This window comes from Microcaecilia unicolor, chromosome 1, assembly GCF_901765095.1.
Source record: "Microcaecilia unicolor chromosome 1, aMicUni1.1, whole genome shotgun sequence".
Classification (NCBI taxonomy): Eukaryota; Metazoa; Chordata; class Amphibia; order Gymnophiona; family Siphonopidae; genus Microcaecilia; species Microcaecilia unicolor.
Window position 1 is genome coordinate 534,976,432 of NC_044031.1, and position 144,179 is coordinate 535,120,610.

The 144,179-nt window shown below is 41.7% G+C and overlaps 1 protein-coding gene across 1 annotated transcript; it reads right to left on the bottom strand.

The window, feature by feature from the left end:
* Positions 1 to 1,394: 1,394 nt before the first annotated feature.
* On the bottom strand, positions 1,395 to 80,732 carry CALB1 (calbindin 1). Its single transcript, XM_030216385.1, has 11 exons — positions 80,603 to 80,732; positions 80,018 to 80,094; positions 76,559 to 76,633; positions 39,066 to 39,146; positions 38,920 to 38,976; positions 25,282 to 25,359; positions 16,040 to 16,095; positions 15,123 to 15,162; positions 14,976 to 15,029; positions 10,123 to 10,194; positions 1,395 to 4,276 (listed from the first exon to the last, which is right to left on the bottom strand). The coding sequence occupies exons 1-11, from the start codon at positions 80,679 to 80,681 to the stop codon at positions 4,163 to 4,165; spliced, it is 783 nt and encodes a 260-aa protein (XP_030072245.1). The 5' UTR covers positions 80,682 to 80,732; the 3' UTR covers positions 1,395 to 4,162.
* Between the last annotated feature and the right edge of the window lie 63,447 nt (positions 80,733 to 144,179).

Genomic DNA, 144,179 nt, shown 5'->3' on the forward strand with positions numbered 1-144,179 from the left:
CCACCCCTTAAACTTGGCTTCCCTATATAGTTTTCCCAATACAAATAATCAATATTCTTCAGTCAAGTGATAATCAAGTAGTCCTGCTGATTGCTAAAGCCAGGCAGTACATCAAACTTTAATAAATGATAAAGTGAGTTTCAGTTACACACCACTGTGTGCTGTGGATTTATTTCCGAGAACACCTGCAAAGGACTGCAGAGCTTTGGAAATCAGGATATTGAGTTGGCATGCATGTGAAAGGTCTTGGAAAAAAATCTCTTCTCCTTTGCCCTCTGGATCCATAAAAAATACATAGATTGTTCCGTAGCCTCATGAACACAAAAGGAGCAGACAAGGCCAGGAGAGAAGGCGAACACCTAAATTGTCACCGAGGATAACTTTATCACTACAGTAAGTTTTGAGACCCTTGACGCATGTAGTTGTGCCGAAACCCAGATGAGTTGGGTCATTTCTACAAAAAAGTTATCCTCGGTGATGGGGAGACATGATAGAGGTATATAAAATAATGAGTGGAGTGGAACAGGTGGATGTGAAGCATCTGTTCACGCTTTCCAAAAATACTAGGACTAGGGGCATGCGATTAAACTACAGTGTAGTAAATTTAAAACAAATCGGAGAAAATGTTTCTTCGCCCAACGCGTAATTAAACTCTGGAATTCGTTGCCGGAGAACGTGGTGAAGGCGGTTAGCTTGGCAGAGTTTAAAAGGGGGTTAGACGGTTTCTTAAAGGACAAGTCCATAAAACGCTACTTGGGAAAAATCCACAATTCCAGGAATAACATGTATAGAATGTTTGTACGTTTGGGAAGCTTGCCAGGTGCCCTTGGCCTGGATTGGCCGCTGTTGTGGATAGGATGCTGGGCTTGATGGACCCTTGGTCTTTTCCCAGTGTGGCATTACTTATGTACTTATGTACTTATATCCTTCTCTCCTGGCCACTGCCATTTCTTTTGTGTTTGTGTGGTTGCTGTGGAGGTTTCTTCTTTTGTTTTTCTCTGCAGCCTCATGAATCCATCTCTCCAACCAGGTGGCTCACTGGAGACTGACTACACTTAGGGGTCAATATTTAAACTCCATGGCTGGTGTTTATTTTAAAGGACAGCTGTGGCATTTAAATTATTCATGGATATTGAGTACTGCTATGTGGATAGCTAACCAGATAAAGTTAGGATAATTTTACTGCGTAATTTCATCCAGATAGTTATCCAGATTGCTGTCTGAATATCGCCATTTTACCAATAATATCTGCTCTACCTTACTCCACCCATGTACTGCCCTAGATAGTGTCACTAAATATCCATGACCAGCTGCCATTATCTGGATAAATGCCTTTAAATATCAGGTCTTTAAAATACATCCTTAAATTGTGGACTGCAGACTTGCTTCTTGATTATCTTCTTTATTGCTTTTTATCATACTTACAACAATGAAATTTGTGATTTATACAAATTAGACAGCAGTGGTCTTCAAATATTGAAGTTAGAGGTACAGAGATCACAGTAGAAACAATTTGCTGGAATAATTAAGATAATCAAAATGTGCAAACAGTTTATAAAATGGAGTAAAGTCATTTTGTGACAACAGTTTTATGAAAAATGAAATATATAGTGCTATGCTGAATATCGGTCACGATTAGTTGAACCATACTAGAATATTATACAAAAGATAAAGGGTGAATATTGCCCAGTTTCATAGCAGATGAACATGAATAATCAACGTGCCATATATTAATTACAAAAACATTGATGTTGCGAAAGACAACTTCTTTTTCTTGCATATCTCATGTCTTCTTATGTTGGGGTGGGGGTGGGGGGGTTCATAAACTACTCTCATGAGGTACAAAATAAGTAGACCAACCCTGGAGTTTCCAAGCAGCTACAACATTGCTTCTATTGGAAGAATTTATGGGGGATTCCGGAGTCTATGAGCGCCAAAGTTCTCTATATTACTGTACTCGGATCACAATAGCCTGCATGTATTCATGTCTATTGAAATCAGTACTTCTATGCCAATCCTTGAATATCTTCCTGTAGAATCAAATCCCATGATTCATGTTCAACATGTGCTATATGGCAGTAATTTCAGTGCTAGATTATTGAAGCTTATCTTATCTTGTTGAAATCTTCAACAAGTGAAAATCAGAACTGCCCTTTAAGTACTAAACTTGAGGAAGAAATATGTTTACTGAGGACCACAGTTTTATTAGAAAGAAATAATACTTTTTGAAAGCAGTTCTATAACAGTATACCTGTATTTAGGTGCTTAGAGGGTGCCTACATAATGGAAATTAGGTGCCTACTTCCCTTTATAGAATTAGGATAACATGTAAAATATATAGTACACCTATAATTTAGGTACAACTGCTTATGCCAGCCCTGGACCTGGTGTGTTTACACCTGCAAGGCAGAGAGACCTGTGTAACATAGTATTCTATAGATTTTTGACACTTATGTCCCAGTATTTTAATTATTTATGTGCATCAGAGCAAGCAATGGGTCAATGGGTCAGTGGGGCGAGTGGATCAAAAAGAGGATAGGTCAGATGGGTCCATGGGTCTGTATATTCAAATCATGTCCCATCTTTTTAAAGTAGGGCTATCTATGCAAGCTGAATTTCAAATATTTCACAGTTATCTACTACAGTAGTCATTATAAGGGGGGGACAGTGGGAATGGTGGGCCCACAGTTAGCAAGATGGCAGAATGCTTAGAAATAGCAGTCTCCTTGTTAAAGGTCTAAGACTTTAAGTAGAGCAGTTGCTGAATTAATCATCTTTGATTATATTCAATATATTGTGGGTAGGTCAAGCATAATGGGTCACATAATTGATGGATCACTGGTCACATGGGTAAATGGGTCATGGGTCAGCTTGCATGACCCATTACTTGCATATTCAGCATGTAAATGTTAGTGCCATATTTATAGAATTATTCACTTATTATTCTCCAAAACTCATGTTCCAATGACCAAGTGAGCACTAAAAGTGATGGCCCTTACTTTAAAAACCCTATTTGTGATTTGCACATGCAAATATTGGCATATAAATGGACGCCTGTGGAAAACTCAGTTTCAGAAAGCCAGGATTTACACATTTGAATCTGAACTAAATGCATATGGCAGAACGAAAAAAATACACTTATATTTCCTATTTCAGAAGGAAATGCATGTCTATGATCAGAGAGATCAATGTCAGGAATTAGAGCTTCTCCTGGCTATGTATAGATTTTGTAAAAGTACTTGTTTTGCGCAATGCTCTACAGTGCTTTTCCCCTTAAAATCGATAGTGCTAATGATTGTGACCTCTATATTCAATTGAGAGCATTTAGACCTGTCGGATTCCAAAATGGCAGACATACACATTTAAGGGGGGAAGTTATCAATGTGGGCTACTGTTAAGACATGTTATTTTACTGCTAACCCCAGTTATTAGTAACTAGGTCTCACTGCATAAAATGGGACCTGTGCTAAAACAGCACAAGTTAGTGGTTAAGCAACAGGTCTTAATGGCAGCTCAAATTGATAACTAACCTCTTACAACTAGTTTCTGAAATACCTACTTACACATATAAGTTGCCTCCATTAATGTTTTAGATGTTGACATGTATAAAATGGTTGCTCCTGTTGCACATAGCCAGTACATACACATGTTTTCCTCCACTGGCAGATCCTTTTCCAAAATGCTACCGGAATTGCACACAGCCCAACCTGGACATTTCAATTCCAATTTCTGTGTTCTGTCTAAAATTGTGCTGGATATCTGCATTCTCTGTAAAGTTGTTTTAGTCTTAGCATTGTAGTATGTTATCAGAAACCTCCAAATAAACACATTTGAAATATATGAACTTTTGATTATTACAGCAAACTACAATGCAGCTTTTTCCAATCTTTCTTCAGCTGTGTTTGAGAAAGGAAGATCAATTTTAGCTCATTTTATTGAATAGATGGGCCAAGCAGACATTCTTTTACCAATATTATAATTACAAAAACTGTACATTACAAACAGTGTAGAAACCAACTGAAAAGAATCTGCCACACACCTGGCTAATTATCTATATGCAATTAAATTTACAGATATATTAAGAAAGTACAGCCTATTCCCTCATAGTGCACAGTTATTTTGTAGATAGGTTTTCACCACCAGGGCAGATGAAAGTAGGTCTTTAATTTTCATCGGCACATAGGACAAGTGCAAGCTCTGTTCTGTAAAGCTTTCCTCCGTCAGACAAGGCCATGATGCTTTTTTTGTAGGTAGCAATGTTGTTAATGTCTAATTCCTATTTAGAGAGAGAGAGAGAATGAATCACAATACAGTTTAGTTATTCATATGCATGTGAGCTAAGAGGTCCTTTTACAGAGCAGCGGGAAGTGAAGGATTAGGTGATCCCTAGAAATGGAAACTGATTTCCTAGGGTCCTATTTACCAAAGTGCTATAAGATTTTGAAGTTATACTACCTATAAAATCCGCACAGTAAACATTTTCACCTAAGCAAATACTATAAGTGGCACCTAGATTTAGGCATGCTATATATATATATATATAGTATGCTATCCCAGTGCTTAAAACTACATGCCTCCATTTACACCAATGAAAACATGGCGTAAATCCCTGCATGTAGATTTACACACGCTGGGCCATATTCTATAACTATGTGTGTAAATTTTGGAATGCCCATGAAATGCCCATTTCCCAGCCCATAAATATACCCCTTTTGAACTGCGGGTATGAAAATTTAGGCACAGTTCATTACAGAATCCGCTTAGCAAGTTCCAATTATTGCCAATTAGTGCTCATTATGGCCTTGTTAAGTGCTGTTATCAATGCTGATTATCTTGTGAAGCCAATTAAGCTATGCGTGTTGTTATGGAATACGCTTAGATTTTGGCATGGAACACTAGGTGCGATAAATGGAATCTGGGGGTAAGTGCAAAACTCTTGAATTAAGAGGGTGATGATATAAACCAATTTCCCATTTAAAATGCAGACTTATGCATGTAAATGGGTTCATATAACATTTGGTCACACTTAAAAATACATGTGGTGCAGGCCACATGTATAGCATAGTAGCCAGTAGTCATGCTCAAGGGATCAGTATGGGTGGAGCGTGGATATCATGATGCATGCAAGTATTTCACATGCTAACACCAAGCAGGTGTAAATGTCCGTTCCGTTGAGCTAGGCATGGTTTCTGCAGAATTTCTGCTAGTATTTTGTACACAAACAGGTGTCTATGAGGGGCATAATTGAATGCGAACGCCCATCTCCATGGGTGTCTATCTTTTTTTCTGATAATATGTTTTGTGCCGGGCAAATGCATTGGATTTGTGCGGATCTGAGCTGGGCGGTTTCGTTTTTCAGCGATAATGGAAACCGAAGGCGCCCAGCTAAAAAACGAACAAATCCAAGGCATTGGGCCGTGGGAGGGGCCAGGATTCGTAGTTCACTGGCCCCCCTCACATGCCAGGACACCAACCGGGCACCCTAGGGGGCACTTGTAACAATAAAAAAAAAAATTAAAATACCTCCCAAGTCCAAAGCTCCCTTCCCTTGGCCCCCAAATCTCCCTCAAAACCCATTGCCCACAAATCTACACCATTACCATAGCACTTATGGCTGAAGGGGGGCACCTAGATGTGGGTACAGTGGGTTTTGGGGGCAGTCTGCAGCGCTCCCATTTACCACCACAACTGTAACAGGTAGGGGGGGATGGGCCTGGGTCCACCTGGATGACGTCCACTGCACCCACTAACAACTGCTCCAGGGACCTGCATACTGCTGTGATGGAGCTGGGTATGGCATTTGAGGCTGGCATACAGGCTGGCAAAAAAAAGTTTTTAAAGTTCTTTTTTTTTGTGGGGGGGGGGGGGTAGTGACCACTGGGGGAGTCAGGGAAGGTCATCCCCGATTCCCTCCAGTGGTCATCTGGGCAGTTGGGGCACTTTTTGGGGACTTGTTCGTGAAAAAAAAGGGTCCAAAAAAGTGACCCAAATTCGTGCTAAAAATGCCTTTTTTCGATTATCAACCGATACACGCCCCAGTCCCGCCTTCACCATGCCTCCGACATGCCCCCGTCAACTTTGGCCGTTTCCATGACAGATTGCAGTTGAAGACGCCCAAAATCGGCTTTCCATTATACCGATTTGGGCGCCTATGGGAGAAAGACACCCATCTCCCGATTTGGGTCGAAATATGGGCGTCTTTCTCTTTCAAAAATAAGGCTGTATGTGTCTTTATAAAATTGGCTAAAACTAGGCACCCTTCTGCCCAATTAATCTAGGCACCTTGTTATAAAATTACATGTTAAATGTTGGGGGTCTTCCCAGCAGTTAATGTAGAGGAAATGTCATTACTATACATGTCATTATAATACAGAAAAATATATTAAAAAATGTACCCCCAAAAAACTGGTGCTCAGAAATACGCTACACTGTTTCTGAGCACCAATTTCACCTTTTTGGGGTATTTTTTTGCTATTTTTCTGTGTTGTTTTAATATTTCATTAGTGTTGATAAAATTGAAACCTCTACTTTTATAGTGTTTGATTAGTTTTTGGAGTCTTTTGTTGAGATTTTGTGATTCCCATTTTTTGTATTTTTTGACTAATTGAATTATTGCAGAAAATACAATACAGTTAGGTTTACCTACTTAGATGGTATTGACTGCTCTGCATTATCTGCTACATTAATACTTAGGGGTGAATTCTATATATGGCGCCGAAAAAAGCTCTATTTTATAAGCTGCGCTTAAGGCTAGGAGCGATTTACAGAATAGCGCTTATGCCTAGGGATCGTGCTTATGTTTAGGCATGGCCATTTACACCAACCGAAATATGGGGCAAATGTACGCACCCACGTTAGGCAAGTAGCCCCCCTCATTCCCATTTCCACACCCCCCCTTTTTGAACTTGTGTGTAAAATTTAGGCACAGATCCCATGCCTAAATTTATACACATATATTTTAATTAAATCTAATTAGTGTAAATAATTGGTTGTTAAAATCCAATTATCTGCTAATTATCTTGTTATTCAGTTAAATTGCACATGCAAATTGAGCACGCAGTGAAATTTGCATGCACAATTTTTAGTGACTTTTATAGAATTAGGGGGTTAAATGTCAATTCTATATGTGACGGCATAGATGTACCCCCTGTGCATATAAATATATCGAGTACTAGCACTTACACATGCAAGTGTACACTTACCTGTAAAAGTGCCAGCAGGGCGCCTAAGCGTTGTTATGTGTATCTACATAAGTACATAAGTAATGCCATACTGGGAAAAGACCAAAGGTCCATCGAGCCCAGCATCCTGTCCCTGACAGCGGCCAATCCAGGTCAAGGGCACCTGGCAAGCTACCCAAACGTACAAACATTTTATACAAGTTATTCCTGAAATTGTGGATTTTTCTCAAGTCCATTTAGTAGCGGTCTATGAACTTGTCCTTTAGGAAACCGTCCAACCCCTTTTTAAACTCTGCCAAGCTAACCGCCTTCACTACGTTCTCCGGCAACGAATTCCAGAGTTTAATTATGCGTTGCTTGAAGAAAACTTTTCTCCTATTTGTTTTAAATTTACTACACTGTAGTTTCATCGCAGGCCCCCTAGTCCTAGTATTTTTGGAAAGCGTGAACAGACGCTTCACATCCACCTGTTCCACTCCACTCATTTTATATCCCTCTATCATTTCTACCCTCAGCTGTCTCTTCTCCAAGCTGAAAAGCCCTAGCCTCCTTAGTCTTTCTTCATAAGGAAGTTGTTCCAACCCCGCTATCATTTTTGTCGCCCTTCGCTGCACCTTTTCTAGTTCTACTATATCTTTCTTGAGATGCGGCGACCAGAATTGAACACAATACTCAAGGTGTGGTCGCACCATGAAGCGATACAATGGCATTATAACATCCTCACATCTGTTTTCCATACCTTTCCTAATAATACCCTACAGTGTGCTGTACCCACCACCACACTACTCTAGAGACCTGCATGCTGCTCTAATTGACCTGGCTAAAACATCTGAGGCTGTCATAAAGGCTGGTGAGTACTATTTTTATTCACATTTTTGGGTGGGGGTGGGGTGGGAGGGAGACAGTGACCAGTGGGGGAGTGAGAGGGGATCATCGCTGATTCCCTCCAGTGGTCATCCGGTCATTTAGGGCATTTTGTGTCTTATTTGTTCTGACAACAGGTCTAGACCAAAATGTTGAAGTTTTCGCCCTAGCCATTTTTGTTTTGTTCCATTATGGCTGTAAGACATCCAAGCGTTAGGCACTAACGCTTGGATGTCTAACACCCGCCCTAATCCTGTCTTTGAAACTCCTCCAACATACCCCCTTGTGATTTGGATGCACTGTAGACAAAATGCATAGATAGACATCTGCAAAGCAGGTTTTGAAAATACCAATTATTAGAAGAAATGCATCCAAATGGTGCTTTATGACACTTTTTGGACGTTTTTCTCTTTTGAAAATGAGCTCCATAGGTACCTCTGTATCTTTACAAAATAGTGCCTCATTCATGTGATTCTCTTTACAAACAAAATTAAATGTAATATAATATCTGGAATAGTTCAAAGCAAACCAAATCATATATAATATCACCAAAAGTTGTCCTTTCCTTTCTCAGCACACTACCAAAACCTTTATCCACACTCTTATCACCACTCGCTTAGACTATTGCAACTTACTTCTCACAGGTCTCCCGCTAACCCATCTCTCTCCTTTTCAATCTGTTCAAAATTCTGCTCATGACTTATATTCTGCCAGTGTCGCTATGCTCATATTAGTCCTCTCCTCAAGTCACTTCATTAGCTCCCTATCCATTTCCGCATACAGTTCAAACTCCTCTTATTGACTTACAAGTGCATTCACTCTGCAGCTTCTCAGTACCTTTCCACTCTTATCTCTCCCTACACTCCTCCCCGAGAACTCCATTCATTGGGTAAATCTCTATTATCTGTACCCTTCTCCCCCACTACCAACTCCAGACTCCGTTCCTTTGATCTTGCTGCACCATACGCCTGGAATAGACTTCCTAAACCAGTTTGTCAAGCTCCATCTCTGGCCATCTTCAAGTCTAGGCTAAAAGCCCACCTTTTTGATGCTGCTTTTAACTCCTAACCATTACTCACTTGTTCAGTAGCCTTATTTTATCACCCCCACCTTAGTAATTCCCTTATCTCTTTTCTGTCCTGTTTGTCTGTCCTAATTAGATTGTAAGCTCTGTTGAGCAGGGACTGTCTCTTTATGTTCAGTGTACAGTGCTGCGTACATCTAGTAGTGCTATAGAAATGATAAGTAGTAGTAGTAGTAAAGGATCTTTCCTACTGTTAGAACTATTCAAAGTCCTTTTGCCAGTAACTCACCTTTATTATTTATTTTTACCTGGTTTGACTTTAAGGACCCAATATTCAAAATGTATTACCAAAATCCATAAAAACAACACATGACATAAATAATTTCCGAAAATTACTGAAAAGCAATCTATTCAATAAGGCATACCACAAAGATCCATCCTAACTACCAGTAACAAAATTTACACCAGAATTACACAAATTGTAACTCTTTATTCCTGATTGCTCAAGCTAATCTATCACGATTGAAGTTTAATCGAATGCCTTTTATTACTTATTATGAAAATGAATTTTCTTTATCTGACTACCTAATCCACTCTGTTACCTCCATTTTACTATGTATTTCTATTTTCTGGAATTGGTGATCACCATTTCTGAACAACGTAAGCCACATTGAGCCTGCAAATAGGTGGGAAAATGTGGGATACAAATGCTGCAAATAAATAAATAAATAAATAAATAAATAAATAAATAAATAAATAAATAAATAAATAAATAAATAAAATGATTTAAGTGGGCAGAAGAAGCTCCTGCCTGCTTAATCATGCTCAGCAGGCCAGTCACTGATATTCAGCAGGCAGGAGTTAAATGCATAATCTCCAGCAGGAAACTCTTAGCCAATGCCAACACCCGGACCTGGCTTGGCACCGAATCTAATTCTGTCTGTGGCGGTCAGTGCATGAAAAAATGCTGACTGCCGTCAACTGTATATCGACTGGACAAATGTCATTTAAATTCCAATTGCTTTTCTACCACCTAAAAATTTCAAGAATTACCTTTTTGTTCTTTTCACAGAGATCTTTCAGCAATGCCTCTAATTCATTTTCATCGATGTATCCGCTGCCATCCTGAATAATAAATAATGACAAGCAAAGTGTTGGAGTCAAAGCAATTCCAGTTTAAATTTCTGATTTTAATGACTGGCACCAAGATGATCTTTTAACATGCTGATTTTATCTTATTATCTCAGATTTGGCATTAGTCGGCTGTCAGTGATATTTTGCTGCCTACCCTAACTTAATATGTTAAAAATGAGTTTACTGCTGCCTTGATTGTCTGAGTGACAATGCCATCTGCTACAAAGCAAACAATTAAGTTCTATTCTTGGTATAGATTACCATCTCTTGAACTTACTGAATTTAGAGGAAATGGAAAATATAGCTTCATCAGGGCTGGCGATGGGGGTGTGTGGTGGCAAATAGCGTACCTGCCTTGAGCCCTACAGCTCCAGGGGGCCCCTGTTGTATGGCATCTCTTCCCTGTCTACTTCATCTTCCTGGTCTATCTTTAACACATTTCTTGTTACACGGGGCTGGAGACATGGCAGCGGGTCTCCTGAGCTGCCTGCAGCTCCTTGGAACCTTCCTTCCGCCGCATTCTACTCAGGTGGAAACTGGAAGTTGCATCAGAAGGGGGTGGAAAGTGTCAGAAGGAAAGCTCCAGGGCTGCTGCAGGCAGCATAGGAGACTCACTGCCATTGTCTGCACCCAGTGTGATGAGAAATGTGTTAAAGGTATACCAGGAAGGTGAGAGAAACGGGGAAGAGATGCTGGAATATGGGGGCCCCTGGAGATGTTTTAAGGTTGCTTGGTGGGAAGGATTATGAGAAAGTAGGGGATATGCCAGACTGGGGATGGAGGGAGGGGTCTGGAGGAAGAAATAATGGGAACAGAGGGGAGGGAGAATGAGATGGTGGACAATGGGATGGAGGAAAGGAAGGGAGAGGGATAGATGCTGGATCTGGGGTGGAGGTGGTGAAAGGGAGTGATGGAGGGAGAAAGAGATGCTGGATGAGAGGGCAGTCAGGAAGAAAGAGAGGTGTTAGCCCTGGGCAAGGAAGGAAGGGAGGGAGGGAGGGAAGAGGAGAGGAGGAGAAATATTAGACCTAGGGGCAAAACAGAGGGAGGGAAAGGAGAGGGAGGGATGTTGGACCTGGGGGGTGATGAGGAAGAAGGGGAGAGAAATGTTGGAATAGAGATGGCAGAAAGAGAGAGGTGCTGGACCTGGGCATGGAAGGATGAGAAGGAGAAATGTTAGATCTGGGGGTAGAAGAGAGGGAGGAAGGGAAAATGCTGAACAATGGGAGGGAGCAATCTGGATCATGGGGGCAGGAGGGAAGAATAGCAGGAAACATGGAGGGAATGATGTGAGACCATGGGGGGGGGGGGGGGGGCTGGGCAAGGAGAGATGATGGACCAAGAGGGAGGGACGGGTGGAAGAGAGATGGGACAGGAAGATGCAAAGGAGTGGAGGGAAAGGGGCAGGGATATGTTTAACCATGAGAGTGGGGTGGGGAGAGGGAGAGAAGATGCTGGACTATAAGAGTGGAGGGAGAGAGAAGGAGGGAAGATACTAGAAAATGGTGGAACCATGAGGAAGAGGCCAGGAGAGGGGGAGTGGCAAGGCGGTGAAAGGAAGATAGTGAGTACAAAGATAGAAATGTAGTAATGGTGAGTAAATGAAAGAGAAGGGAATAGGAAGAAGTGAGATGGGAAATGAAAGAGTTAGAGCATGAGAGAAGGAGATGGAAGTTGCTAGGTAACTGAAATTTGATAGGACAGAGAAGCAGAAAAGAGATGAAAGAGAAAGATCAACATGTCAGAGACAGGTGTAATGAGAGAATTAAACAAGACAGGAGAGAGAAAAAAAGACAAATGGAAAACAGACACTGGGAAAAGAATTAGTAGAAAGAGCAGAAAAGAGGAACTGGGACAAACAAGATGGCACAATAAAATGTCCTGACAACAAAGGTAGAAAAAGTGTTTTATTTTTCATTTATTAACTAGAACATGCTAGCTTTGGGCTATGTGCATCACAAACGTCTTTGTATTATGTTTAGTGGCATAACCAGATGGCTGATTGGGAGGAGGGAAGGGGAAGGGCACCACATTTTCTCACTCCCTCCCTGCCTGAATACAAAATGTAAATACCTGAGCTGGCATGGATTCCCAAGCCCCAACAGCTGAAGACTTCTTACTGCGGTCCAGCAGCCAGAACTTTCCTAGCTCTGCAACCGGTAGACGTATCCCTGAGTTGCTGCCATCACAGCTGCTGCTGCTTCCCCCATATGAAACCTGAGCATGCATGAAAGCAGAGGTGGCAGAAGCATGGGGACACTGCTGCCAGTTGCATAGTTTGAAGAGTTCTGACCATTAGGCCAGAGGTGGAAGGTCATCAACTGGAGGGGCTTGGGGATCCCTGCCAGCCACAGCAAGAGAAATGGCTAGTTTGGAGGGCCTGAGCCCAAGAGGGGGGCAAATTTCCTCTGTGGCTGCACTACTAATTGTGTTCAGTACAAAAGGAAATGCATTTCTGTTTTTATTTCTCTTCTGTTATAGTATAGTACTTGCCTAGTTTAACTTCTTAGGATTCCCAGTTCAATTTTGGTCTTCATATTTATATTTCTAATGTGTGATCCCTTGTTCTGTATTTGGTGAAGGTCTATCTGTGTTTTGTGTGTGAAGAAGTCACAAAGTTGTTTTATGTTTGGTAGTAATGATGGGCGGGGAAATTGGGGAAAGGGGCAGGGAAAGGAGGGGATCATGGGCCCCCTCCTTAATTTCTGCCTTTATAGTAATACTTGTTAGCTCTCAGGGGTTATAGTCTGTGTTCCAAAGAGAAGACTGCTGCCACAATGCATGGGATATGGGCTCAGATAAAAGGGAAGCCCCATTTGGAGGCTATGAATGAAGCTTTATAGTAAGGCTTCTACATTTACAAGTGGTTAGTGTAGTGTAGGTGTAAGACCACCTGTTCCCTCGATATGATCCCTTCTTCCTGGTTGAACATGAACTCCCTCGGTTTGTTCCCTAAGTCTTCTCTATGGTCTCCAACAGGTTGTCCACTGGTACTGTCCCAGCAGCTTGGAAGTCTGCTCTGTTTAAGACAGTCTTTAAGAAGCCCTCTTTGAATCCCTGACAAGTTTCTAATTATAGGCCTATCTCTAACCTTCCCTTTCTTTCTAAACTAACTGAACAGGTTGTCCTCACTCAACTCAAACATCACTTAGACTCATCATGTTCCCTTCACCGTTTGCAGGCAGGGTTTCACCAGGGTCACTCAATGGCGATGGTCCTGGCTGCCCTTTTGAATAATCTCCAGTCAGCCCTTGATCATCACTGTTCCCTTGATATAAGCACGGCTTTTGACTTAGTTACTCCCTTCTTCTGCAATGGCTAGCCTCCCTGGTCATCTCTGGCATAGTTCTAATGTGGTTTTCTTCTTTCCTCAAAGATCAGTCATTTGCTGTCCAACTCCCCTATTTGTGGAGTGGAGGAGTGGCCTAGTGGTTAGAGTGGTGGACCTTGGTCCTGAAGAACTGAGTTCAATTCCCAGCACAGGCAGCTCCTTGTGACTCTGGGCAAGTCACTTAACCCTCCATTGCCTGCTGCATTGAGCCTGCCATGAGTGGGGAAAGCACAGGGTACAAATGTAACAAAAATAAAGTAAAAAAAAATTTTCTCCTCTTCTTCTGTCCCCCTCTGGTGTGGTGTCCCACAAGGTTCTTCCCTTTTCCCTGTTCTCCTCAGTATTTTTCTCAGCCCCTTGGTGACACTTAATCATTCCACCTCGGTCAAATTGTATATCTATGTGGACGATATTTCATTGGTCTTCCCCAGAACTCCTCTTTCATCGACCTTTCCAGTCTTCAGTCATGTCTCATAAAATCGATGCCTGGTTGTCCTCAAATCATCTGGTTTTGACCCCTTCAAAAACTATTGCTCTGGGTCTCTGGTCTGTTACCCCCTCCCTGCATAATTCCCCCATCCAGTTGGTTCAGTCCTTGAAGTACATTGGGGTGAACCTCAATACTCAAGATATCTTTCAGTCCACATCTCTTCTGTTGTAAAGGCTTCTTTATTTTCTCTCTGTTTCATTCGTTCTCTTCATCTGTACATAGATGACTCCTCCTATGCCACCCCCCTCTGTTCTTTGGTCCTCTCTCGTCTATATTATTTTAATGTTGTTTACTCCGGTCTCCCTCAGGTTTTCATCAAATAGCTTCAGATGGTTCAGAACACTGCCATATGATTACCTGCCTACGCCCACAAGTTCAATCATGTCTCTCCCTTGCTGGCTCATCATCACTGCTCCCTGTTTCCTATCATGTTCTGCTTAAGATTCTCACCCTCACTCATATGGCATTGTACAAGGGTACCCCCTCCTATTTATCTTCCTTGCTGCCCCCCTACACCTCATCTTGCACTTTGCATTCCACCCTCTCCTACCATATCCCCCGCCCATTCTTTTCACCTTGAGTCTATCTGGCACTCGGCCTTTTTATGCCTAACCCCCTCCCTTTGGAATGCTCTTCCCATCCTCCGTGTAGAGCACTCCTACCCCTCGTTTCTGTAAGATGCTAAAAGTCCATTTTTTAGCCTTGGCTTTCCCTACCTTTGCTGCTACACCTTAAACCTAGCCTGCGGTCCTGGATTACTCGCATCTCTGCTTATTTGCTCAGTTTTGATGGAATTCCTTTTCCTTTTTCCTTCCTCTTGTTTATTGTAAGCCGTCTTGATATTCTATGAAGGGCAGTATATCAAGCCTATAATAAACTAAACTCATGATTCAAAGGGAGGAAAAAAGCTTCTGTAATATGAATGATTACAATTTATCTGTAAAAACTTACCTGATCATACAGCTCAAAAACTTTATTGAATTCTTTCCCACTCATTTTTACTCCCTAAAGAATGGAAAAAAGTTCTATTAGAACAATATGAAATAACGGTTTAAAAATGCATTTGTTCAGGCATATATGGGAGATAAAATGATATACCTGAAATTTAAGAAGAAAATTTTCCTGTACAGGGAGTAACCTATGGGGGATAAACATAAAACATTTACAAGGCCAATAAGCCAAACAAGTAACAATATAACTCTTAGACAAAGTAACAGACAGCACATATTAATTCATTATAAAGCAACTCCCAGTTTCATGCAAGGGTGCTAGAAATGAGGCAGTAAGCAATGTTAGCCAAGCTAGCAGTTTTCCTGTCTGACATTTCTGTTGCTTACAAACTTACAATTAATATTTAAAATGCTTATTTTTTTTCTGAAGAATAATTTACGGTCTGCTATACATGTGTTAGCCCAAAGCACAGACCCTCCATCTGTAATATTTACATGAATTTGGCACAGCATATTAGTAAGTACGCTGAAATTCAAAGCTAGTTATATGTTGTGGTGGTAATTCTATAAGGATTCACTTTATTTGCAATGGCAGGAACACACATAAATGATGGAATTCTAGTCATTTACATGTGCAAGTGGCCTTCTATAGAACACTGACCAGCAGAAAAGTGTGCACCATGTGTGAATAATGTATACTTTGCCAGTGGGCATGTCCATGGGTGATGTTAGAGCAGACATAAGCACAGCACACAAATACATAAACATACAATGGAGAGGGTCAAAGTACACAGCACAGATGGTCCAATAAGAAGCACAAAGGATTCTCAAGAATGGAACCAGTACACTTTATTATGACTCAACACGGGCCATGTTTCAGAATGAACCAAACCCTGCCTCAGGGGTCAATCAAACAATGCTATATACTAAAGTTGTTGCTCACAATATAGTGGTTCATCACAATGAAAATCCATCCTGAATATAGAATGAATTCCGAATACAGAATGAATTCCTAATGCTACCCTTATGACAACTTTTATACATGGCTTATAATATCAAGCATACCTGGCCATTTCGGTCAATCCCAATTTCCCATCATTGTTTGAATCAAACATTCTGAGCTGAAAAAAAAAAAGACAGCTCGTTGTATACATTGCACATGCATGGTAAAGAGCACAACAACAACAACAAAAATTATAGACAACAGTATTGTATTTGAGAAGACATGTTGATCCAGACCAAAAAAAACTTTATTCTTTGACATCTGAAGAAAGGAAAAGGATTCATGTGGTTTTAGTTAACGCACAGCTTATGTTTTTGCTATAGATGGTATCACAGACTACAAAGAATCCTCTAAACAGTGTTTCCTAAGTCTGGTCCTGGAGCACCTCTTGCCAGTCAGGTTTTCAGGATATCCACAATGAATATGCATGAACTTGATTTGCATACACTGCCTCCATCATATGCAAATTTCTTACATGCATACTCATTGTGCATATCCTAAAAACCTGGGCAGTTAAGCGGAACGAAGATCCAAGATGGCCGCTAAGCACTTGTGACTAGCTGCACGCTCAGATTCCTTCTACCAACATGCCTAAACGGAGAGGGAAATGTACTGCCCGAACTACCCCATTACCTCCCTCGATTCCTGGACCGATGGATCGGTTCTTGAGCCTGCAGGGGACTGCGGTACAGGTCGGGAGTGGACCCTTGACGGGCGCTGCTATTTTGGAGGAGTCGACGGCGTCCCTCGGGCTGGATACAACTTTGAGCCCCGACCATAGAGCTCCGCCCCCGCAACCGCCGATCACAAGCTCACCGCTCCAAGGAGAGCAGGGGCTGACGCAAGAACGCGCTACGACCCCGTTTGCTCTGGGGAATCGATTTCATCTTGATGAGAGCGGACGAGCTGGATCGACTGAAGTAACGGGGGAAAGAGACGATGGAAGAGAGCTAGAGGAGGAACAGGAGGACATATTTCCAGCAGAATTAACCAACAAACCAACAGAGGTAACTTTGGATTCCCTTTGGGAGTTACTGTCCCAGCTGGGGAAAGTATTTATTTCCCAAACAACTAAAGGGGCTCAGAAATTAAAATCTTTAGAGCAAAAAGTGGAAGAAATTGATAATTCTCAGCAAGCTTTGGTAACTCGCATGGATAAAGTAGAACAAGAATCAAAAAAGATAGAAAATCTTCAAATGGCTATGGTTAAAGATATTTCTAATTTAAGATTGAAAGTTGAAACATATGAGAATCATATGAGAAACCTCAACTTGCGATTTGTAAATTTCCCAAGAGTTCAAATGATTCAACCATATGATATGCTGAAAAGATATTTGCGGGAAAAACTTGGGAATTCCGCAGGACAATATTCCACCTTTTACTAAAGTTTATTATCTACCCAATAAACAAGTTATTCAGCAAAATCAACAGGAACAGAGACTTGAAAATTTGTCACAATTTCTAGAGACATCAGACACTGAATCAGCCACAGCGGCCACTTTGGTGGCAACTGTGGCTTTACCACATGATAAACAGTGGTTGTTCTCAATGTTTTTTAAGCATAGGGAAACCCTGTTTTTGGGTTTAAAAATTTCCTTGTTTCCTGATCTCTCTAGAGAAACTCAACGTAAGCGAAAACAGTTCCTTATTATGAGACCAGCAATTCAACAGTTGGGAGGTGTTTTCTTTCTGAGATATCCATGCAAATGTATTGTTAGGATTGACTCTGTTAAGTATGTCTTTTTAGATCCTTCTCAGCTCTCGGCCTTTATTGCGTCTAAAAGAACATCTAGTAGCTTTAAAGAAAGTTAGCATTCTCTTCATAAGTACTTGATTTCCTATTTTGTATTTCCTGAATCTCCTCATAAACTAGGATCTTGGATCTTCTTTATTGTTAGGACTTGAGTATTGTATCAGAAAATATTTACCTAGTGAATAATGATTTTTTTCCCTTTTTCCTGTGATATAATACTATCCTTCAAGTTGTATCTTGAATAATTGTTTGTAAAATTCATAAATAAATAAATAAATAAATAAAAAAACCTGACTGGCAAGGGTACTCTAAGACTGGACTTGGGGAAACCCTGCTCCACAAGAAGGATCAGCAACCCTTGGCATGGAACACTTTCCTAGCTAGGATAACCAGTGTAAATTAATCATAAACGGCATAACACTCTTGAACTTCCCTTTACAAAAATCAATCTAGCAGCTGTATTCTGCAACAGCTGCAGCTGCTTTTGTAATTTAAAAACTATATAGTTTGCTATAATGCATTACGATAATCTAGTTGCAATAAAAGAATCGCCTGTGCTCAGGTTCTAAAATTTTGTGACTGTACTGATGATCAAATAGCATGAAATATGCTCAGTCGAAATAAAAATGTCTTACTCAATGCAGTAATTTGTTCGTTAAAACTCAATTGTCTGTTTTGCTTATGTGACCGAGGTATGACATTCTGCCAATGTTACTTGCTCTAGAGTCTGGCTTCTTGGAGTTTCTAGTTCTGTTTTTCACAGCACATTATGATTTGCATTTTGTAGTTACTTTGTGTATTGTGAGACTGTATCTATGGTCTATGTGTATGTGACCAAAGTGAGGTATTATGCTGATCTGTAGTTTCTATGGAGAGAATCCTGTTTCCTCTCTTTTCATAAGTACATAAGTATTGCCATACTGGGACAGACTGAAGGTCCACCAAACCCAGCATCCTGTTTCAAACTGTGGCCAATCCAGGTCACAAGTACCTGGCATGATCCCAAAACAGTACAATATTTTATGATGCTTATTATAGAAATAAGCAGTGGATTTTCCCCAAGTCCATTTTAATAATGGTCTATGGACTTTTCCTTTAGGAAGCCATCCAAACCTTTTTTAAACACTGCTAAGCTAACCGCTTTTACTACATTCTTGGCAACAATTCCAGAGATTAATTACATGTTGAGTGAAGAAATATTTTCTCTGATTCGTTTTAAATTTACCACTTTGTAGCTTCATTGCATACCCCCTAGTCCTAGTATTTTTGGAAAGAGTAAAAAAGCGATTCACGTCTACCCATTCCACTCCACTTATTATTTTATCGCCCCTCAGCCGTCTTTTCTCCAAGCTGAAGAGCCCTAGCCGCTTTAGCCTTTCCTCATAGGGAAGTCATCCCATCCCCTTTTTCATTTTCGTCACCCTTCTCTGTACCTTTTCTAATTCCACTATATCTTTTCAGAGATGCAGTGACCAGAATTGAACACAATATTCGAGGAGTGGTTGCACCATGGAGCAATACAAAGGCATTATAGCATCCTCATTTTGTTTTCCATTTCTTTCCTAACAATACCTAACATTCTATTTGCTTTCTTAGTTGCCGCCGCACACTGAGCAGTGGGTTTCAATGTATCATCAATGATGATGCCTAGATCTCTTTCCCAGTCGGTGACTCCTAATGTGGAACCTTGCATTACATAACTAGAATTCAGGTCCTCTTTCCCAATAAGAGACGTGCTCATGTTCCAGGGACTGGTATATTATTTGTGATGCTGCTTTTTTATATGCCCAGTGGCAGACAATAGCAGGAGTGGCTACTCTGGAGTGTGTGGTAACTATGGGGGCGGAGCCATGGATAATCACCCCACCCCCTTTGAATGGCCCTATAAGAGAACCCGCACCCTTTTTCCTAGAAAAAAAAGCACTGGCCAGAAGAATGATAAATTGTTAATATAAATTGTTAAAAGTCCTGGTAGAACAGAAGCAACCATGTGGCTGTCTGGTAGGTTGTGATGGTATAATCAACTAGCACCTGGCTCTGTCTGGCAGACTGCATTGATTATAATAACTAGAAATCCTAATGGTATACACAGATGTTTCCCTACAGTCAGATTTGTCTTGCAGGCTACTCAGAGAACCTAAGAAGCTCACTGGTTACAGCATCTATTTGAATCAGGTTATGATGCTCAGATCAAACTATTATACTTGGCCTTTTTGAGAAGCTGCAAGTACTTGATAATCTGTTGACTTTACCTCCATCTGTCTTTTATGTTTAAAATCATTTTTATTGAGATATGTAACTGCAAACACAGCAATCATAACTAACAAACAAATATCTAATGTAAAAGACCAACTCCCCTCTCCCCTCCCAACTACCCCACTTCTGTCTTTTAAAGAACCCCCCCCCAAAAAAAAAAAAAAAAAAATCCTCTCTCTTCACTTGCAGGGGTTCTGACTCTTTAGTCCCACCCTGAGCACCCACCCCTAGATTAACTTCCTCTATCACCCACCAACACCTAGGTTAACTCCCTTTCTATAGGAATATCAAGAGGCAAGTATCTTCAATATACCCTAATTGGTCAATCCTACTCATTCATATCCCTTAATCCAGTTCACTTTTTCATACTTGTGAATCACATCAGCATGACCTTCAGTCAATGCAATGCATGTTGTGCTTCAATCCTAAGGCAAACTTCTGGTACCTTAGAGCTTGCCCCACCTGTCTTCAATTATCAGCTATGAAAGATGAGATCAACAACCTCAAGAAGGAATTGGCTACAATTAAGGAAGCATCCAGGATTACCCAATTCCCAGCCCATTTACCACCAGCATTGCCACAGAGAATAAAGCAACAGAGGAATCATAGGCGGTCGGTGGCCCAACTGTTTGGGGAGGCTAATGGGGGCGGGGGTTAGGGGTGGGGCCAGGGGCGGAGCTTACTTCATAATTGTCTGACAACACAGAAAAAAAATAAGTAAAAATAAAATAGTCATAGTTAATACCTTTTATTAAATTTAGATATTAGATGTCAAAGAATAAAGTGGTTGCTCAAAGCATATACTAACCACAATTGCTCAACTGCAAAACACTATGCACAACTTTGTGCAAACACACACTCAGAACCTTACTGTACCATAAATATTACACTGGGCAGACCCTAATACACCAATATACCACCCATAGGGAAAATGCAGACCGTCAACAATACGATACAAGGGATCATATCACAATTCTCATTTAGAGCCACAAAACACCCTTTTAGGGTAGATAGTGTTCACAATGAGCTCCTTTTATTAACGACCATATGTAGATCCTTCAAGAGGTAGTGTGTCATGATTTACGCTGTACACCCTTTCTGATGTTTTGGTGCCACCTCAGTAAGCCCAACACACAATCTCTCCACTGCAAAACACTATACACACACTTGTGCAAAAACACACTCATAGTCTTACCAAACCATAACAGCACTAATTCCAAGGACAGGACGAGCTACAACCTTTATGTGTGGAAAGGCAGGACTATAATTACATGGGCTCTAAAACACCAGTACACAACCTAGTGAAACAAAAACAAAACAAAAAGGGCTGCAAATACTACATGCTAGCAGAATACTGCATCTTGATCACACATGAAAAACACATGACAACAGATATGAAGGCAAAATACTGAACTGGAAAGTTACCTCAAGAAGTCAGACTCAGCATGCAGCAATACTAGAAAAATTGAAACTTACATGCAAAATATCACAGATGTACATTTCCAAAAGCTGACATATTCCAATTAATAAATTCTGAATAAAAAATGTTTTCCACCTTTGCTGTCTGAGCATTTAGTTTTTCTATTAGCTTTGGTCCCAGTGTCTTCTTTCCATCTGATATTTTTTTCTCTCACCATGTCCACCATCCTTCTGTGTCCTTATGCGTCCTATCTACCATCTGTAGCCCTGACCCTATCCTTTCTCCAGTTTCAACATCTGCCCTCAAAGTGTTCCAATCCAGCCCTTAAATTCAGCAATTTCCCCTCCATCCATATAAAGCATTTCTCCTCACTCCCCTCCCCTCCATCCATGTGCATCTACTTCCTCTGTCTTCTCTCCCCTTCATCCATGTCTAGCATTTCTCCTCTCTTCCTTCCACTCCATCCGTGTGCATCTCCTTTCTTTATCTATCTTTCCTTCCCTCCATCCTTGTCCAAGATTTCTCCTCTCTTCCCTGCCCTCCATCCATGTCCAGCATTTCTCCTCTCTTCCCTCCCCTCCATCCATGTGCATCTCCTTCCTGACTTCCCCCTCCATCCATCCATCCATGTCCAACAAATTTCCTCTCACCCCTGCCTCCTCCATCCACATCCATGTTGTCCAGCAATTCTCCTCTCTCCCCTGCCCTCCCCTTCATCCATGTCCAGGACCTCTCCATTCTCCCCTGCCATCTCCTCCATCCACCTATATCCTGCAAATTTCCTCTCTCCCCTGACCCCATTCATCTATCCATGTCCAGCAATTCTCCTCTTTCCCTTGCCCTCCGCTCCATCCATCCATCCATGTCCAGGAACTCTCCATTCTCTCCTGCCCTCTCCTCCATCCATCTCCAGAAAATTTGCTCTCTCCCCTGTCACCTCCATCTATGCTCAGCAATTCTCCTTTCTTCCCTGCCATCCCCTCCATCCATGTCCAACAATTCTCCTCTCCCCTGCCCTCCTGTCCAGCGATTTCTTCTCTCCCCATGCCCTCCCCTCCAACAATCCAAGTCCAGTAATTCTCCTCTACCCTGCCCTCCCCTCCTCTACAGCAGTCTGTTCTCTCCCCTTGAACTCGCCTTCTCTCCACATCCAGCGATTCTCCTTGCCTCCCTCAGCTCCCCAACAGCTCTCCTCTCTGTTCCTTTCTGATCCCCCCCCCACGCAACCCTTTTCCTCTCCGTGGCAGCGGTTTTGCGAGGCAGCTCTGGCTCTCCCTCCTTCCTTCCTTGGTTCCCGCTCTGACTGGCTCCCCGAATCGATCGGCAGCCCCCCCCCTGCACGTTTTAACCTTTACTTTCCGACGTGGCAGCGACGTCAATCAAAGAAGAAGAAGGGCACAACAGGCTCCCTCCCTTCCAGCTTCTCTCTTCACACAGTGTCCCGCCTTCAGCAACAGTGATGATGCATTTCCTGTTTCCGCGAAGGCGGGGCACTGTGTGAAGAGAGAAGCTGGAAGCGAGGGAGCCTGTTGTGCCCTTCTTCTTCTTTGATTGACGTCGCTGCCACATCGGAAAGTAAAGGTTAAAACGCGCGGCGGGGGGGGGGGGGGCTGCCAATCGATTCGGGGAGCCACAGAGCGGGAACCAAGGAAGGAAGGAGGGAGAGCCAGAGCTGCCTCGCAAAACCGCTGTGCTTGTGAGGGCAGTGGGGAAATTGGAAGTCCACGATTGGGCTGGGGAGGCTTAGCCTCCCCAAGCCTCCTATACGGGGCGCCTATGAGAGGAATAGATGGATCACAGTAAGCTCAGGTAGATTACGACCTGTGACACAGAAGCATTCAACCTCCAACCTTTGCCTCTGTATAATTCCTTTGCTGCACTGGATGATTATGATGCTCAGAAAAGTGCTGATGTGGAACCAGAGGCAAGGAATGTAACACAGTCCAAGAGATATCCCCAAAACAATGTCAGATCTGTGCAAAGTGGAAAATTCTTACTGCTAGGAGACTCCATTAACAGTGGCATTAACTTAGGAACACAGTTCAAGGGTCTCAACCTAGTGAAATGTCTTCCAGGATCTTCAGTTACCAGAAGTACTGACCAAATATTGAACGTGATCCAAGAAGAGAGCAATGATTCTAAAACTGATGTTCTAATCCACATGGGGACAAATGACCTGGCCAAAAATAGCAAGGTTAAGGCACAGAGAGCATTCCAGAAGCTTGGGGAGGGACTGAAGTCTTTGATTCAGACTGCAGCTTTTTCTGGAGTAATTCCCACTTGTGGGAAGGGAGAGGAAAGACTATGTAAAACTGAGGAATTCAATAAGTGGCTTGAATCTTGGTGTAAAGAAGAAGGTTTTAGATACATAGGAGGATTGCCCAAGATCAAACCTCTGTCTCTTCTTCCCCTCTACCATCATGTCTAACATCTCTCCCTCCCCTCTACCCATATGTTCAACATTTCTCCCTCTCTCACCCCTCTTCCCTCACCATGCAGCTACTCTCCCTCCCCTCTACCTCCATATGCAAGATTTCTTTATTTCTCATCTCTCTCCCCCTTGCCCAACAATTCTCCCTCTCTCACTCCTCTCCCCTTGCAGCATTTCTCTCTCAGTACCCCACTAAAAGATTGTTCACTATCTCATCCCTCTTCACCCCTTTGCTGCACTTCTTCCTTCCTCCTCCTCTACCCCAAGTACAGCAAGTCTGCCCCTCTCTCTCTATGCAGAATCTCTCCTTCCCTCCCCCACCCCACCCCAACTCTCCCTTTTGCTTCAATGGGTCGCTGGCATAGGCAGCAATACCCAGATGCTGCCTGCTGCTAACCCGGAAGCCTCCCCTATGTCGTGTCCTGCCCAGGCAGAAACAGGAAGTTGGTGCAGCAGAGAGGAGGCTTCCGGGTTGGTGGCAGGCTGCATCTGGGAATCACTGCCACTGCCGGGGACCCATTTAAGCGAGAGTGACGCAGAACCATGGGATCCCACCCTGCTCCCTCCGCACCAGCACTGTCAATGGTGCATCGCTGCTGGGTGAGCCCAGGCCCACCTGTTCCTACACCCCTGAGGGAGACCAATGGGGTCTAAATTGAATGGTTATTGACTGACCTGGTGCCAAAGAATGCCCTGTTATATCCAAATGTCATCATAAGAGCAAGAAGAGAGCATATGGATCCTGAGACATGGGTAGACTGGATGGGTTGATGTGTTATGTGCTATGTTCAAATCTAATGATGTAGAAGTTTGATAAATCTTGCAATATATTATAGTAGGGAAGGAAAATAGGACTATATGTGTATGTGTATCAAAAAAGGCCATATTCAAAACATTTATGCAGGTAAAATTGGGCTTTACTCACCTAAATGTATTTGAAACCATTTACAGATAAAATCATTCAGAGTGATTAACAATAAAACAATGTAAGAACAATGAAAAATAAAAAGACAAAACAATACTGAATAGTGATACCATGTCATAAAGTCCCTTCTCTCCACATCCAAAACTCTTCAGTTTTTAAAGAACATAAAACACACACATCTGGCTCTTTAAAGATTTTCCCACTTAGTTTTCATAAGTACTCTGTAGTTAGCCTACTTGGTTTTTCAAAGTTTAATGAAAGAATATATAATATTTGTTTCGCCAATGAAATGAATCACAGTCTAAGAAGAATCCAAATGCTGGTTAACAACACTTTATTGCTATATACCATTACCAGAGGCGAAACTATACCAACTGGGGACATTTATGTTCCAAATGGAGTGAGATTAGAGTGATAGTTTACAGCATTTCAGCTAGAATTACACAGTAACATTTACCAGTGATTGGTTTTCAGTTCAAGAGTTATATAGTATGGAGTCTAGTGGATAGCAAATCTTACCATTGTTTGTGTATACTCTTCTAGTTTGGAGTCATCATAAGACTTTTTCGCCTTCTGTAGCAAATCTTTCAGAAAGCTCTGTTAAAATATTAAGCAGAATTTCAGGTAAACATAGTCACAGAGAGAGAGAGAGAGAAAGTATTTGAATTATTTAATGGGCCTACTTTGCAAGCATTGCTGATACCTTTTCCCCTTATATAATGAAATGAAACATTTGTAGCAGCTAATTATAAGAACTGCCATAAGTGATCAGATCAAAATTGAACCTAGCCCAACGTCCTGGCTCCACTAGGTCAGCAGCAGTGTGTAAATGGCACAGCATGTCTAGAATATTCTCTACTATGTCATACTCTGTCAGTTTCTAGCAGTTATAGTCTAGGAACGCACAGATGTCCTTGAGTGTTATTTTTAACAGCCTATGATTTGACCGACCTTGCATACATTTGTGTAATCCTTTCTTGAGCATGGTTATGCTATATACCTTATAACGTCACTTGTCTATGAGTTTCACAGGTTGACTGCATTATGATATGCACCCATTCTTTTGTTTGTTTTAATTCAATAATGAAATCCAGGCAATATCTAATAGTATGAGAAGGCTGCTAAATGTCACAACTAATGCAGAAATTTTAAAAAGTAACGCTTTGTACTTTTTTTTTTTTCTAATTCCATTTTCTAATAGCATTGATCCTCATGGCGTCAAGTTCTGTTGACAGGACACGGTACTAATGACTAGATTCACAACAAGGATAGATTTTGGATGAGATTCTTGTTTCTGCTTCTTAGACCAAAACAGATTAGATATATGGTAAATGTAATAGTCTGAGCCTTCAGCTACAGGACAAGTAAATGTGAGCATAGCTTACTAACTAGAATGCAGTGTTGTGAGCAGGGGCGTAGCCAGACTTCGGCGGGAGGTGGTACAGAGCCCGACGTGAGGGGGCACATTTTAGCCCCCCCCTGGTGCCGCCGACCCCCCCGCCATTGCTGAATCCCCCCCACCAACTTTGACCCCCCTGCCATTGCCGAACCCCCTGCCACCAACTTTGACTCCCCCCCTGGCGATGACCCTCTTGACCCCCCTCCCGCTGCCAACCCGCCGTCGCCCACCTTTGCTGGTGGGGGACCCCAACCCCCGCCAGCCGAGCCAAGGTCCTATTCTTCCTAATCCCGTGCAAGGCTTCGTTCTAGTCTGACGTCCGACATCAGACTAGAATGAAGCCTTGTGCGGGATTGGGAAGAAGAGGACCTCGGCTCGGCTGGCGGGGGTTGGGGTCCCCCGCCAGCAAAGGTAGGCGATGGTGGGTTGGCAATGGGAGGGGGGGTTGAGAGGCAAATCTACAGGGCCCAGGCACCCGTGGCCCCATACTGTCTACGCCACTGGTTGTGAGAGCCCCTGAAATTTCTTGCATCAAACATAACATTCCCCATACTTAAGTATGTGCCCCTGAGGATGGAAGTCACTGAGTCTTCCTATGATCACTTTCTCTCTGATGTCCTTGATTTATAGTTCGGTACAGAATTATGATACATCAATAGTTTCTTTTTTTTTTTTTTGGGGGGGGGGGGGGGTAAAAGCACTCCATGTAGAATACCAAGTCAAAAAAAAAGCAAATGCAGACAGCCAAGCAAGTTTCCAGAACATATAGGGCTAGATTCTATAAATGGCACCTAAAAGACCCGCTTAAGAGTATTCTATAGGCCACACCACAAGTTTGTCGTGGTTTATAGAGTAACCCGTAAGCGGAGAGGTTGTATGTAAACTTAGGTGCCACCATGTGCACCAATGAAAATGTGTAAATGGCTGAACTAAATTTATATGTGGAGCACCCAGAATCTATAATTATGTACGTAAATCAAAACCACGCCCTGATCGCCCTGAAACACCCATGACCCTCCCATTTCCATGCCCTCTTTTTTAGACCGCAAGTAAATTATAAGTGCAGATCCCATGCCTAACTTTACACAGGCGAGTCCCAATGAATAATTAGTTCTAATTGCTTGTTAAAAAGCCAATTATTGGCACTAATTGGCTTGCTATTCTATTAAATTGGTGACTTTTATAGAATCCGGGGATAAAGAGCAATTCTATAACTGGGCGCCCACATTTACACACCACTTGTATGCATAAATACAGAATACCAGTCCTTTTATGGATGAGTATACACATATGTGTATTAAGTGGCATGACAGTCATCTAAGTACTATTCTGGGAGGGTGTGTGAAAGTGGCATAGAGCTGGATTCTATAAATGGTACTCAAAATTGGAGCTGGAAAAGATTGGTGCTGTGCATAATTCTATAAAGGGTAGTGCCCTTTTTGGAATCACACAGTACCCATGACCTAAGTTTGGGTGCCAGACTTATACTTGCTGAAATCTGGTCTAAATGCTTTCACCCAAGTTGGGCATACTGACCCATTATTCAGTAACACTGCGTGCAACTTTTTGGAATGCCCCCGGCACACCCATGGCCCTCCCATGGCCATGTCCCCTTTTGAGTTGTGCACTATGGGATTTTGGTGCCGGGTATTATAGAATAGTGCACAGCCAGATGCGCGCGCAAATCCCAATTCGTGCCAATTAACGTCAATAACTAGTTAACATCCAATTTTTATTGGTAAATTGCTTGTTAGCAAATTAAGATGTACGCACATCTCAGCAGTGCATCCAAATCTGGATACCATATATAGAATCTGGGGGATGATGTGTGGCAGTGGCCAAAAAAGCAAACAGGATAATAGGAATGATTAGGAAAGGGATGCACAGTAAGACCAAGAAAATTATAATGCCTCTGTATCACTCTATGGTGCGACCTCACTTTGAGCACTGTGTTCAATTCTGGTCACCATATCTCAAAAATATGTGGAGGGGCATAATCGCAAGGGACGACCAAGTTTTTCTGAGGATGTCTTCACAAAACGTCCTGGTGGAGGGGGCGGGGAAACCCGTATTATTGAAACAAGATAGACGTCCATCTTTCATTTCTACAATATGGTTGGGGACGCCCAAATCTTGACATTTAGGTCGTCCTTAGAAATGGTCGTCCCTAGACTTGGTCGTTTCTGATTTCCGGCGATAATGGAAACCAAGGACGCCCGTCTCAGAAACAACCAAATGCAAGCCCTTTGGTCGTGGGAAGAGCCAGCATTCATAGTGTACTGGTCCCCTTGACATGCCAGGACACAAACCGGGCACCCTAGGGGGCACTACAGTGGATTTCACAAATTGCTCCCAGGTACATAACTCCCTTACCTTGTGTGCTGAGCCCCCCAAAACCCACTACCCACAACTGTACACCACTATCATAGCCCTTATGGGTGAAGGGGGGGCTCCTAGATGTGGGTACAGTGGGTTTCTGGTGGGTTTTGGAGGGCTCACATTTACCACCACAAGTGTAACAGGTAAGGGGGGAGGGGCGGACCTGGGTCCACCTGCCTGAAGTGCACTGCACACACTAAAACTGCTCCAGGGACCTGCATACTGCTGTGATGGACCTGAGTATGACATTTGAGACTGGCACAAAATATTTTTAAAGATGTTTTTTGAGGGTGGGAGGGGGTTAGTGACCACTGGGGGGTAAGGGGAGGTGATCCCCGATTCTCTCCGTTGGTCATCTGGTCAGTTCGGGCACCTTTTTGTGCCTTGGTTGTAAGAAAAACAGGACCAGGTAAAGTAGTCCAAGTGCTCGTCAGGGACGCCCTTTTTTTAATTATGGGTCGAGGAAGCCCATGTGTTAGACATGCCCAAGTCCCGCCTTTGCTACACCTCCTACACGTCTCCATGAACTTTGGTCGTCCCCTCGACGGAAAGCAGTTGGAGGTGCCCAAAATTGGCTTTCGATTATGCCGATTTGGGTGACCCTGTGAGAAGGACGCCCATCTTCCGATTTGTGTCAAAAGATGGGCGTCCTTCTCTTTCGAAAATGAGCCTGATAGGAATTGGAAAAAGTTCAAAGAAGAGCGGCCAAATTGAGAAAGGGGTTGAATTTCTCTCATATGAGGAAAGGCTAAAGAGGTTAGTGCTCTTCAGCTTGGAAAAGAGATGGCTGAGGGGGGATATGATTGAGGTCTATAAAAGCCTCAGTGGTGTAGAAGGAGTAGAAGGGAATCAATTTTTACTCTTTCAAAAAGTACAAAGACCAGGGGCACTCAATGAAATTACATGGAAATACTTTTAAAACAAATAGGAGGAAATATTTGTTTTCACTCAAAAACTAGTTGAGCTCTGGAACTCACTGCCAGAGGATGTGGTAATGGCGGTTAGTGCATCTGGGTTTTAAAAAAAGGTTTAGACAAGTTCCTGGAGAAAAAAATCCATAGTGTGTTATTGAGATGGAAATGGAGGAAGCCACTGCTTGCCCTAGGATTGGTAGCATGGAATATTGCTACTAACTGGGTTTCTGCCAGGTACTTGTGACCTGGATTGGCCACTGCTGGAAGCAGGATACTGAGCTAGATGGATCATTGGTCTGACCCAGTATGGATGTTTTTATGTTCTAAATGTAAAGAGGGTGTTCACCTGGGTGAAGCATGGGCAGGTCCTAGGTGTGTCTCCCACTTATGCACATAACTTAGAGAATACTGTAGGATGTGCATCTGTGTTACATTTAGATGCACATAATCCACAATGATATCGACTATTGTATCAAATATATTTTTTTATTAATAGGAGGAAAAACCTCAAATCGTAAAGGAACCCTCCTTCATTGATAATATCAACAGTAGGGAGGACCTTTAAATCATCACGGGTAAAAACCTCCTTTTATGTTGTATATTTGTTATTTTTAACAGTATGTGGCTTCTGCGCCTTTGTTTTAAACTTTCAAAATCATGATCATCGTCTATTTAAACGATAGTACGGGATAATTGCGCTTATCTTTTTTGTCTACAGTCAATCTGACACCTCCCACGGCCCGACTTTGGCCTCAGTTTCGAATCCTTCCTCAGGGTACCGTGGTGTCTGACTGCTCAAATCTGCAGAAAAAGTGCAAAAAAATCTCAACTTGATTTTCCAATAACATTGTTGAAGTGCCCAGCATTTTAAGCTTTCAAAAGCGTATCCTTCTTTATTGCAATGAACTGCCAAAGGTGCTGTAGTTTTCTTAATGTTAATATCACTTTTATGTTCAGTGAGTCTGACAGATAATTTTCTGGATGTTTGACCGATATACAATTTATTGCAGCTGCACATAATACAATATACAACCCAATCTGACCAACACGTAGTATTCTGTTGTAAAGTGTATTTCTTTTTTGATTGAGGATCTTCAAATTCATATATATCTAGCATGATTTCACACATATTACACTCCCCACATGTGTGCTACGGCATTCTACAAGGGTCAATGAAGTGGCAGAAGCGATTAAGACACATTGGCATGTCATACAGACATTACCTGGATTCGAGCAAAGTAAACTAAGATTAGCGTACAGTAGAGGTCGAAATCTAAAGGAGATTTTAGCACCTTCACAGTTTGAAACAACTGATAAATATACAGGATAATAAAAATGGACATAGAAGATGTGGGGAGTGTAATATGTGTGAAATCATGCTAGATATATATTTTTTGTTACATTTGTACCCCGCGCTTTCCCACTCATGGCAGGCTCAATGCAGCTTACATGGGGCAATGGAGGGTTAAGTGACTTGCCCAGAGTCACAAGGAGCTGCCTGTGCCTGAAGTGGGAATCGAAGGTCCTCAATCAAAAAAGAAATACACTTTACAACAGAATACTACGTGTTGGTCAGATTGGGTTGTATATTGTATTATGTGCAGCTGCAATAAATTGTATATCGGTCAAACATCCAGAAAATTATCTGTCAGACTCACTGAACATAAAAGTGATATTAACATTAAGAAAACTACGGCACCTTTGGCAGTTCATTGCAATAAAGAAGGACACGCTTTTGAAAGCTTAAAATGCTGGGCACTTCAACAATTGAAATGGCAGGTAGGAGGAGGAGACAGGAAACTCCTCCTACTGAGACAAGAACAGCATTGGATTTTTCGATTACACACTTTAGATCCTTTTGGGATAAATACTAAAATAGAATGGAATAAATTTTTCTGAAAATCCCTTTAAATAATTTTTTTGAAATGTGAGATTGTAATTGGAAATCTAAAATACCTCCTCCAGTTGATATTGGATAGGAGGGGTGCGTTATGTAGGCATCTGATGTCACCATTAGATCAAGCGCAGCCATTTTGAGAACTGGTTTGTGAGCGCAAGCAGACCGAGATCGAAAGCACTCTGTAAGGACAAAGAAGTTAAAAGCGAAAGTATATATTTGTAGAGTCATGTTATTGGAAAATCAAGTTGAGATTTTTTTGCGCTTTTTCTGCAGATTTGAGCAGTCAGACACCACGGTACCCTGAGGAAGGATTCGAAACTGAGGCCAAAGTCAGGCCGTGGGAGGTGTCAGATTGACTGTAGACAAAAAAGATAAGTGCAATTATCCCGTACTATCATTTAAATAGACGATGATCGTGATTTTGAAAGTTTAAAACAAAGGCGCAGAAGCCATATACTGTTAAAAATAACAAATATACAACATAAAAAGAGGTTTTTACCCGTGATTATTTAAAGGTCCTCCCTACTGTTGATATTATCAATGAAGGAGGGTTCCTTTACGATTTGAGGCTTTTCCTCCTATTAATCAAAAAATATATTTGATACAATAGTGGATATCATTGTGGATTATGTGGATCATATAGATTTATAGATATCCAAGCAAGCTCTTTATAATTGTATTCACATTTAGATGCCACAGTTACACCACCTCTGTGGCATATAAATGTAAGGCGTACATATACCAGGTTACCCTCGTATTCGGTATCGGAAACTAGGTGCCCGGAATTGGGGTGCCTGCTTATAGAGTTGCCTCCATTGTGCTCTCTTTATAAAGATATCTCTATGCAATGGAGCCGATATCTATTGCCTTTGTTAGAGATGAAACTTTTCAGAGGGCACAGTACCAATGACTAGATTTACTAAAAAGTACTGCCGCATGTTAACACGCATTAATGTGCATTATTTGTTGTAGCGAGAGGAAATCCGCTGGCAAGCGGAGAACTCAAACGCCCCACGTAAAGACAACAAAACACAAAAAGTGGGATACCCAGCAGCGCGTGCAGCAGTTTGACGAAACCACGCGATCATCTTTAGAACAGTCTTTAAGACTATCACGCCATTATTGAAGAACCATCCTCATCATTATCCAGTTATATTTTGTGCAAGAAACTGTTGTGACATCTTCAAAATCTCCTTCTGCAACACCCTGCACAGCAGACTCCTGATGCAGGCCTGACGGCCGAAACACAACGTTGTGTGGCATCTTCTAACTTTCAATAAACTTTTAATTAAAGAACATCTTCCAGTTTCTGGTAGCCTTGGTCGCTCTCCCACTTTTTGTGTTTTGTTATTTGTTGCAGCTCCATTTTATTTGATAGGATCTATTTATTAACAATGAGCACTAAGTCAGTAGCACACTAAGTCAGTAGAAAGAAATCGGGAAGTAAGCAGTGTAGCACATCAACAATAACTCCCAGCAGCCCTTACCTGTACCCTGCTTCAGTATATTAGTGCCAGATGACCTGGATTTTCTAGTATTAAAATAAAAAAGTATGGGGCGATTCCGATGAAAACTCAAAATTAGAATGACTTCACACCAACATGGATATTCAATAAACATGCCTCTATATATTTCCCCTCCCCTATGGTCTCTTTAAAGTTGCATCTTTTATTGCATTTCCAAGATAACCTGAGCTCAAGCTTCTGCAGTGCAACAAGTGACCATTTGACTATTGCCAATTGACAAGTCTCTCATTCTGAGCTTCAAAAATCAGTCTTGTGTGGAAAGGTACAAACATGATCCTTAAGGGACACAGGACAGCCATGGTGATTATTCATGATGCATACATGCATATATTTGGTCTAAGAGCCAGGTTAATTTGCATAGCTTGATTACTTGAAAAACAGATCTGTTGATGACCCTTGAGGACCTCTAGTCCCATAGATGCTTGCATTGCAAATCATCCATTTTTGAGTACTATTTAAATTTTTCATTTGAACAGATGTCTAGAATATTTCATGTTTTCCGTCCTGCAGTTTCTTCCTTCTCCATTTAGGCCAGCTCAATTAAAAGTTCACTTTTTGGGGCTAGTGTGCCATGAACCTTCTTTCTAAGAGCATGTTTTATTTGGGAATTTCTCTTACTGAAGTTTATCACCTTGCACCATCCCTTTGGAATTTCTTACCAAAATACTTTTGTTTAGAAATACCTTTTCCAAAATTCAAAGCTAGTTCGAAAACCCATCTACTTTCAAGTGCACATGAGTCTTAACTCCTCTGTCCATCTTACTTCAGCATCTCTACTTCTGTCTGTCCCTCCTGTTTCTTTAGTTCTGCCCTTACCTTTTCCTACTGTAGGTTTATAGTTCTTTTCCTACTACTGAATTGTTTGTATTGCAAACCGTCTTCCTGTTAGTTACGAAAGGTGGTATATTAAAAATCTATAAACCATAACTGTTTTCACTGCAAAAAAGTAAATGAAACTTGGAATCTACAATATTAAAGTAAGAAAGGAACATCAAAATTATAACAGGATAGAAGTCACTCGCAGACAAAAAAAAAATAATCAAGAAAACAACAGATCATTTCTCAGGGAGTAGGGTTCTCATCCAAATTAGCATAGTCAATGGTCCAAAGGCCTGTTCAAACAGCAGAGGCTTTAACCATGTGGGGTTTTATGCTTTAATATCCCTTCCGAGTTCATTTGACCCAGGCACTGCAGCAACAGTTCTCTGCTAGGGGCTCCTGCAGACCTTGGACTGGCTGCTACATATCATGGTTAATGCATAACTGGAAATCCATGTGCTGTGAACACTTCTGCTTATGCAGCATCCATGGCTGGCTTATGGAACAGAAGGCTGGACCCAGACATCATACCCAGGGCTTTCATGTGGCAGCACATAGCTACCAGACTATGCCAGGAATATTCTTAAACAAAAAATACAGATATAGCATGGACATAAAGACTCATAATTATAGTAAAATTGATTAATCAATGGCTATGCACATAGCCATTCAACATGAATCTCTGTTACCAAAGAGTAAAAATACATAGAGGCAACCCTATCAATATTTATACTATAACCTTGAAAAGTTTAGTAGCATTTATTTGTAGTGCAGAAACCACTTGATATGCTGCAGTCCCTTTATAGGTAATGTAATGGTGTTTCTTCCTTCTATTTTGTGAACATTCATAATAAAAATTATTGAACTATGAAACTATGTTCTCCTCTGTCAAGTCAAAAAAAAATTCCTCTGGATATAAAAACTCATCTTGTTCACTATAAATGCTCCTCAACCCTAGCAATTTATGCTATAATTTCATCTATTCTTAAACAGAAAGGCAGCAAGGAGTTTCAAACTTAGAACTAGTTAGTTTGTCCCTGGGTTTTAGCAGTGGTCAATATGGAGCAGTAAGGGGAAAAATGTATAAGTGGGCAGCACATTTTAGGTGTCCCAATGTCGTGCTGTGAGAGCCAGTTCTCCAATGGCATCTGCATGGGCTGATTCCGTTATCAAAATGCTTCTCATCCCAGTCCTTGTCAGGCTTTCAGGATACCTACGATGAATATAAGCCAGCTAGATTGGTATGAAAATCTGTCTCATTGTGGATATCCTGAAAACCCAGGATGGCTGGGTGTGCCCCAAAGACTGCATTACAGAATACTAGTGTAACCTATCAGTGTGCCTAATATTCGTGTGCCTGCAGTTACCCTAGCCAAATGTGGCACGGGCACACAAAGCTAGTAGTATTCTGTAATTTGCATGTATAAGTGGCAGCACCACCTATGCCCCTCCCTTGCTCCACCCCCTTGTATTTACACTCAATGGGGACTTTTACTGAACTGCGGTAAAAGGGGCCCTGTGCTAGTGGCAGTGGCTGTGTTTGCCGTGCGCTAGGGCCACATTTACCGCAGTGGGTAAAAATGGCCAAAAATGAAATGGCTGCGTGGTAAGTTCACAGTTCCTGTGTGGCCATTTTGGGCAGAGCACTTACCTGCCACTTACGTTGCGGTGGCAGTAAGGGCTCTCGTGGTAACTGGGTAGCACCGTGCGGAAATATTCCTCATATTTCCACTAGTGCTGGAAATGCTGCACGCTGGGGGTGGAACTACTGCAGGTGCACGTGTTGGACCGGTGGTAGTTCCAGATTGCCTCATGGCAAGCTCACGGTGGGCTTAGTAAAAGGGCCCCTATGCCTCTTAGGCACACCCTTACAGAATAGCGCATAGTTGCTTTCCCCCAAATTCTGTGAATGGCGCTGAAAACTGTGTGCCCAAATTTGGATGCATGTCCAATTTGCACACGCAATTTAATTAACAAGGCAATTAGTGACAATAATTGGGTGTTAATAATCAATTATTGGTGATAATTGGCACAAGTTTGAATTTACATACGTATCTTGCTAGACAATGTTCTATAAAGATCACGCGTACATTTTTTAGTGCGCAACTGAAAAGGGTGTGTGGCCATGGGAGGGTCATAGGCAGGTCAGGAGCATTCACTTAAAATGTGCACAGTATTAGAGAATACGGGAGATCTGCACCTAATTTAGGTGTGAGAATCTACACCAGTTTTCAGTTGGTGTAAATCCTTGTGCCCAAAATTGGGCAGGATCCCAGCACTAAGCGCTATTCGATAAATGGCCAATTTTAGAATACCACTCAATGCTCATTTTTTTTCAGTTGCCAAATTTAACCACCATTTACTGAATGCAGCCCTTTCCTACCACTTATGAATAAGTGTACACCCACCCACAAATGTACTGATATGCTGTACATTTACGCCCATGTGGAACTTTTTCCTCTGCTTCCTAGAAGGATTTTGAATATTTGTTCACTAATATTGACAATGAGTGAAAACTAAATTGTAGTGAACTGTTCTTCATTTTTTGTGTTATACTAAATGTGAGTGCCCAAATTGGGTTCAAGTAGCCATAAAGCAGGTGTGATCTGGCTCATCTATAAACTATAGCACTATTATTGGTTCTAATGAAAGCAAATACTCCTCCTCCCCCAAGTACAAGTTGCCCAGTTCCATTTTTCTGCATCCTATCACCATCAATGCCATGGGCAGATGCAATGACTGAACCAGACTCTGTAGTGTTACCATTACTATTACTTAGCTACGCACAATGACAGAGCTCACCTACAACAATTCAGAACATTCATCAACTAGTTATTTATTTAACTAAAAATGACTTTCAGCCTCGTGTTCACTCAGGTGAAGTGCAACAACTGAGGGTTTCAGTGGCAACAGACTGAGACAAAGCTATGAGCTGCATGCACAACTCTGGAAGCAATTAGAAAAAGTAAAGGAAGTTCCCAGGAAGTATGAGGACAAACAATGATTAAAGAATCTTCACAGTGAGAGAAAATATCTGGGTCTCAAACACATGAGCAGAAAGACACCCACCAGCAAGTGCGATCACAAATTCATGGAACCCTTTGTAATTCAAGACAAGTGAACCTGGAGGCATTAAGAGCACAACTTGAACAAGCCTTCTCATTCAGTGTTCCATGTGGACCTCCTATAAGCAAAATCCATTCTCAGATCAATGTCCGCCCCTGTCCCCCCAATCACTGCCAGTAACAGTAAAGGGGCACCAGGAGTTCATTGTTCAACAAGCCTATATTCAAGGGACATCCATGGTTTATTACACTACCTGCTCAACTAGAATGCATGTGGTCTGTAGATGCACAGCTAGGAACCTTCCAGAATTATTCATATTAACAAGTTCATTTTTATAGAGCATACTCATTAAAACCAGGCCCTAGGAAGTGGGTGTTCTGTCCAGTGGTGTACCTAGATTGGCTGCCACCCAGGGCAGGTTGCCGCTATGCCCTCCCTGGGACATCGCACTTCCCCGGCGCATCACCCCCCCCAAATTGCATTACCCATCTCCCCTCTGAAGTGCATCATCGTCACCACCTGAAGGTGAACAGAGCAGTTGCACGGCTGTCAGCTTCGCCGGTCCCCTCCCCTGGAACAGAAAGTATTGTCAGAGGGGGCAGGGAATTGGCAGAGCTGACAGCCACGTGACTGCTCCATGGAGTGCCAAAGAGTGTAGCCACCTTTCTGATAGTTTATTATCTCTTTGAAACCCCCTCCCATGCTTAGGGTTTTTTTTTCTTCTTCTTCATCTTCCCCTTTGTTTGTCATGTGCTACCCTGCCATCTCAGCCTCCAACTCAGGGGGTCTCTGATGGGAGTGGGGAGATTGCAGGTCAGCTATTGACTACCCTCAAGACAAGGTAGTCAACCTTGAGCAGGTGAGGCAAGTGAGCAGAAGGGATGAGCCACAGAGGGATGTAAACAAACTAACAAAGCCCAGCATCTGGCTCCCTCTTCCATTTGCAACCAGGTGAAGGACATCCTTCAACCCCTTGTAGTGCCCTTGTGGTAATGAGTGATACACAGCACCTGTGGCTGCCTTCCCTAGCTTTCCTTATCTCTAGAGGGGATCTTGCCAGGTACTTGTGACCTGGACTGGCCACTGTTGGAAACAGGATGCTGGGATTGATGGACCTTCGGCCGTCCCAGTATGACAATACTTATGTAATTGTAGGAAGGGTTTCAGGACTCAGCTTTGCAAACTTTCTATGCCCCCCCTCTGTTGCTTGTCGAAGACATAACATTCATATGTCTGTCCACCTAGACGGCCTGCCAACAAGATCTGTGACACATTACATCCTCCTGCAGGCAAGGATGAGTAGTCGTCCTTGTGGGAGGTGATGAGGTGAGGGACAACATAAGTGTATTCTATGGAGGTAGGACCTTTCATGTATTCAACACTATGGAAGAGGCGTGGTGCTTCCAGCACTGCCAGTGCAGACACATTGATAAAGTGTATTTACTTTATACTGGAGTGGTAGTAATCATGAGAACCAATTCTCCTACTTTAATAAATGTTGACCCTCTCTATCCTCCTCTTCCTCCAACTCCAGGCTCGCCTATTTGTGCAAGTGAAAGAGGACAGTGGAAGACCCCACCCCTTTGCTAAAGATCCTACCTTTTCCATAGGAAGGGCAGGAGATAAGGGATGGTGAAAGGAGTCCAAGCCAGTTCCCAGAACAGGTTGGGAAGTAGCTAGCCCGCACACCCCAGGCTGCAGGAACATCTCTCCAAGAAGGATGGAAATTCAAACCAGGTCTGCTCTCCCTGATGCTACACTTGGTTAACTGCCCACATCCTGCCCCCACCCAAGAAGCATATGGGGAGTTTCTTTATTCTGAGTTCATCATCGATCATGGAAGCAGCAGAGTGGAAGAATAGCTAGGGTTACCATTTTTTGTCCTTAAAAAAAGAGGACACTTGCCCCGCCCCATTTCACGCCCTCACCCCGCCCCTTTCACACCCTCTCCTACTTTTTTTTCTTACATTCCTCTAAACATAGCATAAGAACCAAGAAATTAAAAAAAAACTTCACAGGTGAAGGACAATTAATATTTTGCACCAAGGTCTCTGTCTATTTCATTATCCTTGTTAAAACAAAGTAATTATCATTACTTCACAATATGGTAAATAACCATTTCTGGTTATATCTGTGAATAATTTGTCAGTTTACCTTTAGTTCCTCGGTCTCGATGAAACCGCTATGATCAGTGTCATATCGTCGCCATGTCTATAAGAACAATTGGGAGGACGTGTATGAGAAGTTGCTAACCTGCAATGACCTTCCTATTCAAGAATGTCAAAGACAGCTTTGCGTACCTGCATGAATTCTGCACTTGATTTTAGCTGTTGTCTAAAGAACAGTAGGAAGTTCTCTTCTGTCGGCAGTATTTGAGCAAGCTGAAATAGATTGACAATAAGTGGAAAGTTTAAAGCAATACTTTGTTTTTCATAAGCATAAGCAATGCATTTTAAGTTTCTCAGTGAATTAAATGCTACTTATTTATTTTGGGGGATTTATTAACAAAGAGAGATTCATCCAAGGCAGTGTGCAGCAGGTACAGTTTAATATTAAAAATTTTTACAATTTTGTTAGCAGCATACCAATAGTAAAATAACTGAGAATAAACATAAACATAATAAAAGAGGTAAACTTGAAAACATTAAATTGAAACCTAATATTAGAACTACTGTGAAACAGTATCAAAAATATACACATTTAGCAGCACTGGAATTCAAATACCAAAGATATAATACAATGTTAGCATAATACTAATGACACATCTAATAAGCATGCATTAGAACATTTAACTAACATGATGCTAGAGATTTTCTACAATACGGTTTTCCATATAGCAGAGGGATCAAGAGCAGATATATGATGGGAACAAGATGCGTGGTACAGTCAGTTTTCAGGATATCCAGAATAAATATGCAGGACAGAGATTTGTATACCAAAGAGGCAGTGCATGCAAATCTTTCTCTCATGAATATTCATTGTTCCAAATAATGACACAATAGAACTAATCCAGCTCATGAACCGTTTACCTAGATGATTTGGGAACCTTACTACCTCTGCAGTTAAGATTCTTGCCTGCTCAACATCAGCAATTGAGGAAATGAAACATCAAGAGGAATGCAAAGATATGTGAATGATAAGAGCAAGAGAGAACAGTAAGGAAAAATTAATATTTTTGCTACTTCTGTAGCTTTTGTTTTTAAAGCATTCAAAAAAAAGCTGAGCTCCTTAATTTAGGAAGCTATGCTAAGTTCCTAAATTTGGCGTCAATTTTCTGTCAATATTAGGAGCTTAAGTTCAGTTGAAAATTCACTTAAATTTAAGATCCTAAAAGCTATGGGCCCGATATTAAAAATGATTTAAATGGCCAGGAGAGGCTCTTGGCCGTTTAAATCGCTTATCTGGGGCTACCTGAACATTTTCACTGGCACTTAATTGGATAGGGGAGTGGATGAGTAACCTAGTGGTTAGATCAGTTGGAAGCAGGATACTGGGGTAGGTAGACCATTGGTCTGACCCAATAAAGCTATTCTTATGTAGTGCCTCTCAAAATGCCTGGTTAGCGCTCAAGCCAAAACCGACTATTTTGGGAGCTTTCTGGGGGCGCAGTCAGCACTTATCTGATTAAATGCTAATTTTCAACTCTTAACCAACTAAGATAGCCACATAAATACGTAGTCCTATCTTTATGCGGTTTTTCATAGCCAGTTAAGTGTTGAATATTGCACTTATCTGGCTACATTTTTGCTGGTTCCATATACCTAGAAATTCAATGCTGGTGCATGGACATGTTCCGACAGTGAATTTCCGGACATAACGTCCGGGGCAGTCAGCAAAACCCTGATCGCCACCAGCTGATTATTGGGCCCTATAATGACAATTCTATAATCTAGGTGTCTGTGTTTATGCAACCCTTGCACACATGAATGTGTAAAATACTATCACTTATACACTTCAGTATACATATACCTGTGAAAGTGCCACTAGGGCACAGGTGCTATTCTGCAAATACCTGCTTAATTTACATAGTCCACATTTACAAGGATGCATATACATGGGTGGAGCTTGGGTGGGACATGGGTGGGGCTACCACTTAGACATGTAACTTAGTGCAGTGGTTCCCAAACCTGGTCCTGGAGGCACCCCAACCAGTCAGGTTTTCATGATATCTGCAATGAATATTCATGAGAGATATTTACATGCACTGCCTCCTTGGTAGGCAAATCTCTCTCATGAATATTCACTGTGGATATCCTGAAAACCTGACTGGCTGGGGTGACTCCAGGACCAGGTTTGGGAACCACTAGCTTAGTGTTTCCCTGCCGCATTTAGGTATCTGAGTTAATGAAAGCTCGATGGCTGGAGTAATTGTGGGTGTCTAAATGTTAGGTGCACTGATACCAGGTTACTCTAGTATTCTATAACAGAACCTGGACAACCAGATATAGTTACAGAATAGGATCCAACTGTGCATTCTTGAGGTGCCTAAATGGAGGTGCTCAGTTGTAGAATTACCCCCTATATTCTTAAATTAAGGTTTTCCATTCACTTGATTGGATTTAAGAGACTCGCCCAATTTTTGTCTCTTAACATTTCTCTTATTGTATTGTCATTTTTACTTATCCTATGTTAGCCACATTGTGCCTGCATGCATGGGGAAAATGTGGGGTAGAAATGTACTATAAATAAATAAATAAAATCAATGCTAGGCTCTTAACCTTTTCCCTGCTCTAAATTTGTTCTTGTTGCCACCCACTTTTTAAGCTCCTAAATTTAGGAGCCTAGTGATGTTAGGAGCATAAGTTTAGAACTTCAGCCCTGGTAAATTTTCAAGAGGCCAATTTAGGAGCCTATTCCCTTTGAGTATCAGTCTCAGTGTATTTTAGAGGTTTCTTTTTAATACTTTTTGCAGGGACAGAGGCGTAGCAAAGGACATCCTCAACTTCCATTGCAGGGACAGAGGCATAGTAAAGGACATCCTTCACCCATACTCTAAAAAAAAAATAAAAGACATCCCTGATAAGCACTTGGACGTTTTCACCTGGACTTGTATTTTTCTAAGGTTGTAGACAGCTATTATACACGCAGCTTGTCTGCATGTATGAAGCCGTCTTTGGCATGTGCAGAGCAGCCACACAATGCTTGGCTGCTCTGCACTGGCTTCCCCTCCTTAGGAAGGAAATCGTGTGCAAATGAGCTAACAGTGAGCAGCTCATTTGCATGCGATTTCCTTCATGCATGCCCATTCCTTTCTGAATCACTAAGGGATCGGTAAGGGAAGGGCTTTTTCCGTTCAGTTAGTGCATCAGTTAGTCCACTGCAGTGCCCCCTAGGGTGCCCGGTTGGTGTCCTGGCATGTCAGGGGGACCAGTGCACTATGAATGCTGGCTCCTCCCACGACCAAATGAGTAGGATTTGGTCATTTTTGAGATGGGCGTCCTCGGTTTCCATTATCGCCGAAAACTGGGGATGACCATTTCTAAGGTCAACCATCTCAATATTTATGTCGACCATCTCTAAGGTCGACCTAAATGGATATTCAAGGTATTTAAGTTGGTGTTTGGTGTGATTTGTGGTTGTCACTGTTCCTGAGCTTTATCAATTGAAAGCGCAGGAAAGTTTCAACAGTTTTAAGTTACTTTATGGTGTGGTCTGGATTTTTTGTGTGGATGCCTTGCTTGCCCGGCCCTCCAGCCTTAAGGTTGTCCCCAGCCTAGGTCCCACCAAATAAATAACTTATGTACCCCTTTTTTCACCATCTGGGATGTGCCTAGGCAATTGCCTAGTTGTACTAAAAAGGGGGGCTTGTATAATTCATAGATAATCACAGGTACTTTTCTAACTCAGTCTCAGGTACTCTTCTATCTTAGGAAACAGAAAATAAAAATCCAAAGATATCTTAGTTCTTCAGTGTTAAACCCTCAAAGAACCCAATAGAAATTCTGGCAGCTCAAAAATGAACAAAGCACTCTGATTTAAGGAATGGAACGAATGATCATATGCTGTTAGGCATTTGATCAGAGCACATTATGAATATCTGTACTAACCCACTATCCATCAGTCATTACATGATCTTGAAAGTATTTTCTTTTTGGACTAAAGGAAACTCATAAACATCTGCTTCTGAGAAATGGATATTGACTTTAAGGAGGCTTCTGCCTCAGATCAGTTTCTAGCTGTTGAAAATGGGCCTTGTATATTTTGGAGCTGGTACCATAAACCAGGGGCGTAGCCAGACCTCAACAGGAGGGGGGGCAGAGCCCAAGGTGGGGGGCACATTTTGGCCCTTCCACCGCCACTTCTGCTCTTCCCTGTGGCCACTACCGCCTCCCCGCCGACGCCCTCTTGCTGTCACCTCCGCCCCCCTCCACCACTCCTTTCCCTACCGCCACTACAAAGGTACCTTGGCTGGCGGGGGTCCCCATGCTCAGTTTCATTAAAACGAGCATGCACAGCAACTGAAAAACAGGACAGGGCGCCAGGCACTGTGAGACCAATGCGGGACAAACCCTTTAGCTGGAGGGGTTGGGGACTCCTAACAGCCAAATCATGGGCCCCAGAGCCAAATTTTTTGGGGGGCCCAGGCCCCCGTGCCCCCATGGCTATGCCACTCCCATAAACTCAGCACAGAATCACTTCGTACAATAGATAATATTCTGCAGTGCTATAAAATGCAGCAACTAAGCTTCTTGTCTTTAGTATTAACTTTCACAGATTTAAATTATATCATTCTTAATATCAGACCAATCAATATTCAGCTGGTGGCAATCTGCAGTTTTTTAAATGCTTACTGCTGCAGGCACAATTACGTCCCGATATTCTTTGCCAGGCTATGTCTAGGCATCAGCACTTAATATCAGCATCTGACCAGATGCAGACAGGCCACTGGCTCTTATACAGGTCCCAGACCATATTCAGCCAGGACCTGCATAAATGGAGTGAGCATGCCCCTCCTCTCAATCCCACCGACACAAGGACCAGCCTTCTCCCAACAACTCTCTCCCAGTTACAGGAGCCCCCCCCCCCCAGGCCTACCTTACTCCCTGGTGGTCCAGTGGGGCGATGGGGACAGAGGTGAGCCCCACTCGCACCTACCCTTAGTGACTCCATAGTAAAAGTTGCTATTTTGATCTTTAGCAAGAATCAAAGTAGTATCACAAGACTCCTGCTAGAGGTCATAACGGCCATTTCTACTATGGAGTCGCTAGGGGCATGAGTGAGTGGGGTTCACTCCTGTCCCCATTACCCCAGTGAACCACCATGGAGTAAGGTAAGCCCTGGGTAGTATCCTCTAACTGTGGAGTTGGGAGGGGGCTGGTCCTTGTGTTTGGGGGGTTGGGAGGGAGATTGGAGCCTGTGATAGAGCTTGCCAGGATGGGAGGGAGGGCAGGAGACTCTGGATGTTGTGCAGGTGCCGGCTGATATTCAGTGCTGGCACATGCATAACTAACTGGGCAAAGTTAGGACTGCTTTTCATGCGGTCCCACATGGCCAATTAGCTATGCAGGTGGTGCACTGAATATTGCCAGCACCCACATAACTCCTGGCTCCTCCAAGGCTCTTTCCATGAACGCTCCAGACCTTCCCACTTGGTACATGGCCAGTGAGTGCCGATATCAGCTACACTATGTGGTTAAGTGCCACTGAATATCACAAGCAATTTAAACAGGCAGAAGACAATCCTGCCCATTTAAATCACATTGAATATTGACCCCAGAATTTGTAGCAAGACAAAAAAAAATCCCTGTTCAGACTGGTACTTCAAGAATTTTTACCTGCATCTGTGTTGAGCTACAGCAGCTCAGTGGGGCACATTATCAACCATTATACTACATTTTTTATTCAGCTCAGTTCACTTCAGCTCTTTAATTGTGTCTCTGCCACTATTTGTGTGTGATAACCCCAAATGACATGACATATGAGGTACATTATATCTATTGATGAGTTGGCAAGTGACATTGTATGCATTTCTTCGCTTTCCATTAAAAAAATGATTGATGAGTAGCAGATGTAGCATGTGAGTGACAAGAAACCTCTGTTAGTAGCAGATATGGAACTTTTGTCCACGGTTTCAAGACTGAAATCTCAAACCTTTCCAATTTCATTTTATAAAAGAAAAGATGATCTGTCATGGATTTGAACTAGACTATGTCCCTTGGCCTAGATGATGGTTTCATTTGCACTCTGTAGGTCAACACATCCACTATTTTGCATAAATCATGACTCATCATTAGAAATAGGTCGGAAGCATGCCAAGCCCTGAGCCCTGGTAGACATGAACTAACCTAGTAATCATCACTGGAGACTGAAAAATCTCAGTATGGGATGATGGATTTCCTTGCCTAGGCGTATTCTACAAAGCATGCCTACATTTTATAGAATCGGCTTAAATTTCTGCGCAGCATATAGAATACGCCGAGCACCTCTCCATGCTACCAAATTTGGTCGCGTCCATTTAGGCCATGCTTTACTTGACCTAAACCCCATCACCTAAATTAGACACAGAGCAGGTGTATTCTATAATAATGTGCATAGATCTTCGAAACACCCATGACCCACCCATTCCATGCCCATAAACACGCCCCCTTTTCAACTATGCAACTTGGAATTTACACACATCATGTTACAGAATACACTTAGGACTCTGTTTACACTTATTTTATAGGTGGTAAGGGCTCACACACTAATCTTGCACTAATCAGTCAGTGTGTGGTAATGTAGCTGCGCTAACTGATCAGCGCAGAATGTCCACTCTCCCCTCGCCCCGACACACCCTCGCCATGAAAAAGAAATATTTTTTGTGTGTGCGGATAACATACACTGATCTCAAACATACCGCAGTTAAGGTGTGGTAAGTGAGCGCTAGCAGTCACTGCAGCTTAGTAAAAGGACCCCAAAGTGCATTAAACACTATGAGGCCCTTTTACTAATACAAGCTAAGCAGTTACTTTTAGCAAGCACTAATTATTAGTTACCACACTAGCTAATTCACATTAAAACAGACGGAGTGGTAAAAATCCTGCATTAACCTCTTAGTGGGGGATGGGGTGGGGACTGAGCAGAGTATAGGTGGAGATTGGTCATGGACTGTACATTCAGTTAGTGCACTGTAATGAGCTCATGCTGTCAAATGCAAATGGAGTGGAGGAGTGGTCTAGTGGTTAGAGCACTGGACTTGCAATCCAGAGGTGGCCAGTTTAAATCCTACTGCTGCTTCTGTGATCTTGGGCATGTCACTTAACCCTCCATTGCCTCAGGTACAAACTTAGATTGTGAGCCCTCCTGGGACAGAGAAATATCCAGTGTACCTGAATGTAACTCACCTTGAGCTACTACTGAAAAAGGTGTGAGCAAAATCTAAATAAATGTATTTAGGATTCTATATATGGCACTTACAAAAAACTGTGTGGAAAACATTTCCACCTAAGCGTATTCTACAAGATTTAGGCAAGGTATATAGAATATACACTTAGTTGATATCCCAAGCACCTAAAACTATGCATCTCCATTTACACCAACAAAAATCCCTGTGCATAAATTTACACGGACTGGGCCATATTCTATAACAACACGCATAAATTTGGAAATGCCCATTTCCCCACCCATGACCACACCCCTTTTGAACTGTACGCTTCAGAATTTAGGTGCAGTTCATTACAGAATACGCTTAGCGAGTTATGCTTGTAAATTCTAATTGCCCATTTGTGCTTGTTATTGATTGTTAAGTGCTGTTACAAATGCTGATTGGCTTAAGTGCGTTGTTATAGAATACACTTAGATTTCAGCGCAGAACACAAGGCGTGATATATATAGAATTCGGGGGTTAGTGTGGGTGTACTTAATGTCATGTCAAGTGGTGACGTTAGTGCATCTGCACTAATTGCACTTGATGTTAATGCATGGTAGGGAACTTGTCTTTGTGGAAAATGCAGAGAGAATGCTGAACATGCCCCTACCAGTTATCTTACAGCCTTTGCGCTTGCCTCTTGATTCTATATATGGCACCAAGTTTTGCATGCCTAAATTTATGCTTGCACCCAAGATACACACACAATTTAACTGAGTAACAAGCCCTAAACTATCAATAATTGGGTGCTAACAATCAGTTATTGAATGCACCTGGATATGCACTATTTTATAAGGCATGGCGCCTAACTCTACTAGCATGTAAACCAAAAGAAGGCATGACCACAGGCATGTCAGTAGCATTCCAACAAGTTACATGTGTAATTATACACTACTGGCTCAGCACGCCTAACTTGGGCACCAGCATTTACACCAGGTTTCAGCAGGCATAGGTCTGGTCCCTAAAGTTAGGCATGAGAACTGGCACTAAGCGCGGTTCTAAAGAGCGTGTGCCCTTTATAGAATTGTGCTTAGCACCAATTTTTTGCACCATTTATAGAATTCCCTCTTTACTATGCAGTAAGTGCAAAAAACGTACTGCATTTTAGTAACAGGGTTCTTTTATGAGTGAATTAGCATGTGCTACTTTTGAGAATGGTTTCAGACCAAAGGTTAATGTAGCAGCCTGACAGCATGCACCATATCAAGGATTAAGTGCATTCTATGGAAAGGGGCATGGGTACACCTTGCAACTAACGTAAGGTATCACTGCACATTAACTGTTACCATGGAGGATAATGGTCCATTTAGCCCAGTATCCTGTTTCTAAAAGTGGCCAATCCAGGTCACAAGTACCTGACAAAAACCCAATCAGTAGCAACATTCCATGTTACCAATTCTAGGGCAAGCAGTGGCTTCCCCAATGTCCAACTCAATAACAAACTTTGGACTTTCCCTCTGGGAACTTGTCCAAACCTTTTTTTTTAAACCCAGATACGCTAACCGCTGTTACCACATCCTCCAACAATGAGCTCCAGAGATTAACTATTCGTTGAGTGAAAAAATATTTCCTCCTATTTGTTTTTAAAGTATTTCCATGTAATCTCATTGTGTGTCCCCTGTCCTTTGTACTTTTTGAAAGAGTGAAAAATTGAATCACTTGTGCCAGTTTTATACCACTCAGGATTGTGTAGACCTCAATGATATCTCCCCTGAACTGACTCTTTTCCAAACTGAAGAGCCCTAACCTTAACCTTTCCTCATATGAGAAGAGTTCCATTCCCTTTATCATTCTGGGCACTCTTCTTTGAAACTTTTCTAATTCCGCTATATCTTTTTTGAGATACAGCGACCAGAATTGAATGCAATATTCAAGGTGAGATCACACCATGGAGCAACACAGAGGCATTATAATATTCTCCATATGTGGTGTATGTGCAATTCATATAGGAAGTAATCTAGTGATTAGAGCAGTGGGCTGAAAACCAAGAAATCCAGGGTTACACTTCCTACTTTTGCCACTTCCATGCTTTGTGTCCTTGAGCCTTATCTTCCATTTCCTCAGGTACCTAGTTAGATTGTAAGCTTTTTAGGGAAGAGATCTAATTATTCATCTCCATTATGCCGTGCTCATCCAGCAGGGCTATAAAAACAATTGCTGAGTATCAACACACAGTAAATATATTGTTGCTGCAATAACTGCATGGAAAGAAGTAGGACACACCCCCAACAGTTTCCACAGAGGCTTTGCAGTTACTGGACATTAATTTTTGCAACCTACACACAACTTTAATAAAAGGACCTCCAGGTTTTCAATGATAAATCTGGAACCATTTTTACAAATTTTGGATATAGCTACTGTTAAAAAAAATCAGTAAAAATCAAATTCAAGCCACTTTAGTACTGCACAGCAGATCTGTAACTCTGTCACCCTTTATATTTAAAAGTGTGAAAGTAACATCAGAAAACAGAGAAAATTGAAAGCATAACCAGAATTATATCCAGCACAGCATTAGGAGACTAACAATTCCCTTCTCAAAATGTATCATTTCGTGAAGCTAACCTTGGGTGATCTATCATTTAATACATTAGGCTGGTGCATCCTGACATCGTGGAAGCGGTAAAAGGGGCTTACCCCAACATGGTTAGTATTTATTTCCTCAGCAGGGATATGTTATGACAAGAGAATAATGCAGCTTTACATTTAAATTACACTGACAGATGAAGGTTTGCATTAGTGTAATCACTGACCTGAAAAGATGAAAAAGCATAGTACATAAAGAGACGTATTTTCAGAGCACTTAGACTTACAAAGTTTGATAGGTTACTATAGAACTCTGTAAGTCTAAATGCTTTGAAATGAGCCCCCAAGTCACTTAATAACTTATCGACCGAACTGGCAAACACCTCTACGGTACTCTATGTAAGCCACATTGAGCCTGCAAATAGGTGGGAAAATGTGGGGTACAAATGTAATAAATAAATAAAATAATGAGAACAAGAGGCATCTCATTCTTTGCATTGATAGCCAAAGGCAAATGGCTGAAAACAGAGATCGCAGTTCTAACATACCACTAAGAATCACTACACTCATTTAATTTAATGTTTCACTCAATCAAGGTTGAAAAATCAATACATCTCAAGTTATTTTTATCAATGTTTCTCTTTCTTAGAGAATCATTTTTATTTCAGATTTTTAAGTCATTTTCATTATGATGTATTAAGACTTGTACTGCTTTATTGGAAATAAGTCTACAACCACTTGAACTTTACACAAGCAGAGAATGAACTGTTGCTAGATAGTACAAAAATAGGATTTCAAGGCAAGATATGGTTCTTTTCACTACTTCTGTCAGTGTTGTGCAAATGTTTAACATTAAGTAAAAATGGTATCTTTTTAGGAACAAAAGAAGGAAAAACATTGTATTCCTGCAGTACAATCAGTTCAGGACCTGATTTACCCTGGGGCCCTTTTACTAAGTCGGGTACGCACCTACACACACCCAACGCATGTCAATTCAGAGTTACCGCCTGGCTATCACGTGACCCGGGCAGTAATTTTGTTTTTTACGCATGTCCACTACGCCCACTGGAAAATAATTTTTATTTTCCGGCACATGGCAGAAATTGGATGGTAATCATCATGCTAGGCGCGTAGATGATTACTGCACAGTTAACGCGTGAAACATTACCGCTATGTCAATGGGTGGCGGTAAGAGGTCTCATACCCAAAATGGCCGTGCACCAATTTTTATTTTGCCACACATCCATTTTCGGCAAAAATGTTAAAAACGTTTTTTTTATGGGTGCGCTGAAAAATGTATCTGTGTGCATCCAAAACATGCGCCTACACTAGCACAGCCCACTTTTCAGTGTACCTTAGTAAAAGGACCCCTCTGGTGTTATGGAATTCAATGTGTACCACAATTTCGCACAACTTAAGGTGCACTGTCTGAATTGTAAAGCACCAATCCTCACAGCAGAAGGCTGGACTATACAGAGAATTTACACACCTTCCCAGTCACCTGCTGAAATCTCAGAGGACCAACGAACTACACGGCTAGTGGCTGACATTACTTTAACAAGTAATGCTATGTTCATTCTTGTAGTTATCTTGTATCAAGCTCGCATTTTTTGATAAACATTTGCATGATGAATAAAAATGGTACCACTGCAAATAAGGCAGGCCATGCAACACCACCTCAATAAGTGGCATTAAGCACATCTCCTTATTTGCTACAAAGAGGAAGCAGTCTAGTGGGTAGAGCAATGGGATGAGAACCAGGGAAGACAGAGTCAGTTCTCACTACTGTAACTAACACTCTTTGAGGGCAATTCTAGAAAAGTATAATTTATTAGAACAATGGCAAGCATGCATGCATATCTGCAAATACAGAAGGAGCTGGATTCGATAAAGTTGAACACCTATATTTATGACTAGTGTCAGATGTATGCCTAACTTAAATATTAAATTAGGCACCATTTGGCCTTAAGTACATTAAGTGGTGTTAATTGGACCAAGTTACTAATTGATTTTGCAAGTAATTTTGAAATTGAAAATGGTGAGAACCAGCATTACCAGTACTCAAGCTGAAGAAGAAAGGTTATTATTATCACCAGTATCTAAACTGAAGACGGATTGTTGTTCCTTCCCCTTTTGTGTAGCAGCGGTTTACAGTGGGGCAACCTCAGACTTTTCCATCACTAGCAGCTAAGTACTGATCAGTTTTTTAGATGGTTCGGGGGTTCAAAGTAAGGGCTATATTCTTTGCATTAGGGGTTATCTGTCTAGTTAGTGATATTTAATCGGGCTGGGTTCAGTTTGTTATAGTTTGGTGGTTGGTGTCTCTCAATAAGTAATAGTTAAGGAGGAAAATAGTTTTTTCAATTCACTCGTTTTTCTCATATACTATGAGTATTTACGTTTGATGTTTTTCTCTCTTTTCCTCCTTGCTGGAACCAGTGATAGGAATGGACTCTTGAGTTGGAAGAGATTTGTTTGATACTTGTGTATTTTCCCTTCGAGGAGCTTTGAGGTTCCAATTTATATAAGTGTTTCTTCCTGATTTCCAGATTGGAAACTTTACCATATAATTGGGAGACACCCACAAACTTAATCTTATAGTTCAAACTTCTAATTGGGGTAGAATATTCATTTATTAAGTTTGATTTTCCCTGTTTTGAGACAGACGGATAAAATAACGCCATATCTGTTTGATTTAGGACAATGATAATATTGAGATGGAGTATTATATATGTGATTTGATGAATATATTTTATGTACCCAAGTTTTGAATATATGTGATATGTTGTATTTTATCTTTGTGATTTTATTGTATATGTTGATTTGTTTGCCGCCGAGTACTTTTGGACTGTGCAGGTGATAAATATTTTAAATAAATAAACTGCACTTAGGTGCTATTCTACAAAACTTGCCGCTAAATGCTATAGCACACAATTACAAAGGGGACTTGCACATGGGCAGATCAGGGGCGTGTCTCGAAGTTGCAGTGTAAGTTATAGAATACTATCACCTATGCACCCAGCCGCCTACCTTAGCTGTGACCATTTACACTGGCCTTTGACATGGCACAAGTGCAATGAGGCTTGTTCCATACGCCTCCATTCTTTAGTTATTTCAAAACTTGATTACTATAATATCATTTATGCAGATCTACCATCTATCCACATTAAAAGATAACAGTTAATTCAGAACATGGCCATACGCATCCTCTCAGGTCTTCGGCATTTTGATCATATCTCTCCTGTGTTTAGACAACATCATCACTAGCTTCCAGTTACTTTTGCATACAATATAAAATTTTGATTCTTACCCAAAAAACACTTTACACACAGATCCTATCTTGTTTGTCATCCCTGTTCAATCCATGGAGACCAACATGCTCCCTACATTCATCAACCTAGAATCAATTAGTTATCCCTACAGTAGCTCATATCAGACTTCAATTGATTCACCATTCTTCTTTCTTCTCTTTGAGTCTGTCTTTGTGGAATGCTTTACCCTTTGCCCTTCGCACTGGACAATCTTACTTACATTTTAAGATTGCCTTAAAGACGTACTTATTTACTATAGTCTTTCCCTCTAGACTTTTTGTTATGATGTATTGGCCAGTGTGTGGGCAGCTGTGTGTGCTCTTACATCATCTTACCTGATCCTTGCTCTTTTTAGCTTTTCTTATTCCCTTTCCTTTATGAGTTCCTGTTTCTTTTACTCATTGTATTATTTTTATAGTGGATTGTAAACTGCTTTGGCTATATGATAGGCGGTGTATTAAGCTTAAATAAACTAAACTAAAGTTGGCCACCCGTGGCCTTGCCCCGGGCTCGGTCCAGTCTCTCGGCGGCCCTGCTCCTAGGCACACTCCTGACCCACCCATGCTCCCCCCCCATGTTCACACCGCCCTATAATTTGTCCATAATAGAAATTTTGCATAATTTCTAGTATAGTGACCAAAGACTGTTGCGTGCACAACTGCTAATCGGTGCCAGTGAACATCAATTTAAGCCAATTGGCTGTTTACTTCAATTAACAGCCAGTTCTTAAATTAAGTTGTGCATACAACTGACCTTATTCTACAAATTGCACATATAACTTTGAGCACTAAGCAGAAAGTAGGAACCTAATTTTATAGCATTAGGGGGTTAGTGTTCATATTTTTGTGCCTAATTTTTGGGGCATTTTCTTGAATCTACACCTATGTGTGTAAATCATCTAAGTGCTATTCTGTAAATACACACATATTCCCCCTCATTCTAGAACTTTACCACTAATATTCAGTTGGCGTGGGCAGTTCTTTGAATGCCCGCTGCGGTGTTCAACCCGGATATTCAGTGTAGGACCATTTCGGGCAACCAGCATTGAATATCCTGGTTTTTCAACGCTGGCTAGCACATGTTCGGTTAAGCCAATATTCAGACTTCACTGGCCATGGCTTTTTATGTGGCCTTATTTGGCTGCTAAGCCTGGCTGGTTAAGTTCCAAATATCGGGACAACCAGTCATACCCTGGAACATCCCCAACATTGTCAGCTTTATTTTTGGCGCTAATTGGGCATTTTCAGGGGTGATAACCAGTTAAATGCCACTAAAAATGACTGGTTATCTGCCAAGATGCGAGTTAACTGGTCTGCGGCTGTTCCTGACAATTTAACTCAAGGTGAATATTGGCTGGTCAGTGCCTAAATGTAAGCACCATTTGCATTCTAAGAATGTAGAATACTAGCTCTTACACACATGAATGTTACATGCATAAGTACATATGAATGCTAATGGCGTAACTGCACTGTGCCACACTTAGTAGTATTCTAAAATATGAGTGCAAGGGGATGTTCACAGGGGGAGGGGGGAAGTGCATGAGTGGGTCTCACACTTTCCTACATAACATAGAATACTACAAATCATTTCTATAGTGCTACTAGACATATGCAGCACTGTACACATTATATGCAGGCATGTTCTCTGTCCCTAGAGAGCTCACAATCTTAGTTTTTGTACCCGGGACAATGGAGGGTTAAGTGACTTGCCCAAGGTCACAAGGAGCTGCAGTGGGAATTGAACCCAGGTTGCCAGGATCAACACCTGCTGCACTAACCATTAGGCTACTCCTCCACTCCTAGAATACTCATATTTACACCTGCCTTTTACATGGCATAAGTAATAGCAACTACATGTTGGCTTACAAAGCCAATTTATGCTCTAGTCATTTTAGAATTAGGGCTCAGTGCTCAGCATTTTGGTAGCCACATTTGGGAGAATTTTCCCCATGGCATATTTTACAGGTAGATGGAGCATGGGTGAGACTCACACTTATTTGTGTAACTTACAGAATACTAGGAGTTCTGCATGTTCTGGAACTTAGGCACACACATTTATGCCAGCTCTATGGCTGGTGTAAGTGCTTGTATCTAATTTATACATACGCGTTTTCATGGTTACTCTAGTATTGTATAAAACAAACTAGGTTCCTATGTTCCTTTATAAAAGAAGCTCCTATCAACTGCCCTTGGGGTGCCTTTAAAAAATATTTTTTTTATTAAATTTACAATATATCCCAGTAAGATAAACCAGAAATTATTAAATATATACACTTTGAAGAACATTTGAACAATAAAGGAAAAAGTAATAAACATTCATCTACAATAAATGCAAAAAGATTCAAGAAATAGAAATTAAATTTACAAAATAAAATTACAGAAATAAATAAATCCCAAGACTGTTGTATATCCATAAAGCCCTCCCAAGTCTGCCCCTACAGCATGAATATAGGACTATACAATGACATTTATTTCTTCTTTAACAACAAGAAATTCTTCTAGTTGCTTGGTTTCAAAAAAATGAAATTGTTTACCCTGAAACATCACAAAACATAAACAATGAAATTTAAGCACAAAATTGGTGCCCAGTGGAGGAGTGGCCTAATGGTTAGGGTGGTGGACTTTGGTCCTGGGGAACTGAGAAACTGAGTTCAATTCCCCCTTCAGGCACAGGCAGCTCCTTGTGACTATGGGCAAGTCACTTAACCCTCCATTGCCCCATGTAAGCCACATTGAGCCTGCCATGAGTGGGAAAGCGCAGGGTACAATTGTAACAAAAAAAAAATTTCCTTGGCTGAAAAGGCCAGGAAGGCCTTATGCCTGATCTGTGTCTCTCTTGAAAGATCAAGAAATACTCAAGCTTTTGAACCCAAGAACTGTGTGTCCAAGTATCTAAAAGAAAGTTTCAAAACAGCATTGTGATCCAGCTCCAGAGCAAAAGATACCACCATAGTAATTCTCTGTGTAATTACTTCCAATGAAGATTCCAAAGATGTCAGATTCATATTGTCCCCATCTTGACCTCGAAGGGCCTCACCAACAGTTCTCCCTGAGACCATTATATACTGGGCTCGTATGATAGGTGGTGATGAATCACCAGACATCCCCAGAACCTCAATTAAATGTTTCTTAACCATATCTACAGGTGCAATAAGAGGAGACCTGGGATAATTGAACAATCTCAAGTTATGTCTCCTAATTTGATTTTCTAGGTATTCCAACAGATGAGTAAAATTCTTATCTTTAATTGAGGCAAAACCCAAAGATTCCAGAGTTTGAATTTTAATCTCTAAGAAATTCAATTTAGAAGACTGCTGGGCAGATGCCTGTGCCTAGAGGAGAGTAGCCTCAGACAAAACCTTAATACCCTTAGTGTTTTCCAAAGTCAAAGTCTGTAAAGAGGAATACATATCAAATGCAAGGTCCCAAAGTGACTCCAATTTCCCAACTGTTGGTTTAACAAAAACCCGCGAAGATAAAGCAGGAGTAGGCAAGCTAGAAACCTGGGAAAGAGTACTCACAGTTTGTAGAGGTAACATTTGTGCAGTATTTTTTAGTAACTCTTGGCCAGAGTCCAATCTTTCAGGTGCTGTTAATATGTGCCCTCCCTGCTCACCCAAATCTTCACACAGGAGAGAACCAGGGACAGGACCATCCAGAGCTCCACTACTTACTGGTTGCGGGGGAGCTGCCTGCTCAACAGGGCTTAAGGAAGCCCCGTCCACAATGCTGACCGATGCCAACGTGACAGTGCCAAAAGAAGGGGAGGAAGCCTGTACAGGTTCCACTGGAGCCTTGAATCTATCGAGAGTCGCCTGCTTCAGAGCTGGGGCTGCAGCAGGAGTTGAGAGAAACTCCTGCACCTTCCCTCTCATTGTGCCCATACTTATACAGGCAGGGAGCCGCTCAAGGATGGCAAATCAGAACCGAATCCAGGTAGCTGCAGTACGATCAGTCATTACGACGCCATCTTACATCTTCCTTGGGGTGCCTTTTTAAAGAATCACCTGCTTTGCGACATTGGACAAGTCACTTATCTCTCACTGCTTCAGGTAAGCTCTTTGGGGCAGAGAGACTTTCTTACTGCCTCTCTGTTCTCAGCTTTTGCTTTGAGATCTATTTATTTAATTAATTTTATTTTTTTTTTTTAATTTTTAACAAGAAGCTTTATTGGGTGAAACCACAAAGTACAATTCAAAACTGTACAGTCACTTATCATACAGGTTCCTCTCACATTAATTTCCATAATACATAAAGACTCCTAGTGTAATTTCCATAAAAAGCAAAAACATTTCTTGTCACATTTAAACCTTTTATAACCCCCCAGTAACCCCAAAGAACTCCCCCCCCCTCCCTTCACTTCTCCATGTCTCATCCCAAGAGATGACTCCAAGATCCATATCTATGATAACGATGTGTTTACTGGTGCCCAAATCTGTTCCCATTTTGCTAGGGTTTTACGCTCCTTAGCCATTAGTTTTTCCATATTACTTATATACCACACCAAATTGTACCATCGCCGTATTGAGGGACATCCATTCTGTTTCCACATCCGTGCTATCAGCAATCTAGCTGCATTGATGCAGTGTTTTGCCAGCTGGCTCCCCTGGCTAGTGAGCCCCATGATTGGTCTATTAAATAAAAACACTGCAGGGTCCCATGGTATGTTACCCTCCACCCATCTATTCAACCTGCCTCGTACCGATTTCCAAAATGCTTGTACTTTTCTACAGGACCACCAAATGTGTCCCATTGTGCCAATCTGTCCACAGCCTCTCCAGCATAATTTCGATGCCCCAGGGTACATATGATGTAGCCTTGCCGGGGTGAGATACCAGCGATATATTACTTTTGTACAATTTTCTTGGATATTGACTGCTCGAGAGCTGTGAACTGAGGCCCGCTCCATCTGTTGCCACATTTCAGGGGTATATGTCACTCCCAATTCGCTTTCCCACTTATCCCGGTGTCTACAACTAACCCCTAGGGAGTCCCTCAAATGGCTGTATAACTTAGAGATCAAACCCTTGGATTTTTCAGTTTCCACACATAGTTGCTCTAAAAAAGTAACTTCCCCACATAACTTACGCTTCAAACCTGCTGTCTGAAGGAAATGAATAATCTGATTATATGCATATTGGTCTTGCTGAGGTAAGTCATATTCACTAGCCAACTCCCCAAATGTAATGAAGCGCTCATCTTTCATTAACTGCCCCCACCAAATCAATCTAGTTTTCCGCCATTTAATAAAAGGAGACAGTGTGCATCCAGGAGGGAATGCTGCATTGTAAGCTATAGGTGTTAGTCGTGATTCATAGAATCCTTTCATTCTCTCTAATTTGTCCCAACAAGAAAAGGTGTATTGAATGATTGGATTTAAGGGTTGAGGTAAATATCGATATCTAGGTGCCAGCCAAAACAATTGTCCCAACCTTAGTGGGCTCTGTATCATATACTGCTCTATCTGAATCCAAAGCTTATGTTCTGATTCATGGAACCATTCTATTGCAGCTTTCGCTTGGGCAGCTCTGTGATATAGCCCCAAATGTGGTACCCCCAGTCCACCCTTACTTTTCCTAGCTGCATATAAACGGGACCTAGGGAGACGAGCCCTATGACCCTGCCATATAAAGTGTTCTATTCTGGTTTGGAGCAAATGAAGCATACGATTATTAATTGGAAGCGGTATAGACTGAAATAGATATAGCAGACGTGGGAGAATATTCATCTTCACAGTTGCCACTCTCCCAAACCACGAGAGATGCAAGGGATCCCATCTATCTAGATCTCTCCTAATTTCCTTAATTAAGGGCAAATAGTTGGCTGTACTCATGTCATTCAATTTACTGGTAAGTATCACCCCCAAATACCGTAATCCCTGCTTGACCCAAGTCAACGGATATGTCTGACAGCAGGTCTGATAGTCTCTCTCCTCCATCCCCACTGCCATGGCTTCAGTCTTTGTATAATTAATTTTAAATCCTGATACTTGACTATATGCCTCAATCTCCGTAAATACTGCTGGTAGAGATGTTAAGGGTGAGATTAAGGTCAACAAAATGTCATCTGCAAAAAGAGCAATTTTTGACTCCCATCTCCCCGCCTTCAGCCCTTGGACACCCGGGTTGGATCTGATATTATGAGCTAAAGGTTCCAGTACTAGAGCAAATAATAAGGGGGAGAGTGGGCAACCCTGACGAGTTCCTCGAGATAACTCAAAAAAAGGGGAAGAGTTACCATTAATCTTAACACAGGCCCTAGGTGCAGTGTATAATTCTTGCACCAACCCTCTAAACATAGGTCCAAACCCAAACTTTTGTAAGACCGAGTGCAGAAAGGACCAATGCACCCGGTCAAAGGCCTTCTCAGCGTCTATACTTAGCAAACAGCATGGGGACTTTTGCTGCTGCGCCAAGTACATGACGTCCATCGTCCTTCTAATATTATCAGAGGCTTGTCTGCCCATTATAAAGCCTACCTGATCAGAGTGTATTAGGGTCGGTAAAATACCCACCAACCTAGTGGCCATTACTTTGGCCAGGATTCGTACATCAACATTTAGTATAGAAATCGGGCGGTACGAAGCACATTCAGTTATCTCCTTATTGGGTTTGGGAATAACTGCTATCCAAGCATCCTTCATGGTTGGAGGCAAATTCCCTCCTTCCCTAACAAAATTCAAAACCTCTGTCAATATAGGCGCAAGATATGGGGCAAATGTCTTGTAATATTCTCCAGTATATCCATCCACCCCCGGAGATTTGCCTGTCTGCAGTGTCTTGATAGCTTTAAGGACCTCCTTAACCTCTATCGGAGCTTCCAATGTGCTCCAGTGCTCCGGGAGCAGGACTGGAAGATTTAATTCCTCTAGATATGCTTGGATAGCAGTATTTTGTATAGAGGAATCTTTAGTATATAATTCAGCATAAAATTCCCTAAATCGCTCTCCAATAGCCTGAGATGTGGAAAGAGTTGTGCCCCTTTTATCTTTAACTCGGAATATGTTCCTGTCCATCCTAAGTTTACGTAAACGTAGGGCCAGTTGACGGTTAATTTTATTTCTTCCATTGTACGCATGGAGACGGAGCTTCTCATTAATAAACTCAAGGTCTCTAAAAAGCAGCTCATCTAATTGGAGCCTCGCTTCCTGAAGAGATCTATATATCCTAGGTGAACCTGTTTGCTTATGAATAATCTCAAATTCTTCAATCTTACCCCTCCAGTATCTCTTTAGCGATTCCCGTTGCCTCTTAAGGCGACCCGCCACTTTCATAAAGTGGCCACGGGATACCGCTTTCAAAGCGTCCCAGACAATAGCAATGGAAGGGCCTGAATCCAGATTAAAATGTAAATATTCTTTAAGCATCTTCACATAATCTGCACAGATGTGTTCATCTTTTAGCATAGTGTTGTTAAAGGTCCACCTTTTATGTCCATCAGCTATCCCAGAGAGGGACAATAATACCTCACAGGGTGCATGATCTGAAATAGTAATATTTCCAATCTGTGTATCTTTCACTTGTCCCCCCAGTAATTTATCTAGAAAAAGAAAATCTATACGGGAATATGAGGCATGTACTGAAGAGTAGAATGAGTAATCCCTATCCAATGGATGCCCATCCCTCCATGTATCAAAGAGACCCATTTCTTCCACCCATGTAGCCATCTGACCCGCCAGTGTTCTATCCGTTCGGGAGACAGGTCCCGATCGATCTAAGTTCGGGTCCATGGTAACATTAAAATCACCTCCCAATATGAGTTGGCCTCCTACCATAGGTCTAATATTCCTCTTTAACGTTTTTAAAAAGGAGGTTTGGTTTGCATTCGGCCCATATATAGATCCCCAAGTATATTCCTTAGCTTCCAGCATTCCCCTAATAAGAAGGTACCGCCCTGCTGGGTCTCTCTTAATTTGCTGAACTTGTATTGGTATACTATCATGAAAAAGTAAAGCCACTCCTCGCTTCTTACTATTGGTAATATCAGAGGCAAAATAGATTTTTGAATATGAGGTAGGGTGAAACAAATGTTCATGTGCTCGTTTCAAATGTGTTTCTTGTAACATTACCACCTGTGGATGCAATCTGGCTAATTCTTGATATATCAACTGTCTTTTTCTCGGAGAGTTTAAACCCTTAACATTCCAGGTTATTACTTTTAGATCTGGTAGCATCTAACTTCCTTAATTAGAGACTGCATATACCAGCACCTATAGTAGAATCTTTCCCATTTACAGACATAGAAGAAGATTAAGAACCCCTCCCACCCACCCTCCCCAACCCCAGCCCCAACAATGTATTCCGTGTGTGAAGTGTAGAAAACAGAAAAAACTCTTCCCACACTCACCCACATGAAGCTCCCAACAAGGTCAACAGCCTCTCACACCGCCCGATTCCCTAACCTCCCTTCATCCCTGAAATACGACTCTTCAGTTCAATACAAGTGCACCTTTCTTTTCACTTCTCTGGGTGCTCTCTTATCATGAATAACAAAATCTTAGTGTTGTCCCAGTTCAAGTCACAGATCGTGTTGTCGTCTTACGCAGCTTCTTTGCTTTATTGAAGACTTGTTTCCATTGATGAACTTTATCCCGCGCCTTGCTGGCCGCTGTTGTCTCCTCCGCTTCCAGTTCCATTAGGCCTGCTACTTGAAGAAGTTGTTTCGCATCTGCTACAGTGCGTGCTCGATATGATTTGCCTGCTATAACAAAGCAGAGGGCAAATGGGAAGGCCCATCGATATTTGATATTATGTTTATTCAAAGTGTCCAGTATTGGTTTCATCTCTCTACGCCATTGCAATGTATTTGCTGACAGGTCTTGATATACTGTTATCAAAGTCTCATTATACATCAGTTCTTTCTTCTGGCGTGCCAAAGCAAGTAATTGCTCTTTTTCAGTGAATTTCCAAAACCGAACAATAATGTCTCTTGGTCTGTTATTTTGCGAATTACCCAGCGCTCTATGGGCCCTCTCGACCTCTGGTAAAGGCGTATCTGGCTGTGCCGCTAGAAGCTGTCCACAAACCTCTTGCACTATTTTCAAGACCTCTTCCTGGCTCCCTCCTTCTGGCACCCCACGAAATCGCAGATTTTTACGTCTACTGCGATTTTCAATGTCATCTATCTTATATTGTAGGTCAGATATCTGCGTTGTAGTTCCTTCCTCACGTAGGTGCATTTGTTGTACTACTTCCACGTGCTCATCCATCCGCACTTCTAGATCTTCTATACGGGTACCTACTTCTTTAAGTTCACCTCGTAAATTATCAATGCGCTCTACTATGTCCGCTTTCATATGCGCTAAATCTTTTTTCAAATCCATAAGCAAACGAGCAGAATGTGAGTTCCTCACACTGCCTGTGTCTTCTTCCGATCTTTCCGACTCAAAATCTGAGGCCTCTTCGAGGTGTGGTGAGACATGGCGCGAGGGCGTTTTAGATGTACGCTGGCTACTGCGCATCGCGCTTTTCGCCTCTGAGTTCTTTAACTTTTGTGCCATTCTACCTTCCAACCTTTCAAACGAGGTTCGATCAGCGGGAATGAGTCAAAATGCGTCGTATTTACTGCTATAGTTCGCTATTTTAGCTGGATTACTCGGGAGCCACAAAATCAGGCTTCCATCGAGGACAGTGACGTCACCGGAAGTCAATTAATTTTATTTTTAAGAAATTATACATACAATTACAAGAAACCATCTTGCATTGAAAAGATATGGATCAAATTAAATCAAAGAAAACAAAACAGAATATCAGAATCACAAGACATAAGGAAAAGAGAAGCAACCTTTTCATCATTTTAATACTCAATACACAATATTAAATTACTCCATTTTAGTCCACAAAAAGGGAGAGTGAAGGACAAGGCACAATTCCAAGAAATCTGTTATAAGTGGAAAAGGAAGGACCCCCCCCCCCCCCCAGACTAATTATACCACTTTATGGAGTAGATGTCATTGTAGCAGCCCCCAATGGAGGAGGAATAACCACAGTCCTAGAAGCCAAGAAAGAGTTCAGATGGTCAGGTTCAAAAAACACACATTTCACAGACTGCAACTTCATCACACACTTGCATGGGAAGTTAAGCCAAAAAGACCTCCTATCTATAGAACTCTTGGACTGAATTTAAGAAAAGATTGATGTCTCCATTGCGTCTGCCTGAATATATCAGGAAAAACACTAATCCTATAATTCAAAAACAACTCTTGACGATGATGAAAAAAAAAACATTTTCAATATCCAATCACGATCATGTTTATACCCCGGTATTATCATACTCAATTGTCAGAGTTAAATTAAGATCATCAAAAGGAATGCCCATCCCTCCAGGCAACTGTTTTTCCCCAGAGTTCTTCACAAAAGGTAATAAATAATATGTCTTAGATGCAGTTCTGGATGGCCTGCCACCCATACTGCAGGCACCCTACACGAAGTTGCAGGCACCCTATTCGGAGTTGCACAATCCACAATTGAAGAACGGCAGCCCAGAACCAAGACATCTCACCTGAGGGTGATGCGGAAAGTATGTGCCCTCTACGTTGCTCCTCTTGGCTGCCACGATTAGCTACAGCATCCTCCATTCTCTGAGCAAGAACTTCCACTGCTCATTTATCTTTTAGTCGTGACTATTACTGAAGGACATTTTTCACTGCTGCAGGTATTGTTTTTATGTACTAGCTACCTCTCTTCTATCTGGTCATTCTCACTGATGCAGGCAAACCTCCAGCCAAGGTAAAAGAAAAAAAAAAAAATAGCCCCATGCAACACACAAACACAAGCACCTCAGAGCCCAAACACACACATATTCACATGCAAACACCCCAAAGCCAGAAGCAACCTCCAAAAATGACCAGCTAAGGGCATGGATCTTCTACGATACAATAGCAATGTGGATAATGGGGATACCAGCAACAACTCCAACTGAATGGAACAAAATACCAGAATGCATCACAATAAGAAAATACCAACAACTGGAAGAGTCCAATTACCACCTAATGAACAACACAGTGGCCAAAAAACCAACAACATGAAACCAAACAAACAACACCCAACAAAATCACAACAGCAAAACAGGCAGACCACACAGACAACTACAAACTGTTAAAAACACCAACATTAAATGTGACATGTATGTCCCAATACAAATACATGTGAGATAAGTTGTAAATACAACACTACTAAGAGACTGGATAGAAACAGAACTCAGACTACTGCTCATAACTGAAACATGGCTGCACCTTGAAGACAACCATGCACTACTAGATCTATGCTTACCAGGATACAAAATAATACATATCAACAGAACCAAAAGAATGGGAGGAGGTGTTACAATAATATACAAATCCTCCTTCACAGCAGAACCTGTTGCTAAACACATATCCTCAACAATCAAAATCCTGGTATGCAAAAATCACTGACAAAACACTAACAGACCAACTATGCATCACATTATTCTACCGCCCCCCAGGAAGCTGGACAAATGCCCAAGTTGATTTCATGGACTTCATACCAAACATCTGCACCAATCACCCAAATGTACTACTAATAGGTGACATAAACCTGCACCTAGAAAATCAAAATGACACAAACACAAAAACACTAATGAACTTCATAAACCAATGGAACTTCACAACAGTTCAAGAAGTCTCATCGCACACAAAAGGACAACAATTAGACATACTAGCACACAGATTTTCAATGAGTAACAACCACATATTCACAAACCACACATGGGAAGAGGTATCACGATCCGACTACAGCAAGCTCACTTTCACACTACAATGGAAAGAAAATGGCAAGCAAGAGAGCCAAGAACCCAACGCAGATTCACAACCAGAGGAAACGTAGACAACCACACATTCTGGACAACCATAATAAATGAGCTCAATGACATACCACCCAAAGATAAACACTGCATGAGAAACTGGTATGAAACAAGTGAAAACACACTAAACAAAATAGCACCACTCAAATCAAAAACAAAAATCACAAAACAACCACGTCCCAGGTTTAATGACAAACTACTACACATGAAGAAGCTCTGTAGGAAACTCGAAAGAGCATGGACCAAAAACAAAACAGACGCAAACAAAACCATATGAAGAAAAGCCATAAGAACATACACAAACAGCATAAAGAAAGCAAAAGCAGAACACTACAGTACATATAAGAACCTTGACCAGACCAATACAAAAAGAAAATTTGAACTCATGAACAAACTACTGAAAACCCAGAACATATTGGTGACAACTGAAACACCACCAACTGCAGACATGCTTGAACAATACTTCAAAACAAAGTAACAAACAAAAGATCAAACCTTGTAAAAGCACAAATAAATGTCACAGACTACCTACAGGACTGCGAAACACATGACAACCACACCACAGCAGAATATTGACCATGTTCAAACCACCCCAAATAGACACAGTAAAGACACTATTGACAAAATATGCGCATGCATACTGCCTACTTGACAAATGCCCCAACTATATGATGAAAAACCCACCAGACTGGTTCATCAAGTGCCTGACCAAACACATCACATACATGTTTGAAGGAGGTCAATTTCCAACAGACAAAGGCGACATAGTACTCACACCTATCCACAAAAACATTACCAACAAGAGCAGTAAAACCACAAATTACAGACCAGTAGCCTCAATTCCACTACTGACCAAAACAATGGAAGGTCTGGTAGCATAGCAACTAATGGAATATTTGACAAAATTCTCAATTCTTCATAAATCTCAATCATATTTCAGACTACAACACAGCTCAGAAATGTTCATAACCACCCTGATAACGAAATTCAGAAGCATAATATGCCAAGGACAAAATGTATAACTCCTACAATTCGACATTTCAAGTGCATTTGACCTAGTAGACAACACACCACACTAATGACACTGCTTGACAACATAGGAGTCAGCGGTGCAGTGGCAACGTGGTTCAATGGCTTTCTAAAGACCAGATCCTACATTGTAAAGATGTCTAACCAAACATCAATCTCATGGATCTCTGAGTGTGGGGTACCACAGGGATCGCAAATATCACCAATACTGTTCAACGTAATGATGGTGCCACTCAGAAAAAAACTAGAATGGGTTTCAACCCATTTATATATGCAGACGATGTCACCATCTTCATACCTTTCCAAAACATACAGGACAAAATAAAAAAAGGATTGGACCTCATGGAAGAATGGGCAACAACTTTCAGACTAAACTGAACAGAGACAAAACCTAATTCCTAGTACTATCCTGCCCACACAACCCCACATCTTACCAAAAATTCACAATCAACCAACAAACATACCACATCGGAACACAACTTAAAATAATAAGAATCATTCTTGACAAACATCTAACACTGGATAATCACAACAAAAAGATACCGGTATCTTCAATAAAATCTTTTTGTTGTGATATTGATCTACTGGCTTTCTTTCCCATATTGGATTTTGCAGATCGTTTGCCTTGTTGTTTTTTGGGACCCTGCAGGAAAGAAAGATTTCTTTTACACATTGCAGTAAAAGGGGGCCTCGGCACGCATGAAACACACGCGCCGATGCCAGCATAGGCCCCCTTTTGCCGCACCTTGGTAAAAGGGGCCCTATATAAATAAATAAATATCACCAAAACTCTACAGTTGAACACAAAACCTACCACTACCTTTTCCTCTTCAAATCTATCTCTTCAAAAACTCTATGAATAACCACACAAACAATAGATGCCCTCTCCACATTGCAGAACATTATTGTAACTCCACCAAAATGTAAATTGTAAGCCACTTTGAACTAAAACTTGTGTTTGGATAATAGTGGATAGAAGAATGCATAAATAAATAAAATACTGGGGGATAGGATTGTTCTGCTATCTTCAAATTTTCAAATTGATATTTTCTAAAAGTCACTAATGGTGCAATAGAGGCCTACTTTGGAAAATTAATAAAACATCCTTTAGACCTGTGACTATAGATTCTATATAGGATGCTCTGGTCTGCCTGGAATCTTCTTTAATCAAAACTTTTCTGATCTCATAGTTCAGAATCAATCTTTTGTTACTAAAGCTTCAGTTCTTGAATAAAACGTTTCTACACTGGAGTCTTCTGATATCGAGAATAAAGTTGACATTCTCAAACTTAAAGATGGACAATTTTCAATTTAGTGCTTCAATGTAAGATAGAGAATTTGGAGAACCAGCAGAGGATAAAAACATTGCATTTGAGATCTATTTAAATGAATGCTGTCTATATTTCCAGCTTTAGCTGTAAACAGAGGCACATTTATACTTCCAGATGCCCTTAGGAAGGTAGAAAGTCAGCCACCTCCTCCACAAAGATAGAGGGTCATAGATTTGATATATTGCCTTTCTATAGTACAGTCAAAGCAATTTCCATTTACCGATGAGTTGGAGAAACTGAATGAAATCTCTATAATCCTGGAGGATGTAATGGGCCAATTTGACAATGTGAAGAGTAGCAAATCTCCTGGACCAGATGGTATTCATCTCAGAGTACTGATAGAATTGAAAAATTGAGTGTGGTACTGGAAGATTGGAGGGTGGTCAATGTAACGTTGATTTTTAAAAAAGGTTCCAAAGGAGATCCAGGAAATTATAGACTGGTGAGCCTGATGTCAGTGCCGGGCAAAATGGTAGAGACTATTATAAAGAACAGAATTGCAGAGCATATTCAAAAGCATGGATCAATGAGACAAAGCCAACATAGATTTAGCGAAGGGAAATCTTGCCTCACCAATCTATTACATTTCTTTGAAGAGGTGAATGTACATGTGGATAAAGGTGAGCCGATCAATATTGTGTATCTGGATTTTTAAAAGGCATTTGACAAAGTACCTCATGAAAGACCCCAGAGGAAATTGGAAAGTCATGGGATAGGAGGTAGTGTCCTATTGTGGATTGAAAACTGGTTAAAAGATAGAAAACAGAGAATAGGGTTAAATGGTCAGTATTCTCAATGGAGAAGGGTAGGTAGTGGGGTTCCCAGGGGTCTGTGCTGGGACCGCTGCTTTTTAACATATTTATAAATGATTTAGAGATGGGAGTAACTAGTGAGGTAGTTAAATTTGCTGATAACACAAATTTATTCAAAGTTGTTAAATCGCAAGATGATTGTGAAAAATTACAAGAGGACCTTACAAAACTGGGAGACTGGGCTTCTAAATGGCAGATGACGTTTAATGTGAGCAAGTGCAAAGTGATGCATGTGGGAAAGAGGAACCCGAATTATAGCTATGTAATGCAAGGTTCTACATTAGGAGTCATCAGCCAGGAAAGGGATCTAGGTGTCGGTCATTGGTGATACCTTGAAACCCTCTGCTCAGTGTGCTGCGGCGGCTAAGAAAGCAAATAGAATGTTAGGTATTATTAGGAAAGGAATGCAAAACAAAAATGAGGACATTATAATGCCTTTGTATCGCTCCATGGTGCGACCGCACCTCGAATATTGTGTTCAATTCTGGTTGCCGCATTTCAAAAAAGATATAACGGAATTAGAAAAGGTACAGAGAAGGCCGGCAAAAATGATAAAGGGGATGGGACGACTTCCCTATGAGGAAAGGCTGAAGTGGCTAGGGCTCTTCAGCTTGGAGAAAAGACAGCTGATGGGAGATATGATAGAGGTCTATAAAATAATGAGTGGAGTAGAACAAGTAGACGTGAATCGCTTGTTTACTCTTTTCAAAAATACTAGGACTAGGGGGCATTTAATGAAGCTACAAAGTAGTAAATTTAAGACAAATTGGAGAAATTTTTCTTCACTCAACTTGTAATTAGACTCTGGAATTCATTGCTAGAGAATGTGGTAAAGGCGGTTAGCTTAGTGGGGTTTAAAAAGGTTTGAATGGCTTCCTAAAAGTCCATAGAACATTATTAAAATGGACTTGGGGAAAATCCACTGCTTATTTCTAGGATAAGCAGCATAAAATATATTGTAGTTTTTTGGGATCTTGCCAGGTACTTGTGACTTGGATTGGCCACTGTTGGAAACAGGATGCTGGGCTTGATGGACATTCAGTCTGTCCCAGTATGGCAAAACTTATGTACTTAAGCTTAGTAAAACGGCCTCTACCATATTAGCACAGGAACACCCCCCCCCCCCCCCCCCAAATAGAAAAAGGTTTTCCATGCTGCTGGTGACCTCCCAGCAGTTTTCAGTTTAGTGTGGGTTCCTACACCATCTGTATCATGCCACCTTGTGATAGAAAGGAGAAAATATTATAGGAGAAAAAAATCACTGTCATGGCACCAAGGACATAAAGCAAAAACTAAAGTTCCTGCAAATATGTTTTGATATTGGATTTTAATTAGGTAAATTATGTCCACATATGCTTAAATATTACATATAAGGTCATTTGTCTGCATTTGAATTTTGTCTTTTTTTATTCTTCATATTGTAAGGAGTGGCCTAGTGGTCAGGGTGGTGGACTTTGGTCCTGAAGAACTGAGTTCGATTCCCACTTCAAGCACAGGCAGTTCCTTGTGACTCTGGGCAAGTTACTTGACCCTCCATTGCCCCAGGTACAAATAAGTACCTGTATACAATATGTAAGCCACATTGAGCCTGCCATGAGTGGGAAAGCATGGGGTACAAATGTAACAAAAAAAATATTATTTATGTTATTTGTATTTGTGATTCTTTGATCTATTATTGAGCAAGTAATATTCCCCCAGGTACTATATAGAGAATCGCGTGAAAATTCAAACGTATTCTGTAACAATGCACATAACTTAATTGGCTTAACAAGTAATCAGCATTGATAACAGCTCATAACAAGCAATAATGAGCTTTAATTGGCAATAATTAGAATTTACGTGCACAATTCACTAAGCATATTTTGTAATGCTCTGCACCTAAGTTCTAACATGCACAGGCAAAAAGGGGCGTGGATATAGGCAGTAAAATGGGTATTTCATGGGCATTCTGAAACTTATGCGCATAGTTATAGAGAATGGCCCAGTGTGCCTAAATCTACGCACCAGGATTTATGTCATATTTTTGTTGGTGTAAATGGAGGTGCGTAGTTTTAGGTGCTGGGATATCAATTAAGTGCATTCTATATACCACACCTAAATTTAGGTGCCGCTTATAGAATACACTTTTTTGGCACCGATTTCCATGCCAATTTTGTAGGCGACATATATAGATTCTCCCCTAGTATGTTTGTTTCTACAAGAATTACAGTATATTTGGAAAGTATTCTCAAGGGCTATATTCAAACTTCTTATATAGAAGGGAAATCATTTTCAGAAACAAGCCACATAGGTGAATCTAATTGTGATTATATGTCAGCCTAATGTGTTTAAACTAATCTTCACTCTTTAGTTATAATAATGTCAATGGAAACTAGAGATTTGGAAGTAAAGCAAGTAATATACTTCCTAGAGGGAAATTTACAAACGAATGGCCTCTTGATATGTCTGATCCTATTCTATTAAACTATGGTGTTCTTTTCTTTTATACTTTTTATGTTATCTTAGCATATATAAACCACTGTGATCAAGGCTGTTGCAACAGCGGTATATCAAGTTTTAATAAACTATAAACTATTTAGAGGGTAATTACGTAAAGGATTTATTCCATTTTACACATGTAAAATGCCCCTGGAGTGCAAGAACAACTTGTAAAGAAACTTCAGACTGCACAAAACACAGCAGCAAGACTAATCTTTGGCAAATCCAAATTGGAAAGTTCTAAGCCCCTTTGAGAGAAATTGCACTGGCTCCCAATAAAGGAACGAATTAACTTCAAAATCTGCACCCTAGTCCACAAAATTCTTTATGGAGAAGCCCCAGGATACATGAACACCCTAATCAATCTTCCAGCCAGGAATACATCAAGCACATCCCGTTCATTCCTAAATCTCCATTATCCTACCTGTAACGGCCTCAAATATAAATCCACTTACGCTTAATCCTTTTCCTTTATCAGCACCCAATTATGGAATGCACTGCCAAAAGCTGTCAAAACTACTCAAAACCATCTCTACTTTAGGAAATTACTCAAGACTAGCCTATTCCGGAAGGCCTACCCCCAGGCTCCAACATAAAACCTAAATTCATTCTAAACAGCATATAAATGGACTATTTTGGACTCTCTTACCTTTACCCTTTTTCCTTTATACCCTGTTCTTTCTATCCACTCTGACTACCACAATCTATTGCATTTGTATAACTACTGGACTGGCGATAGCCTTTTCGGTCTACTGTAAGCCACATTGAGCCTGCAAACATGGGAAAATGTGGGGTTGAAATGTGATAAATAATGTGGGGATCCTTTTACTAAGCTGGAGTAAGTACTAGCACGTGTTTACCATAGCTCCAAAGATCTTACCATAGGACGCGTTGAGATGTCCCGCAGCAATTTTGTAATGTATGCCTGCAAACCAGGCACTATAAAATCATTTAAATTTTACTGTGGAGGGAGCATGTCTGGGGGTGGACAGTGGGCGTTTGTGCAGTAATCAGTTAGCACAGCTACATTACTACGTGCTAGCTGGATAGTGCAGGATTAGTGCTTGAGACCTTACCACCTACAAAATAGGGGTTGGGTAGTGCTCATTTGCTAATTTTTGTTAATGGCCGAGTGTTAACGACAACATTAGCATATGCCATAAAAGTCACCAATGCAGGATGTGTGACATTATGCTAGAGTCAAAGTTTTTAAGGATCTGTCTACTGGCAGAGAATATACATTGTATGTCAATACATCCTGCAGATCTGATTTCATCATCTACTGTATAATATGCCCCTGTGATAAGCTTTATGTAGGACAAACCTCATGTTCGCTATATGTGAGACTAGTGGAACATAAGAGCGAGACAAGGACCACATGGGAGTAACTAGTGAGATAATTAAATTTGCTGATGACACAAAGTTATTCAAAGTCGTTAACTCGCGACAGGATTGTGAAAAATTGCAAGAGGACCTTACGAGACTGGGAGACTGGGCAGCTAAATGGCAGATGGCGTTTAATGTGAGCAAGTGCAAGGTGATGCATGTGGGAAAAAAGAACCCAAATTATAGCTATGTCATGCAAGGTTCCACGTTAGGAGTTACGGACCAAGAAAGGGATCTGGGTGTCGTCGTCGATAATACACTGAAACCTTCTGCTCAGTGTGCTGCTGCAGCTAGGAAAGTGAATAGAATGTTGGGTATTAATAGGAAAGGTATGGAAAACAGGTGTGAGGATGTTATAATGCCATTGTATCGCTCCATGGTGTAACCGCACCTTGAGTATTGTGTTCAATTCTGGTCGCCACATCTCAAGAAAGATATAGTAGAATTGGAAAAGGTGCAGCGAAGGGCAACTAAAATGATAGTGCGGATGGGACAACTTCCCTATGAAGAAAGACTAAGGAGGCTAGGGCTTTTCAGCTTGGAGAAGAGACGGCTGAGGGGAGACATGATAGAGGTATATAAAATGACTGGACTGGAACAGGTGGATGTGAAGCGTCTGTTCACGTTTTCCAAAAATACTAGGACTAGGGGGCATGCGATGAAACTACAGGGTAGTAATTTTAAAACAAATCAGAGAAAATATTTCTTCACCCAACGCATAATTAAACTCTGGAATTTATTGCTGGAGAACGTGATGAAGGTGGTTAGCTTGGCAGAGTTTAAAAAGGGGTTAGACGGTTTCCTAAAGGACAAGTCCATAAACCACTACTAAATGGACTTGGGAAAAATCCACAATTCCAGGAATAACATGTATAGAATGTTTGTATGTTTGGGAAGCTTGCCAGGTGCCCTTGGCCTGGATTGGCCGCTGTCGTGGACAGGATGCTGGGCTCGATGGACCCTTGGTCTTTTCCCAGTGTGGCATTACTTATGTACCCAGAAGAACACCTCTAGCTAATCATTGTGTCATGTTTAAACATGAGTTTGAAATGGTACAGAGCTGTGTTCTACAACATATAGCTGTTAACAAGAGAGGAGGAGACAGACATCGAATTCTTTACTGAAAGAGCAACAGTGGATCTTCAGATTAGGGTCCATGATACCACAAGGGTTGAATGCTAAATTAGAATGGAATCATTGCCTATAAGGCATTATGTGTCAACCATCAGCCAACTACATTTTTGACAGGATTTCTGTGAGGTTTTTTTGAAGTTTTTGAGACTTTTTTTTGATTGACTGCCATTGTTTTGGTGTCTGACGTCATATGAGGTTATATAGAAGGTGCCATTTTTAAGGAAGTTGTCTGAGTAGCTACCGTCGGCTTTTTCTGAATGGAATTTAAGCAAGCACCAGAGGGATTGAAGTGACGGTAAGAAATGTATAAGCGTTTGATGAAGTTTATCTCCTCTGCAGATTTCTTGGTCCTGTGATCCTGACACAGCCTTGCGAAACGCTGGCCACCGTTGGTCATGGTCAGGCTGAAGACCTTGCAAGTAATAAGGAGAGGAGCAGCGAAAGCTAAATTTTTTTACTGCTTTTCGTTATAAAAGTTAAGTTGGTTTTCACTATTTGGAGAAGAAAGGAGGTTTTTTGATGATGATGAGGAAGTCCTGCTCCTACAGTGTATAATCTACAGTTTGGAGCTTTGAGGTTTTTTCTCCTTCTATACTAGCACCCTGTGTGAAATATTACTTTCTATACGAGAATCCCAAGAACTTTTATGGTATATTGATATTAGGGGTGTCTCTTCCTCTTAAAACTGTTTAGTTCACAACATTAGCATATGGCCATTATTTTGGAAAATGGAAAATCAGCCATTTTTTGGCTGTGCTAAAAATGGCCTTAGTGTGCAGCAATGTGACGTCCATTCAATTTCGATGGGCTTCAATGCATTTGCTGCTCAGGAATTTCTAGTGCGGCTTTATAAAAGGAGCCCTTTGTCTTATAGAATAGCAACAAAGATGCTTACTTTGCCTCCAAATCTGGATGGCCTGTTATAAATTTACCCTCTTACTCCAGGATTTTATATATCATGCTGAGATTTCCATGCAGAAATCAAAGCATATTTCATAACCAGGGGCGGACTGACCATGTAGGCAACTGGGCAGCGCCTGAGGATCCAGAGGCTCTGCCTGGATGCCTGGCGTGCCGCAGGTGAACTAGTGGCCTCTGCAGGGGGGAACATGTTCTTTCCTGCCCAGCCCACTGGGCTGCTGCTATTACCCACACTCGGCTCTAATGTATTTTAAAAATGGCGGCCAAGACTGTCGAGGTCTGCGAGACTACCATGGGAAGTCTCGACCACCATTTTGAAAACACAGCAACACCAGCAGGCGGAGGAATAGTGGCAGCACATGGGGCAGGAAAGAACATGCCCCCTGCAGATGCCACCAGACCACCAGGACCCCTCAGGTAGGACTGGGGCAGCGGTTGGGCGGGGGTCCCAGACCACCCTCAGTGCTCAGGGGCCTAGACCATCCTCAGTCCACCCCTGTCCATAACAATGTGCTTAACTTAGTTAACAAGTTAATCAATGGTGATAATTGGATGTTAACAAGCAATTATCAGCACTAACTGGAATTAATTAGAATTTACATGCACTACTGTCTAAGCATATTCTGTAATGTGGTGCAAATAAATCCTAAGTCACACAGTTGAAAAGTGGGCATGGTTATGGGTGTGGAATGAACGGGTCATGGGCATTTCTAAGATCTATGTGCGTTGTTATAGAATGCACCCACTCCACGGCTAATTTAGGCGTTGGGATTTACAACAGGTTTTAGTTGGCATAATTGACCGCTACTAAATTTAGTCATGTGGACTGACATTCAGCGTATTCTATATACCACACGGAAATTTAGCATGTGTTAATGTGAGAGCGCTTCCATGTTCATTCTCTGCCTCTGACATATCCCTTCAAAAAAAATGAAGGACACAAATAAATACTGCACAGTTAGCGCATACAAAAGGGAAAATTACTGCAAGACACGTTAGCACATTCTGCGGTAAGCCTTTTACATCACATTAAGGGTTCCTTTTACTAAAGTGTGCTAGTGGATAGTGATGAGCATGTGCTAAATGCCATGCAGCTCATAGGAATAGAATGGGTTGTGCAGCATTTATCCCCAGATTCTGTAAACAGCAACTAAAGTTGTTCACACAAATCAATGCACATAACTGATTGCGCAGGCAGCTTAACAAGCCAATCAGCTTCAATAATTAGCTGCTAACAACCAATTATTGGCGTTAATTGGCCTTAATTAGAATTTACGTGCAGATTGTATTCTATAATGATATATGTGTAAATCCTAAGGTGCAAAAATTTGGGGGAGTATGGCTTCGGGATGTTTGGGGGGATTTCAGAAGCATTCCAAAATTTTATGTATATGAATACAGAATTCTGCTGAACCATGTCTAATTTCGGTGCTGACATTTACGCCTACGTGGTATTCTATAAAGGACGTGTAGCTTTTATAGAACAGCACTCAACACGTTAAAATGTTCAGTGCTAATTTTATAGAGTTTACCCCTTAGTGTGCTCTAATTGTTAGCACACCTTAGAAAAAGAACCCCCTTACCCCCCCCCCCCCAATTCTATATATCATACCTAGTGTTCCATGTACATTTAGGCAATTCTATAACTATGTGCATAGATCAATTGTTTTAACAAGCTGTTAAGCATTGTTAACAGCTCTTAACAAGCAATAACGAGCACTAATTGGCAAAAATGAGAATTTACACGTTTATTTATTTATTTAGATTTTGCTCACACCTTTTTAGGTAGTAGCTCAAGGTGAATTACATTCAGGTACTCTGAATATTTCTCTGTCCCAGGGGGGCTCACAATCTAAGTTTAAATTCCTAAGCATATTCTGTAATGTACTGTGCCTAAATACTAATGTGCACAGGCAAAAAGTGGCATGGTTATGGGTGGGGAAATGGGTGTTTCATGGGCATTCCAAAATCTACACACGTTGTTATAAAATTTAGGCCAGTGCATGTAAATTTACGCGCAGGGATTTACATAGGCCTTTCTGTGGTATAAATGGATGTGCGTAGATTTAGTCGCATGAACTATGCCTAAGCAAATTCTAAATACCACATGTAGATGCACAGTATTTAGAATACACTTAGGTGTGATTGCCTAACACACATTAATTTTAGGCACCATATATAGAATTGGGCCCTTAGTGCATAATGAAAGAATAGTGCTTATGCACCCTACTACCGTTTATGCACATAAGCGTGCACTTACCTGTGTAAATACTAGCATTCGATAAATTTAAGCCCATAAGAGTTGCTTAAATTTATGTGCCCTGTTATACAGTAGAATGAGGGGGGCAAATGTCCATTTCAGAAAAATATCATAGATTAGAGAATGACACAGGGATAAAATTTGTCCCCGTTCCCGACCAGTCCCCTTGGGTTCTGTCTCCATCCCCACCCCATCCCCACAGGCCCGCCATTTCCATCCCCGCAGGCCCTGTCTCTGTCCCCGCCCCATCCCCTTAGGTTCTGACCCCATCCCTGTGGGCTCTGTTCTCATCTGCAGAAGTATAAAAAGGAACAATATGCTGTGCAACTGTTGTGTATAAATTATAAATAGAAAACAACAACAACAACGAGCAGCTATAATAAACCCTCCCACCATCACCACCTTCTTTCTACCCTTTCAACCCCAACAATAGCTGACTTCTACTACCCCAAAAAGTCCTAATCCACCCTGTTAAAATGTCCAGGGGTACAAAATACAACCCATTCTCTAAGCCCTAGAGGGGAGAAATAAGCCCTATGAATTACTGTTATGATTTTTTAATCTGTGGATGAATAAGTCATCAACAATCTCAGGATTCAGTCTAGCTCTCCTGTCTTCCACAGTCTCTCCTGCAATAGAAGATGCCTTTTTAGAAGATGTGCTGGTAGCAGGATGAACACGATCCCCCATGCAAATTTTGTTAGCTGTGGCCAGCATGTTTGCTTGTTTTTCCAAAAAATAAAAATACTGTCATTTACATCAATCAAACATAAATAACAGTCCAGTTCATTAACAGCCTTCAAAGTAGAAAGTGACACTTGGCCAAAGTTTGTCTCTGTCCTCACTGGCTCTGTCCTCATCCCAGCCCTGTTCCCATGGGATCTGTCCCCGTCCCCAACCCCACGGTTACTGCGGGTCCCCTTCCCTGTGTCATTCTTTATCATAGATAACTCAACTCTAAAAAGGACCCTTGGATGCTCAGATTCATTCTGTACACCAGGCTCTGCAGTTATCAAGAAAATGAACATTTTCACATTTGCAACTTTCCCAAATTGAGCTTGGCTAAGCAGCTGTTCAGTTCTTTAAAAGAAGCTGTGAGAGTAACCTCATTTTATTTTCATTTGACTTGCACCTGCAATGTTCAATAAAGTGTAATGAACACCTTTCAGATATAGAGGGACATTTTTCTTTGCACAATACTTCATAAAAGAACATCAAAGAAACTCAGTCTTCCCAAACTGTACTTACAGATATTAGGAAAAAAAGCCATTCCTTCTATTATTCTATTGCACAACAACATTTTCACAGTCACAAGTATAACATTCAAACATTTTGTACAAAGTTGTTTAATAATGTATTGTTTAGTAACTGTCTAATTAACTAACCAATGGAATCATCTGCAAAACATGACATGGAATGGGATATTGATAAAGTATTTCTTACCTCACTTATGCCTATTTTGCCATCAGTATTCTGCCCATACTGATCCACAAAAGCTTTCATTTTTTCAGACAAATCCTAAAATATGCAATGATTATCATGATTATATATCCAAACAGATCCATAAATTCACATTTTAAAATAATGTTATGTTTTGCAAAATATCAGAATGCAAACTGGAATTGTAGGGTTGGAACAGGAAATTCATGAAACGAGTTGTTCCTGTGCTGCCTAAAAGTGGTTTCATTGTTTCAGCTTTTTATTGGGCCGATGTAAAAGTTCAGTGAAACTCTGTAGGCTAAAGTTTTAGTGTTGGTTTAAAAAAAAAAAACTTTTGTACTATTTTTTTAACCTTACTTCCTATACACAGTAATAAAATAATGATATGCTTAATCCACAATAAAAACTGTACACTACATCAGAAGTGTGAAGGTCATTAAAGGGGAATTAGTTAAATTTGAAGTTAATTGCCACCTCTAACCACTGAAGTTAAAACAGAAGCAATGTTAAGTTTAACTAACACCTTTACCCATCACATTGGAGGTTCTCTGGTCCAGTCCCAAATAACTGAGGAATTTTAAGAAATTTTAAGAGGCGACTCTGCCCAGGCACTACTGAGATCCCCAAGGCAAGGTGATTCTGCCCCAGGATCCACTCCTACCACCCAAGGCAGTGAGACTGTAATGTTAAACATACCCTACATGCCATCAAGCAAGTTTGCCACCATAAAAAACTCACCAGTTCCTCAACTTCTAGTTTACATCCATCCATTCACTAAATTACCTCCACTCATCTAGCCACACCTCTGTTAGTAGGTGGGGTTGTTGTAGATGGGTGGGGAGTAGATTGGTTGGTGTTCTAAGAGGGGGTAGGTTGGCGGTTTTGAAGATTAGATCAATTGGTTAGGTAATGGATTGGGGAGTGATTTAGTGTTTGAAAGGGGGTTTAGCAAGTAAGAGAGTGGCTTAATACAGTGGTTCTCAGTCCAGCCCTCAGGCACACCCATTCAGTCAAGTTTTCAAGATATCCACAATGAATATGCATGAGATAGATTTAAAAACCAATGAGGCAGTACATACAAATATATCTCAGACATATTCACTGTGGATATCCTGAAACCAGACTGGCTGGGTGTGCCTGAGGGCTGGGCTATGAACCACTGGCTTAGTGGGATGGCGAAGGTTTAGCTGAGTTGATAAGAGAGTAGGTAGGTGAATGGGGGTAGGTGACAGGTGTGGGGTTCTCAGACTCAGTTGGCCTAAGTCTATGAACCCTGCATCAACAGGTCTGAGTCCAAGACCCTTGTATCCAGGTGACCTGAATCCAGGACTCAAGCATCCAGGTAGCCACAGTGCAGAAATACCAGGCTATTACCATGATTCAGGACCCTGGGACACAGGAGCCTTGGATCATGGGATCCAGGGTTTATGGATCCCTAGTCTTGGAGTCTCATCATCAGAGATTCTCACCTTGGGAAACTCTGGTCTTTGATGGCTGATTTTTAACCACCTATTGATTTCTCATTGAAGTTAACTGAAAGTTAAAATTTTAGTTCACCTCTAGGCTTGAAATAGAGTTTAAGCACTATCTGGGAAGTAAAGTAAACAAACTGTTAGTGCACTTTCCTGCAGTGCAGGTAATTCCATATGCAGGTCATTAGCATGCATTAACATTTCAGATGTGCTCAAATTAGCTTACGCCTTTATTTCCCATGTAGAACACATTTTGGTTTTAAAATCCTTCCTGCATCGGTAATAATTTTAGCACAAATGGGAAGTAATCAACTGCACCAAGCCAAGCATAACTCATTCTATCAGCCTGTATATGATATAACATTCATTTGATTGATTTCAACTAAACATTGCGTGAAATTCCCTTGCCAAATATTTATGTTGGACAGTCTTTCCTTTATACATCTTTCTCTAATCATACTCTTGAAATCTGATCTAATAAATTTGAAATGCATGTTGTTTAATAATGAGATGCAAAGTATGTAGTACACCTCATTGATATGCAAATCAAATAACAAGGCTTGCATTGAACTTTGCAAGTTGCGTTATTCATGTAAAAATAATTCCAGCTTTAAGTACATAGAACTATAACCATGTTAATTAAGCTGGTGGTAAAATAGGCATGGCAAATATATTTTTCCACTAAAGGATAAACCAAGCAAATTATTTTAAAATTAACATGTAATGTTCTCTTAAAAATGATAGGATTGAAATGCAAAGTTGCATAGACTGTGTAAGGATAACTATCTGTATTCAAGGGGTTTTAAAATCTCTCACTAATGACATGGTGTTCCCTTGAGATATACAGCAGACTGGAATGACAGGTCCCTGTGGAGTGCTAGGAAAAACAGTGTCTACTAAATCAAGTGGACTATGAGATGCATTCTCACCAGTGAAAGCAAAAACATGTCAAGTGTAGATAGTAGGTGTACTGGAAAAGAATTGGTGTTCAAGAATGCCTATATTAGCTTTGCTAATAAGCATACATTTATTATTATAACACAGCTATGCAGAATGAGTATATGAAGACAAATACATGTAATTCATATTTAGTAAGGGTGTTTACAGTTTATTTCAGTTAGAGCTGGGCAGCCTCTCTGATAAGCAATCCTGTGTGAGTGCATGCGTGTGTGTAAAAAAGGAACAACAATTAAAATATTGATATAATGAACTGTCCTTAATTTTCAGAGCTCTGAATTCTGTTTAAATGGGCACAGCTTTAACTAGAATTACTTCCATCACAGTAAATTAAATTAAATTATCTTTATATGAAAAGTAGTTTCAACCATCCTCAAACAGCTTCCAGGTTACATTTTTTAGGAACCTTACCATCCATTATGATACCAGTCTGCCTGTAAAACTGTTTTCAGAAACTCTTATTTTTTTTCCATAAAGCAACTGGAATGCAAAAATAAGCAGTGTACGCTAGGTTATATGTACATGGGTTTATAGACCAGTAAGGGCAGAAATGTGTTTCAGCCTCACTCGTCATTCTTCTGAAGAATTAAAAAGGAAAGACATGCCATAAGCAGGTATTTTATCTAGCTTACTTTTTTCTACACGGATCAACTGAGATTGAGCTACTCAGGGTGTTTACCAAGAGGAAAGGCTTAACTAGTCATTCAAAACTACAATTAGTAGATAAGATTTTTAAAATACAACTTGGCAATACTTTTGTTGAAGTATCATTTTGGAACTGCAAATGTATTCTAGCGATTGCGACTCCTGATAAATATAAAGGCTAGCTATGCAAGGGGATCCATTTTAAACAGGGGTTGCAAGTTACCTAAAATATATGCCATTATAATAAATATAATTGTGAATAATGAGAAGAAACGTTCTCCCATCTAAAGTAGGAGAGGTCCCGCTAATGAACTTTGTTTTCTTGGACATTTCCATTTTTGTCTGTTTTGTTTTTTAAGACATAAAGTTGCATCCAATATCCACCTACCAGTCCAGCCTTCTTTCGGGCTTGCTGAAGCTCTTGAATAAAGTTCTGTAACTCCTTCCCTTCGATGTACCCATTTCCTGTAACAATAATGAGTGTTTATTCATTCATTGGTATCATCTACTTTTAATTTCCAGTCTTCCTAGCATATATGGCGAATTGGTGTTCAAGGAATAAGCGCAGGAAGCGAACACTTTGCAAATCCCTATTCTTTATGAAGGGTGTCATAATTTTTAAGTCGGACTTTATGTTTTCTGTTTCCAGTACATATTGGTGGGACCAAACGCAGAATTTCGATTTTCTAAAGCTGAAGCAGTGTAGTTAGAATTAATTCATTTTGGGGTAAAGTAAAAATTGCTTTTTAAATCTACGACCACGCCGAAGCTCTGAGAGCTCACACTTCCTGTATGAGCAAAATCACCCAGGCTGCAAAACAGAAAAAGGAGCAGCAACTAGTGTTGAAAAAAAAAATGAAAGGAGCTTGAAAATAAAGTTAGGTTTTCCTACTGGAGCAAGTGAAAGTTGGCACGATGGAAACAACAATCATAGTTTCATCTACCGGGACAACTTAGAATGAAATATAATCACCGTCAGTGTCGTAGTGACGCCAGATTTCGAGGAACTGTGATGCTGAGATTTCGACTCCTTGCAGGTGCGTCTCTGCCATGTTGCTGAAAAAGAGAGACACTGAAGGAGCTGTCCGCGGTGCTGACTTCCAAGGCTGATTCCCTCCCACCGTAGACTTCGGAGCCCTATATATGGGAGTCCGGCCAGCCGGGCCACGCCCCTCGTCAATCTCAATCGCCCAATCCCCTGCTTGGGTCCTCCCTTCATCCTGCCTCTATTCTCCTTCTCCTCCTCTTTTCACACCTTATTCTTGGTTGCCACTGTGGCGCGATATACACTTTCTGTTGGGTTCAGAATAGCAAGGGTTCTGTATTCCCACCCTCTGTCGCATGTGCTGGAGAGACGACAAATGTTCAGTGAGACAAAAGCTACGTGGGAACGATAGGTCGTCCTTTTGAAATATAAAGGGAAGAAAAATAAAAATTAACGTGCTGTGGAAAGTGTTGGACTCTGTCTCACTCTGTGCTGCGCTCCTAGTTCTGGAGCAAGTAGTTCAAGACGTGCAATAACGTTAGCCCGCCCCGTGGTATATTCAAGACTTTTAGAAAAACTAGAATAGTAGCTAGATTCTGAAAAATATCAAAAATTTCAGATTCTTGTTTGTATTGCTTTCCCTTTGGGCCATGTTCCAATGTACCTGATCTTTTTGTACCCTAACATGATTGGCTGCTTGGTTTGTACCTATTATGGTCTAAACAGTGGTTCTCAGAAACTCGAGGACCATGCCACTGGCTGAATTTTAGGATATCCACAAGGAAAGATATATATTGGAATGTGCTGTGTTCCATTTTCTGCAAATATATCTGGCGCATATTCATTGTGAGTATTTTGCAATACCGACTACCTGGGATTCTTAAATGACCGGTTGAAAGCAAGTACACTAGAAAATATTTCAGCAAGTAGAACTGTCTTAAATATTCCTAAATGCTTTTCTGCATCAATCTCAACATAATTTTGCTTTACTCACTGATGCTTCGTGTGACATTGGTTAAGTTACTGGACTCTCCATTGCCTCAGGCACAAACGTAAGGGCCTATTTACTAAATGTTTTCTTGCATTTTCCCCTGGATTCTTTATATGGCACTGAAATTTTGGTACGGATCCAAGATGCATGCACAATTAAATTGGTTAACAAGCCATTAACTATCAATTAATTGGCCTTACTACTACTACTATTTACTACTATTTAGCATTTCTATAGCGCTACAAGGCATACGCAATCAATTATTGACATTAATTGGCACTCATTTGGATTTGCATGTGCAGCTGCTTGTGTGCTATTCTATAACAAAGTGCCTAAATCCCATAGCGCGCAACTCAAAAGTGAAAGGGAAAAAGGGGATGGGACTTGATATACCGCCTTCCTGTGGTTACAATCAAAGTAGTTTACATATTATATACAGGTATGTATTTTGTACCTGAAGCAATGGAGGGCTAAATGACTTGCCCAGAATCACAAGGAATTGAGCCCAGTTCCCCAGGTTCTCAGGCTGCTGCACTAATGACTAGGCTACTCTGCCACTCAAAAGGGGGGGGGGTGGCCAGGGAAGGGGCATGGGCGGGTCAAGGGCATTCTGAAAATGTGTGCGGTGTTATAGAATAGTGCCATTTACATGCTGAAATGCCCTGAGTTGGATGCCGACATTTACACCAAGTTTCAGATGGCATAAATACTGGTGCACAACCTAAGGTGCAGGAATCATAGAAAAATGTAGGCAGATAAACACAATGCGGCCTATCCAGTCTGCCCATCCATAATATCTGCTCTCCCTATCGCTCTGTTAGAGTTCCTATGTACTTGTCCCAAGCTCTCTTGAATACAGATAGTGTTTTCATCATCACCAGTTCCACTGGGAAGCCGATCCACAAATTTACCACCCTTTCCATGAAGAAGTATTTCCTCAGGTTATTTCTGAGTCTATCCCCTTTCACCTTCATCTTATGCCCCCCCCCCCCCCCTTGTTCCAGACCTTCCTTTCAGCTGAAAAAGACTTGCCTTCTGTGCATTTATGCTATGTAGGTATTTAAATGTCTCAATTATATCTCCCCTCTCCAAAGTTTACATATTAAGATCTTTAAGTCTGCCTCCATATGCTTTATGAGGACGACCATTGACCATTTAATAGCCTCTGAATTGATTCCATCCTCTTTATATCTTTTTGAAGGTGCTGTCTCCAGAATTATACACAATATTCTAAATGAGGTCTCACCAGTCTTATACAGGGGCATCATCACCTCCTTTTTTCTACTGGCCATTCCTCTCCCTGTGCACCCAAACATCCTTCTAGCTTTTGCTGTAGACCTTTCTACCTGTTTGGCCACCTTAAGATCATCACATATGATCACACCCAAGCCCTACTCCTCGTTCATGCACAAAAGTTCTTCACTCTTAAACTGTACCATTCCCATGGGTTTTTGCAGCCCAATTGCATAACCTTGCATTTTCTTAGCAATAAATCTTAGCCGTAAAATTCCAGACCATTTCCCTAGCTTTGCTAATTTTTTTTCTCATGTTATCCACATCATCAGGGGTGTCTACCCTATTGCAGATTTTGGTATTAACCGCAAAAAGGCAAACCTTACCAGACAGCCCTTCAGCAATATCACTTACAAAAATGTTAAAAAGAACCAGCCCAAGAACCAAACCTTGCGGCACATCACTGGTAACATCCTTTTCCTCAGAATGAGCTCCATTTACCACTGCTCTCAGTTGTCTTCCACTTAACCAGTTCCTAACCCAGTCAGTTACTTTAGGGCCCATTATGAGAGCACTCAGTTTATTTATTAGTCATCTATGTGGAACCGTGTCAAGGGTTTGTTAAAATTTAAGTAAACTACATCTAGTACTCTACCTCTATCCAACTCTCTGGTCACCCAGTCAAATAAATTAAATCTGATTTGTATGACAAGACCTGCCTTTAATGAAGCCATGCTGCCTCGAGTCCTGTAATCCATTGGATTCCAAAAACTTTACTATTCTTTACCAGTGGTGTTCCTAGGGGGGGCGGTAGGTGCGGTCCGCCCCGGGTGCACGCCACTGGGGGGGGGGGGGGGGTGCTGCATGCGCCTGTCCTCCATTGTTCCATACTTCTTCTCTGCCCTGGAACAGGTTACTTCCTGTTCTGGGGCAGAGAAGAAGCATGGAACAATGGAGGACAGGCGCGCGCGGCACCCCCCCCCCCGCGGCGTGCACCCGGGAGGGGGTCCTTGGCAGGGGGGGTCCTTTCTCCAGGGGGGTCCACGCTGCACCCAGGGGTGGGGCGCATCGGCGATCCGCCCCGGGTGTCAGCCCCCCTAGGAACGCCACTGTTCTTTACTTACCACAGAAGTCATACTTACTGGCCTCTAGCTCCCAACCTCTTCCTTACTTTCACTTTTGAGAAGAGGGACTGCATCTGATCTTCTCCAGACCTCCAGGACTGCTACCAACTCTAGAGAAGAAGCAGAGCTGCTAGAATTTCTCTAAGTTCCTTTTGTACCCTCAGTTGTATGCCATCCAGCCCCATCGCTTTGTCCACCTTTGGTTTAGCGAGTTCCTCATGAGCATAGTTCTCTGAAAATCATTCAGGGATTACCACACCTCCATTCCTATGTGTGTTTGTCTTCTGCGGTCCTGCTCCTGGCCTTTCAGCTGTGAACTCAAAACAGAAATATTTGTTAAACAATTCCGCCTGATCTTTATCAGCTTCTACATATTCTTCCCCTTCACCTTTGAGTCTCACAATGCCACTTTTGCACTTCCTTCTATCACTAACATATCTAAAAAAAGAGTCATCCCCCCATTTTTCTGTATTTGCTATTTTTTCTTCCTTAAGCATCTTTGGTTTCCTGACTACTCTACCAGCTTCTCTTAGGTTTTCCAGATATTATTGCCTGTCTTCCTCTTTCTGCAATCTCTCGTAGTTTATACAGGCTAATCTCTTTTCCCTTACTTTTCAGCTACTACTTCTGAGAACCAATGCAGCATCCTTTTCCTCTTACTTTTGCTTACTTTCCTACAAAAAGGTTTGCTGTCCTTACAAAGACACCGTTCAGTTTTGCCCACTGCTTTCCAAAATCTTCCAGATGTTCCCATCCATACAATTCCTTGAGGTAATCCCCCATCTGAACAAAGTTAGTTTTTTTGAAGTATACAACCTTTTTGAATGAACCCTCTCCACACCTATGTTAATATTAAACCACACCAGCTGTTGATCACTGGATGCCAGATGATCACCTACTCTAACATCAGAAACACTCTCCCCATTTGTAAGCACTAAGCCCAGTATGGTCCTATCTCACGTGTGTTCCATTACCAACTGCTGGAATAGTTCCCCCCTGTAGAGAATCCATGATCTCCCTGCTTTTAAAAAAAGGGATAACCCATACAAACTTGTAGCTTATTAAAATCACCTATTAGATAGTACTTCCCCTTTCACGGCTATGTTTTGAATGTCTTCAATTAGATCTATTTCCATTTCTTCTATCTGCGGAGGCCTGTATATCACACCAATCTAAATACATTTGCTATTTGCTCTTTCCAGATTGACCCACAGTGCCTCTTCCTTACCCTCATAAGTCCTTTAACATATGCCACTCCCCCTCCCTTTCTTCTTACCCTGTCTTTCCTGAATCGTTTATAGCCTGGTATAATTATATCCCAGTCACGGTTCTTTGTGAACCATGTCTTTGTGATCACCACTAAATCCAAATCAGCCTCTTCCATCACAACCTCATGATCTAAAACCTTATTTCCCATACTTTAGGCATTAGTATATAGTTCTTTCCAAACATTGCCTCTTTTTTCCATTTGTGTAGAGGTATTTAATGTTTCACTTGCCTCAGGGGCTTTGATCACCCTGCCCCAAATATTCTAGTTTATAGCCCTCTTCAGTAGATTAGATAGTCTGCAGCTGAAGACACTTCTTTCCTTCTTTGATAGATGGACACCATCTGTGCTCAGCAACCCTTGGAAAAGCATCCCATGGTCTAGGAAGCCAAAATGCTCTTGGCGATACCATCTAAGCAGCCACATATTCGTCTTAAAGACGTGAGCTTTTCTGCCTTTGCCTTGGCAATAAGGACTAAATTCAATAAATTATGCTGAAAAAAATAGTGTTTAGCGCTATTCTGTAAACAGTACTTAAAGTTAGGAGCCATTTATAGAATATCGCTTAGTGACCATTTACACCAGCAAGGCCCTAGTGTAAATCTCTGTGCCTAAATTAAGTGTGGATCCTCTTTATTCTATAACAGCGTACATAAATTGTGAGAAAGCCCCCAATCTGCCCATGACCTTCCCAAGGCCATACCCCCTTTTTCTGTCCGCACAGACTTGTGGATCCAGCTGTGTAAATTTACATGTGTAAATTTGAATTAATGCCAACTAGCACCGATAATTGATTGTTAGCATTCAATTATCAGCACTAATGGTCTCATTCCGTTAAATTGCACACACAAATTGGGTGCATGCCCAAACTTGCACATGCAATTTTTAGCAACTTTTATAGAATTTGTGGTTGGGCGCTGTTCGATAAAGGGTGCTCATCCCGGTGTACTCTTTATAGAATAGTGCTTAGTGCTGATATTTTCTGGAGCTGACTTTTGAACACCATTTATAGACTTCACCCCATTTGTTTTTAGGGGAAAAATACTTAGTACATAGAACCCCTAGATTGCAGTACTTTTGTAACAAGGAGTTACCTTCTGTATTTGATTTCAACTTGCTCTGAGCTTGGGTTTTGGAAAAGCAAGAATTAAATATAAAGTTCATCTTCATAGATGAGAGGCAAGAGTCATATATATTTGTTAACAGCCATTCACATAGTTTTCCATGGTTCGACTTGCAAAGTAATACTGTGTTTTCCAGCCCACTCTGGATAGCCACAGTGAACATGCATAATACATTTGTATACACTAAGTCTTGCATGTGTAAACATATATATCATTCATCCTTGTTACTGATATCTTGAAATTCAGAATGATTAGATGTACCACCAGGAAAGAGTAGGAAACCACTGGATCCAGCATTTGTATCAAGGACATACTTATAAAAGCACGTATCATGTTATAGAAACAATTTCCTACACTCTGTACAAACATCTGATGCTGTAGGGTTTCTTCAGCATCATGTCTGTATCGAGGAAGCCCAGAGGATGTAGAGAAATTCTCACCTTTAAAAAAATTGCTGTATTTTTCATTTTCATTTTCATCTCTCAGTGACAGTACCCTGAATGGGTTTCTAATGAAAGTCAACATTTCCCTTAAATGTATATGAGTGGGGATGGCTAAACAGGAGGCCCTGGGCATCCAAATGGCAGATGATGTAAAGGAAGGATAGATGCAAAGTGACGCACACAGGAAAACAATAATCCTATCTTTAGATATTAGGTGTTAACATCCAAGAAAAGAACTTTGAAATCATTGTGGACAATAAGTTGAAATCTTCAGCTTAGTATGCATTAGCAGTCATAAAAGTAGATCAACTGATAGGAATTATTCAGAAAGAAAAACATTGAGACTATCATAATGCTTCTGTAAAGATCTATGGTGCAACTACACTTGAGTATTGTGTTCACAAAAAGGAATAGCAGAACTAGACAAGGCACAGAGAAGGGCATCGAACAGCTCACTTATGAAGAAAAGTTCAATAGGTTAGGGCTCTTCCACTTGGAGAACAGAACAATGAGATGAGACATCATAGAAGTTTATAAAATCATGGTGTGGAAAGGGTTAATATGGAAAGGCAACACTTACTGAAATTGACTGGTATGAAATCTAAAACTTAATAAATTTAAGAAAGTATTTTTCAGTCAATGCAAAATTAAGCTATGGAAATTTCTGTCCAAAGATGTGCTAAAGGTTAATTGTATAGCTGTGTTTAAAAAAAGACTTGGATAAGTTTCTGTAGAATATGTCCATTAGCAGTTCTATGTCAGGCATCTATGAAGATCACCACCTCCTACATTTTGGAATGAGCAATGGGAAAGATATGCTGGTTACTTCCTAATGACCTGGATTAGCTATACTTTTAGGAGAAAAGATAAGTGTTGGCCTTTTTATGATAAATAGATATTTTGAACACTTTTGAACACTTTTTGCATATGGTATTTTCTGCATGACTATTATTATGTGTGATTTGTTTCACCACTTTCAAGTTATATATTGGATTCGCACATACAAGAATAACATAATTTTGAACAGCCTGTCGACTGAAGGCAATTTCAAACTTATGGCTCTCGGACAGCCTCCGTTGCTTCAAGAATGTTAAGCGACTTCCTGTGTCATACGAGGCTAATGCAAATTCATGGATGACTGGGGAAATTTGGAAGCAGTGGCTAAAGAAGTTAGACACTAGAATGCGGGCACAGAAGCACCAGATTTTGTTGCTTTGTGATAACTGTGCTGCACAAAGTGATGATATCAGGCTGTCTTACGTCAAGGTGGTCTTCCTGCCACCAAACACTACCTCTCTGATCCAACCTATGGATCAGGGCATAATAGCCAATTTCAAACAACATTATCGGGCTCTTGTGGTACGTTTGATGAGCATTATGGATGACCAGACTGGCAAGCATAAACATGCTGTTGAACTGGCTCGTAATCTATCATTTTTGGGTTCCCTACATATGCAGAAAGAAGCATGGAATCATGTTACATAGGCAACCATTGTGAACTGCTACAAGCGGGCGAGCTTTGTTAGGGATGTGGAGAGGAACGAAACACATGCAGCTGTTGCAAACGTGTCAGACGAACAGGCTATTGACATCCCAGCCTGTGTTACTGAAGAGGAGTTTCATCACTACATAGCTGTCGATTACGAACTATGAACAGCTGACGACAGCACTGATGTCCAGATATGTGCCTACACGCAGGCAACGGCTGATGATGAAACAGATGATGAAATGAGCAGCGAGGCACATGCTGATGAAATTCAACAACCTCCTGTCACTTTTGCAAGAGCGCTGAAGAGTTTCAACACCGTGCAGGCCTATCTGGAGGCCACTGGATGTCAGTGCTATGACAGTTTTTACCGTCTGGCAGACGTAGTCTATGGAACTCACAGATACAAGAGTGTATAGAGGACTATAACTGATTACTTCAATTAAGCCTAACGTCAGTTAATGGAGACTGTATACTGTACATATAATAAACAGTACTGTACATATATTTATCAGATGTCAAGCTTCTTTGTGTCACAACGGTTAAGTGCACGCTCCGGTTAACTGCATGCTGCCCAGTTACTGCCGGGTTAGCACGGGAGCCCTTACCACCACCTTAATGGGTAGTGGTAAGGGCTTCCCTCCGAAATGGCCGCGCAGCAAGTGCTTTACTTGCCGCATGGCCATTTCCTAAAGGAAAGCGAGACTTCACTTTTACCAGATGTGGTAAAAGGGGGCCTCTGTGTGTGAAAAACACATGCTGACACCAGCTCAGGCTCCCTTTTGCTGCAGCTTGGTAAAAGGGGCCCTTAATGTGTAAATGCAAGGAGCTCTTCACAGGAGAAGGGCATGGGTAGAGCATAGGCGGGGATGACCATTGCGCACTAAGGGGTCCTTTTACTAAGCAACGGTAGGGCTATTGCGCGGGTAGTGTGTGCCAAATTGGCACTACTGCAGGGGTAGCACGGGCACCCTGAAATAGTTTCAAAGTTGGTGCATGCTGTTTCCTGTAGTAGAAAATATTTTTCTATTTTCCACTGCGGGGGAGGGGGGCCATTCCCGGTGGTAATCGGCAGCACGACCACATTGGTGCGTATTAATTACCACACGAGTATCACATGAGCCCTTACCACTAGGTCAGTGGGTGGTGGTAAGGGCTCAGGCAGTAAATAGCCATGTGCTACTTTTAATTTTAGCGCATGGCCATTTACTGCCCCCATTAAAAAAGCACTTTTCCCTGCCGTGGTAAACAAATGGCCCAGTATGCGCCAATTTCATGCATCCACACTACCATGGGTCATTTTTTTTTTTACCACAGCTTTACCACCCCTTATTTTACAGAATACTGTAATTTACATGCATATATGTCACATGTAGCTGCTCACATTCATCATAGACTTGGTGTAAGCGCACCAATACCAGTTTATGCCAGTATTCTATAGGAACGCATGTAAGTGTTCTTATAGAATAGGCGCCCAACCTGTGGAAATTAAACACCAAACATTTGGTGACCTATTACAAAATTGCCTCCATGTCTTCCAGCTCTGCATTGTGAGGTCAGTACTATCTTGCTGAGTTGCTGCTTTCTTACCACCCCCAGGCTACTTTTCTCAAGGCTTCGTTTAGGGCTGCTGGACCTGCTGCTGAAGTCTATTGTAGTCCATAATCATAAGACATGTTTCTTTTAGAAAGGGATTTCACCGCCCCCCCCCCCCCCCCCAAATATGCTTTTTATAAACAGGCCAATGTGGTAGAATGTCAACTGGCACCTTCATGCTATCAGATTTCTTGAATTAGCAGTTCAAATAATTTAGCTGACAAAAGAAAAATGTACAAAAATTGTAAAAAAAAAAAAGTAAAAAAAAATAAGAAGAGCTAATAACATTCTGTTTATTATTTAAAAAAATAGTGAAGAAACTGTTAAGCTGGTCTTTCTCTGTTCAATTGGATATAATTAATTCTTTGACCACGTCTGTAGTGCCATGTTTTGTTGTATTTGCAAATAATTTTGTATGAATGTCATTCAATAACTTTTATAAAAAGTTATAAAGTTGCATCTACATTTTCCCAAATGAGCCTGGAGTAAAAACGGCCCAACAAAAACTGCAATCTCTGCCCCCCCCCCACCCCACCCCATTAAGGTTTCTTAAAGAACTCCTCTTTTCTTACCTTGGCATTGTACTGTCAAAGTGCTTTCCTTTCCGGCACTGAAGACTGGAGAACGCTTGGTTACCACTGCCCTTTCTGGCTCAGGTGCTGAAGAGTGAAAACTTTTTTATTTTTAAAAATATTTTATTTATCTATTTTATCACAATTACTAGATTCACTTGCAAACAGTAATACAGATAAATTATTATATGGAACAAATACAATAAATAAAATAATCAATCTCTTCCTTAGACCACAATCTTTAACTAGGGGGGAGAGAATTACAGATGAGGAGATCAAAAATAACAAGAAATAAAAGAAAATAGTAAATGGCTGGCCTTAAATTCCCATTATATTCTTTACTTTCTATTTCCATCATTCACTCCTTCGGTCTATTTGATAGCTTTTTCATATGCAAAAAAGTTTGAAGTTGTTCTGGTTTGAAGAATACATATTTATTACCCAGAAATCGTATAAGGCATTTACAGGGATATACTAGTAGAAATGTTGCTCCCATAGCCCTAGTCTCTTCTCTAAGAGTTAGAAATTGCTTCTTTCTGTCCTGTGTAGTTTTGGTCACATCCGGGAAAATCCAAACTTTGTCCACAAAATGTTTTTAAAGAGTTCTTGAAGTATAACTTCATAACTGAATTTAGGTCTTGCTCAAATACAAATGAAACTATTAAAGTTTCTCTCGTGGCACCTTATGCCTGGAATAGACTTCCTGGACCTATACGTCTAGCTCCATCTCTACCTGTTTTCAAATCTATGCTGAAAACCCACCTTTTCACTGCTGCTTTTTAGCTCCCATTACTCCCTCACCTGTAACTGTCTTGTCTGTTTGTATTATTTAGATTGTAAGCTCTTTTGAGCAGGGACTGTCCCTTTGTATCAGGTGTTCAGCGCTGCGTGTGTCTGGTAGCGCTATACAAATGCTAATAATAATAATAATAAAGTCTGTCTTTCATTTACTTCAGTTAATGTTTCTTCTAATAGGGTTGATATATCCTGAATTCCTTGTTCTAGTTCCTGGTTTGCCTGCAAATTCTGTAAATTTGTTGGCTCCACAGATTGTGAAGGTTTAGGTAAATAATATATCTTATTAAATGGAGGGATAGCCGTTGAGGGATACAGCAGGGTTTCCATCAAGTGTTTTTTAAAGAAAACTATCGAGGTTATACCCATAACCATAGGAAAATTCAGAATCCTTAGATTTAATCGCTTGTTGTAATTTTCTATTTGCTCTATCTTCTTGTAAATCACATTTTTATCTTTAATCATTGTTCCAGTAATAGACTTTAATTGATTAATCTCTTGCTGCATTTGTAAATTTTGATTCTTAGAGTCTTGTTTAATCTTTCTAAAGACTCAGTTAAAGTGTCAATTTTACTCACAAGAAGAGACATATCCTGGGTTGATTTTGTTACCACTGTTGTTAACTCCTGAATAGCCTTTCAAATAGACTTTAGCGTGACCTCTGCGGGAGCTGAAAGCTCCAAGATCACTTCCTCTGTGGTCTGGGGGGGTGCACTGCCGATCAAGGTCCAGCTGCTGTCGATTCCTGTCCCATCTGGATCCTCTGCACCCGGTCCAAAGAACGCAGGAAACGGTGGAGGATTAAGATCCGGCGGTGATAAAGATGTTTCTATCCCTAAGAGAGCCGTCGCTCCTCCGGCTCTCAAAGCAGGGTCAACCTCTCCAATCTGTGGGACACCCGTCATATAACGATCGATCGTCTGCTGGATTGGGGAAGAAGTTCTGGCCAGCGGCAGTTGGCCCTTCACCATCCCCTTCCTTTTAGTATGCGGCATCTGGTAAGAAACTTAAAGAAAGAAACGCCAGCAAACGACTCAGATCTGTTAGCAAACGTGGTCAGGTCGCCATCTTGACACGCCTCCTAGTATAGCTCACCCCTTTTTAGCCAAACCTTTTTTTAATATTTATTTTTGTAATATAAATCTATGTTTTTTCCTCCAGTAAGGAACCAATTAAAAGCTTTCACTGCATTATCAAATGAAAAGCTACTGCTATAAGCTCTAGTTTAAAATCTGTGGAAAATTCTCATATTATACACAAAAGGCAATTTGGAGCTTCCAGTTTGCTATACAGAGGCCACTGAACAATATATAGAAAATATATTCATACTTTTGATCTGATCCAAGTATTAACAGACATTTTTGAATTGTTTAGAGCCTAATTCAGGGAGCTTTTTCCCTCATGTGTTGCCTCTGGAAAAAGAACTTGATGAACCAGGCCTTGAGCATTATTTAGAAAGCTTTGAAATTAGAACTAATTTGACTGCTGATGCTTTTGTATGCCCATAAGATATGTTCAAAATAAGTTTGGCTTCTGCATGTGATACATTTTTAAATTTAATTGTACCTCAGCCTTGTTTTTATTTTAGCACCAGATGGGGACCTAATTCCTAATCATCTTCTCCCATAGGCACAAAATGCAAGAAAGTCAATCCTTTGGTATACATCCAATGATGGCGTGGAGGGGCATAATGGAACAGAAACGCCTATCTCCATGGGCGTTTATCTCCGAGAACGGGTCCGTGAAGGGGCGGGGCGGATCGTATTTTTTAAAAGAAAAAGACGCCCATGTTTTATTCGTCAAGGTGTGAGCTGGGCGTTTTTGCTTTTCAGCGATAATGGAATATGAAATCGCCCAGCTCAAAAACGAATAAATCCAAGGCATTTGTTCGTGGGAGGGGCCAGGATTCATAGTGCACTGGTCCCCCTCACATGCCAGGACACCAACCGGGCACCCTAGGGGGCACTTTTACAAAAACCAAATAAAAGGTTAAAAGAGCTCCCAGGTGCATAGCACCCTTCCCTTGGGTGTTGAGCCCCCCAAATCCCCCTCAAAACCCACTGCCCACAAGTCTACATCATTACTATAGCCCTAAGAGGTGAAGGGGGGCACCTACATGTGGGTACAGTGGGTTTGGGGGGGTTGGACGACTAGTAGCATTAAGCAGCACAATTGTAACAGGTAGGGGGGGGGATGGGCCTGGGTCCACCTGCCTGACGTCCACTGCACCCCCTAACAACTGCTCCAGGGACCTGCATACTGCTGCTTGGGAGGAGGGTATGACATTTGAGGGTGAAAGTAAAAAGTTGTGAAACATCATTTGTTGTGGTGGGAGGGGGTTAGTGACCACTGGGGGAGTCAGGGGAGGTCATCCCCGACTCCCTCTGGGGGTCATCTGGTCATTTAGGGCACTTTTGGGGGCCTTATTCGTCAAAAAACAGGGTCCAGGAAAAGTGTCCTAAATTCTAGCTCAAAACTGTTCCATTATCGGCGAAGGGCGCCCATCTCTGTTCGCCCGATAACCACGCCCCAGTTCCGCCTTCGACACGCCTTCGATACGCCCCCGTCAACTTTGTCCGCATCCGCGACGGAGTGCAGTTGAAAGCGTCCAAAGTTCGGCTTTCGATTATACCGCTTTATTTGTTTTTGTGAGAAGAACGCCCATCTCCCGATTTAGGTCGGAACTTGGGCGTTATTCTCGTTCGATTATAAGCTGGATAGTCATGTAGTGTGCATAGTACATGTATTCAAATCATCATAAATGGTCTATTAAGATAATGGGAACAACTTCAAAAGAAATGGCCGAGAGCAGGCATATGGTGAAGGCTTCAAGTAAATATTTATTTAACTGTATGTGGGTGGTTGGGAAAACAGGAGACTATTTTGAAACAGGACTTTATGAAAATTAATTCTGTAGATCTTTCAGAATTATGAACTACTTTGAAACAGGTTTTTAATTATGTATATATATTCAGTACTGCATGCACTATACTTGCCATTCTCTGTGAATGCTCATTTTATCAACTCATGGCATTGGCAGTAATAAAGAAAACCACCAGTTGTGCTTATTTGCCTCAACATTGGACAAATACAATATTTGGAATTTTTTGATCGGCAGTCTTTTTTCTCATGATAGTAGATTATATATTTAGGCTGGCACAAGGGATATTTGACTATTTCCCACAGATTTAATCTTGTGTAAGTTTGTTTTGCAAATCTCCAGTTTTACAGATCGAAGGCCATAGGGTCGATATTCACCGCCATTTAGTGGTGCAGTTACTAACATTTATTTATATTATTTATTTATTTGGATTTTGCTCACACCTTTTTCAGTAGTACCTCAAGGTGAGTTACATTCAGGTACACTGGATATTTCTCTGTCCCAGGAGGGCTCATAATCTAATTTTGTACTTGAGGCAATGGAGGGTTAAGTGACTTGCCCAAGATCACAAGGAGCAGCAGTGGGATTTGAACCTGCCACCTCTGGATTTCAAGAGGGGTGCTTTATCCACTAGGCCACTCCTCCACTAACATGTAATACTGTTAAGCATATGCTATTTTACCATTAACTCATGCTGTTTCTGCACAGGTCCCAGTTTATGTAGAGACTAGCCGTTGAGCCCGTAAAAACGGGCTGGTATTGGGGTTTTCCTCCCCCCTCCCCGCGAGGTCGCCACCGCTACCGTCCCCCACCCCACCCCCACCCCCACCCCCGGAGTTGCCGCCATCCCTCCATCTGGCCTGGGCCTTCTCTCCGCTATTAAACTTACACATTCATTCGCCGGAATGCAGCACGCACATCAGCTGAGCTGCCCTTCCTTCTCTGCCTGTGTCCTGCCCTCCTGTGACGTAACGTCTGCGAGGGCGGGACACAGGCAGGGAAAGAAGGCCGACGGCAGCTCAGCAGATGTGCATGCTGCGTTCCGGCGAATGGATGTGTTAGTAGCGGAGAGAGGGCCCGGGCCGGGTGGGGGGGAGGAACAGTAGCGGCGATCTCAGGCGGGCGGGCGGGGGGAGCGGTATCAACCTCGGCGGCGTAGTTTTCCTCTCTGTCCCGCCCTCGTCATCACGTATTGACGCGGGGGCGGGACAGAGAGGGAAGTCTCTACTGCGCATTTGCGAGTGAGTCGGTCACTCGTCGTTTATATGTTTGATGTCTAATTACTAATAGCTGGTATCTAATATAATAAAACGCTCCCTCAACGTTCTGAGGACAACGTTCTGAAGTCACTCAGACTCTCTCTCAGAACGGTTCGTAAGTTCGTGGTGGTGAAGCCACTGACGAAGACTCGCTGCCCCGCCCTCACGTCAAACGTCATGACGTCGAGGGCGGAAAAAAAAAAACAGCAGCGAAGCGTCAGGGAAGGAGGCGGCGCTCCCGACCTCTAGCCTTCCCTTCGCTGTGTTCCGCCTTCTTCTGACGTCAAGGACGACGTCAAAAGAAGGCGGAACAGAGCGAAGGGAAAGCTAGACGTCGGGAGCGCCGCCTCCTTCCCTGACGCTTCGCTGCCGGAACCGCCACGGAGGTAAATTTAAAATGAAGAAAAAACACAAAAACGGATGTTGGGGGGAGAGAAGAGGGTGGCCAGTAGTAGTAGTAGTAAGGGCAGGGGAGAAACGATAGCATGGATGCGAAGGGGGGGGGGGGGGTAAGAGGGCGGCCCAGGCTGGAACATGGGAGAGAGAGGAGCATGGATGCGAGGGGGGGGGGTCATGGAAGGGAGAGAGGGACTTGCTGGAAAAGGATAAATGGAGGGGGCAGGGGACAGAAGAGCATGGATGTGCATACATTGGGAGGGCAGGGCTCAGGGAGAGAGGGGAATTGCTGGAAAGGGATGAATGGAGGGGGCAGGGGACAGAGGAGCATGGATGGCCATGGATTGGGAGGGCAGGACTCAGGGAGAGGGGAATTGCTGGATAGGGATGAATGGAGGGGACAGATGGGCATGGATGGATAAGGATTGCAGGGCAGGCCTCAGGCAGAGAGGGAAAATGCTGGATAGGGAAAAATGGAGGGGCCAGGTGACAGAGGAGCATGGATGGGCATGGATTGGAAGGGCAGGACTCAGGGAGAGGGGAATTGCTGGATAGGGATGAATGGAGGGGACAGATGGGCATGGATGGATATGGATTGCAGGGCAGGCCTCAGGCAGAGAGGGGAAATGCTGGATAGGGAAAAATGGAGGGGCCAGGTGACAGAGGAGCATGGATGGCCATGGATTGGAAGGGCAGGACTCAGGGAGAGGGGAATTGCTGGATAGGGATGAATGGAGGGGACAGATGGGCATGGATGGATATGGATTGCAGGGCAGGCCTCAGGCAGAGAGGGGAAATGCTGGATAGGGAAAAATGGAGGGGCCAGGTGACAGAGGAGCATGGATGGGCATGGATTGGAAGGGCAGGACTCAGGGAGAGGGGAATTGCTGGATAGGGATGAATGGAGGGGACAGATGGGCATGGATGGATATGGATTGCAGGGCAGGCCTCAGGCAGAGAGGGGAAATGCTGGATAGGGATGAATGGAGGGGGCAGGTGACAGAGAAACATGGATAGCCATGGATTGGGAGGGCAGGGCTCAGGGAGAGAGGGGAATTGCTGGAAAAGGATGAATGGAGGGGGCAGGGGACAGATGGCCATGGATTGGGAGGCCACGGCTCACACTCTCTCTCTCATATACAATTTCTTTCTGACTCTCACTCTCACACACTCTGTCTCACACTGTATCACATTCACTCTCTATGTGCCACACAGTCACTCACACACTCGCTTGGTCTCATACACTCACTCTCACAGAGAATCTGTGTCTCACACACACTCTCTCTCTCGCCCACACACACACACTCTCTCTCACACTGTGTCTCACATACACACTTGCACACACTCTTATTCTCACACACACACTCTCTCACAAACACACTCACACCCAGACTCACTCTCTCTCTCACACACTCACACTTTCACTCTGACTCTCAAACAGTCACTCTCACATACACTCTCCCAAACATAAACACTCCGAGGAAAACCTTGCTAGCGCCCGTTTCATTTCAGTCAGAAACGGGCCTTTTTTACTAGTTGACAATAAAATAACACCTCCTAACAGTAGCTCATATTAGTAATTGTGTCCTTTACAGTTTAAGTTTCAGTTGGCCATTTAAAATAATGGTGACTATTACACCTGCAAATCAGCATGCACTTATAAGCAGTTATTTTAGAAGATGGCATGCAGAGATCTGAGGGGCCCTTTTACAAAGTAGCGGTAAGCCCAATGTGGGCTTACTGAGTGCCAGTCTGAAGCTACCACCGGCCCAACTTGGGCACCGGTGGTAGTTCCAGCCACAGCATGCACCATTTCCTGTGCTAGGGAAAATAGGTCCCTATTTTTTACTGCAGCAGTTACTTTGGCGGTAATCGGTACTGCCGGGTTAGCACGGGAGCCCTTATTGCCACCTTAATGGGTGGTGCTAAGTGCTCCTCCCCCGCAGGGCCACATGATAAGTGAAATCTTGTCACATGGCCATTTCTTTTTTTTTTGGCCTTTTTACCCACTATGGTAAAAAGGGCCTCGGTGTGCAGCAAAAACGGCTACGGCAACTAACACAGGGTCCCTTTTACGGCAGCTTGGTAAAATGGCCCCCGAAGGAGGCATGTTCTGGGTATGGTTAAGGTAGACATTCAAGTTATATTGTAAAAATGTAAAAATTGTAATTTTGCTGACAAGCTGTACTTGTTGTACCCCACCTTGGATAAATGTCTTCATAAAGGCAGTTAATAAATCTGAATAAATAAATAAATATGTGTAGCCATATCTTAGAATAAGCTAAATAATGTTGTGATATGTTGATGAACATATGCCATAACAAATTTCTGTAAATTTATAGAAAACCATGCATTATAGAAAAATGTTTGATGTCATTTCTGTGATCAGCATCCAAAAATTGGTTAGAAACACCCTGCCTCACTATGGAAACAAAAATCACATTGTCCAGTATAACTGTGTCCCCAACAGACCATTAGTGAATATTTTTCATAGGGTCACAGGACACCATATCACAGATTTGCCCTTTCATGCAAGCCTTGCCTGCATTAAAAGCCATCACAATGACTTAGGGAAAGTCGCTCCTCTAAGTTTTCTTTTCACCGTTCTTCTCATTTTGTCATAGTCTCCTTTTTCAAAGTTAAACATATTTGATTTCCTATCCAGCTTATTTTCGAAAGAGAAAGATGCCCATATTTCGACCCAAATCGGGAGATAGGCATCTTTCTCCCGTGTGTGACCAAATCAGTATAATCGAAAGCCGATTTTGGTCGTCTTCAACTGCATTGCATCGCAGGAACGAACAAAGTTGATGGGGGCATGTCGGAGGCGTGGTGAAGGCGGGACTGGGGTGTGGTTATCGGCCGAGGAGAGATGGGCGTCTTTAGCTGATAATCGAAACAAGAAGGGCGTTTTGGACGAGAATTTGGTCCGCTTTATTTGGACCCTTTTTTTTCAGGTCCAAGTCCCAAAAGAGTGCCCCAACTAACCAGATGACCACCGGAGGGAATCGGGGATCACCTCCCCTGACTCCCCCAGTGGTCACTAACCCTCTCCCACCAAAAAAACCCCCACTTTAAAAACGTTTTGTTCCAGCCTCTATGCCAGCCTCTATGCCAGCCTCAAATGCCGTACCCACCTCCATGACAGCAGAATGTGTTCTATCCTGTGACAGCCTTTCCCTGGTTCTGATGTGGCTCTCAGGTGAGTGTGACACCTTTTCTGTTATGCGCACTGCAGAGTCACATCAGCAATGCATTGTGGTGGGTGTAGGGTATTGGGCTCCGTGATTCCAGTAGCTTGTGTTAAATGCTCACGATGTTGGTAGTTGGTAGGCTCTACTCCCATGGTGCTTTTCCCTCTGCTTACTGGGTCAGAGTGTGCCCTGTTTTGTTTCCGGTAGTCCATGAGGTAGTGGCCATTTTTCTAAGCCAGTTTTAGATCCCTTTCATGTGTTAGCCACATTACAGCACTTAGTTCTTCCCTTGAATGTTGCTGAAAGAGGGCATTGTACAGCATTCTGCCAGCTCTGACCTACTGCTATTCTCAGTACCAGGAAGACTCTTTGCCAGTGGGGTACAACCTCTGATCTGCAGTTAACTGTGAGTAAACATGCTTATTCAAATAAAGGACATTTTCAAAGAGATTAGTCTTCAGGTGTCAACTGGTGTGCCAAGGTTATACAGCAGCAACAAGTCCTAGAGGCCTGCGTTTATGCAGGTCCCTGGAGCACTTTTAGTGGGTACTGCAGTGCACTTCAGGCAGGCGGACCCAGGCCCATCCCCCCTACCTGTAACACTTGTGCTGGTAAATGGGAGGCCTGCAAAACCCACTGTACCCACATGTAGGTGCCCCATTCACCCCTAAGAGCTATGGTAGTGTTGTACATTTGTGGGTAGTGGGTTTTGGGGGAGGGGAGTTGGGGGCTCAGCACCCGTGGTAAGGGAGCTATGCATGTGGGAGCATTTTCTGAAGTCCATCGCACTGAACTCTAGGGTGTCCAGTTGGTGTCCTGGCATGTCAGGGGGGCGAGTGTACTACGAATCCTGGCCCCTCCCAGGACCAAATGGCTTGGATTAGGACGTTTTGAGCTGGGCGTTTTTATTTTCCATTATCGCTAAAAAACAAACAAACACCCAGCTCACAAACGACTAAATCCATGGCATTTTGGTCCGTACAAACCGTATTTTCGAAACGAAAGATGGACGCCCATTTTTTTTCGAAAATACGGTCTGTCCCACCCCTTCACGTACCCGTTCTCGGACATAGACGCCCATGGAGATGGGCGTTCGCGTTCGATTATGCCCCTCCACGTGTACTTACTTCAAAGCTAATGTCAAATCCGATCATATTATGATCACTGTTATCAAGCGGCCCCAGCACCATTACCTCCCGCACCAGATCATGCACTGCACTAAGGACTAGGTCTAGATTTTTTTCTTCTCTCATCGGCTCCTGTACCAGCTGCTCCATAAAGCTGTCCTTGATTTCATCAAGGAATTTTACCTCCCTAGCGTGCCCCGATGTTACATTTACCCAGTCAATATCGGGGTAATTGAAATCACCCATTATTATTGTGTTGCCCAGTTTATTTATTTATTTGTTGCATTTGTATCCCACATTTTCCCACCTATTTGCAGGCTCAATGTGGCTTACATAGTACCGTCAAAGGTGTTTGCACAGTCGGTGGATAACAAATACAAAGTTGTATAGTGATCGTATGAGGTATAAGTGGAGGGTCAGAATGGATGAAGATTGCGTGATGTCCTTTTCGATCATAGTCATGCTGTGTTGGTAGGTGAAGAGGGTTACGTGGGGTCGTTGGGGTAGGCCTTTTTGAAGAGGTAGGTTTTTAGTGATTTCATGAAGTTCAAGTGGTCGTAGATTGTTTTCACAGCTTTTGGGAGCCCATTCCATAGTTGTGTGCTTATGTAGGAGAAGCCGGCTGCGTAAGTTGTTTTGTATTTCAGTCCTTTGCAATTTGGGTAGCGTAGGTTTAGGTAGGATCTTGACGATCTGACTTTGTTTCTTATTGGTAAGTCTATAAGGTCTGTCATGTATCCTGGGACTACGCCGTACCTAATTTTGTGGACTAAGGTGCAGATTTTGAAGATGATCCATTCTTTGATTGGGAGCCAATGCAACTTTTCTCGGGAGGGGTTTGGCACTTTCGAAGCGCGTTTTGCTGAATATCAGCCTGGCTGCTGTATTTTGGGCAGTCTGGAGTTTTTTTTATGAGTTGTTCTTTGCAGCCCGCGTAGATATTTTTTAGATGTTTGCGTCCCTAATTTCCTTTAACATTTCTGCATCCGTCTGTTCATCCTGGCCAAGCAGACCATAGTACACTCCTATCACTGTCCTTTTCCCCTTTACACATAGAATTTCAATCCACAGGGATTCCAAAAAGTGTTTTGTTTCCTGCAGAATTTTCAATCTATTTGATTCAAGGCTCTCCTTAATATACAATGCTACCCCTCCACCAATTCCATCCACCCTATCAGTATGATATAATTTGTACCCCGGTATGACAGTGTCCCACCGGTTATCCTCCTTCCACCAGGTCTCAGAGATGCCTATTATGTCTAATTTTTCATTTAGTGCAATATATTCTAACTCTCCCATCTTATTTCTTAGGCATATTGATATTTAAAAACTATGTTTGTTGTTCCTATTTACATCATACTCAGTACTTGACAGTATTAATTTGCAATCTTTTGTCTGATTTTTATTTTTATTTAAGGACACCTGATCTACTATGGTCTCTTTTGCAACCTCGCTATCGGGATACCCTATCTCCCCTGTTTTGGTGATACTTTGAAAGATACCTTAGCCTTCCCCCAGTTTCTATTTTTAAAGCTGCTCTATCTCCTTTTTAAATGCCGATGCCAGCAACCTGGTCCCACCCTGGTTAAGGTGGAACCCATCCTTTCGGAATAGGCTCCCCGTTCCCCAAAATATTGCCCAGATCCTAACAAATCTAAAACCCTCCTCCCTGCACCATCGTCTCATCCATGCATTGAGACTCTGGAGGTCTGCCTGTCTCTTAGGCCCTGTGCGTGGAACAGGTAGCACTTCAGAAAATGCTACCCCAGAGGTTCTGGATTTGAGCTTTCTACCTAAGAGCCTAAATTTGGCTTCCAGAACTTCTCTCCCACATTTTCCTATGTCATTGGTAACCACATGTACCAAGATAGCCGTCTCCTCCCCAGCACTATCTAAAATCCTATCTAGGTGACGCATGAGTTCCACCACCTTTGCACCAGGCAGGCAAGTCACCAGACTATCCTCACATCCATCAGCCACCCAGCTATCTATATGCCTAATGGTTGAATCACTAACCACAACAGCTATCCTAACCCTTAACTCCGGGCCAGCACTTGGAGACATATCCTCGGTGCGAGAGGATACTACATCCCCTGGTGGGCAGGTCCTGGCTATAGGAGTACTTCCTACTTCACCAGGGTGATGCTATCCTTCTAGGAGACCTCCCTCCTCCAAGGTAGCACAGTGGCTACCAGACTGGAGGTGGGATTTCTCTACATCATTCCTGTAGGTCTCTTCTATGTACCTCTCTGTCTCCCTCAGCTCCACCAAGTCTGCTACTCTAGCCTCAAGAGAACAGGCACATTCTCTGACAGCTAGGAGCTCTTTGCATCGGGCACACACATATGACATCTCACCAACTGGGAGATAATCATACATGTGACACTCATTGCAAAAGACTGGATAGCACCCCTCTCGCTGCTGGACTGCTGACTCCATCTTAGTATTTTTGAGTTTTTCAATAACTTAAAACTTGCTAAAGTATTAAGGATATTAGCCTAATATAAAAAATGTCTTTTAGTTTATATAGTATATTGTATGATTTATTTAGTGTTTCCTTCTTTGATGGTAATGAAAAGTATTTAAAACTCTGTAAGAGTACTCCTTGCTTATTACCCTAATTACAATAACTGACTATAAATGAAGAGTTGTCCTAGGGGTGGGCGGGTGTTGGAGAGAGTGGGTGGGAAGACTAAACTAGATCCTGCAGTGCCTGCTAGATTCTATCTGTTAATGCTGTGGTACGAAGTTCAAGTTTTAAAACTAAGGGGGAAAGACTATGGAAATTAGTTGATAAAATTTGCTTTTTTATATTTTTATTCTGCCTATCACTAACCTACAATTCCTTCTTTAAATCTGAATTTTTAAGTTCCCAAAGCACAAAGCAAAATAGTGTTCAATGTCCTCTTCTCTCAGAACTTCTCAGAAAGAAAGTTAAGTGGGACCTTTCCTCTTATATTGTTTTTGAATGTAAGAGGACCTTTTCAAAACAGGCTTTTTGAAGTTAATGTGGCAACCTATGCAAATATTCTATTTCCTCACACCTTAGTTAACACCTAATTTAGGTCACTGGCCGTGCTACCTCTCCAGCAACCAAAGAACAGAAAATAACTGTCTTTTAGAACAAGAGTTTTGGGCTGTTAAGTTTTGTTAATGCTGTGGTACAAAGTTTAAGTTTTAAAACTAAGGGGAAAAGACTATGGAGATTAGTTGATAAAATTTGATTTTTTTATATTTTTATTCTGCCTTTCACTAACATACAATTCCTCCTTTAAACCCCAATCTTTAAGTTCCCAAAGCACAAAGCAAAATAGTGTTCACTTACCAGAGAAATGTCCTCTTCTCTCAGAACTTCTCAGAAAGAAAGTTCAGTAGGATCTTTCCGTTTTGTTTGATGATGTTAAGATTCCCATTGTTCAACAAGTACAATATCTAGGAGTGGTGTTAGATTCCTCTTTGTCCTTTCATACATAGCTGAGTTGTGAAAAATATTTTCTTTAAATTGAAAGTTCTTGGAAGGCTGAAGGATGTGATGTCAGTAGAGAATTTTAGGCCAGTGATTCAAGTAATGATTACACCATATCTTGATTATTGCATTTCATTGTACTTGGGTTTGCCAGCTTGTTTTAAAATATCTTTGCAGATAGCTCAGAATGCCACAGCCCAAATGTTAAGTGGATTGATTAGAATTGATCATATTACACAAAGTTTGTATGAATTACATTGGCTACCTGTAAAATATCATATAGAGTTTATTTAGAAGACTATAAATAATGATGTTTCTGTGTCATTGGCCATTGCTTCATGTATCCATTGTCTATTGCGCATGCTGCAATCTTCCAGTAAATGATTATAGGACATACCATCTTTTACCATATTAGGCTAGGAAAATATAGATCAAACATGTTTTATGTGGCAGGTTCGAACTTCTGGATTACACTCGAATTGTGGAGTACTTATAGCTTTCTTCAATTCTGGAAACTGTTAAAAGGAGGCTTTTTAAAGATAATAATAGCAGATGACATTATGTATACATGAAGAGTACGTTTTGATTATTGATGCAGTACGTCTATCACTATTTTGTGACTTTTATGTTGTCTGAAATGTATTGCAATCTATTATGCATGTTCTATTGTAACTTGCCTAGTCAATCAGATAGCGTGGGCTATAAATAAATAAATAAATTACCCAGTGAGGTCTCAACATTGGAGTTTAAAATCCTAGATAGAAGGGGTGGAGTTGTTTCTCCTGAGCTGAGGGAAACTCCCTCAGTTTCTAGTCCTGCGGAGATTACTTCCTCTGTAGTAGTTGAACTGGTCCCAACTAGGTGTTTATCCATAAGATCAGTCACTTTCAGAGTTGAGTCTACCATTTACTTAGGTTTCACTGTGCTCATCCATAGAGCACCTGAACACAAATTAAAATAATACTCATAGTTAATAAATGCACCACACTCCAACTTAAGAACAGTTTAGGCTCCTCGATCTCTTCAGGTGCTCCGAAGGGTCTGAGCACTGCAGTTACGGCATACTTTTATCCACTGGAGGGTCCCATTTTGATGATGTCAGTGTAGTACCACCTTCCATGTAGATTCCTCATCTCCCAGTATACCTGCAGCCACAGTGCATTTTTATCCTCTAGAGGGCAACATTAATGACAAAACATAACGCTGCCTTCCATGTTGCCAAGGGACAGACCCTACCCTTCCAGTAATGCCCAGCAAGGTGAGCCGATACCTCTGTAGATTTCTCTTCTCCCTGACCAAAACAGGATAATATTGTTTTTGTTGTTATTATACATGGTGCATAACACAAACAAAGATTTGCCTGGTATCATCGGAGAAACTTAGGAATTAACTAGGTATCACTGCAAAATATAACTTGAAGTCGGCAAAACTTTTTTATGTCTGCTGTTGTCAAATCTGAATTTCAAGGTTTTGTTGGAAAAAAAGAGAAATTGTGGCCCTCATGAGGGATAACAAAATTCATTTAAAGCCTAACTTTATGACTGTATTGGCTGAATACAGAAAGCATGACTATGATTTTTTTTAAATATTACTTTGATGTACAAAAAATACCCTTTGAATACATCTAAATCTGGATGGGTAGAAATGTTTTCAGCTTGCAAAATATAAAGTGAAACTAAATAAACCCCTGTTTACTATGCAAGATCTTTGGTTGTTGATTGAATACACATTTATACTTGTGATCCTATTCAAATCATTACAGCACACCTTCAAGCAATGGACACCAGTGGTAACTCAGTTAATTTGTGTATAAACAACCAGCCATATTGATCTGAACAAGATTTGTTTAAAAAGAAATCTGCAGAGTGACAGAGTGAACATTAACAAAAAGAAAATAAGGTAACAGTAAGTAGATACCCCTGGTCAAATTGCATATTTCAATATTATCAGTCATGATGTTAATGCACATTACTAGATGTTAATTAATACAGAAGCAGTTAACTACATCTCTGGAGGTATAGTTAAATTTCCATGCTAACAGCATGCTTTAGCAATAACACACTTTTCCCCAGATTCTATATATGGTGCTCAAAATTGTGTGCGGAAATTTGGGTGTGTGCCCAATTTTTGCACGCAATTTAATTGAATAAAAACCAATTAGCGCTGGTAATTGGGCTTTAATAATCAATTATAGATGCTAATTGGATTCAATTAGAATTTACATGCACATCTTGCTAGGCGCATTCTATACAGATGCGCATGTAAATTCTAGTGTATGGATCTGAAAAGGGGTGTGACCATGAAAGGGTCATGGGCCGATCATGTGCGTTCTAAGAATATGCCTGAACCATGCCTAATTTAGGTGCAGGGTTTTACACCAGGTTTCAGTTGGTATAAATCCTCATGCCTACAAGTTTGGCATGGATCCTGGTGCTAGGCGCTTTCTATAAATGCTGCAGAGTAGCATTCGGTGCTGTTTCTTGCAGCCATTACAAACAGCACTCAAGTTTGGCTACATTTGTCATTTGGAATTTAGCAAGTGTCTTGCCATTGTATAGAGTAGGATCCAGCTCCTGGACACAAAACCTATCTATGCAGTGCTCTTCTATTCTTTCAATGAAAAGCTTGTGGTTTAGCCTGCTGCTGTAGCCTAGATTTTAGCACAGAAGCCTCAGAAGTGATGGAACTGGGTTCAAGACCCGCTGCAGCAGCTGTACCAACTTACTACTACTACTTATCACTTCTATAGTGCTACAAGGCATACGCAGCGCTGCACACCATACATGAAAAGACAGTCTCTGCTCAAAGAGCTCACAATCTAAATAGGACAGGCAAACAGACAGAACAACTAAGAGGTGAGGGAATTAAAGAGGTGGGGATAAAAGGGTACAGGGCAAGTGAGTAGTGGTTAGGAGTCAAAAGCAGCGTTAAAGAGGTGGGCTTTTAGCCTGGATTTGAAAACGGCCAAAGACGGGGCTAGATGTACAGGCTCGGGAAGTCTATTCCAGGCATGAGATGCAGCGAGATAAAGGTACAGAGTCTGGAATTAGCAGTAGAGGAGAAGGGGACAGACAAAAGAGATTTATCCACAGAACGGAGAACCCGAGGGGGGGGGGGGGTGTAGGGAGAGACAAGAGTGGAGAGGTACTGGGGAGCGGTAGAGTGAATGCACTTATAGGTCAGTAAGAGAAGTTTGAATTGAATGCGGAAAACAGATAGCGAGCCAGTGAAGTGACTTGAGGAGAGGGCTAATGTGAGTATAGCGACTCTGGCGGAAAATGAGTCTTCTATCTTGTATCAAAGATTCATCTGTGGGAGCTGTTCTGTGAGATGCCTTTGTGACAACCTTCTGTAGCAAAAACACACGAACGTCTGATATACCTGAAAAAGATGTTACTATGAGTTTTTGCCTCCTCGGCAAGTTTTTCTTTATATTTTCTTTTAGCCTTCTTTATCAGTGCTTTGCATCCAGCTTGACAATGTTTTTTTTTAATCAATTGTTTTTATTAAAGAGTTTTACAAAATGAATAAAGACAACAGAAGGCCAAGAAATACTCCAATCGCAACAAACCAAATAACTCCCCCCTCCTCAAAAAAAAAAAAAAAATCAACACCACCAAAGTCCCAGTATGACAGTTCTTATATTGCTTCTTATTTTCTTCTTTCAGATCATTTTTCCATTTTTTGAAGGATGTTCTTTAGCCTCTTTCACTTCACCTTTTAATCATGCTGGCTGTCCTTGGCTCTTCTTACCACCTTTGTTAATACGTGAAATACATCCTTGCCCGATTTAATTACTACATGGTAAAGCTTTTACAATGTATGTTAACCCTTTTAAAGTGTTAACACTCACATTAATCATTCTTTTTCAAGCAGGCCCCCTTCTGCATAAGATGCTGTTTGCAAATTTTTATACAGTTTTATGTATATGCCACTGTTGTGAAATTTTATTTCTGATTCAAAGTTAGTTTGTTGCTGGGATGCTCATTAAGGCCTAGAGTCAGTAAATGGTGCCCAAATTTGGGTGCTGAAAAAAAATAAGCTCTGAGTGCTATTCTATAAATGGTGTTCCAAGTTGGGTGCTGTTTATAGAATAGCGCTTAGGACAGATGGAGCCCATTCCTGAGTACAATGCACTCTGAATCTAGAAGCCAGATATTGAATATGTAATACTATATTCTTGCTGTATTTGTATTCTGTCCAATTTGGGGGGGGGGGAGGGTAGAGGGGAGGGGTTAGAATGAAGTAGAAGAGGAGAGGAGTTAGGGGATATGCTAGGAGTAAATATGGTACAAGAGCTTTGTGGAATGTCTCTCTGAAATTTATGTTCTGTTATTATTAATAATAATAAAAAAGATTTAAACATAGAATAGCGCTTACCATGGCCACCGAGAGACTGAACCGGGCCCAGGGCAAGACCGCCACCGGGCCTGGGGGAGGGCCACCCCCCCATGATCATCGCCGCTGATGACCCCCCAATCGTTGACCGCTGCCGCCCCCATGTCGCCACCACTGCCGCCCCCCCCCCCCCAGGTTGCTGCTGCAATTGAAATACCTTGTTGGCAGCGATCCTGAGGCCCTGCCAGCAGAAGATATCTTCCTCCAGCGCTGACTCTTCACTCTGCCGATTGCCTGCCCCTGCGGCTGCTTTTTCTTTCAGGCCATGCTTGGTTTCAAAACTGAGCATGCACGCCTGAGAGGAAAAGCAGCCACTTAGCAAGCAATGGGCAGAAGAGCAGCGCTGGAGGAAGACCTGCAGTGTCTGCTCCTCCGGGTCCTCCCCAGCCTCCAAGGGGGGACCCTTCACCGGAGTTTTCTCTCTTCTGCTCCTGTTGGGATGCGATCACTCGGGAGAGATACTTGGGTACTGGGTCCCCCTTGGTGGCCTGGGCCCAGGGAATCTTGCTCCCCCTGCCTTCCCCTCTCAGCGACCCTGGCACTCATTGCCAGTTGGTGTAAATCCTTGCACCTAAACTAGGTGTATTCTCTAATACTGCACACATCTGTAGTGAATGCCTCTGATCTGCCTATGGCCACGCCCTCTTTTCAGTTGTGCGCTGATAAATTTATGTGCGCATCTTTATAGAATTTTGTCTAGCGAGATGCGCATGTAAATTCAAAGTGTTGCCAGTTAGCGCAAATAATTGATCATTAGCGCTAACAGGCTCATTACTCAATTAAATTACACGCACAAATTGGGTACGCGCCCAAATTTGCCAGTCCAATTTTGAGTTCCATTTATCCCCTGCACTTGAATATGGCACAAAAATGCATGTGATATAGCTTTTGCAAGATGGTTTTCGTACACACACAAAAAAAGACCACTGTATATGTCAGTCAAATGCAATTATCTTTCTAGTGAATTTTTTCCACAGGTAGTTTTCATGTACCATATTTTTTCCAGATTGAAATATTACACTTGAGAAATATGATAGCACATGCAAAATAGTACAGTTTAGAGTCCAGGTATTGTGGTCTGAAGATGTGGAAACCTTTTCAGAAAAAAACCCCCATCAGAATTTCATCAGCTGTATAACAATTTCTTCCATTGTAATGGAAGGATAATGAAGACCTTTACAAACTGTGACAGGCTGAAGGGAGATTTTAATTGCAAATTGCATTGAATTGTGCATTAATTCTGAAACATTTAAGTGTCTTCACGTTTGGAGGGCTGTGTGCTAACCTGCATATTTTTGCATGCACTATTGTGAAATTATTGCACTATTATTTAATAGCAAGAGCCTTATAAAAACTGCAGATAAAACTTGAAAAGGAAAAAGTTTGCAAAAAGATAACCACAGTACACGTGCAGGACGTCAGACTCAGAAACAGAACGAAGAAGAGGATCTCGGCTGGCGGGGGTTGGGGTCTCCTGCTAGTAAAAGTAGCAGACGGCGACGGCGGTTTGGCGGCGGGAGGGGGGGTTGAGAGGGTCGTCAGCAGGGGGGTCCATGGCCAAATCTACAGGGGCACAGGCCCCCATGGCCCCACGTAGCTACGCCCCTGCTAGCAACAATGCCTGCACATCTTTCTCTGATTCCTTGGGCATCTCCTCACCACCTAAGGGGCCAGGGTGACCTACAATGCTGTGGTGGTATTTACTGAGGGGCAGGTGTATGTGTGTGTGCTCAGTGGGAGGGAGTGGGGTGTGTGCTGGGGGGAGAGGGTGGTGGTGGTGGTGGAGGGGGGATAGAATAAGATATGGTGAGCCAAATAAATACTGCACTAACCTTTACTGGAAATTGGTATGTATGAATCTTTGGTGTGAATCCCCAGCTGCTATGGTCCCTGGTCAGGTCTATGGGCAAGGGGAGGAGGGGGTCATCATCCTCTTGGTCTGCCTGCTGCTGCTTCTGCTCTGTGTCCTCCGGAAGGGGCTGTCTTCATTGCAGTGCAAAGTTGTACAGCATGCAGCAGGCCATGAATATCTTGATCACTTTTTCTGGGCTGTTGAGGAGCTCACTTCTGGAACAGTCCAGACATCTGAATCTGTTTTTCAGGAGGATAAAGATATACTCAATGATGGTGCTTGCTGTTCTTCTGGCTCTTGTTTATTCCTCCTCCACCTCATTTTGGGGGTAGACAATGGGAATCATTAGCCAGGTTCATGGGGATATAGCCTCTGTCACCTATGGGGGGATAAGGACTCACAGACATGGGTGTGTATTTGCATGTAGACCTTGTGGAGTGCAGATCATGGGTGTGGATTCTGGGAGCATATTGAAGGAGGTAGGGTGTTGAAGTAAGGGGGGGGGGGGGAGTAGGTATGGGAGATAAGAATCCTAGTACTGCTTACCTAGAAGCCAGCTGCCAGTGGTCTCCCCTCAGTCATACCTGCAATAGATTCCAGAATGCTGCAGGATATATGCATGGTAGTAATCCCATTTCTTATTTAGGTGGAGGTCCACAGTGAATCATTCCTTGTGCATGTTCTTTTGAAAGCTAAGCCTTTTTTAAAAATGTATTTTAAATCATAAGGATTGGGGGTTACTAGTTAAATGAAATATTGCATGGAATGTTTGTGCTGTATTAGGAGGTTTTATATGCCAGTGATTCACCCTATAAATCTCAATCATTCTAAGAGGATGAGACGGGGCTCTGAGGCTTTTTCCTCCTATTTTTAGCATACTCTGTGGCAAGTTATATAGTATTGAAGCAAAAAATATACTGTTGATGCTAGTGCATTAGAAGAGAATTTGAATGAACGGATGGTTATAGTCTCTTATACTCTGATCTTTTGTATTTATCAGAAATAGCCTACAAAATTGGTGCCAAGACCCCCCACTTAAGTGGTATTCTATAAGCCACACCTAAAGTTTGATGCAGCTTACAGAATTAACACTTAAGCAGAGAGGTCACGTGCAAATTTAGGCACTGCCACTTGCACCAATGAAAACATGGTTTATGTGTGGAGCACTGTTATTCTACATCCTGAATCCACCCTCATGACCCTCCCACTTTCACGCCCCCTTTTGTAGGCCGTGCAAGAATTTTAGGGGTGGATCACATGCCTAACTTTATGTGCATATGTCCCAATTAAATCTAATTAGTGCCAATAATTGCTTGTTAAAAAGCCAATTATTGGCACTAATTGGCTCGTTATTCTATTAAATTGCATGCATAAATTGGGGACACACCTAAATTTGCACATGCACATTTTGGTGACTTTTATTAAATCAGGGGATAATTTACAGTATTCTGGGAGCCTGGACTATATCTTGCCTATGCTCCACCCCTGTCTCTGCCCCCTTGCAAATACATGCTATGTAAGTTAAGCGGCTTTTTGCAGAATAGTGCTTAAACACCATACTAGCATTTCTGTATATAAGTGTGCACCACACACATGTAAATGGCTGTACTCAAGCATTTGCATGTGTAACATGCATGTAAATGTCAGCACATAGATTATACAATTGCCCTTGTAGTGTAAACAGATATTTTGCTTCTGCTTCTTCTGTGTTATGCTCAAAGCCATGAATTTCTACAGCTGAGCAGGTGGAGGCCGACTGTATAAACACTAAATCTAATTTCCATACTTCCTCTGTCTTTCAGCATCTTTTTGTGTGGATTTACATTTCAGTGAATGAGGACGCTACTCCCTCAAAAAACAAACATACATGCCTCTTTTGCATAAGCTAACTATAATTACAATGTTTGCAAATAGGTTTCTGTTGATAGTCCTACTCTTTGATGTCAAAAGATTATCGTGACAAAGCTATAAAGCATAGAATTATGAGAAAAGGCTATTTTTCTTGGTATTTTTATTATGAAATGAAGGCAGAATATAAAATACAGTGTTATCAGTCAATGGAAAAGAGTTCTGAACACAAATAAACCTGTTTTCATTTTTACAGAAATATATTAGCGCTTTATTTATTTACAGACATTAAAGAAAAAAAATGCAAACCAAAATACATACTAAGATAATGTGCAATAGGGGAAAGATCATAAAAGTAAGAATCAATACAAAGAACTTCTTTCATTATGAAGAAGCCTCCAGAATCACCTGGGGTTGTGAACAGGGGCTGAAAGTGACGCGTCTCAACCCCTAACAGGGCTCCTACTGGTTGGTGAGGTGAGTTGACCAATCGGGGATGGGATGGAGTGAGAGCAGGAAGGAGTCAGCTTTTTTTTCCTGCTCCTAAAGTGGCAGTTTGGTCTCCTGAGGTAGCACTTTGATTTCTTCTGGTGCTTTGGGAACTTTCCTTTAGAGTAGACCATGGGGGGTTTTCTGCTTGCTAGGCTGTGCCACTGCTAAGATCGTATCTTTGGTGCAGTTCTGGGTGGTTTATGTGTGCAGCTCTTCAACCAGCAGCTGGGAGGTCATGTTGGGTGTTGGTAGGGTCAGGGTATTTGGTAGGGCAGCAATAGCACTTTAATGGCACAGCCTGAGTGGTTTTCAGCATCTTTTGGGGCAAGGAACAGGGATTTGAAAGGTGGTCCTGTATCAAGGGACCTGCTGGGTCCTAGGGCCTGCCCTTTTTATTAAATTCAGGATAATGGTTTGTTTGAACTAGTGGGGTAGTTTGAGTGGGTTTCAGAGGGTTCTTCAGGGTGGGTTGGAGGAGGTGGGGGAAGGTTGTGGAGTTTTGATTAAAGAGTTTTGGCTTGTTTCTGGGGTATTAGAGAAGGATGGGTAATTTATGGGTTTTAAGCAGAAACTGTGATCTAGGAAAGAAGGGTGGAAATGGAGGTGCTGGAAAGAGTGTCAAAAAGACTCAAACATTTTATCGAGGAGGTGTGGATCCCAGTGGTGGACTGCAGCAGAGGAAGAGTGGTTGAGTGAATTTAAGAGGTGGTAAAAAGTGAGGTTGGGTGATGTTGAGGAGTCTTCTTCACAGGCTAAGGCAAGGGATTTATGCCACATTTTCATTGGTGTAAATGGAGGCACATAGTTTTAGGCACAGGGATATCAACTAGGTGTATTCTAAATACCGCGCCTAAATCTAGGCACCGCTTAAAGAATATGCTTAGGCTGAAATGTTTACTGTGCAGATTTTTTTTTTAGATGTCTTATATAGAATCTGGCCCTATATGGATAGGTTCTTTTGATTATCTGGTCCATGGGTCTTAACTGTCCTGAAATGTTATAATCTAAATCCAAAGCTGCATACCTGGCTGGCAGCAGTGTATTTGTGTTGAAAATACACATTCATTCATAAGTAAGAGCCCTGGAGTTTCTGTTCAGCATGGGAGGCACCAACGATGTAACATCCAAATAGTTGTTTTGTGACCTGCCAAAGTAAATCCACCATTCAAACTTCATGCACTTTAAAAGATCCAGCAGGCAGTAATTATTGTCTGGGAAAATGTTCATTATTGCAGTGTTATGGAAAAAGAAGGCTTTTTAATAGGCAGTTTCATCGCTTAAACGAATAGTGGAAAATCCTAGGAGATGTTATTTAAAATGCCTTTATTACAGCTGTGGGTGAACCCATGTGACTTCAAAGGCAGTTAAATGACATGATGGGGTCATAATAAACTGTAATATGGAAAAAACAATAACTTAAGCAAACATGAGGGTGAAGAGGTTTATGGTGCAGTGATGTTAATCTCAAGTGGGCGTGCTAGATGAGAACATGCCAGCAGTCAGCAATTTGGACTCTTAAACAAGTCACCCAGAGGGAGTTGTGTTCATTTAGTCTGTAAATAATTTCAGTAAATAACATGGGATCCAAATGATATGGTACTTAAGCTGGTTGTAACCATGTGCAAGGGTACTTTTAGACTTAATAATTTCACATAAAATACAACATTATTTTACATTGTAATTTTAAGGAAATGTAAAATTATAGACAATGAAAAACTCAAAGCATCAAGGAGTCATAAATTTTGTTCTGCTTTCTCATCATCATAAGAACATAAGAATAGCCGTACTGGGTCAGACCAATGATCTGTTTAACCCAGTATCCTGCTTCCAACAGTGGCCAATCCAGGTCACAAGTATCTGGCAGAAACCCAGACAGAAGCAACATTCCATCTGTCTCAATAGCAGACTATGGACTGTTCCTCCAGGAACTTGTCCAAACCTTGTTTAAAGCCAGATACTCTAACTTCTGTGACAAGAGTTCTTGTTGGATGGTAGAAGCTTAGGGGATCTTTTACTTAAGAGGGGCAAAAATATATGCAGTTGCCATGCATTGATTGTAAAAATGAACCTGCAGTGTCTTCAAAGCCTCTGCGTTAACTGTTGAGGGTGTGCCCAGCACCTTTCTATAGAGTATGGGGCCAGTTCTATAATACAGGCACTAACATTTATATACCATCTCACACATACATATTTAGAAAACTAGAAAATCATGTGGAGGAATGGCCTAGTGGCTAAAGCACTGCTCTTGCAATCCAGAGGTGGCTGGTTCAAAACCTGCTGCTGATCCTTGTGATCTTGGCAAGTCACTTAACCCTCCATTGCCTCAGGTACAAACTTAGATTGTCAGCCCTCCTGGGACAGAGAAATATCCAGTGTACCCGAATGTAACTCACCTTGAGCTACTACAGAAAAAGGTGCGAGCAAAATCCAAATAAATAAATAAAATGTATTTGCATAGTGGGCATGCACAGGAGTGGAGCCTGAGCAGGACTCACATGTGAATGCACATGCACCATAGTGAATGCTGTTAGTTACATACATATCTCTAGCATTTAGGCGTGATAATTAATGCTTGAACAGCTAGTATTCTATACAGGAAAGTAGGCACCTCCATTACTTTATAGAATAGGCTTCTACCAGTTGCTTAACTGTAGAGACCTGTTGTACACTTGCCCTTTTAACACAGAAAAAAAAGGATTTTACCATGCATTAATGGCATTGCAGACAACCTGAATGTATTTAATGCCACCTACTGAGATGGCATTAAGAGATCTGCGTAATTTGCTGCAATAGCAGTTAATGTGTCATTAAGGTATCGTGCACTAAACACAAGGCATAGCCTCACCCATTCCCCATCCCATTTTTCACCTCATTTCACATTATACACTTAGGGGTCAATTCTATATGGTGCAAAAAAAAAAAAAGCGCTATTCTATAAACCACCCTTAAAGTTAGGTGCGATTTATAGAATAGCGGCCTGGGAATCATGCCTAACTTGAGGTGCGGCCATTTGCACCAACTGAAATGTGGCGCAAATGTATGCACCTATATTAGGCATGTATGCCCCTTATTCTATAACTATGTGCACAATTTTTAGGAATGACCCTCTCATTTCTGCACCCCATTTTTGAACTCATGTGTAAAATTTAGGCACGGATCCCACTCCTAAATTTACTCACGTATGTTTCAATTAAATCTAATTAGTGCATTTCGCCTCATGTATGTGTAAGTGTGATTGATTTGAAAAATACATTTAAAAATGGCTAATTAGTGCCAATAATTGCTTGTTAACAAGCGCTAATTAGCTTGTCATTCAATTAAAATTGCACTTGTGCCAAGACTTGCACATGCAGTTTTTAGCGCCTTTTATAGAATTCGGGGGTTAGGGGTCAATTCAATAAAGGTAGCTCAAATTTAAGTACCTAAAATTAGGACTCTAAGCTAGTATTCTATAATGTCACATTAGCGCACTTAGTGGGCCTTTTCCTATGGGCCCTGCTGCAAATAACTTTAGTAAAAAAAACATAATCCTGTTTAGAATACTATTGTAACTTGGCATTAGGTGCCCAGCTTTAGGACATGAGCACTTATGCCATGTTTACGGCTGGTGTAAATAGGCACACCGAAATGCTGCATTTGCATATGCAAATGTAAATATTCTATAAAATGTGCACTACAATAGTAGGAATGCCCATGACCCCCTACATAATAGCTGAAACTCCGCTATTTATGCAGCTGCACAAAATAGAACTCCAAATCACTAGAACATGGAAAAGCTGAAATCTGGCGAGTTCCCACTGGGACAGCTCCCACCCACCAGTTCCCCCCCCCCCCCCCGGACAATTCCCACCTAGGACTATTCCCCTCTAGCCAATTCCCACTCAAGGGGACAAGTCCCCTCTAGGACTATACCCTCCCGGCTATCTCCCATCCTGAAGAGTTGTTTTCTTACTGGGATCTAGTTCTTTTTTCGTCGGTCTTATAGTATCTGTTCTCTTTTTTTTAGTTCCGTCTGATCTCTCATAAGCGGCATTGCATTGTGTGACGTGGTATTGCATGGCATCGAGTGAAGCTCTTTGAGGTGACACTTGGAATCACTGACAGGTAGCAAGGTTGTGTTACAAAAGTTTGTTTTCTATCATAATCCTATGGTTAAGGGTTGAATTCAGATATGATAGCTTGTTTAAATGGAAATGTTGTTGGACTTGCAGTTGGATCTGGTGGTCGCGGAAAAGTTTGTTTTGTGGGTTTGGTTTCCGGTGGGACTTGGTGTGTGTCGGAGAGTGGAAAAAGTTAGTGCATTTTTTTTATTTAGTTAATAAAATAAGTCGGTTTCCAGTGGGAATTTTTTTATGGATTTTCAAACTGTTTTTTGGTGGTTTTTTTTTAGTAACTTTATAAATCTCACAGGGACAGTGATGGGGAGTAGTATAAGTAATTAAAAACTTTTTTTTGGTGTGATGTGGCATATGAAAGGTAATGTTTGGGGGGTATGGGGGGTACTGCCTCCCCCAAATGATCTGGAAGGGGAAAGGGAAGGAGATTAATTGTCCTAGTGTGTTTTGGGTTATGGGTGGGAATTGTCCTGCCTGCTGTGGTGGGAATTGGTTCACTGGTAATTGTCCTAGCTGGGAATTGTCCAGATGGAAATTCAGGGTGGGACCTGTCCAGGTGAAAACTGACCTAGAACCAAAAAGATTATTGTTCATCTAGATAAGGTTCAGGAATGCCCATGACCCTCCCATGCCCCTCCCATGGGAATGCCTCCTTTGCAGTTACACATGAGAACACTTAGATGCCCAGTTATAGAATAGCACCTAAGCGCATTTATGTATATAACTGCTGTTTTACCCCCATTTTGGTACTCAACTACTGCTATCTTCCATTTGCATGCCTATAGTTGGGCGGTCTTTTACAAAGGTGTCTAGCATTTTTAGTGTACGCTAAGTTGTAACGTGCTAAAAACGCTTAGTGCCCCTTTGTAAAAGGACCCCTTAGGGTTTGCCCCCTTAGCGGGAATTTTATGAAGGCTCTTTTACATGCATACACAAGTATAGGTTCATAAAATGCTACTTTAAAATTATGGCCAATGTAAAAGTACATGCAATGACAAGAACGCTCCTACTTTTATGTGACTTGCATGCAAGAGTGTTTAGAGGCGGATTTTGGGTGGAGTGCAGGCAACATTGTGATTACACATGCACTTTATAAAATATATGTGCTAAATTATATTTTATGTATTTCATTATTATAATTTATATTCCACCCTTATCCATAATGGAGTACAAACAAACATACATAATAATAAAAATTATATAAAAACAAAAACAGTATACAATAATCAACAATAAATGCCATGTAGGCAAACAAAAGACAATCTCATAGCAAATCAACATTCAATCATCCCAGAGAGTGTACAGTCCGTGTGACCCACAGCGTTAGGCTGACTGATCTAGTATGTGTTATATGTTTGGGGTTTTAATTTAGCCACTATTTCTGCAGTTTTTATGAGGAAATTCTATACGCACATAGGCCTCTATATATTTGTGTAAACTAGGCTCAACATAGGAGCCTGCTTGACTTACCAGGCAACTTGTTGTAAAATTACTCTTATCACACGAATTAGTGTGTTCTAAGTGCCATGCAAGCACAGAAACAATTAGTGCATACAAAATCACATGCTAAGTGCTTAATGTACCTTTCTAAAAGGTTCCCTTAGTATCTTATTTGGTAAGAAATTTAAGAAATCTGTACTCTACTACTTCGTCCTTCTTTAATTATCTGCACTGCTACTATTGGGGAGGGGGGCGGGGGGTATCCAGGAAGAGTTATGTCTGCACTGCTGTGTTAGGTTTACAACCTAAAATTTTAAGAGGAGAAGGTGGCTGAAGAGATGTGAGCTCAGGCATAGCTGCAGGTGGGCCTGAGTAGGCCACAGCCCTTCCAGTCAGCAGCAGCAGCAGCACAGCCCAATGACAGGAAAACTGGAGGCAAGTACACTGCCTTCTGCTTGCCTATATTAATTCTTAGTCCCTCCAAATTATTAGTTCTGGCTATGTTACTAGTTCACATTACTGCCACAGGTTCAGCACCCAGATGGGGAAGAGTAGGCCAGAGTGAGTCATAACCACATCACTATCTAGTGTACAGGACCCAGGAGTTGAAATGGAGGGTGGAGAGAGAAAAATTGCTTCTGCTGCTGGTCTAGAGGCCAGAGGCCAAACTGTGAAAGAGTAGTCAAATTCTAATACAGACTGAATCGAGGAAGGAACAGAAAAGTTGAACTGAGAAAGAGAGAGAGAGAGAGAGAGAGAGTAAAAGAGATAGAGGGCATAATGGAGAGCAGTCTTTGAGTGGGATGTGGGTTGATACTGGAACCTAGGGAAAGGAGGAAGTATGGAAAGAATCAAGGTTGCAGGATCCTAAGGAAGAAGGGAAAAGTGATTAGGTAGGAGCTAAGGTAAGTGGTACTGAAGGAGATGGAAAAGGGGAAAGGAAGAAATGAAGTAGAAGGCAATGTGGGAGATACAGTAGGAGAAACTGAGGAGGCAATACAGAGATAAGAGATCACCATGCCATATCCTCTGTAAAAAAAAAAAAACCACACACACACCAACTGGCACTGTAAATATGTTGTTAATCATATCAGTATGATACAGTATAATACAATCCTTATTTTTTTCTTCATTAGTTTGAATTCAGGTTTAAAATTAGTTTTAATGTTTCTTAATTTAATATGGAATATATTTCTAATCCTTGGTTGGCAGGCAAGTTCCAATCCTTGTCCAGGTTATTGGGTTCAGAAGGTAAATCATTAATGGTTTAGAGCTGACCAGATCCCTCTGGTGATTTCCCAAGGTTCCACTGTAAACCAGAGGCACAAGGTGACTCCTACTCCTTGATTTCTCTAACGGAAGTGAATCCTAACCAAAAAGCAATGTTTCCACAGTGTCTGTTATTTATAGACATGAAAATAATGAGAGAATCCAATCATAGGCAATTCACAGCATCTGTTTGAGACTAGCATTTCTTCTCAAAATACTCTATGGAATGGACTAGACTGTATTACAGCAGTGGGGCTGAAATCTTTGCTTCCATGAGCTGCTCTTAGGCCAGACCTCTGAGCTTTACTTACTTCAAACACAGTAGACCTTGTGGTTCTCTCAATAATTAATAGAAACTGTTTCCAGGCAGCAGAAATACATGTGCTCAATTGCCTCTATTATTCACCTACGGGCCATTTTACTAAGCCGCCTAGGCGCCTACGCATGCCCAACACGTGTCAATTTTGAGTTACCGCTCGGCTACTGCATGGCCCTTGTGGTAATTTCATTTTTGACATGCATCCGATACACGTGCCGGAAAATGTTTTTAATTTTCTGGTGTGTAGGCGGTAATCGAGTGGTAATTGGCACTTTACGTATGTAGACCATTACTGCCCGATTACCATGTGAGACCTTATCACTAGGTCAATGGTGGCTGGCGGTAAGGTCTCAGACCCAAACTGGACGTATGGCAATTTTCATTTTGCCGCATGTCCATTTTCAGCAAAAATTTTTAAAAAGGCATTTTTTAATAGGTGCGCTGAAATATAATTCTGTGCACGCCCAAAACACACGTCTACACTACTGCAGGCCATTTTCAGCGTACCTTAGTAAAAGGGCCCCCTAGGGATTAGCCTGGAAAACACAACCTAGGAGTAGGATGCAAAATTGAGTTTTTCTATTGAACCTTGGGCCAGAAAGATGTTTCTACTTCAACTTCCACTGTGCAGGCTATTAAAAAAATAACTAAAGAATCTCTAGAGGCTTTACAAAAACACGTAGTTGGTCTTTTGCAACTGTTTGATCAAAGTTTAAAGGAATATATGTCCTGATGTCAGGTGTGCACTGCAGGGCATAACTCAAAACATATGGGAGTACCTGGCCTTTCTCTGCCATGAGCTGCATAATTAATAATCTTTTAAAATCAATTTCAAAAACATAGTGAGTAATTTAACTTAGGGATGAGGAGAATATGAATTCTTTTCTATCCGTAAAGAAGAAAGCATGAGACAGACACAGAGGATTTGTGTGAGAGAGGAAGAGATTGTGAAGCTGAGCAGATTTGAATGGTCAGATTGGATAGGTGCATGACCCTTATAGTCTACATCTGCCATTATGTTCTGTCTTTCTATGTGACATATTTATTTATTTACTTAAAACATTTATAACCCCACACAATCAACAATTCCAGGTGGCTTTGCAAAAATATGTGTAACTCAGGTCTCAGCCTTTACTAGCTCAGGTCCGCAAAATCTTCAACCCAGGTCACAGGGAAAACACAATTTATTTTCTCTCTCTCTCTCCGGTCACAGTGTCATAGGGGATCACTCTCACACCACAATCAAATCCCATATTGTTTGCAGTCAAGCTGGGAGTGGGTTAATGGTCCGGAATACAGATCCAGGGTACTGGGAGCTTCAGAATCTCGGAGTGTCAGTTCACTCTGCCCAGAACACCCGCTCTCACTCTCTTGCCAATGATAATGCTGCACTCCGGGAGTTTTGAATAATGCAACACAACTTTAACTTCACTGTCAAACAAGTATGCCAATTCTCCTATTTATAGTCTCATTCAAGATCATTAGCAGTGCTCTTTATTCTCTTCCCACTCATCAGATAGGATGTGTGCTGTACATATTTATACAACCTCCTGTCCTTTTACCCATCCTTTTGTGTCAGCAATAAATCCAAACCTGTTTTATTACTCCTGACTCCAAACCGCTACTTTCAGGTACAGACCCTTTAGGCTGTCCTTCTTCCAGCAGGCTTCCCATGTCTTGGTCCTGCTGCCGGGCTGAACTCCCCTTGTCCACCTGAAGCTCTCACACCCTCTCCAGTTGCCACTTTTAGGGGCAGCAACTGCTCCTTTAGCCAGCTTGTATTTATTTCTTCACTTCAGGATCTCCCAATGCTTCCGAGGGTCCAGGTGGGGGTACAGTCAACCAAAGACCTCTTGTACCTCACCACAACTCCTTTTATTAAACCTAAACTCCACCCCTACAAGGCTACACTTTCTTTCTGCAACTTATTTCAACCCAGGGACATCCCACCAATCCAGTCCTCTGGCAGGGACCTCCATCCCCCCCAGGGCCTCTAGAAAGGTCTATCACACATAAACCTAGGAATACCCATTCCATGGGGTATTATACATATACAATAGAACATAAATAACAAATATATAACCATTTTATAATATAAACATAAATACAGCATGACGTCAATCCCACCTTTCATTTGCCTACTCCCAAGATCATATCCCACAATACAAAGATAGTATAAAACTAAAACTAACGCCCATACCCTACTGATCATCCCTGGGTAATCTAAATTGCACTATACCTCCAAAGATTGCCACTTCTATCATTATTTGGGCAGAGAGAGATGAACAAACTTCCTTTGAAATAAATGTGCCTTGAGCTGTTTCCTAAAGCTATGTAATCCGGAATTTAAAAAAAATAGTAGTACTACTACTACTGCTTATCATTTCTGTAGCACTTCTAGATGTACACAGCGCTATACACTTGAACATGAAGACAGTCCCTGCTCAACAGAACTTACAATCTAATTAGGACAGACAAACAGGACAGATAAGAGATAAGGGAATTACTAAGGTGGGGGTGATAAAATAAGGCTACTGAACAAGTGAGTAATGGTTAGGAGTTAAAAGCAGCATCAAAAAGGTGGGCTTTTAGCTTAGATTTGAAGATGGCCAGAGATGGAGCTTGACGTACCGGCTCAGGAAGTGTATTCCAGGCATATGGTGCAAGATAAAAGGAACGGAGTCTGGAGTTAGCGGTGGAGGAGAAGGGTGCAGATAAGAGAGAATTACCCAGTGAACGGAGTTCCCGGGGAGGAATGCAGGGAGAGATGAGAGTGGAGAGGTACTGAGGAGCTGCAGAGTGAATGCACTTATAAGTCAATAAGAGGAGTTTGAATTCTATGCTGAAACAGATGGGGAGCCAGTGAAATGACTTGATGAGAGGGCTAATATGAGCATTGTGACACTGGTGGAATATAAGTCGTGCAGCAGAATTTTGAACAGATTGAAGAGGAGAGAATGGCTAAGTGGGAGACCTGTGAGAAGCAAGTTGCAATAGTCTAAGCAAGAGATGATAAGAGTGTGGATAATGGTTCTGGTAGTGTGCTCAGAAAGGAAAGGGCAAATTTTGGTGATATTATAGAGAAAGAAACGACAGGTTTTAGAAGTCTGCTGAATATGTGCAGAGATGGAGAGAAAGGAGTCGAAGATGACCCCAAGGTTACGAGCTGATGAGATAGGGAGGATGAGAGTGTTATCCACGGAAATAGAGAATGGGGGAAGAGGAGCGGTGGGTTTAGGGGAAAAACTATGTAATCAGGAATTTAAAAAAAAAGCTTTGGTTTGTACTCTGACATGAGGTAGTGTCTGTGTACTGTACCTTTAAAGGAAGACTAACAACAGAAGCAAGTCCTCATGGTTGCATTTCAGCAATGCTAGCTGGTCAATATTCAAAAGTTCTTCAAAAGTACTACTTATCCAAATAGTGGCAGCCGCTACATGGATAAGTCCCCTATCCATCAATTTTCAGTGGCACTATCCGGACAATGATACTGAAAATTCATATAGGCTGAGGGCAGAGAATAGGTATTCTGCCTAACTTGTCAGACAGTGAAGATATTCAGCCTCTTTCTCTAGCACTATTGGGCTCATTTTCAAAATAGAAAAACGTCTAAAAAGTGGCATAAAGCAGCACTTGGACGTTTTTCTCACAAAAACGGCCAAATCAGCATTTTTGAAACCTATTTTTGGACATTTTTCTTTGAACTCCGTCAGTAGTCCGTCCAAATCTCAAGAGAGTGTATCAGGGGCGTGTTCAGGGTGGGACTTGGGAGTTCCTGAGACTTTTTCAGCCATTATGGAAGAAAACAAAGCTGTCTAGGACTAAAACTAAGATGTTTTGAGCTAGACCTGTTTTTGTAATGAATAAGGCATAAAAAGGTGCCCTAAATAACCAGATGACCACTGGGGGGAATCAGGAATGACCTCCCCTTATTCCCCCTGTGGTCACTAACTTCCTCCCACCCCCCCAAACATGTGATGAAAAACATTACTTGCCAGCCTCTGTGTCACCCTCAGATGTTATTATCAGGGCCATCAGAATAGCATGCAGGTCCCTGGAGTAGTCTAGTGATGGGTGCAGTGTACTGCAGACAGGTGGACCCAGGCTTCTACCTCCCCCTACCTGTTACACTTGTGGAGGAAACTGTGAACCCTCCAAAACTCATCAGAAACCCACTGTACCCACATACTGTATAGGTGCCCCCTTCACCCATAAGGGCAATGGTAGTGGTGTACAGTTGGGGATAGTGGGTTTGGGGGGAGTTTCGGAGACTCAGCAGCAGGGGCGTAGCCAGACACCCAATTTTGGGTGGGCCTGGGCCCAAGATGGGTGGGCAGAAGAACCCCGCCTCATCCCACAGATGATGTGGTCTCTCCTCTCACCTGCATGCCATATCGTCTCTCAAATATCCTCCCTCTCCTGCATACCTTTTAAATAGCAGATTTTCACCGGCAACGGGCAGCAACTAATACACACTGCTGATGTTGGCTCCATACCCTTCCCTCTGAAGCAACTTCCTGTTTCCACCTAGGCAAGAATACATCAGAGCGAAGGCTATGGGGCCGGTGCGAGCAGTATGCATCAGTCATTGCTCACTGCAGGCGAAGATCTGCTATTTACAAGGTATGCAGGAGGGACAGTTGTTGGGAGTTTTCGGCTGGTGGGGCTTGGGGATCCCTGCCAGCCACATTATAGTTATGCTGGTACTGGGTGGGCCTGAGCCCAAAGTGGGTGGGCCTGGGCCCACCCAAGCCCACCCTTGGCTACGCCACTGCTCAGCAGACAAGGTAAGGGAGCAATGGTGAGATGTGTACCTGGGAGCATTTTATGAAGTCCACTGCAGTGCCCCCTAGGGTGCCCTATTGCTTTCCTGGGACATCAGGCGGACCAGTCTACGAAAAATGCTGGCGGCTCCTACATCCCAATGGCTTGATTTTGTGTGTTTTGCACTTGGACGGTTTTTTTTTTTTTTTTTGAAAAAGGACCAAAAAACAAAATGTCCAAATCACAAAACCTTTTATTTTCGAAAACAAAAGATAGACGTTTTTCTTTTTTGAAAATGACCACCTTCTTTGCTATTCAGATTTTGGACGTTTTTTTGCAAAACGTCCAAAGTCAGACTTAGACGTCACATCGAAAATGCCCGTCCACGTGGATTAACTTGGCCAGCTAAAAGGCCATCCTAACTTAAACTATATGGGTAACAGCTGAATATTGCCACTATTCATAGAGTCAGTGGCGGTGATGGCTGTTCGAATAGTGATTCTGAATATGCAGAATATATTTAAACACGATAGCTGGTGTTTAAAAAAAAATACTGGCTGTTTTTAGTTCAAAGCTGCAGGGGCTGCAGCTGCACCTAGTTGGCGTTACTATGAAATAATTGTCCTAAGGAACTGACATTGAAACAGGAGCTAAGTTTCACTCGTGCTGACATCAGTGCACAGTACATGTTTTCCTACTGTAATGAAGATATGACCTATTAAATCCACATGCAAAGAAGTGTGCAAAAGACTCAACAGTTGAATGTCATTTTTTTGTTTAACATTGGGGCTTTAATAACGGATCTGAGGAGTAGAAAAAGGTTAGCTTGTGTTTTTGCGGTCAGTGTTAGTGCCTGTTTTTTCTCTTTGCTGTGAGCATGAATTTTTTTTCTGCCTTTGTTGAAGGGGATGGGTCATTTTTGTGCACAACTTACTTGCAGAGTATTTGGTTACTGCATTGGGAGTAAACGTTTTTCTTAACATGTGTTAAGGAAACTGTGTGTTGAGATGTAGCACGCTTCCCTACTGCTCCTCAGCATGCTGTTTTCTGGTGACCTATTTAGAGACACATTTTTAACCCACAGCTGAAGAGAAGAGATGTAATCAGCAGAGACAGGTGAACATGAGCCATCATGCATAGAACAGAGCACCTGGATTCCAGAGAAGAAAGCGCTGTGTCCTGGTTGAAAGACCAGTTTATAAGAGTTGCTGAGAGACACACAGCATGAGGATGTTTACATATAGATAACAGTGACTGCTGTGGAAACATGTACCTTAGTTGAGGTGTGCCTGCTCTGAACGAGATCTGCAAAAAGTAAAAGGTCTGCAAAGAGAAAGCGGAGTAAAATAGACTTTGGAAGAGGAAAATGAAGTGAAATTATCAAGCCTGGGGGAGTTGTCTGAGCTTAGTTTGGAGATCCTGGAAGAAAGTATTTCAGAGAGGTACATTTTCAGAGAGGCTGGAAGGAATAGAACCTCAGATTCAAAGTGTTCAAAAGCGCAGAATGAAATATTCTCCAGTAAAGCAGAAGTGCTATGTCCAGTTTGAGAGAAAATAGATCCTGTGTGTGATTACCAAAACTATACTGTACCTGTCTAAGAGTATAGGATTTGGATACTGCTTGGAGCAACCATATTTCCATAAAGGACTGGTACATGTGATTATAAATTCTATCTGCAAGATCATGCTGTGTACATTTTAATGAGAGTAAGACTGAAATTTGAAAGACTTGCAGGAGTAAGACTTTTGCAATAGAGACACACATGATTTTTTTTAATTAGAAAGATAATCAGTCACATTTATTTATTTATTTTGCATATTTGATAGACAGCTCTATCACTGAAGCATCAGTATACAAATCAAGATTCAACTGGACGCATATAACAAAAGATTAATAAACAATGTACAAGATAATACTAAAAAGCAGGGCTTTTTTTGTAGAAAAAAGGGTGCTGGTACTCATTGTGGGCGGGGTCACCACATATGGCTCCACCCCTATGATAGCCACACCCACATTAGCCACACCCCTTATCCCAGCCATGGCACATATAAACAGACATCAATGAAAATATTATACTAGAATAGGAGAAAAAAAAATAACGTGATTTTTTTCATTATAAATAATTTCTGTAAGTTGTTACAGCTCCAGTATACCCAGTGCAAAATAAGATAGCAGATGCTAATTCCAAGCACTAAAATGAAAATAAAATGATTTTTTCTACCTTTGTTGTCTGGTGACTTTATTTTTCTATCCATATTAGTCCCAGGCTTTGATTCTACTGCTCTCTATCTGTTCCCTTAACTCCGTTTCCAGGGGTTCCTTTCCATTTATTTCTTTACTTTCCTCCTTCATTTCTTGCCATACATCCAAAAGTAAAAGCTAGGTCCTCCTCTGTGGAATTGATTGGAGAAGGTATAACATGTATCCAGCTTTTGCCTATTTTTTCCATCCATGTGCAGTTTTTCTCCTTTCTTCCCTTTCTCTCATCTCCATCCATGTGCATCTTCTTTTTTCTTTCCTCCCCTCCATCCATGTCCAACACTTCTCCTCTCTCCTCCCCTCCATCCATGTCCAGCATTTCTCCTCTCTTCCCTCCCCTGTATCCATATAAAGCAATAATTCTCTCTCCCCTCTCCTCCATTCAAGTCCAGCATTTCTCCTCTATCTCCTGCTCTCTTCTCCATCCATTTCCAGCATTTCTCCACTCTTCCCTGCCCTCCCATCCATGTGCATCTCCTTCCTCTCTTCCCTCCCTGCCAACCCATCCATCCATCCATGTCCAGCAATTCTCCTCTATCTCCTGCTCTCTTCTCCATCCATTTCCAGCATTTCTCCACTCTTTCCTGCCCTCCCATCCATGTGCATCTCCTTCCTCTCTTCCCTCCCCTCCATCCATGTCCAGCATGTCTCCTCTCTCCCCTGCCCTCCCCTCCCATATCCAGCGATTCTCCCCTGTCCTCCCCTGCCATCCATGTCCAGCGATTCTCCTCTCTCCCCTTCCCTCCCCTCTCATCCATGTCCAATGATTCTCCTCTCTCCCCTGCTTTCTCCTTCCATCCCTGTCCAGCGAATCTATCTTCCCTGACCTCCCCTCTCATCCATGTCCAGTGATTCTTTTCTGCCCCCTGTCCTCCCCTGTCATCAATGTACAGCAATTCTTCTCTGCCCCCTGCCCTCCCCTCCCATCCATGTCCAGCAATTTTCCTCTCTCCCATGCCCTCCCTTCCCATCCATGTCCAACAATTCTCTTCCCTGCCCTCCCCTCCATGTCCAGTGATTCTCCTCTCTCCCCTGCCCTCCCTTCCCATCCATGTACAGCAATTCTCTCTTCCCTCCCCACCCCTCCCATCCATCCAGCAATTCTCCTCTCTCCCCTGCTCTCCCCTCCCATGTCCAGCAATTCTCTCTTCCCTGCCCTCCCCTCACATCCATGTCCAGCAATTCTCTCTTCCCTGCCCTCCCCTCTCCCATGTCCAGCAATTCTTCTTCACCCAGCCCATCCTCCTTCTCCCAGCTTGTCCTCTTCTCTCCCCTGCCCTCCCCTCCCATCCATGTCCAGCGATTTTCCTTTCTCCCATGCCCTCCTCTCCCATCCATGTCCAACAATTCTCTTCCCTGTCCTCCCCTCCCATGTCCAGCAATTCTCTCTTCCCTGCCCTCCCCTCACATCCATGTCCAGCAATTCTCTCTTCCCTGCCCTCCCCTTTCCCATGTCCAGCAATTCTTCTTCACCCAGCCCATCCTCCTTCTCCCAGCCTGTCCTCCTTCTCCACTGCCTGCCAGCGTCAGACTCAGCAGTGCGAACAGTGCAGGCAGCAATTGAAAGAGGCTGGCAGCATCGGAGCTTCCCTCTGCGAGTCCCACCTTTGCAGAAACAGGAAGTTGAAACAACATAGGCAGGACTCGCAGAGGGAAGCTCCGACGCTGCCAGTCTCTCTTAATCGCTGCCTGCACTGTTTGCGCTGCCGCATCCAACGTAGTAGTAAGTAGGTGAGTCAGAGGAAGGGTGTAGGACTCACCTGGGGGGGGAGGTGCCAGTACGCCGTACTGGTGCGTACCGGCACAAAAAAAAGTGTAGAGGAAACAACATTCTCGAATAAACCAAAAAACAAATTTTTAGTTGATAATCAGAATACTATAGGAAGGAAAGGGAACCAAATGATGCTGCAAAATTAGACAAACTAAGGGGCCTTTTTACTAAGCCATGTAGGCGCCTACGCAAGCACAACGCATGCCAATTCGGAACTACTGCGTGGCCTGGGCAGTAATTTAATTTTTTACGCATGTCCACTATGCAAGCCAGAAAATATATTTTATTTTCCATCGCTCAGCGCTAACTGGGCGGTAATCAGCATTGTACATGATCTGACGATTCCCGCCCAGTTAACGCATGAGACCTTACCACAAAGTGAATGGGTGGCGGTAAGGTCTCTGGCCCAAAATGGACGCACACCAACTTTCATTTTGCCGCATGTCCATTTTCATCCAAAAATAAAGGCCTAAGAAAACAGAAAAAATGAAAAGGAGAAAATCTGATTATAAAGCCAAGCCTTCAAAGATGACTTAAATCTATTAAGGGATAGATCAGAGTGCAAAGAAGTTGGTATCCTGACCAGTAAATTGTCATATGCCAAATTACTGAAAATTAACCAGTGAAAGAGAAACAGTTTCTCTTTTTGAGGTCTTTAAGCATAAGGAGTACAGTTCTGACATGGAGAAGGAAGAGCACGATGTGATCAAGATGAGTCGAGGGAGACTGCAACTTGGGTCTAATCCACCTCAGGAACAGCCTGTGAGAATCCATGATACTATCAGCTTAAGCGCCTCTCAATGTACAGTAATTGCGAGCTCAACACACAGGGTTACATGAATGTTCTTGAAAACTGAACTTAAAGTTTCAACTTCACAGTTCTAGTAGAGGAGTGACCTAATGGTTGCAGCAGTGGGCTGAGAATCAGGAGCATAACATGCAAATCCTACTGATGCTCCTTGTCAGCTGTGCAAAAGCTCTTAACCTTCCATCACCAGAGGTACAATTTTAGATTGTAAACAACTAGGAACATGAAAATACATACTGTAGCTGAATGTAACTCACCTTGAACTACTACTAAAAAGGTGTAAGCTAAAATCCCCCCCCCCCCCCCCCGAGTTACAGATCTTTTCCCCAGTGGATATATTGGTTAATGAAGCAATAGAACCTTTAGCTCCCCCCCTCCCCTTGCGCTGAGGTCCTCCTTGGAGAGACAGCAGTTATCTCTGTAGATAGATTAATCACTTTCAGTTAAATAGCGGTAATATGGTATTCACAGAAAATGCCTCACTTTCTTCAGACCTTACATGGAGGCAGGTTGCCTGTTGTTTATATGTATATGTTGGAAAATCTGTCCCAACACTGGCAGCACTAAGCACAGCACTATACGTTCAAGGTCTGAAAAGACACACAGGACCAGCCATTTCAGTCTACAACTAGTTCAGCAGCTCTTAGGGTCCAAGCTAAAGCACAGGCCGCAAAGTCAAGAGTTCTTTATGGTGAACAAGAAGCAGCCATAAAAATGAAAAACTCAGACTAGAAAAGAGGGAAAGAAAGCAGCTGCTGAGGTTGCTGATGCCACTGCAGCTGCTGTTGCTGCCACCTCTGAATGCAAGAAGGTGGAGTTATACTTCGCCTTGGAAAGGCTGCAGTGAGAGGAAGAAGCAACTGTCCTTGAGGCCGTAGCCAAGGCCCTTGAAGAAGGTATAAAGCAGGATGGCAGGGAGAGCCAGCTTAGTCACGTTATTGCAGAAGATGCTGCCCAGCGATCTGCAGTCTATGTGAAGACCCGCACCTCAGCACACAAGAGTGCACAGTCACAGTCTGACTCAGAAGAGTCATCAGATTTGCAGCAAGCAAGTTCCTCCACACCAGAGTCTAACTCACCTGAAAGAAGCAAGCCTAAGGTAAAGCATGCTACAGAGGTAAAATGCCATCACAGTGATCCACTTGCTTTCATGCAAACAAATGCACTATTACTGGCTCTTGCTCCAAAAAAGCACATCAAGGGAAATGCTTCACTTCAACCACAGATTCTGATACGGTGTAGTGCACTGTAGAGAAGGGAAGCCAGACCCATATCCCACTCTGCTACACTTGTGATGGAAAGTGTGAGCTGTCCAAAACCCACCAAAAACCCACTGTACCCATAAATGGGTGATACCAGCAGGCATAAGGGCTATTGTTATAGTGTACAATTGGTTACAATAGGATTTTGGTGGGTTTTGGAGGGCTCACCATACAGCATGAGAGGGTAATGGTGGGATGTGTACCTGGGACTTTTGATGTGAAATCCACTGCAGTGCTCCCTAAGGTTCTCCACTGCTCTTCTGGGATGTCTGTATGTCTGTCTACTAAGAATGCTGGCCCCTCCCCCCACACATCCCAATGGATTGCTTTTGTGTGTTTTTCGCTTGGTCTCTTTTTTTATGGTCAGAAAGATAGATGCACTGAACATAACAGCATCTAGCAAATGGCTATTTTTGAAACAAAAATATGTTTTTTCTGGTTTGAAACTTGCTGTGTTCATCACTTGATTTGAAAATGTCCAAAATCAGATTTAGAGGTCATATTGAAAATGCCCCTCCATATATAGCAGTTAGTATCTAATTTCTGAATGATATAAATGAGGACATTCATATAAGGGAGAGCACCTTTGGTACTCAGCCTTATGGTACTAATCAACCAAAAGCCATAATCATTGGTCCCAAAATTTCAAGTTAAATATATTTATAATCATTCCATTCACGAATCTTCATTTATATAACAGCAACTCTGTTCATAAGTTTCATTTAATGTTCATTCAAAATTCACTATAACAAGGCTTAAAACAGTTTCACTTATCTACAATCCACTATGCCAGAGGATCCATCTGTATAGTCTAGTATAAGTTCATGTTTTGAACTCAACAGTTCTGCATCAGATCTAGTCTTCTATTCTATTCTGATGTCAGTTTCTTTCTATCTATCTATCTATCTATCTATCTATCTATATCAAACAATAGTTTTTTCCCCACCAATCAAATTTAAATGGTCCAATCAGAATCAAAACAGCATCAAATTCATATTATGATAACCATTCATTTTCCAAGTTCATTCCTTCCAGTTGAACTGATCTTAGCAAAACATCCAAAATTGTTACCTGTAATTCAACTGACAATCATGATTTCCCTCTCTCCAGTCTTCTGGAATATGATTGACTACTTTTCATCAACAATCCTCCATTTTATTTTTGTATTCCAAAACTTCTGCTAAAAGAGCAGTGAGAGTACTAGTACTAATTCTACTATGATGAGTGAGCCTAGTTTAGTATGAACTTAAATTCCACTATGAATAATTGTTAGATGTTCCTTACTGAATTTTGGGTAGATTTTAGTTTATTTTTCATTATGAATGTTGTTCTGTAAGCTGTATAGAACATATCGATATTATGGTATATAAAACTAAGAAATACAATGAAATTAGGATATCACACTTCATTAATGTGGTACCGGAGAGGGGGTAGAGAACAACAGCCAATTAGTCTAACCTTAGAAGCAAGAAAATTAATGGATATTCTACTAAAGGAATGGATAGTCAAATATCCACAATCTGTTGGGTTGAAGGATACAAGACAGTAAACGAAATAGGACAGCATGGTCTAGCTTTTATGATTTTCCATGAGAATAAAATAAGGCATTTTCCCTGCCATTAGTAATAATAGGAACTATGTGGCTGCATGGAGGGCTGCCTGGACTTACTCCTGCTCTGAGCATGAGTTAACCTGATTTAGGGTAGAAGCTTTAGGAAGGGGAATAAAAGTTTTGTGGGCAGGTCACTGAATAACCATTAGAAAGGGATATAGGCAGAGTGGAGTCTGTTAATAGGGAGTGGTTCCAACTCCTATGCCCTCTAAATATGTTTTTCTGACCCATCTGAATAGTATGTTGTCTCTTCCAAAATACCACAAGTAGCATAAGCAGGTCCCATTTAAAGACAATTATTCAGACAAAGTGCAGCAAAATCAAGCACACACGATTATTTATTTAACAAGCTTATATTCTGTTGTTTCCATAGTTCAAAGCAGCTTACATTCACTTGCTTGCAACTCTGGCAAATTAAATAATCGTAGTTTTAAAAAAAGCATATGAAGATACCAATGTAACATTGCAATAATTTTTGAAAGCATTATTTTCAAGATACTTTTCCTTGTGTTCTCAGTAGTAAATAAGTCTATTGGTTTATATTGTTGTACTACACATTACCCTTGCCCTTCTATGTCTGTATAGATATAAGCATTTGTTGTATTGTCGTTTTTAAATGTGAATATTTTTATGTCATTTTCTTATTGAAAGGTGGTATAACAAATACTGCAAATAAAATAAAATAAATAGTTGATATTATTAGCATGAGCAATATACCTATTTTATACCGAGGCAATAAGGAAAAAAGAAATAAGCAGTCAGATTACAATGGATAGAACTATGTTACTAGCTTAGGGGGTCTGTATTAAGCTGCGATAGAGTTTAAAGCTCATGGTAGAAATCCGCTGGTGGCAAACACCAAGATGCCCATTATATTCCTATGGGTGACTCAACATTTACTGCCAGCTGATTTCTATCATGAGCTAAAAATGCTGCCACGGCCTAGTTAAAAACCTCCTTAGTTAAACAAACTCAGAAACAGAGTCTTTGAATAGAACCAAAGGATTACACATTTCCTTTTGAAATCATCAGTTAGAAAACTGGACTAAAGAGAACAGAGCTGATATATTTATATGTTGCATATGAATGACTTCATGTCCTTCCTATGCTTGTCAGTCATCTTAAAGCATTGTTTGTGTTACGTCAATAAGAGCTGCTAATCAATGATAATAAAAGTCTGTTGTGTTGCTGGTGCTGTGCTGGAACCTCGGTTCTTATCACAGTCTGTTCTGCTAACAAATATCTCTTTCTCTGATTCTTATTCTCCTTGAATGCATTCCAAATATAAAGTAGAAATCAATGTTCTGCTTCAGCTTCTCTTTTCTCTGAAACATATGCCTTTGTAAACAATGACATTTGGAGATAAGTGATCTTAATTGCTCATTCTTCCAAATACTTTAATTTAATAAATTAGAATGTATCCATTCAAACTAGGCAGAGTAAACAAATTTATCATTCTTTTTCATAGCTCTGCCGTAGGAATCATAGAAATCCCATTAAACTTTTCCAGTTTGCCTAGCCTTCACCTGTTCTTTCGAAGTATTGAAGGTCAGTAAGAAGTTGGGTGGCTTCTTCTAATGCTTTGGGGCACGTCTGCAAGTATTAACACTTTACTTTTTGTTGTAGATTTTAGAAAGAATGTACAAATCAGAATTGAGCCACCTAGGTTGGGATGTGTCAGATTCCAGTGGCATTTTAGAAAATGATCTGTCCTTTTCTAAAATACACGCAGGAATGGATGTGTATGTGCAAGCTATGTGTGGCAGTAGCACCCATTTTGCAATTGTCAATGAGGTCAACATGGCAGCATACACATGCATGTGTAACCCGGGTCTCTTTTATTTCCTCTTAATTCCTCCTAAAGCTATCACTTACCCCAACATAGGTACTATCTTTCTGTATTTTATTCCATAAACACTCCCTGTGGGCTGGGCTTCCTCCCACCCAGGGACCTCCCAGGCACTCCCCCCACTGACTCTCTACCAGGGCTTACTCTTACAGTATTCCCATCTTAACCAGGGATTACATATGTGTCGGCAGATATATGTATATGTTGGTATTTAAGAGCATACAGATGTATGTGCAGGGACATACATGTGCATGTCTGCCACTTTTTTCTCCTTTGTTGCACATCCTCCCACCCACCCCTTTTGAGGAATATTGTTGAAGAATGGGTTAGGGTACCAGAACTAGGAATGATACATTTTTCAACTGGTGGAGCTCTCTCCCTTCAGAGGGGTGACTGCCCGAGGGGTGGGAAGTCCTACCCTTGGACAGACAGCTAAAAGTGAGGGGAAGCAGTATTGTGATACTGTTCAGCTGGTGCTGGCCTTGTTAACCTCAGTAGTTCCAATCTGCCCACTATCCCTGCATCACCCATGGCCTCCCTAGCTACTAAAAGAACTACCTCCTGATGGGTTACACAAAAGGATGAAGAGATACCTGTAAAGGGGGTGGGGGTCTTTTCAGGGCATGGTGTCATTTGCACCTTGAATCATCGCTTCTACATTTGTTACAGTGATAACTTGTGGCACACTATAATAATTAATATTCTGACATCAAGTGGGGATCTGGTGAGTAGAGAAGCAGGAAGCAGTTGAACAGCCAATCACAGCACATTTAGCTGACACCAGTGACAGCTAAACGCACTGTGATTGGCTGAGAGAGACCTGGAGGGGCATAACGCTTGGCTGCTCTGCGCATGCTCAGCTGGCTGGCTGACTGGCTTCCCCTCCTTAGGAAGGAAATCGCGTGCAAATGAGCTAACAGCGAGCAGCTCATTTGCATGCAATTTCCTTCATGCATGCCCGTTTTTTACCAATTCGCTAAGGGATCAGTAAGGGAAGGGCTCTTTCCCTGGAGTTAATGCATCTGGCTCTTAATCTTGTATTTTCCTGTGCTACAGCTTTCAATGAATTGGCAGAAGCATTCTAAAATCTGGCACTGCTCCAATTCAGCCTTTTATTCTACTGCCCAGCATGCTCCCTCACTACCTAATTATTTTATGGTTCCCTGTAGAGATACACCCCTGACTGGGTCACAACTTCAAGCCTAGCCTCTCAAGATCATTAATGATAAAAATGAGGTGCTAATTTGAGATGTAGAGAGGACTGTCCCAGTTTTTAAAATCAACCTCCCTTTTTTTCAGCTGTGCTACTTTCTTCTACTGTCATGCCAAGGGATAGAGCTCAGAGCCTGTCTTTCTCCTTTACATCTTACATACTACAGAATGCCAGACAAATTCTGTGAAGTGTGAAAAGCCATGAACAACTGGATGGATGAGAACACATGAAAGAAAATATATGAGGTTTAATATTAATTTCCATACAAACTGAATGCCAATGCTGCCTTAAGGCAAGGGAAAGGGAACGAAAGAAATGACAGAGAGAGTGAGAGGTTGATCAAAAGGAGTTTAAATGACTTGATCACCTAGAAAGTGGTGGGACAGAATATTAGAGTCTTTAAGATTTACATTTTTTATACAGTTAAGGCTATGTTATGTTGTCAGCGTTGCTAGAATGCTGTACAGAATTCTGTATAAAAATGGATGGAGGGAGGGGGAGGCATAGCCACAGGGGACCTTGGGTGCCTGGGCCCCTCCTTTGAAAACAGAAGACACTGGAAGGGGAAGGAGAGGCTGAATGGACCGCAGAGAAGCTGGAAGTGGAAGAGAGACTCTGGAAGGGTAAGAGAGATGCTGCATGGTGGGGGGGAGAGGCTGGAAGGGGAGGGGAGAGGCTGTATGGGGAGAACGACACTGCATGGGGAGAGGAGCCACTGGAAGGAGAAGAGAGACACTGCATGGGGAGTGGAGAGGCTGGGAGGGAAGAGAGATGCGGCATGGGAAGTGGAGAGGCTGGGGGGGGGGGGGGGAAGAGCGATGCGGCATGGGAAGTGGAGAGGATGGGAGGGGAAGACAGATGTGGCATGGGGAATGGAGAGGCTGGAAGGGGAAGACAGATGCTGCATGGAGAGCAGAGAGGCTGAAAGAGTAAGACAGACCCTGCATGAGGATCAACAAAATTTGCCTGTTCAGCTCTTTATTATTCATTAAAATTTAATTTTAAAAATACTGCCTGAGAATCCAGAAAATCCAAAAAATCTGGACTGATCCCATCCCCGAGCAGTCTGGATTTTTAGACTTCTGCTGTATAGAGATCTTCCCAATATCCCCTCCCCAAACTGGACCACAGGGATCACCAACTTTTCTGGAAGAATCAGGGAAGGAGGTTAGGATTCCAGGATCTCATTGTGGGGAATGGTCATACAGATGTATCTTTAACCAGCCTGGGACTGTGTCATATATGGTTATCCTGTCAGGTACCATAAAAATAACCTCAGTGAACTTGATACTCAACCTTTAAGTGATTCATTAACTGTAAGAATGAGATCAAATACCTGGATAAAGAGCCCCCCCCCCCCCCCCCCCCCCACATCTTACAATTTTTACAACCCCATTGATCTTAATTTCTGCTCACTCCAGAATATGCAGAGTGTGCAATAATCCATAATGATTAATGATGTGAAATATCAGAGATTACAGATTTTAAAATAACATCCTATATACATGAGGTGACTGCACATTTTTCAGGTTAAGATAATCAGTATATTTCCTTGTCAAGTGACTATGCAGGCTGTAAAATGCACTTGTTTTCCATGACAAGTAGCATGGTATGTGAAGTAATAAATATCCTTGATTGCTGTCTGTTCATTGGCAGTTCTCAACATTTTCAAACCAAGTACAACAGGAGAATATAAAGATTATTGCATGACATTCTGCTTTAAAAACCCTTAAAAAAGCGTATATCAGTGGCCACCTGAACTTGGGCTGGGGCCTCTGCTGCTTCTGTTTTCCTGGAGTCCCTGACCCAGTTCATATATAAGAGGCTTCATTAACTAAACAAAAATCATATATACAAGGTGAGGCAAACCGCCCCCCCAACCCCCCCCCCCCCCCCCCAAGTAACCCCTTTGATTTTTTTTTGCCATTTTCTCAGCAATTACATAGAATTTCAATATGAAATTTTACAGCTTTATTTGTTGTTACTATTTACGAGTGGAATGAGTTTATTTTTCAACACAGCGAAGTTACAGACGTTTTAGCATGACCACCCAGCAATTTTTGTACATTCCAAAATGTTTGCACTGTAAAACTACCATTATTTGAAAAAAAAAAAAAAAAAGGGTACCAGCTTACTATTAATGATGCCACACTGATGTCTGTGGAGCAATGTTGAAGGCCTATCACATGCTCCACCCAAAGCTGCAAACAATTGCCTAACTCAAGGAAACCCTGCAGATGATCTGGGACAGCCTGCAACAGGGACCAAGTGACAAGGCTGCTAAGAGATTCCCAGAGCACTGAAGGCCTGTGTTAAAGCTTGGGGTGGACACTTTGAGTATTCACAATGACTGCAAAATTCTGACACATTGTTAATTGCATCATTTGAAGGACATTATTTTACTGTACTTTAGCTCAAACAATTTTAATGCACAAAAATCGCTCAGTAGTATTGCTAAAATATCAGTAATGTAAACATAGCTTAACATAATTAAATGTTGTTTAATAGTAATATGTAAGTAGGATGACTAAATAAGTACACTGAGGGGCCCTTTAACTAAGGCACGTAGGCACCTATGCATGTCCAAGTCACGTCAATTTGGAACTACTGCCTGGCTACCGTGTGCCCCTGGTGGTAATTCCATTTTTTACGCACATCCGGTTAATGTGTGAGACCTTACCGCTAAGTCAATGGGTGGCGGTAAGGTCTTAGGCCTAAATGGACGCACGCCAATTTTAATTTTGCTGCACGTCCATTTTTGGCCCCCAAAAAGGGCCTTTTCTGCAGGCACGCTAAAAAATGGGCCTGCATGCGTCCAATACATGCGCCTACAACAGCGCAGGCCATTTTTCGACACACCTTAGTAAAAGGACCCCATAATTTCTTATTAAAATTCAAAGCAGTTGCTGAGAAAATGGCCAAAACCCCCCACAAAACTCTAGGGGGTTATTTTTTTTTTTTGCTTCGTTCTATATACAGTGTGACATTTTTCATTTAATATCCAGGACAGAGGAAGTTACCCTGCTGCAGCTGTAACTACAAACACAAATAGTCTAAAACTGCAAAGAGCAATAATCTGTAACTTCTAATAAATATCTCTTTTGAAAAATGTGGGTACTGCCAGTCAACAAAAGTGTTTATACATGTTTTTTCTAAAATTAGAAGATCAGACCAACGCCACTGTTCCCATCCCTGGCTAGAGCTGCTCTTTGACAAACGACATAACTGCTAATTGCAGTGGACGATTTTCTTTAGCTCAAAAAGCCATCATTGATCTAAAGTGCAAAATATGTGCTAAATATAACAACTCTTCACTAAAAGGTGAATGTTGATCTGGTAAAACCCATTAAGAACCACTTATATCATGTCCATTCAAAGTAAATCACAAATCATTGGCCACTCAAAACAATAACATCTTCAACTCTTGAGCTCCTAATCGCCTCTGGTTCAACAAGACCTTGTTTTATCTCCTTCTTCATGAACAGGCACTGGAAACTTTCTCCACAGCATCTGTACAGTAAAGACTATCAATGGCAGACAGTTACTATATTTAGTGCATATTTTGCACTTTAGAAGATCAATGATCGCTTTTTGAGCTAATGAAAATGATCCACAGCAATTAGCAGTTTTATCATTTAGGGGGTTGTTTTACTAAGCTGCGGTAAAAAGTGACCTTAAGGGCATTCTTACTGCAGCCAGAAAATGGCTGATTTTCCATTTTCTGAATTAATGGCCATGTGCTAATGTTAATAAAGAAAATGGATCCATTCAATTTTTGAATTAAGACCGATTGGAACAGAAGCATTCAATTTAAAAATCCATCTTTATTCATTTTGTAACAGAGTCCGATGCCTTACAGTATCACTCTGCCCAGTGATTTGTTGTAATACTAGACATCGAAGGGTATTAAACTGATGCTGATATTCTTCGCACCTCGATTCCCCAAGATGAAGCTCTAGGAGTCATTAAAAGGTCATTACAACGGGCTGGGGTAGAGGATAAATTATCTACCTTCGTCACAGAGTTGGCTCCAATAGCGATGAAAAAGAACTTTTTTCAGTATGGAACTAAATTGTTTCAACAAGTTTCTGGAGTTGCGATGGGAGCAACGATGGCTCTGTCGATCGCGAATTTATATATGACAGATTTTGAAGATAGTTTTGTATATCCAAGCCAATTTTGGGAAAGCATTGAATTGTGGGTCCGGTTCATAGATTATATTTTTTTTATTATGGAAAGCAGACCCTAAAGTGTTAACAGATATGTTGAAATATCTAAACAATTGTCATTCCAAAATTAAGTTCACAGCCCATTTTGATACAAAGATGATCACATTTTTGGATGTGACAATACAGAAGGAGATGGATTATTTTAGAATTACAGTACATTGGAAAAGGACAAATACAAATACGTTTCTTCATTACACCAGTTGTCATCCGAAAAAAATTATGAGACAGTCTTCCGTTTTCACAGTTCCTGAGATACAGAAGGATTTGCTCAGATGAGAAAGATTTCCACTGTCAAGCCAAGGAAATGCATGCTCGTCTAAGAGAAAGAAGTTATCCGTAGAGAGTTGTGTGGATGGTGTATAAAAGAGCTAAGCACAACAATCGAGAACTCTTATTACAATTGAGTTCATGTGGGGAGGATTTAACAAAAGTGCATACGTATGTATTGAAGCACACACAACAGTCTGGTAAAGTATTACAGATTTTAAAAGAACGTTGGAGCATTGTCCAAACCCTCCCGATTTTTTCAGAAACAAGGATAAGATTTGCATTTAGCAGGGGATGCAATCTAAAAGAGTTACTGTGCCCGTCTAAACTTTCAGATGAGCAGTCTGCTGCATTGATTTTTGAAGGGCATAAAAAGAGTAATGCCTGTGCGATGTGTGATTTGATGATAGAAACCACAAGCTTCACACACCCAACCACTGGAGAGACATATAAACTGAAGATAATACCACATGTAAATCAGATTTTGTTTTCTATTGCATTATTTGTCCATGCAACAAAATGTATGTTGGTCAAACTTCACAGACCCTTTTTGTTAGACTAGTGGAACACATGTGCTAATGTTGCCATTAGTGCATGGCGATTACCAAAAATTAGCGTGTGAGCTCTTACTGCCACATATTTTGTAGGTGGTAAGGGCTCATGTGCTAATCCCGTGCTAATCAGTTAGTGCATAATAATGTGGTCGTGTTAACTGATTTGTGCTGTTATGCCCACTCTCTGCCCCCAGACATGCCCCCCCTGAGAAAAATAAGAATAACCTTTAGCTCATGGTTTGCACATGCATATTGAGCTTTTACTTCAGGATGCCTCTGCGTGTCCACTAGCACTTACCGCAGCTTAGTAAAATGAGCCCTTAATGTTATGCTATAGCCACAGATGGAAACAGTGGCATTGGTCCGAAGATCATCTTTCAGTAATTAAACATTTTAGAAAAAACATATATAAACACTTTTGGTTGACAGGTAGTACCCACATTTTTCTAAAGAGAGAGTCTGATATGCACAGGTAGGGAGAGGGATCTTGGGGTGATAGTATCTGAGGATCTGAAGGCAACAAAACAGTGTGACAAGGTGGTGGTCGTAGCAAGAATGATGCTGGGTTGAATAGAGAGAAGTGTAACTAGCAGAAGAAAGGCGGTGTTGATGCCCCTGTACAAGTCATTGGTGAGGCCCCACTTGGAATATTGTGTTCATTTTTGGAGGCTGTATTTTGCTAAGGATGTAAAAAGACTTGAAGCTGTGCAAAGAAAAGCTACAAAAATGGTATGGGAATTGCGTTACAAGACGTATGAGAAGAGACTTACTGACCTGAACATATATACCCTGGAGGAAAGGAGAAGCAGGGATGATATGATAGAGATGTTCAAATATTTGAAAGGTATTAATCCAAAAACAAACCTTTTCCAGAGATGGGAAGGCATCAGAACTAGAGGACATGAATCGAGGTTGAAGGGGGGCAGACTCAGGAGTAATGTCAGGAAGTATTTTTTCACGGAGCGGGTGGTGGATACTTGGAATGCTCTCCTGCGGGAGGTGGTGGAGATAAAAATGGTAAAAGAATTAAAACAATGTGTGGGATAAAAAAGGAATCCTGTTCAGAAGGAATGGATCCACAGAAGCTTAATGGAGATTAGGTGGCAACACCGGTAATTGGGAAGCAAAGCTAGTGCTGGGCAGACTTCTACGGTCTGTGCCCTGAAAATGGCAAGGACAAATCAAGGTCAGGTATACATATAAAGTAGCACATACAATGAGTTTATCTTGTTAGGCAGACTGCATGGAAGGACCGTACATTTCTTTATTTGCAGTCATCTACTATGGTACTATGAGATATGTTTTAGAGGCAGCCATAACTGAGTCTATCCTCTAGATTTTTTCCATCCTATGACCATGTTTCTTTTTAAATATACTCTTCCTTTCTCTTTTTCCTTCCTTCTCTCTCACATGCACCCCTTGTTCCACTAGTCCTTTGCACACCCCTCCTTACACACTCACTCACCCATCATACTGCACATCTCCCACTTTCCTTCAGCTCTTATTCTTATCTCCTATACGATCATCACCTTTTCCACCCCTTCCTTTCTTCACTTCCACTCCTTACCACTCATTTCTTCTCCCCATCCTTCCTCTATCCCTTCTCATATCTCTCTTCCATATCCTTTCTCTCATCTCTTACTTTCCTCCCATCTCCCTCTTTTCCTCCTCCTTCACTTCCCTCTCCTCTTCCCCATTTTTCTCCTTTTGTTCTTACCTCTCTCCTCCACCTTTCTTCCCTTCATTTTCTTTTTACCCCTCTACCTTTCCTCCCTTCATTTTCTCTTCTTTTATCATTTCCCTTCCCTTCTTATCACCTTTATCTCCTCCCTTCTCCCTCTCACTTTCTTCATCCGCTTTCTACTACTGCTACGACTTATTTCTATAGCGCTACTAGACGTTAGCAGCGCTGTACACTTGAACATGAAGAGACAGTCTCTGCTCAACAGAGCTTACAATCTAATTAATCATCTCTCTGCTTTCTCCTTGTCACCCTTCCCCTCATCTCTCTTCTTACTTTTCTGTTTTTCCCTTACACCCAACTTTACCTCTTCCCTTCTCTCCTCATAATCACCCTCCCGTTCTCTACTCACCCTTTTCTCATCTCCTTAATGTCATGTATCATTCCATCTCTCCCTCTCTGCTTTCCACCCCTCTATTCCCCAGTCTTTGTCTTCCTCTACCTTCACCTTATCTCATTTTTCTCCTCCCTCTCCTTCCTCTTTATATTGCTCCTTCCTCATGTCCTCCACTTCCCCTCTGAAATAGCCAACAGTATATATGCAATAGAGATATAGCCTAATGGTTAGCACAGTGGAACGAGAACCAGGAGTAACGGGGTTTGATTCCCTCTTTTGCTCCTTATGACCCTGGACAAATCACTTAACCTACTATTTCCACAGGTATGAAAACTTAGATGGTGAGTCCACTAGGAGCAAAAAACAGTGTCTATATATAATATGTAAACTGCTTTGTTTGTGGTATATCAAAAATCTGATAAACATAAACAGCATGGGTCAAGGGGACTAACATGTGGTTAGAAAACCAGGATTTTAATACAGAATATTAATAGATCCAACACAGCAGTGAAACCAGCAGTTTATGATAGATGCAGTGTTGAATACTATCCAGATCATGGCAATATTCAGTCTGCTATGCTGATAACTTAGGACAGATAGAAGGCTGTCTTATGTTATCTAGATAAGTCATTCAGATAGTAGACTGATTATTGCCGCTAAAGTAGGATGCCAATTATACAAACTCTTATTATCTGGATGTCCAGATTGCTTCTGTTCCTTATCTTTTCCATTTTCTTATCATAAGCTCTGCATCATAGTTATCACATTATGCCTTATATACAGTAAAAATGTTATAACATCACAAATAGCTTGATATTTTTTTTCTCATTTATAATTGAAAACAAAAAGTAACGATCAACATATAACTCTCAACGTATGTTCTCTTTTCAAAAAGGAATGTCCAATTATCCGGATTTATGATTATATGGACCACCCCCTGCAGAGGATAGTCCAAATAATCTAGACTATCTGGATTAAGTTCGGGCGCTGGTCACTTTATTCGGATATTCAGCACTGGTCAGTATCTGGGCAATGCTGCTGAATATAAAACGAAAAACTAAATTTAGAATTCATAAACACCAAGATTTAGAAGCTCCTTATATGATACACAGCAGCTAATAGTAATGCTGGGGATTACAACCAAAGGAAATTTAACATTGTTTGATTATAGTTCTCAAAGCACTCATTGAATATTGATGAATAATTCAGTTTTGAACATGATCTAGTCTGTACCTGGGTTTATATTGAATGATCAAGTGGAATATTTTCTTTTGTTTATAAGGTTAGTTCAACAAGCTAAGTAGATTTATTTGGATTTTGCTCACACCTTTTTTAGTAGTAGCTCAAGGTGAGTTGCATTCAGGTACAGTGGGCCTTTCCCTGTCCCTGGAGGGCTCACAATCTAAGTTTATACCTGAAGCAATGGAGGGTTAAGTGACTTGCCCAAGATCACACAGAGAGGCAGTGGGTTTGAACTGGCCACTTCTACATATTGAGACCAGTACTCTAACCACTAGGCCATTGTTCTAGACTGAAATGTAATATATGGTACAGAAATAATATATCTGCCTACATTTGACTTAGGTAATAAACTGATTTGTTCCATGGCTTTATTTCTTATTTGGCAGTGAAGAATAGCAGTTGGAGCACAGAGCTCATGAACCTATGAACCCTGACGTGGTTCCTTATCTATCACTCCTGTGTTACTTTATGACTTGAGGTGAGAGGTGGAATACATTAGCTCATTATGACTTCTTTCTCTAAACAGCATTTCAGAAAAAGAGATCAGCTAATTAAAATTCTAGCAATGATTAGGCTGAACTGCCCCTGTCTGCTTTGGAGAAAGGAGGACTCCTAGAAGGAAAGCATCACCCTGCTAAAGTAGGAATTAATCCTGTAGCCAGGACTTGCCCACCAGGGGATGTGTCTCCAGGAGCTTCTGCCCAGGAGGGAAGGATTAGGACAGCTGTTGTAGTTGGTAATTTGATCATTAGGCATGTAGATAGCTGGGTGGCTGATGGATGTGAGGATCGCCTGGTCATTTGCCTGCCTGGTGCAAAATTGGTAGACCTCATGCATTACCTAGTTAAGATTTTAGATTGTGCTGGGGAGGAGCCTGCTGTCTTGGTACATGTGGGTACCAAGACATAGGACAATTTGGGAGGGAGGTTCTGTAAGCCAAATTTAGGCTCTTAGGTAGAAAGCTGAAAT

What these genes read in the sequence shown, in the direction of transcription:
- CALB1 (XM_030216385.1), bottom strand. Translation starts at nt 80,681, where the DNA reads ATGGCAGAGACGCACCTGCAAGGAGTCGAAATCTCAGCATCACAGTTC. An exon ending in GGATTGACCGAAATGGCCAG is followed by an intron (nt 15,163 to 16,039) that starts GTATGCTTGATA and finishes TATCCCCCATAG; the next exon opens with GTTACTCCCTGTACAGGAAA. An exon ending in TTTTTGAGCTGTATGATCAG is followed by an intron (nt 10,195 to 14,975) that starts GTAAGTTTTTAC and finishes TTTATTATTCAG; the next exon opens with GATGGCAGCGGATACATCGA.